General features: G+C 36.7%; 1 protein-coding gene across 1 annotated transcript; it reads right to left on the bottom strand.

The window, feature by feature from the left end:
* Positions 1-201: 201 nt before the first annotated feature.
* LOC128246567 (uncharacterized) lies at positions 202-116,933 on the bottom strand. The gene is made up of 4 exons (XM_052964829.1): positions 116,795-116,933; positions 7,107-7,320; positions 3,159-3,241; positions 202-941 (listed from the first exon to the last, which is right to left on the bottom strand). The coding sequence occupies exons 1-4, from the start codon at positions 116,847-116,849 to the stop codon at positions 496-498; spliced, it is 798 nt and encodes a 265-aa protein (XP_052820789.1). The 5' UTR covers positions 116,850-116,933; the 3' UTR covers positions 202-495.
* Between the last annotated feature and the right edge of the window lie 27,246 nt (positions 116,934-144,179).

The raw sequence follows: 144,179 nt of genomic DNA on the forward strand, positions 1-144,179 counted from the left end.
TCTGATCAGACTTTAAACCCGCAATCCCGGTTCACTCTGATCAGACATTAAACCCGCAAGACAAATTTGTATTAACAACCATAGACTATAAAGCCAGAGATCTCAATGAACAAAGTGATCAGTCCTGAATCCCGCCATCCCGGTTCACTACAATCAGACATATTACCCCCCCCCCCCCCCCACCCCCACCCCCAGTGCCGATTCATTCTGATCAGACATATTACCCCGCAATGCCGGTTCACTCTGATCAGACATTAAACCTACTATTCCGGTTCACTCTGATTAGACATTAAACCCGCAATCCCGGTTCACTCTGATCAGACGTTGAAACCCCTTAATCCCGGTTCACTCTGATCAGACATAAAACTCACAATCCCGGTTCACTCTGATCAGACATAAAACTCACAATCCCGGTTCACTCTGATCAGACATTAAACCCTCAATCCTTTTACACACTAATCAGACATTCAATCCGCAATTCCGGCACACCCGTTGTCATACGAGCGAACTGGCTTGTGTCTTGGGGTTCTCCTCAATGGGTGAGAAGGGCACTTGTGAATTTAAATGTTGTTCTTCCATTTCAATGGTAGGTAACTTGTTTTGAAATGATCGCGTGAGTGTGTGTAATGATGATACACTCTCCATTATTGGGACCGTGTTCATACGTAAAAGTTTCTTTTCACGTTCTACCATTGTCAATGACATTTTCCTGCTATAATTCTTATAAATCACACTGTCCGAAGGCTTCTTAACAATTGTAATTGTGTCCAAGTTCTTCGGGTTATGCTTGAATCTCGGCTCTTTTGGCTGCAAAATTCGGATATTGTCCCATTGTTTAATGAAAAGCACCAATGCGCATGCCCACAGACCAACAACTATAAATAAAACGATGGCTTCCTCAAGTTGTATTCCACGTGTTCTACTCTGAACGAATAAAATTCCTGAAAAAAGCAAAGTTTAAATTAATTTAAACTTTTTAAAAGTGCACGCTATCTTCAATTTGTAACGCCAAATGTCAGTGCTGATATGTGTTCTGTTTATTAAAGAAACTGTTCTATGAATGAATGACGTAAAGCCAGAACCCTGACAACAGTGTTTGGTCAAATTCATGAGAACTACTAGAGTTAGTCTGAAAAATTATTATACATATTAAAGATGCACTCTTACTTCAAAAAAAGATAAATCACAATTAATAATTTTGTTTTAATATTCCAAAAAGGATGAATAAATGTCGAAAACAATGGTTCTTATGGGGGATACCGAGTAAATTTGAAAGAAATGAGCATAAAACACGATATTTCTACGTTATGAGACTATAGTGGACCACAGTAAATATTTTAGCATTCAACAATTTTTTAATATTTTTGCGCTTTCTGCATTTAAATACTCGGTTACAATCTTGTTATCAGTAATTAATATTTTCCATAAATGCATTATTTAGTAAGTAGTTAAAGGTTTATCAGTCGAATTTGATGTTTGTTATACAAGTGTATGTATTGATTTTGAATAAGAGTGTCACTTTAAATGCACTCATAAATATCGTGTAAATGACAAAACACACTGCATACATGTGATGTCACCATTCCGCAGATTCACAGACAAAAGTATTTCAAACACAGTAAAGGGCCCAAAACCACAGTCAATCCCATCAAGCCACTGTGTCCGAAACAAAATAGTTTCCATCATCTGTCCCGTTCGTGGTAAAACATGAACTCATAGTGTGTGCTACATATATCAGTGTTGCCATCATCTGTCCCGTTCGTGGTAAAACATGAACTCATAGTGTGTGCTACTGATATCAGTGTTTCCATCACCTGTCCCGTTCGTGGTAATACATGAACTCATATTGTGTGCTACATATATCAGTGTTTCCATCATCTGTCCCGTTCGTGGTAAAACATTAAATTATTTTGTAAGCTACAGATATCAGTGTTTCCATCACCTGTCCCGTTCGTGGTAAAACATGAACTCATATTGTGTGCTACATATATCAGTGTTTCCATTACCTGTCCCGTTCGTGGTAAAACATGAACTCATAGTGTGTGCTACTTATATCAGTGTTTCCATTACCTGTCCCGTTCGTGGTAAAACATGAACTCATAGTGTGTGCTACTTATATCAGTGTTTCCATTACCTGTCCCGTTCGTGGTAAAACATGAACTTATACTGTAAGCTACTGATATCAGTGTTTCCATCACCTGTCCCGTTCGTGGTAAAACATGAACTCATAGTGTGTGCTACTTATATCAGTGTTTCCATCACCTGTCCCGTTCGTGGTAAAACATGAACTCATAGTGTGTGCTACTGATATCAGTGTTTCCATCACCTGTCCCGTTCGTGGTAAAACATGAACTCATAGTGTGTGCTACTTATATCAGTGTTTCCATTACCTGTCCCGTTCGTGGTAAAACATGAACTCATAGTGTGTGCTACTGATATCAGTGTTTCCATTACCTGTCCCGTTCGTGGTAAAACATGAACTGATATTGTGTGCTACTTATATCAGTGTTTCCATCACCTGTCCTGTTCGTGGTAAAACATGAACTCATATTGTGTGCTACTTATATCAGTGTTTCCATTACCTGTCCTGTTCGTGGTAAAACATGAACTCATATTGTGTGCTACTTATATCAGTGTTTCCATTACCTGTCCCGTTCGTGGTAAAACATGAACTGATATTGTGTGCTACTTATATCAGTGTTTCCATTACCTGTCCCGTTCGTGGTAAAACATGAACTCATATTGTGTGCTACTTATATCAGTGTTTCCATCACCTGTCCCGTTCGTGGTAAAACATGAACTCATAGTGTGTGCTACTTATATCAGTGTTTCCATTACCTGTCCCGTTCGTGGTAAAACATGAACTCATATTGTGTGCTACTTATATCAGTGTTTCCATTACCTGTCCCGTTCGTGGTAAAACATGAACTCATAGTGTGTGCTACTTATATCAGTGTTTCCATTACCTGTCCCGTTCGTGGTAAAACATGAACTCATAGTGTGTGCTACTTATATCAGTGTTTCCATTACCTGTCCCGTTCGTGGTAAAACATGAACTCATAGTGTGTGCTACTTATATCAGTGTTTCCATTACCTGTCCCGTTCGTGGTAAAACATGAACTCATAGTGTGTGCTTCTGATATCAGTGTTTCCATTACCTGTCCCGTTCGTGGTAAATTCCACCACCTCGCTCTGGTTGCTGCTCCCGAAATCCGTGATTGCTACCATGAAGATACTATATCTGCAATAGTTAAATAAGCTTATTTCAATTATTAATATATTCAAGATATGTTGATGCATGTTTGGTGTGTCTGTATTGTTTTGTCTATCGTTTAATCTCTTTAGGCTTTAGGCTTGTGCCTTTAAGCAGCATCACTTCGTGAAAATGGTTTTTAGACGTCTGGTTTAATACGGGTAATTTTATGTTGGAACGCTTTCTTCCAGTCTTTCAACAACGTTTGATGGATAGTTTTCTGAATAAGTGCCGTTCTGATATTGCTGAATGTGTGAATCTTTTATACTTATATTTGCATATTACATTTGGTATAGCTCAATATTTCATATAATAAAACCAATGAGATACTTATGAAATACCTTACCGAATTACGGGCATCAGCGAACAACTACGTAATATCAATATTTATAGATTATAAGATCAAAATAGACTGGAGGGTAAGATGTGCATAGACTTAATGGTAAAATAAGCATAGACTGGAAGGTAAAATCAGCATAGATTGGAAGGTAAAATCAGCATAGACTGGACGGTAAGATCAGCATAGACTGGAAGGTAAAATCAGCATATACTGGAAGGTAAGATCAGCATAGACTGGAAGGTAAAATCAGCATATACTGGAAGGAAAGATCAGCATAGACTGGAAGGTAAAATCAGCATACACTGGATGGTAAGATCAGCATATACTGGAGTTAATATCGGCATAGACTGGATGGTAAGATCGACATATACTGGATGGTAAGATCAGCATAGACTGTATGGTAATATCAGCATATACTGTATGGTAAGATCAGCATATACTGGATGGTAAAATCAACATATACTGGAGGGTAAGTTCAGCATAGACTGGATGGTAAGATCAGCATATACTGGATGGTAAGATCAGCATATACTGGATGGTAAGATCAGCATATACTGTATGGTAAGATCAGCATATACTGGATGGTAAAATCAACATATACTGGAGGGTAAGTTCAGCATAGACTGGATGGTAAGATCAGCATATACTGGATGGTAAGATCAGCATAGACTCGAGGGTAAGATCAGCATAGACTGGATGGTAAGGTCAAAATAGAATGAAGGGTACGATCAGCAAAGAGTGGATGGTAAGATCAAAATAGAATGAAGGGTAAGATCAGCAAAGACTGGATGGTAAGATCAAAATAGAATGAAGGGTAAGATCAGCAAAGACTGGATGGTAAGATCAGCATAGACTGGATGGTAAGATCAGCATAAACTGGATGGTAAGATCAGCATATACTGTATGGTAAGATCAGCATATACTGGATGGTAAGAGCAACATAGACTGGACGGTAAGATCAGCATAGACTCGAGGGTAAGATCAGCAAAGACTGGATGGTAAGATCGAAGTAGACTGAAGGATAAGGTCAAAATATACTGGAGGATAATATCAGCCTAGAATAAAGTGTAAGATCAAGACAAACTGGTGGATAGGATTAGCATAGACTGGATGGTAATATCAAAATAGAATGAAGGGTAAGATCAGCATAGACTGGAGTATTAGATCAAAATAAACTGGAGGGTAAGATAAAAAAGACTGGAAAATAAGATCAACATAGACTAGAGGAAAGATCAGTATAGACAATAGACTGATGGGTAAAATGTAAATAGACTGATGGGTAAGGTATCAAAATAGACTGATGGGTAAGATCATAATAGACTGGAGGGTAAGATCAAAATAGACTGGTGGGTAGGTCAAAATAGACTGGTGGGTACGATCAGAATAGACTGATGGGTAAGATCAAAATAGACTGGTGGGTAAGATCATAATAGACTGGTGGGTAAGATCAAAATAGACTGATGGGTAAAATCATAATAGACTGGAGGGTAAGATCAAAATAGACTGATGGGTAAGATAATAATAGACTGGTGGGTAAGATCAAAATAGACTGATGGGTAAGATCGTAATAGACTGGAGGGAAAGATCAAAATTGACTGGTGGGTAAGATCAGAATAGACTGATGGGTAAGATCAAAATAGACTGGTGGGTAAGATCATAATAGACTGATGGGTAAGATCATAATAGACTGGTGGGTAAGATCATAATAGACTGGAGGGTAAGATAAAAATAGACTGGTGGTTAAGATCATAATAGACTGGAGGGAAAGATCAAAATAGACTGGAGGGTAAGATCATAATAGACTGATGGGTAAGATCATAATAGACTGGTGGGTAAGATCATAATAGACTGGAGGGTAAGATAAAAATAGACTGATGGGTAAGATCGTAATAGACTGGAGGGAAAGATCAAAATTGACTGGTGGGTAAGATCAGAATAGACTGATGGGTAAGATCAAAATAGACTGGTGGGTAAGATCATAATAGACTGATGGGTAAGATCATAATAGACTGGTGGGTAAGATCATAATAGACTGGAGGGTAAGATAAAAATAGACTGGTGGTTAAGATCATAATAGACTGGAGGGAAAGATCAAAATAGACTGGTGGGTAAGATCAGAATAAACTGATGGGTAAGATCAATATAGACTGGTGGGTAAGTTCATAATAAACTGGAGGGTAAGATCAATATAGACTGATGGGTAAGATCATAATAGACTGGAGGGTAAGATCAAAATAGACTGGAGGGTAAGATCTAAATAGACTTGTGGGTAAGATCAAAATAGACTGGTGGGTAAGATCAAAATAGACTGGTGGGTAAGATCAAAATAGGCTGAAAGGTAAAATCCAAATAGGCTGGTGAGTAAGGTCATAAACACGAGGGTCAGATCAAAATGGACTTAACCGGGGGTACCGCTATTTGTCGAATTGGTCAAATTTGATAAAAGAAAGACACCTTCATTTTGGGTAACGTCCGTAAATGTAACTAAGCCATATTTTGAAATGTTTTTCAATTTAAATAATGAGGTTTTATAAAAAAAACTTAAAATAGAGGGGTTTCTTCAAGAGCCATATACACCAAATTCTGATAGTATTACTCAAAGTGAAAAGCTTTACTCTTTAAAAGCACACTGTGTCCTTGTTCAAAATAGTTAGATATAGTATATACAGATTTGTATTTATAGATTATATTTAAACTCGAATAACAAGGACGTTTGCGTGTGTATTTTTGGTATTATTTGGTGATGGGTTCAATTTATTTTTATACGTCGTTTATAGAACAGAACGTTTTTTTAGTTTCACCTTCGGCTGGCGGGCGGGCGTTGTCCAGCACGATGTCAGACCCATAACTTTGGATGTATGTATTTGTCAAATCATCACCAAATTTGGTCGTAATGTGTACGAAAATTATAAACCGAAAAACTTTAAAAACCTTAAATTATACAAATTGCATAAGATCGGTCTTGATTGATCATTAACTTAATATGCTATTGTCCAACCTTCTAAAAATTTGGTCAGCATGTGTATGGGTATAATAGTAAATACCTCGAACTAGTTCCATAAAAAGCCATATCGCTTGAGTCACTCGAAGGTTATTCTCGTTTAATTATAGAAATTACCTAAGATCGGTCTTATCCGATTAACAACTTAAGACGCTTGTGTCCGCAACTAAATTTGCCTAGCGTGAAACCTGATATCATCAAACTTGGTGTCCTAAAATCAGGAAAGGCGTTTTTTGTTGCAATAGACGTCTTGTTAATATTAATTAACTTATTTTTTTAAACATCATATTTGGAAGTAAAAAAGCTTACATTCAAAATGATATCGATCTGTCACCATGGTAACAGCCTGCAAACATGTTATTTTTCGCACTGGAGCTTATGAAAACTTGCATCAAAGTGACTTAGACCATCCCGAAACATCATTCTACTATATTTTAAACAAAAGCAGATGATAATTGAAAATTAGCATGCCACGTTCTCATAAATATGTATTTAATATTTGAAGGGCCTACCTATAACAAGGCTGAAGAGCCGGTATATGGAATGAGCGCCGAAAGCCGCTAATGCTATAGGTAGCCTCCAGCATGGGACCGCCAGCCGCGTCCTGTAGCTGACACTTAAGCTCAAACCGCCTCACTTCCGGTGTGTCTCTAGATAACCACCAAAATATGGTGGCAGAGTTGCCATGGAGAGTAACTTTGAGATCACGTGGTATCGATACCTCACCTGTAAGTAGATGTTACAAAAGTGTTGTGTTATACATGTATGTTTTAAATTTTATTTTTTATTTCATATCACTTGTGGGAGTCCAACACGCATTGCTCGAGTAGCGGCGCAAATGACACCGACACGCCTTGCTCGAGTAGCGGCGCAAATGACACCGACACGCCTTGCTCGAGTAGCGGTTCAATGACACCGACACGCCTTGCTCGAGTAGCGGCGCAAATGACACCGACACGCCTTGCTCGAGTAGCGGTTCAATGACACCGACACGCCTTGCTCGAGTAGCGGTTCAATGACACCGACACGCCTTGCTCGAGTAGCGGTTCAATGACACCGACACGCCTTGCTCGAGTAGCGGTTCAATGACACCGACACGCCTTGCTCGAGTAGCGGTGCAATGACACCGACACGCCTTGCTCGAGTAGCGGTTCAATGACACCGACACGCCTTGCTCGAGTAGCGGTTCAATGACACCGACACGCCTTGCTCGAGTAGCGGATCAATGACACCGACACGCCTTGCTCGAGTAGCGGCGCAAATGACACCGACACGCCTTGATCAAGTAGTAGTTCAATGACACCAACACGCCTTGATCAAGTAGCGGTGCAATGACACCAACACACATTGATCAAGTAGCGGTGCAATGACACCGACACGCCTTGATCAAGTAGCGGTACAATGACACCGACACACCTTGATCGAGTAGCGGGGCAATGACACCGACACGCCTTGCTCGAGAAGCGGTGCAATGACACCAACACGCCTTGCTCGAGAAGCGGTGCAATGAAACCGACACGCCTTGCTCGAGTAGCGGTTCAATGACACCAACACGCCTTGCTCGAGAAGCGGTGCAATGACACCGACACGCCTTGATCAAGTAGCGGTGCAATGACAGCGGTTGCGAGGCTCGCTTACTAACTAGTTTCTCCAACTCATTTAATAAATGTGTGTATTATATGACGACTCGAGACAAATCCTCTATATACCAGGACAGTTTTAATAGAATACAGGTTTAAAACAACAACAACAACAACAACAACAACAACAACAACAACAACAACACCAACAACAAGGTTTATTCAAAATAAGAATAACAACAACGCGTAGACGATCAATATGTATGTTTATCTGCAGGTCTCGTATGTAAGAAAATTAAGATATAAAACTGATAACGTCAAAATACGGCGTTCAAATCGTAAATTGCAGCCAAATATTGTACTTTTTTGACAGCAGGCAAATATTGCACCTTTGAGAAATGACTGTCAAGTAATCACATCAGCTAGCTCTCATTTGTTCTAGGAAACACAAAGGAATTTCACCAAGGCTTTCTCCAAGATGTTAGATAATTTATTATCCCGTACATTTGGTTTAACAACAATACAAATGAGTTCGTCTGTCTGCAAAAAACACACCTTAGTGCTTTCATCATGCTTCGGTAATTCTTTTTGATGCAATTATGAAATGAGGAATCGTATCTAACTTTCACCATCGGATTCACCCCCCCCCCCTCCCCTCCAAAAAAAATCGTCCAAATTTACTTTTGTGTCAATATTTGAGAAAAAAGTAATAGAATACGATATAAATGCAATCTATATTGTTAAAATGTTCATGGGAGTGCGCCTAGACCCTTATGCCAACATTCTAAACCATTTAAATTCCTTATCTGAGGGAAAGGCGAATGTCAAAGGTTTTGCCCCTAATACAGCCCCTAAGTTACGCCCCCTCTAACCTCAATTTCTGGATCCGCCGTAGAATTCTACTGATGGTATAGTACACCAGTACCCATGTTTTAATATCAGTCATACAGTACTCCAGTACCCATGTTTCAATATTATTTCAATATCAGTCATGCGGTACTCCAGTACCCATGTTTCAATATCAGTCATGCGGTACTCCAGTACCCATGTTTCAATATCAGTCATGCGGTACTCCAGTACCCATGTTTCAATATCAGTCATGCGGTACTCCAGTACCCATGTTTCAATATCAGTCATGCAGTACTCCAGTACCCATGTTTCAATATCAGTCATGCAGTACTCCAGTACCCATGTTCCAATATCAGTCATGCTGTACAGCAGTACCCATGTTTCAATATCAGTCATGCAGTACTCCAGTACCCATGTTTCAATGTTAGTCATGCAGTACTCCAGTACCCATGTTTCAATATTAGTCATGCAGTACTCCAGTACCCATGTTTCAATATCAGTCATGCAGTACTCCAGTACCCATGTTTCAATATCAGTCATGCAGTACTCCAGTACCCATGTTTCAATATCAGTCATGCAGTACTCCAGTACCCATGTTTCAATATTAGTCATGGAGTACTCCAGTACCCATGCTTCAATATCAGTCATGCAGTACTCCAGTACCCATGTTTCAATATTAGTCATGCAGTACTCCAGTACCCATGTTTCAATATCAGTCATGCTGTACAGCAGTACCCATGTTTAAATATTGGTCATGCAGTACTCCAGTACCCATGTTTCAATATTAGTCATGCAGTACTCCAGTACCCATGTTTCAATATTAGTCATGCTGTACAGCAGTACCCATGTTTAAATATTGGTCATGCAATACACCAGACCCATGTTCCAATATCGGTATTGGAATACATCAAAGCCAATGTTCCAATGTCGGTAATGCAATTCATCAATGTCAATGTTTCAATATCGGTCATGCAGTACATCAATGCTAATGTTCCAATACCAGTCATGCAATACTCCAGCACCCATGTTTCAATATCAGCATGCAATACATCAATGTCAATGTTCCAATACCAGTCATGCAGTACTCCAGTACCCATGTTTCAATATCAGCATGCAATACATCAATGTCAATGTTCCAATACCAGTCATGCAGTACTCCAGTACCCATGTTTCAATATCAGCATGCAATACATCAATGTCAATGTTCCAATACCAGTCATGCAGTACTCCAGTACCCATGTTTCAATATCAGCATGCAATACATCAATGCCAATGTTCCAATACCAGTCATGCAATACTCCAGCACCCATGTTTCAATATCAGCATGCAATACATCAATGCCAATGTTCCAATATCAGCCATGCAATACTCCAGTACACATGTTTCAATATCAGCATGCAATACATTTTTCATTTCTCTAAAGTGTTCAAGTGTTTTCAATGTAATCAAATATTATTGATTGTGTCGTGAATAAAAAAAATCACGATTATTTTTAGTACAATATAACGTAGGTATAAAAAGCTATGAGTCTGACACTCATGTAGGATTTGTTTTCAAATCAGGTAATCCAGGTCATAAGATATTCAACAACTATATGTTAATCATGCACTAAAACGAACATGTGGTTAACAGCATAACAGCCACGTTTGCAGCTTTGTATTGAACTAACATTGTTATAATACGGCTAAATGCATACCCAGACATTTGCCTTGTAAACTGGGAGGCCATAATTACTGCCATTACTGAACGATACCAGCAAAACATAAAGTGTTACAGACCAGTCAATGCATTTGAAATGGTTACAAGTGCGTGCACTTTTACGTTCTGTACTTTCGAACTAAATGAAACCAGATTTCAATACTTCAACAGGTTAAAACGCCTCTAAGAATCTAAATCTTGAGTTAATAATAAAACTGGTCAAGTAGTTCTAATACGTAAAACGGATGCAAAAGAACACGATAAATTAGTTTAACTAATATTAATATTCATAAAATAGGTTAGACGTGAGTAAAAACAAGCTTATTTTTGCGGCGCTTTAGCTTAAATTGTTCTGGAATATTGACATCAAGTCACACAAACAGTGACGCAACTATGTAGTAAAAGTTTATATTCAGGCTTGACTTCTATACATACATTGGCGTCAGATATGTTTGTATCGGTGTGCGAGTAAAACCATTACTACATTACATGTAGTCTACCGTTTAATGGACATTACATGTAGTCTACCGTTTAATGATGATTACATGTAGTCTACCGTTTAATGATGATTACATGTAGTCTACCGTTTAATGATGATTACATGTAGTCTACCGTTTAATGATGATTACATGTAGTATACCGTTTAATGATGATTACATGTAGTCTACCGTTTAATGGAGATTACATGTAGTATACCGTTTAATGGAGATTACATGTAGTCTACCGTTTAATGATGATTACATGTAGTCTACCGTTTAATGATCATTACATGTAGTCTACCGTTTAATGGAGATTACATGTAGTCTACCGTTTAATGATGATTACATGTAGTCTAGCGTTTAATGGAGATTACATGTAGTCTACCGTTTAATGGAGATTACATATAGTATACCGTTTAATGATGATTACATGTAGTCTACCGTTTAATGGAGATTACATGTAGTATACCGTTTAATGATGATTACATGTAGTCTACCGTTTAATGGAGATTACATGTAGTATACCGTTTAATGATGATAACATGTAGTCTACCGTTTAATGATGATTACATGTAGTCTACCGTTTAATGGAGATTACATGTAGTCTACCGTTTAATGATGATTACATGTAGTCTACCGTTTAATGGAGATTACATGTAGTCTACCGTTTGATGATGATTACATGTAGTCTACCGTTTAATGGAGATTACATGTAGTCTACCGTTTAATGATGATTACATGTAGTCTACCGTTTAATGGAGATTACATGTAGTATACCGTTTAATGGAGATTACATGTAGTCTACCGTTTAATGAAGATTACATGTAGTATACCGTTTAATGGAGATTACATGTAGTCTACCGTTTAATGGAGATTACATGTAGTCTACCGTTTAATGGAGATTACATGTAGTATACCGTTTAATGGAGATTACATGTAGTCTACCGTTTAATGATGATTACATGTAGTCTACCGTTTAATGGAGATTACATGTAGTCTACCGTTTAATGGAGATTACATGTAGTCTACCGTTTAATGATGATTACATGTAGTCTACCGTTTAATGGAGATTACATGTAGTATACCGTTTAATGGAGATTACATGTAGTCTACCGTTTAATGATGATTACATGTAGTCTACCGTTTAATGATCATTACATGTAGTCTACCGTTTGATGGAGATAACATGTAGTCTACCGTTTAATGATGATTACATGTAGTCTCTCGTTTAATGGAGATTACATGTAGTCTCTCGTTTAATGGAGATTACATGTTGTCTCTCGTTTAATGGAGATTACATGTAGTCTCTCGTTTAATGGAGATTACATGTAGTCTCTCGTTTAATGGAGATAACATGTAGTCTCTCGTTTAATGGAGATTACATGTAGTCCCTCGTTTAATGGAGATAACCTGTAGTCTCTCGTTTAATGGAGTTCGCATTAGTTCGAATAACTTATTAAAAATCAATTACAGTTTTTTGGTTTTGGGTACGTTTGCATCGACAATACATTAAATATGTTATAGCTAATACCAATATGAATATGCTGTATTTTTAAAAAAAACAAAAACAAATAGCGAACAGGTCGATATTGAGGACATTTCCTAAAACGCATGATTTGATTTTGAAAACCGTGTACGATGAAATAGGGGGTGACATACTTACTGTACATACATATACATTTGTAACTTGTATTATAATGAATCAGTTATCTCTCTCTCAGCACATGCGTTCATTCGCCCGTATGTATTTGTGTCTGTCTGCGTGTCACACGGACTGATTTTACAATATTGCTTAAATCTTTCTGTATTATTTTGCTTGCACAGACATGAAAGAACGATAAAAAGGCCAGTTTCTTTCTAAGAAAAGCATGTTTTCCAAATCGAGGGGTGAATGCGAAAAGGTTCTAAGTGACATTAAATAAAGAAGAAGATACTCGTTAAAAGATAAAAAATAAACAAGAGTGCAAAGAACAAACGCCAACGTTCACCATTCTGTGTGTTTGTTTGTTTGTTGTTTTTTTCTGTCGGAAAAGGGGCATCACACGGCAATTGTTTGAACTATGAGTGTTTGACATGCGCTTACATGCGGACTTTGGGGCGCTACTGTTATCAATAAAATAATCAATCTAATCAACATTTTATTATCAACACAGAAACTGCCGGCCCAATTTATATATTTTAATTGCTCAATTATTAATAACTGTTTATTGCATAAAATACATTGAAACAACATAAATACATCTATTATTTGATACTGGAAGTCATATCGGCCTTGAGATATTTTTATTTGTATATATTAATGTTATGAGATAACTCTTTAACATATCAGGTGTTAGCTTAGAACAAGAACAAAGCATCGGGGTAATACTTGTTCATCCGTATAAGTAAAAGAGAAAAATGATGGGTGCAGCAATAAAGCAGAGCTGTTGTCCTTCATAACTATTAGAAAATATATCCTAGGATACAATATAGAAAACGTGGTATTTTCAATTACTCGATCCACTTGATGTCGCCGGTTTGTTTACCTTAATATGCAGTATAATATAACTTTTACCCCCGATTTTGGTGTACATTGTTGAAAAAATGGATATGTTTTAACCGGTGTTTCTTTCTAAAATAAATATATATTTAACTTGCTTGATGTTTAATACACAAGTGCACACTTCTTATAAAAGTACTATGGCTTCCTTGTAGAGTTCTATTTTTCCCACCCAAGACGATCTGGACACCCGGTCATTATTAGTCATGGAAATGAAAAGGATCTTTCATGGCCGCTCGTGTAAGATAGGATCATCTAAGCCCGAGCGTAGGGTGTTTGGATCGACTTATCTGGGGTGGGAGAAAAATGAAAAATGTACCCCAAATCTCGTTTCGGAAATGGGGTTTCCTGGTTAAAATACACCTGTCTTCAACTCCCACCACTTTCCACTATGTAAATACACTATCCAGAATACATAAAAACAAATTTATATAGGCTATTTTCCCCTTAAAGGGGCTTGCTCAGGTTTTGTAAAATACACTTTTTGTATGATGAAATTAAGTGTTGCAAAGCATTAGGCGTGTTAAAACTAAGATACTGACGGCCGGATCCGTTCAACCAATGTTGATTTATGCTCCAAAAGTGTTTCTGTAGACAGAATTAGAAACTTTTTTCAACAGCATGCTTAAGGGTTAAAGTATCTGTCTATGCCCGTGTATGTATCCTTGTGGGCGTGTGGTTCTGTTGTCAGTTTTCTATTTTTCCTTGATTGTACCGACATAGGAAGGCTCTAAATTAACACCAGAATATCTATTTATACTTAAAGTATGTTTTTTTTTTCTGCAGTTTCGAAATGAAAGAGTAAAATGGCTGTAATTTATACAATCAGATGCATTCCCGGGAAAAAGATGGTGCAAAAACATGACCGAGCCTCTTTAATAACAGTATAAATATAGGAACATACTCAGTTTTAAATGCATACTTACCAGCTGTTTCCAATGTTTTAAAATATTAAAACAATAATTAATCAATCGTAGTTGTTAAGTGCACAGCTGTGATGGATTTTTAATACCAGTATATGGGAATACTGACGTCAGGGAAGAAAAAAACCTTTGATCCGAATGGATTCTTGCTGAACGCAGACAGTTTGATTTTAGAGCATAACGCGCGATTTTTCTTTGAAATAAAAAACGTTTTGCAAAAATGTTAAAAAGTCTAGACCGGTCTAACGACACATAGCAGCGTTGGTTTAAAGACGTCTATCTCTTACCAACGTATTTAAACAGTAAAGAAAGGGTAGTATAGGGCTTCGTTTTTTGTGCACAAACTATAATTAAAACATACAATTGAATACACTAATCTCTTAAAATTCATTTAAATACAAAAAAGATGGTTTGTGATTCTAAACAGTTGTCATATCTCTCATTTATAAGCATAAGTTTCTCTGTCTAACACCACGTTGAAAAACCCCATGCCACCTACGACTTACTGTTAAGTAACGTAATATTTTTGCACAACACAGGAACATTTCAGTAAGAAAAATAAATATTTAACGTGTTCAGGGTGCTGAAGGTGAATATCATGTAGAGCTGTTTACAAGTTTGTTCCAATAAACACATTCGTATCAGGAGAGAAAGTTATGTGAAGCAAGCATTCTCGCATGTATCCTGTCATTGAGATAGCATTTGTAATGCAGACATATGAAATAATTATTGCATAAAATGTTCACAAGACACCTTTAGACGCTGTGTGCACAAGTGATACAGAAATATGCCATATGATCATAAAACATGTTAAAACGGTGGGTGCACCAGCAACACCACGAGATATAACATATGGCAACAAGACATGTATAGACCGTGTGTGCACCAGTAACCCCAAGATAGATAACATATGACAACAAGACATGTATACACTGTGTGTGCATCAGTAGTAACCCCAATATAGAAAACATATGGCAACAAGACATGTATAGACCGTGTGTGCACCAGTAACGCCAAGATAGAGAACATATGGCAACAATACATGTATAGACCGTGTGTGCACCAGTAACCCCAATATAGAGAACATTTGACAACAAGACATGTATAGACCGTGTGTGCACCAGTAACCCCAAGATAGAGAACATATGGCAACAAGACATGTATAGACCGTGTGTGCACCAGTAACCCCAAGATAGAGAACATATGGAAACAAAACATGTATAGACCGTGTGTGCACCAGTAACCCCAATATAGAGAACATTTGACAACAAGACATGAGTAACCCCAAGATAGATAACATATGGCAACAAGACATGTATAGACCGTGTGTGCACCAGTAACCCCAAGATAGAGAACATATGGCAACAAGACATGAGTAACCCCAAGATAGATAACATATGGCAACAAGACATGTATAGACCGTGTGTGCACCAGTAACGCCAAGATAGAGAATATATGGCAACAAGGCATGTGTAGACAGTGTGTGCACCAGTAACGCCAAGATAGATAACATATGAAAACAAGACATGAATAGACTGTGTGTGCACCAGTAACCCCAATATAGAGAACATATGACAACAAGACATGTATAGACCGTGTGTGCACCAGTAACCCCAAGATAGATAAGATATGAAAACAAGACATGTATACACCGTGTTTGCACCAGTAACGCCAAGATAGATAACATATGAAAACAAGACATGTATAGACCGTGTGTGCACCAGTAACTCCAAGATAGATAACATATGAAAACAAGACATGTATAGACAGTGTGTGCACCAGTAACTCCAAGATAGATAACATATGAAAACAAGACATGTATAGACCGTGTGTGCACCAGTAACGCCAAGATAGATAACATATGAAAACAAGACATGTATAGACAGTGTGTGCACCAGTAACTCCAAGATAGATAACATATGAAAACAAGACATGTATAGACCGTGTGTGCACCAGTGACGCCAAGATAGATAACATATGAAAACAAGACATGTTTAGACCGTGTGTGCACCAGTAACGCAAAGATAGATAACATATGAAAACAAGACATGTATAGACAGTGTGTGCACCAGTAACGCCAAGATAGATAACATATGAAAACAAGACATGTATAGACAGTGTGTGCACCAGTAACGCCAAGAAAGATAACATATGATAACAAGACGTGAGTAACCCCAATATAGAGAACATATGACAACACGACATGTGTAGACCGTGTGTGTACCAGTAACCCCAAGATAGAGAACATATGGCAACAAGACATTTATAGACCGTGTGTGCATCAGTTGCCCCGTGATAGATAACATATGGCAACAAGGCAAGTATAGACAGTATGTGCACCAGTAACGCCAAGACAGAGAACATATGACAACAATACATGTATAGACAGTGTGTGCACCAGTAACTCCAAGATAGAGAACATATGACAACAATACATGTATAGACCGTGTGTGCACCAGTAACTCCAAGATAGAGAACATATGACAACAATACATGTATAGACAGTGTGTGCACCAGTAACTCCAAGATAGAGAACATATGACAACAATACATGTATAGACAGTGTGTGCACCAGTAACGCCAAGATAGATAACATATGACAACAATACATGTATAGACCGTGTGTGCACCAGTAACTCCAAGATAGAGAACATATGACAACAAGACATGTATAGACCGTGTGTGCACCAGTAACGCCAAGATAGAGAACATATGACAACAATACATGTATAGACAGTGTGTGCACCAGTAACTCCAAGATAGAGAACATATGACAACAATACATGTATAGACCGTGTGTGCACCAGTTACTCCAAGATAGAGAACATATGACAACAATACATGTATAGACAGTGTGTGCACCAGTAACTCCAAGATAGAGAACATATGACAACAATACATGTATAGACCGTGTGTGCACCAGTAACTCCAAGATAGAGAACATATGACAACAAGACATATATAGACAGTGTGTGCACCAGTAACTCCAAGATAGATAACATATGACAACAAGACATGTATAGACAGTGTGTGCACCAGTAACCCCAAGATAGAGAACATATGACAACAAGACATACATAGACCGTGTGTGTACCAGTAACCCCAATATAGATAACATATGACAACAAGACATAAGTAACCCCAAGATAGATAACATATGAAAACAAGACATGTATACACCGTGTTTGCACCAGTAACGCCAAGATAGATAACATATGAAAACAAGACATGTATAGACCGTGTGTGCACCAGTAACTCCAAGATAGATAACATATGAAAACAAGACATGTATAGACCGTGTGTGCACCAGTAACTCCAAGATAGATAACATATGAAAACAAGACATGTATAGACCGTGTGTGCACCAGTAACTCCAAAATAGATAACATATGAAAACAAGACATGTATAGACCGTGTGTGCACCAGTAACTCCAAGATAGATAACATATGAAAACAAGACATGTATAGACCGCGTGTGCACCAGTAACGCCAAGATAGATAACATATGAAAACAAGACATGTATAGACCGTGTGTGCACCAGTAACGCCAAGATAGATAACATATGAAAACAAGACATGTATAGACCGTGTGTGCACCAGTAACGCCAAGATAGATAACATATGAAAACAAGACATGTATAGACCTTGTGTGCACCAGTAACTCCAAGATAGATAGCATATGAAAACAAGACATGTATAGACCGTGTGTGCACCAGTAACTCCAAGATAGATAACATATGAAAACAAGACATGTATAGACAGTGTGTGCACCAGTAACTCCAAGATAGATAACATATGAAAACAAGACATGTATAGACCGTGTGTGCACCAGTAACGCCAAGATAGATAACATATGAAAACAAGACATGTATAGACAGTGTGTGCACCAGTAACGCCAAGATAGATAACATATGAAAACAAGACATGTATAGACAGTGTGTGCACCAGTAACGCCAAGATAGATAACATATGAAAACAAGACATGGAATGTTAATTAGTAGAATATTTTTTTAGATTATTTGAATGCAACATTTAATTCATCCTGGAATATTTTACAAATGGAAAACAAACAAGTGCTAAAATTGTATTGTATTTAAATTTAAATATCACTACACGTTAAAGAATATGTCATAAAACAATGGGAACAACATGTTCCTCCTTTAATTCCACGTATATACTGTTTATCTTGTTAAGGTTGTTTTGTGGTATTGGCCCTCACTCCTCTTATTTTAACGCTGTTTTATGTGAAGGCAAAATTGCACTCACCATAGAACAGTCTCAATCAAATCAACAAGGCTTTTTTATACCAGGGAAGGCTTAATTTGTGCCTTTGGAAGCTGTGTCAATTATTGTTCGGCGACCATCATTTAATGGCTTCGCTAATGTTTCGTGGTTCAAAACGCTTAGCTCACACGATATGCTTCAACATACGTACATATATGCTCTTGCTTTGAATATTCTATTGTGTTCACACTGTATTTTAAAGAACATATGCCTTGACTAAACCCCTGAGATTCCACCAAGCATTTTTACCATGCTGGTATGTGTCTTGAAATTGAAATACTGTGAGACAAAATAAGAAATAATTTCAATACAAAACATGGGTGTATTCCACAATTAATAGGAATAGTTTCTCGATGATAAAAATCTGTGAGATTAACAGGGTTTTCATCGTAAAATGAACTGCTGATTTTCAATTGAATTGATAGTATTTAATATTAATTAATTAATTAATTAATCAATAAATTAATGCACTGTAATTAAATTCAGTGTTGCCTCCCACTTTAACTTTAGCTGTTGTTGACTTCGAGTTGTTGTCTCTGGAAGTCGTTGATTTCAAGCTTCTCTGAATGTATTGTTTTTTGAACGTCTTTTATTGTATTGTTTTTAGAATGTCTCTGAATTGTTGTTTTTAGAACTTCTCTTAATATATTGTTTTTAGAACGTCTTTGAATGTATTGTATTATATTTGTATTATACGTCAAGAAGTTCCTTCATTATCACGTCTTTTAAGGGTTATTTTGTTTTGTTTTTTAAAGTATATTATTGTAAAGTTAATGTTAATGGAGCTTATCTATTTAAATCTCATAATTATGATTACATAAAGTGTATTATAAAAGAAATTGAAATTATTACGTCACAGCGCGTGACTCATCTGGCATGGGGGGATGCCAGATGGAGTTTTCCAGCACGGCTGAATTCACCGGAAATGCCTATCCAGTGTGCTAGAAAAATTACTGCGCGTCATGACGTCAGTAAACATCATCGCACGCGCTTTTTGGTGAAATGTACAAAAACGCGCTTTCTTATGTATTTTCTTCACAAAAAATGTAATTTAAGGTATGCTAGAAAAAAATATATATCATGTGTGTCCGTTCCGGATAGAAAAATCCGACCCTCGGGCACGCTGCGTAGCCGGTAACTCGGCAAGCCTCGTTACCTGGCAGCGCAGGTGCTCTCGGGTCGGATTTTTCGATCCGGAACGGGAACACATGACAGATATTATCATTGAAAAACATGTTTCCGGTTACAGTCGGGTCGTTCTATTTACAGAATGGGAAAGAAAGAATAACTGAAAGGTTATCCTAAATGAAATGAAGTATTTTTAACGTTTCTTGAATGAAATATTGGTGTAAATATAAGGAATGAATTGCGGGGTTGATGTCATTATCGGGGATATGAACGCAATTGGGCTGGTCAAAGTACGCGTGGAGTCCTTCGGACTGCACACACTTAGACCAGCCCAATTGCGTTCATACGAGTATTGTGCCGATGATCGATTATAATCGACAATTGATCAGAAAGGCTTACGTCGGCGACAATCGATAGTGAAATTTAAATAATCGATTATAGAAACAAGGAACGTATCCGCTACCGATTACCAGTAAAGATTTTATTATGCAAATATGTTTTGTTTCTGGTTAATGCTATTTAATGTTGAAATATTAAGGTGTTACTATGTTAAGTTATCTAGTCATATTCTTATCAAGCCAATAATTCACTACAGTACCTTATTACACATTTTCTTTGTAATTTAACTGTTAAGGATTGGTTCTCAACTTCTCATGTTTGTGGTTTAAAATTGATTTTTAAAACATTTAACTGTTTACTTCTTACAATGTAAGAATTTAGTTTTCACAGTTTTTTGAAAGAAAATGTTCTTGTAAAACATATAGAATATTCACCTGCGTGTTGTACTTGTTACTGACTAATTATCAAATAGAAATTGATATATTTCTTTGTATTTCTTTTGCACATGTATACACTACTAAATGTAAGGTAAAATTTAGAGCCTGTGGTCTCATGTTCTGTAATAGTAACTTGTAAACACTAGAGGATAGTTGCGTTCTGAAAAAAAAATGTAATTTATACAAAAAAATGTACAAACACTATTGTAAGGGAACATTGGTGCTTAAAACTGGTGCATGTACTGAACCTGTATGCCTTAAATATGATGAACAAAGATAATTAAATAATGATTGAATCGATTAATAATCGACCATTGATCGGTTTCATGAACCGATTATCAATAGTATTTTTTCTGTCCGATTCCCAACACTAGTTCATACCCCGATAATGACATCAACCCCGCAATTCATCCCTTAAATAATATATCAAAATAGTAGATAGTTATGATTTACGGTGCTGAATACGACAATCTAAAACAAGATATACCATGTATCGGAAATAAAAAATAATGATTTTTTGAATGAACTGTTTCCTTAAAAAAACATCAGATCGCAAGAAAATGGACGACCATTATTCCCTTAGTTACGATAATTTACATGAAAAAGTCACTGGTCCCCGTTTTCTTCAACAATAAGTGATTTTTCAGCCTCGCTATTTAATCAGACATCATCCTTTATCGCCTCCATTGGGAGTTCTGTTATCGGAGAGAAGTTACTGAAACAACCCGTTTCCTATTTACAGACACAATATTAAGTTTTTGAATACATTCGAACATTAATATTTGCTAGATGCTAAGAAGTAGAGACCGTCGCCTGCTTGGATAAGCAATGGAATGGAAAGGAGTCAATAATCATTTATTATGAGTAGGAATGACTTAACTAGAGCTACATGTGTCACTACTGAACTCAAAACAAATCGAAACCGTTCGCAGTGTGTGTATACCACGTGATAAATTGCATCACCAATGCTACGTCTGAAGCAACATTTTGCTTTGAATAAAGACTTTAAACAAAGATAACTGTCTACGCCGCTTACGGAGCCACGCATTCAATGTTACCAGAGTTTGATTGAAAGTTTAGTTTCTTAAAACACTTCGACAAACCTTTTCACAAAACAGCCGTCTGACGGAGAACTGTCGAAACATTATTTATTTTGGAAACAGGTTTGTTGAGTGTTTGATAAAACTAATCTCCTTATTAATGTCCGGTAATAAAACGAAGGCGGGGCTCTTTCAGCAGCAAAGACGGCCCTTTGTTTCATTTAAAAATGGTGTTGAAAAGAAAAGTTATCTTTATTTTAAGTCTTCATTTCAAGCACAATGTTGCCTTCCGACGTAGTATCATCATGACGCAATTTATCACGTGATATACACACATTGGTTCGACATGTCAGCCCTTTAAGATTGTAATCAATTTTTGTTATGATTGTATACCAAATGCTCATGCAAGAGATCTGTCAAAATGAATTTTACTAAGTTTTTACGATTCAAGGGCCATAACTGCGGAGGGAATAATGATATCATGGTCCCTAAATGTCTGCCATGCGTCGCAGACTACACCAAATGGAATGATTAACGTAACCATTCAGGCAGCACTGTATGTTTTGTTCAATTTAGGCCATTACTCTTTATGAAATAGTGCGCGTTGATTTGTTATAATATGACACATTGGTATAAACATTCTCTTTATTTAAATATGCGGGTATTGAGGATCCTATGTGTCATTATCGATGAATCTGTCAAAACTATAAAAAAGGAACATATATTTAAAGACGTTGTTCTGTTCAAAATGAGATTACCCGTACTAAACTTTATATGCATTAAGAAGAGATGTTTAGCTAGATTCAATTTCAAGGCGTACATGGATTTTTTATGACTGGACCCCTATGTTCAATACTGCAGGCAAGACAATTGTTTTCCAATTGCACCATAAACCAGCAGTAGTGGCAATACTGTATCACATTTGAGTCGAGCACATATACCTGCTGAAACCGAGGAGTAAAGTGCATTTGATTTTGTTCTAATCTCCTACGAAGTTGTAGGTGCAATATGTACCTTACACACTGTTGTAAAATACCCACATACAATGATACACTAGAAAGAACAGGGGTTTGAATCATTCTGCATAAAAGAGACTTATATCGCAGTTATATTTACAAGAAAATCATATATACCGACAGTGGCATCCTACTACGGTAAGATATTGACAATGGCATCATAGTTCGATAAGATATCGACAGTCGCATCATATTACGGTAAGGTATCCATAGTGGCATCATATTACGGTAACATATCGACAGTGGCATCATATTACGGTAAGGTATCCATAGTGGCATCATATTACGGTAAGGTATCCATAGTGGCATCATATTACGGTAAGGTATCCATAGTGGCATCATATTACGGTAAGGTATCCATAGTGGCATCATATTACGGTAACATATCGACAGTGGCATCATATTACGGTAAGGTATCCATAGTGGCATCATATTACGGTAAGGTATCCATAGTGGCATCATATTACGGTAACATATCGACAGTGGCATCATATTACGGTAAGGTATCCATAGTGGCATCATATTACGGTAAGGTATCCATAGTGGCATCATATTACGGTAACATATCGACAGTGGCATCATATTACGGTAAGGTATCCATAGTGGCATCATATTACGGTAACATATCGACAGTGGCATCATATTACGGTAACATATCCATAGTGGCATCATATTACGGTAACATATCGACAGTGGCATCATATTACGGTAAGATATCGACAGTGGCATCATATTACGGTTAGGTATCGATAGTGGCATCATATTACGGTAACATATCGACAGTGGCATCATATTACGGTAACATATCGACAGTGGCATCATATTACGGTAACATATCGAAAGTGGCATCATATTACGGTGAAATATCGACAGTGGCTTCATATTTCAGTGAAATATCGACAGTGGCATCATATTACGGTAATATATCGACAGTGGCATCATATTACGGTGAGATATCGACAGTGGCATCATATTACGGTAATATATCGACAGTGGCATCCTATTACGGTGAATACCGACAGTGGCTTCATATTTCGGTAAGATATCGACAGTGGCATCATATTACGGTAAGATATCGACAGTGGCATCATATTACGGTAAGATATCGACAGTGGCATCATATTACGGTAAGATATCGACAGTGACATCATATTACTGGAAGATATCGACAGTGACATCATCTCACTGGTAGCTATCGACAGTGGCATCATATTACGGTAAGCTATCGACATTGGCATCATAATATGGTAAGATATCGTAGGTGGCATCATATTACGGTGAAATATCGACAGTGGCATCATATAACGGTAAGATATCGACAGTGGCATCATATATCGGTAAAATATCGACAGTGGCATCATACTACGGTAAGATATCGACAGTGACATCATATTACGGTAAGAAATCGACAGTGGCATCATACTACGGTAAGATATCGACATCTTCAACCTGTAAAAGATGGTCGAAAGTGCCTACTAAAGTTTGATCGGCATTTGTATAGAGACAGACGACAGGGCAGGATTGTGCGAGATTCTAAGGTAAAATTTGCTATAGTAACCCAGTTTTATGTTTTTCCGTATGTTTGCGAAATACTAGTTGGAATACTAGTTGGCATGAATTCATGTTTACATGTTCCCACTGCTAAGACTGTGTTTTGTGGCAAAGACGCCGTTACAATGTTTTCATATGCTCGGTTACTTTTTCCGGCATCTTAATTGTTTTTCATAATCATGATCCAGGAAACAAGGACGACGGCCTATTCCCGATGTTCAAAAGAATATACTAGATAAAATGTATACCAGGCAGCACATTTACATTAGTGTACACACTGGCCAAGCAATTCATCAAGTGGCTAATTAAATGTAAAGACAGTCGATGAACATGTATTCGTATAGTTTTTATTAATAGAGAGAAGTTTCTCCCACCTCAGATAAGTAAATTGCCGTGCTGGAAATTCTTATCTTGCCCACGGGCAAAGATATAGCAAGTACCCGTATGAAACTCCTTTTTATTGAAATAACACAATTACTTCCCTTGTTGAAGACCGTCGTCCGTAGCATCATGGAAACCTTGTCTTGTGGCAATAGTTGAAATCCAAATTAAATATTTCTCTCTTCAAATGGCACCATAAATAAGTGTTTACGCACCGTTCAAGAAATATTGCTGCTCTCTCCTCAGAGCTATTTAAAGAACGATACTTATAATCTTACACTCTCGGACATGGAAGATACTTATAATCTTACACTCTCGGACATGGAAGATACTTATAATCTTACACTCTCGGACATGGAAGATACTTATTATCTTACACTCTCGGACATGGAAGATACTTATAATCTTACACTCCCGGACATGGAAGATACTTATTATCTTACACTCTCGGACATGGAAGATACTTATAATCTTACACTCTCGGACATGGAAGATACTTATAATCTTACACTCTCGGACATGGAAGATACTTATAATCTTACACTCTCGGACATGGAAGATATTTTGGGAAGATACGTATAATCTTACACTCTCGGACATGGAAGATACTTATAATCTTACACTCTCGGACATGGAAGATACTTATAATCTTACACTCTCGGACATGGAAGATACTTATAATCTTACACTCTCGGACATGGAAGATACTTATAATCTTACACTCTCGGACATGGAAGATACTTATAATCTTACACTCTCGGACATGGAAGATACTTATTATCTTACACTCTCGGACATGGAAGATACTTATAATCTTACACTCTCGGACATGGAAGATTTTTTTGGGAAGATACGTATAATCTTTCACTCTCGGACATGGAAGATACTTATAATCTTAAACTCTCGGACATGGAAGATACTTATAATCTTACACTCTCGGACATGGAAGATACTTATAATCTTACACTCTCGGACATGGAAGATACTTATAATCTTACACTCTCGCACATGGAAGATACTTATAATCTTACACTCTCGGACATGGAAGATACTTATTATCTTACACTCTCGGACATGGAAGATACTTATAATCTTACACTCTCGGACATGGAAGATACTTATAATCTTACACTCTCGGACATGGAAGATACTTATAATCTTACACTCTCGGACATGGAAGATACTTATAATCTTACACTCTCGGACATGGAAGATACTTATAATCTTACACTCTCGGACATGGAAGATACTTATTATCTTACACTCTCGGACATGGAAGATACTTATAATCTTACACTCCCGGACATGGAAGATACTTATTATCTTACACTCTCGGACATGGAAGATACTTATAATCTTACACTCTCGGACATGGAAGATACTTATTATCTTACACTCTCGGACATGGAAGATACTTATAATCTTACACTCTCGGACATGGAAGATATTTTGGGAAGATACGTATAATCTTACACTCTCGGACATGGAAGATACTTATAATCTTACATTCTCGGACATGGAAGATACTTATAATCTTACACTCTCGGACATGGAAGATACTTATAATCTTACACTCTCGGACATGGAAGATACTTATAATCTTACACTCTCGGACATGGAAGATACTTATAATCTTACACTCTCGGACATGGAAGATACTTATTATCTTACACTCTCGGACATGGAAGATTTTTTGGGAAGATACGTATAATCTTTCACTCTCGGACATGGAAGATACTTATAATCTTAAACTCTCGGACATGGAAGATACTTATAATCTTACACTCTCGGACATGGAAGATACTTATAATCTTACACTCTCGGACATGGAAGATTTTTTGGGAAGATACGTATAATCTTTCACTCTCGGACATGGAAGATACTTATAATCTTACACTCTCGGACATGGAAGATACTTATAATCTTACACTCTCGGACATGGAAGATACTTATAATCTTACACTCTCGCACATGGAAGATACTTATAATCTTACACTCTCGGACATGGAAGATACTTATTATCTTACACTCTCGGACATGGAAGATACTTATAATCTTACACTCTCGGACATGGAAGATACTTATAATCTTACACTCTCGGACATGGAAGATACTTATAATCTTACACTCTCGGACATGGAAGATACTTATAATCTTACACTCTCGGACATGGAAGATACTTATAATCTTACACTCTCGGACATGGAAGATACTTATAATCTTACACTCCCGGACATGGAAGATACTTATTATCTTACACTCTCGGACATGGAAGATACTTATAATCTTACACTCTCGGACATGGAAGATATTTTGGGAAGATACGTATAATCTTACACTCTCGGACATGGAAGATACTTATAATCTTACACTCTCGGACATGGAAGATACTTATAATCTTACACTCTCGGACATGGAAGATACTTATAATCTTACACTCTCGGACATGGAAGATACTTATAATCTTACACTCTCGGACATGGAAGATACTTATAATCTTACACTCTCGGACATGGAAGATACTTATAATCTTACACTCTCGGACATGGAAGATACTTATAATCTTACACTCTCGGACATGGAAGATACTTATAATCTTACACTCTCGGACATGGAAGATACTTATTATCTTACACTCTCGGACATGGAAGATACTTATAATCTTACACTCTCGGACATGGAAGATACTTATAATCTTACACTCTCGGACATGAAAGATACTTATAATCTTACACTCTCGGACATGGAAGATACTTATTATCTTACACTCTCGGACATGGAAGATACTTATAATCTTACACTCTCGGACATGGAAGATATTTTGGGAAGATACGTATAATCTTACACTCTCGGACATGGAAGATACTTATAATGTGTATGATAGTTGTCAATACAGGACTCGTTAGTAATAGAAAACGTAATTGTATGAACAGTCAAAAATTGAATGTCGTGCTGGCACAACATTGGACATTGGACATTCAACAATGAATGTCATGCTGGCATGACATTGGACATTCAACAATGAATATCATGCTGACACGATAATGTCCATTAGCCATTAAAAAACGAATTTCGTGCTAGCACATCATCATAAAAGTGCTAACTCGACATTGGACAATTATTTTTGAATGTTCAATGTCCAATGTCATGCCTGCATGTCATTGCCAATGTCCAATGTCGTGCCGATCTCACGTTTAATCAAAACCAGTGAATACATTATGTATTGTAGATCGCTGGAACTTATCTTTTACTATTAAACTTGATGAAACGATATTCTTTATTCAATATGTACGTATAATATCCCAAAAAGACTTCAATATATACATCTAATCTCCCACAAATACTCCAATATGTACATATAATCTCCCACAAAAACTTCAATATTTACATACAATATCCCACAAAGACTTCAATATGTACATATAACATCCCACAGAAACTTCAATATTTACATATAATATCCCACAAAGACTTCAATATGTACATAAAATATCCCACAGAAACTTCAATATTTACATATAGTATCACACAAAGACTTCAATATGTACATATAACATCCCACAGAAACTTCAATATTTACATATAATATCACACAAAGACTTCAATATGTACATGCAATATCCCACAGAAACTTCAATATTTACATATAGTATCACACAAAGACTTCAATATGTACATATAACATCCCACAGAAACTTCAATATTTACATATAATATCACACAAAGACTTCAATATGTACATAAAATATCCCACAGAAACTTCAATATTTACATATAGTATCACACAAAGACTTCAATATGTACATATAACAGGGACTTGTTGGGAAACGATACAATAAATTGCAATCGAGTGATTTGAAAACAATTTTTGATAAACATGATATAATCTTATTAACAGAGACTTGGTCAAATGAATATTTCGATTATGAGATAGATGGTTTTAATTATTATTTGTTAAACAGATCGAAACGACCAAATGCAGTTCGAGACAGTGGCGGCCTTATCGCTTATATTTCACAGAAAATTGATAAATATGTAACATTGGTAAAAACTGTAGATGACTGTATGATATGGTTTAAGATTGATGGTCAGTTAGTGTGTTTAAGTGAGGACTTGTATGTTTGTCTTTGTTATAATATTCCTACAAACAGTAGTCGTGAAGGTATTGCTTATAATGATTTGTTCGATAATATTGTGAATGATATGATTATTTTTGAAAATGATGTTCAAAATATAAATTATATGATGGTAGGGGATCTGAACAGTAGGGTAGGGAAACTACATGATTTTGTTGAAAATGAGTTTTTACAGAATTTAGACCTTATGCCTGACGACTATTTTGCAGACGATTTCTTACCGAGAAACACTAAAGATTTAACGGTAAACGAAAACGGAAGGTTACTTATTAATTTTTGTAAGCTAACGGGTCTACGCATAATGAATGGCAGGGTAGGAAACGATAAAAATATTGGAAATTTTACCTGTATTAAAGGTCAGGGTCGTAGCGTTGTGGATTATGTATTGTGTAAACCGAATTTAATACCCCATTTCTCGTCATTTAAAGTTAATGACCCGAATATTTTAAGCGATCATTGTGAAATATCGTTTTCTTTGTCAAAAAAGGTAGAAATAAATAATGATAATAATTTTGCTGAAAGTAATCACGAAAGTCGAACGGTAGATTTTATATACAAATGGAATGATGAAATGTTGGATACTTTTAAAAGCAATCTCATTGAAGACTCGTTTGTTTTAAAATTAGATTCGTTAACAAATAATCTACAAAATGTTAATACTACTGAAAATCTAGAAGCCAACTTGGATATATTTTATGAGGAAATGGGGAGTATCTGTAATCCGCTATTCAAAAGAAATATACTGCATGGTACTACCTCAACTAGCAAAAGTAAAAATAAAAACGAATGGTTTGATAGAGAGTGTACAGAAAAACGAAAGTATTTCTTTTCACAACTAAATAGCTACAGAAATAACGACTCGGATGAAAATAGATCACTTTTAACAAAGTCGCGAACAGAATATAAAACTCTTTTGAGGACAAAACGATACCTACATGATAAAAATGCTACAGAAAAACTGGTTCAAGCAAGATACAAAAATGCTAAACTATATTGGAATATGCTCAAAAATAGGCAAAATAATAACAATAATAAGTCATCGGGCAATATATCAATCTCGCAGTTTGAGCAATATTTTAAATCCATCAATAATCCAGATTCGGTTTTCTATCAGGAAGATGAAGAAACCGAATATTTTAACAACAGATTCTTAAATGGGGAACTACAAGTCATGTTCTCAGAACTAGACATCGATATCTCAACTAAAGAAATAAAGACAGCATGCTCCCAACTAACCAGCGGTCGCTCTGGTGGACCTGATCTTATCTTAAACGAAATTCTTAAACATGGATTTCCTCATTTATCGGGATATTTTAATGCTTTATTTAATAGTGTCCTAAAACTTGGTTATTTCCCTTCGCAATGGACAGAGGGCTATATTGTACCATTATTTAAAAAGGGGGACCCAAATCTGCCTGAAAACTATAGGGGTATAACTCTTCTAAGCACATTAGGCAAATTATTTACCCGTATAATTAATAATAGATTGAATACATGGGCAGAAAATTACTATGTTTACACCGAGTCACAAGCCGGTTTCAGAAAAAATATGGGTACGATTGACAATATATATGTCTTTAGTAATATCATTGAAAGTATTCTTAAACAGAACAAAAAACTGTATGTATGTTTTGTTGACTTTACCAAAGCATTTGATTTATTATTAAGGGGTAATATATTTTACAAACTAATTAAATACGGCATACGTGGCAACATGATGAATACTATACAGTCGTTATATTGCAATGTAAAATCAAGCATAAAATTTCAAAATGAGCTAAGTGAGACATTTAAATGTTCAATAGGGACACGTCAGGGGGACTGCTTGTCTCCATTTATATTTTCTATGTATATTAATGACTTAGAAGAAGAATTCTTACTAAAAGGGTTCCAAGGTCTTAATATTAACACACTCAAACTACTGCTATTATTGTATGCCGATGATATCGTTATATTTTTCAATTCAGAGGAAGACCTACAAAATGGCTTGAATATTTTACAAAATTATTGTCAGAAATGGAAATTAGTTGTTAATATTGAAAAAAACAAAGATTATGGTGTTTCGGAAAGGGGGCAGATTAAGAAATAATTTAAAATTCTTTTATGATAATAAAGAAATAGAAATAGTAAATCAGTTTACATACCTTGGAATAACTTTTTCCACTGGGGGCTCATTTAATAAAACGTTTGAAGCCCTTGGAGGTCAAGCGCTCAAAGCCATATTTAAACTTAAAAAATACTTATCAACATTTACAAATTTGAAAGTAAGCCACGTCTTATCATTATTCGATAAATTAATAACTCCAATACTTAATTATGGTTCAGAAGTATGGGGTTTTTCGAAAGCAGATGGACTTGAATAAATCCACCTCCATTTTTTAAAAACACTATTAGGCGTTAAACTTTCAACGCAAAACAACTTTATATATGGAGAATTAGGTAGAGTCCCATTGTATGTCCATAGATTGACATCAATCATCCGCTTTTGGTTGAAAATAACAATGACGGATGAAAGAAAATTCATCCGACTTACATATAACTCGATGTTAACTGATATACAAAACAACGCAACGGAAATAAATTGGGCAATTAAAGTTAAAAATCTGTTAGAATCTATGGGATTCGCTGAAGTTTGGCTTAACCAAGGGGTTGTAAATACAAAATATTTTATACACACCTTTAAGATGAGGGCTAGAGACTGTTTCATGCAAAAATGGAATGAAGAATTACGAGAGTCATCAAGAGCGTCAACATACATACTATTTGCAAATTTTAATTATCACTCATATTTAGACACCATACAAAACAATAAATTCAGAACAGCTTTAACACGACTAAGAGTAGCATCACACAGATTAGAAAAAGAAATGGGCAGATGGCACAAGCCCCAGATAATTCCAAGAAATGAACGAAAATGCCAACTTTGTAATACCCTTGAAGATGAATTCCATTTTCTCTTAGAATGTCCTTTATATCATGAATTAAGAATCTTATACATTAAGCGATATTATTGGCGCAATCCAAATATTCCTAAATTTATCGAACTGATTTCGAGCGAAAATGTAACTACTATTAGAAAACTATGTTGTTTTGTCTATAAGGGCTTTGAAATGCGTCAGTTTAGACATTAGACACTTTTCTCCACTAACTATTTTTCAGTATTTAAAGCAAATGTGATATAACTTTACTTTGTTTATACATTATGATTGATTTTGAAAGTTGTTCTATCGGAAATGTTTATATACTGTACATGTTTATATTATATGTAACTGATGGGCTGTAAGCTTATAGTTAATAAAATCTTCTTCTTCTATAATATCACACAAAGACTTCAATATCTACATATAATATCCCACAGAAACTTCAATATGTACATATAACATCACACAAAGACTTCAATATGTACATATAATATCACACAGATACTCCAATATGTACATATAATATCACACAAAAGCTTCAATATGTACATATAATATCACACAAAGACTTCAATATTTACATATAATATCCCACAGAAACTTCAATATGTACATATAACATCACACAAAGACTTCAATATGTACATATAATATCCCACAGATACTTCAATATGTACATATAATATCACACAAAAGCTTCAATATGTACATATAATATCACACAAAGACTTCAATATTTCCATATAATATCCCACAGATACTTTTTAATTTATAGATCTACATATAATATCACACACTTTTTCAACATGTAAATTTAATATCCCGCAAGGACGTCACTTTATTCAATATGTACGTTTAATTTCCCACTAAGTCTTAAATTTATAGATCTACATATAATTCCTCACAAATACTTCAATATGTTCGTATAATACCCCACAAAGACTTTAATATGTCCGTATAATAACACACACAAAGACTTCAATATGTTCGTATAATACCCCACAAAGACTTCAATATGTTCGTATAATACCCCACAAAGAGTTCAATATGTTCGTATAATACCACACAAAGACTTCAATATGTTCGTATAATACCACACAAAGACTTCAATATGTTCGTATAATATCACTCAAAGACTTCAATATGTTCGTAAAATACCCCACAAAGACTTCAATATGTTCGTATAATACCACTCAAAGACTTCAATATGTTCGTATAATACCCCACAAAGACTTCAATATGTTCGTATAATACCACACAAAGACTTCAATATGTTCGTATAATACCACACAAAGACTTCAATATGTTCGTATAATACCCCACAAAGACTTCAATATGTTCGTATAATACCACACAAAGACTTCAATATGTTCGTATAATACCCCACAAAGACTTCAATATGTTCGTATAATACCCCACAAAGACTTCAATATGTTCGTATAATACCCCACAAAGACTTCAGTATGTTCGTATAATACCACACAAAGACTACAATTTATAGATCTACATATTATAATACCCCACAAAGACTTCAATATGTTCGTATAATACCCCACAAAGACTTCAATATGTTCGTATAATACCCCACAAAGACTTCAATATGTTCGTATAATATCCCACAAAGACTTCAATATGTTCGTATAATACCCCACAAAGACTTCAATATGTTCGTATAATACCCCACAAAGACTTCAAAATGTTCGTAGTATACCCCACAAAGACTTCAATATGTTCGTATAATACCCCACAAAGACTTCAATATGTTCGTATAATACCCCACAAAGACTTCAATATGTTCGTATAACACCCCACAAAGACTTCAATATGTTCGTATAATATCCCACAAAGACTTCAATATGTTCGTATAATACCACACAAAGACTTCAATATGTTCGTATAATACCCCACAAAGACTTCAATATGTTCGTATAATACCCCACAAAGACTTCAATATGTTCGTAGTATACCCCACAAAGACTTCAATATGTTCGTATAATACCCCACAAAGACTTCAATATGTTCGTATAATATCCCACAAAGACTTCAATATGTTCGTATAATACCACACAAAGACTTCAATATGTTCGTAGTATACCCCACAAAGACTTCAATATGTTCGTAGTATACCCCACAAAGACTTCAATATGTTCGTATAATACCCCACAAAGACTTCAATATGTTCGTATAATATCCCACAAAGACTTCAATATGTTCGTATAATACCACACAAAGACTTCAATGTGTTCGTATAATACCCCACAAAGACTTCAATATGTTCGTAGTATACCCCACAAAGACTTCAATATGTTCGTATAATACCCCACAAAGACTTCAATATGTTCGTATAATACCACTCAAAGACTTCAATATGTTCGTATAATACCCCACAAAGACTTCAATATGTTCGTATAATACCCCACAAAGACTTCAATATGTTCGTATAATACCCCACAAAGACTTCAATATGTTCGTATAATACCACACAAAGACTTCAATATGTTCGTATAATATCCCACAAAGACTTCAATATGTTCGTATAATACCCCACAAAGACTTCAATATGTTCGTATAATACCCCACAAAGACTTCAATATGTTCGTATAATACCCCACAAAGACTTCAATATGTTCGTATAATACCACTCAAAGACTTCAATATGTTCGTATAATACCACACAAAGACTTCAATATGTTCGTATAATACCACACAAAGACTTCAATATGCTCGTATAATACCACACAAAGACTTCAATATGTTCGTATAATACCACACAAAGACTTCAATATGCTCGTATAATACCACACAAAGACTTCAAGATGTTCGTATTATACCACACAAAGACTTCAATATGTTCGTATAATACCACACAAAGATTTCCATATGTTCGTGTAATACCCCGCAAAGATTTCAATATGTTCGTATAATACCACTCAAAGACTTCAATATGTTCGTATAATACCCCACAAAGACTTCAATATGTTCGTATAATACCTCACAAAGACTTCAATATGTTCGTATAATACCCCACAAAGACTTCAATATGTTCGTATAATACCACACAAAGACTTCAATTTATAGATCTACATATAATAATATCTCACAAAGACTTCAAAATGTTCGTATAATACTCCACCAAGACTTCAATATGTTCGTATAATACTCCACCAAGACTTCAATATGTTCGTATAATACCACACAAAGACTTCAATATGTTCGTATAATACCCCACAAAGACTTCAATATGCTCGTATAATACCACACAAAGACTTCAATATGTTCGTATAATACCACACAAAGACTTCAATTTATAGATCTACATATAATAATATCTCACAAAGACTTCAAAATGTTCGTATAATACTCCACCAAGACTTCAATATGTTCGTATAATACTCCACCAAGACTTCAATATGTTCGTATAATACCACACAAAGACTTCAATATGTTCGTATAATACCCCACAAAGACTTCAATATGTTCGTATAATACCACTCAAAGACTTCAATATGTTCGTATAATACCCCACAAAGACTTCAATATGTTCGTATAATACCCCACAAAGATTTCAATATGTTCGTATAATACCCCACAAAGACTTCAATATGTTCATATAATACCCCACAAAGACTTAAATCTATAGATCTACATCTAATAATATCTCACAAAGACTTCAAAATGTTCATATAATACCCCACAAAGACTTCAATATGTTCGTATAATACCCCACAAAGACTTCAATATGTTCGTATAATATCCCACAAAGACTTCAATATGTTCGTATAATACCACACAAAGACTTCAATGTGTTCGTATAATACCCCACAAAGACTTCAATATGTTCGTAGTATACCCCACAAAGACTTCAATATGTTCGTATAATACCCCACAAAGACTTCAATATGTTCGTATAATACCACTCAAAGACTTCAATATGTTCGTATAATACCCCACAAAGACTTCAATATGTTCGTATAATACCCCACAAAGACTTCAATATGTTCGTATAATACCCCACAAAGACTTCAATATGTTCGTATAATACCACACAAAGACTTCAATATGTTCGTATAATATCCCACAAAGACTTCAATATGTTCGTATAATACCCCACAAAGACTTCAATATGTTCGTATAATACCCCACAAAGACTTCAATATGTTCGTATAATACCCCACAAAGACTTCAATATGTTCGTATAATACCACTCAAAGACTTCAATATGTTCGTATAATACCACTCAAAGACTTCAATATGTTCGTATAATACCACACAAAGACTTCAATATGCTCGTATAATACCACACAAAGACTTCAATATGTTCGTATAATACCACACAAAGACTTCAATATGCTCGTATAATACCACACAAAGACTTCAAGATGTTCGTATTATACCACACAAAGACTTCAATATGTTCGTATAATACCACACAAAGATTTCCATATGTTCGTGTAATACCCCGCAAAGATTTCAATATGTTCGTATAATACCACTCAAAGACTTCAATATGTTCGTATAATACCCCACAAAGACTTCAATATGTTCGTATAATACCCCACAAAGACTTCAATATGTTCGTATAATACCCCACAAAGACTTCAATATGTTCGTATAATACCACACAAAGACTTCAATTTATAGATCTACATATAATAATATCTCACAAAGACTTCAAAATGTTCGTATAATACTCCACCAAGACTTCAATATGTTCGTATAATACTCCACCAAGACTTCAATATGTTCGTATAATACCACACAAAGACTTCAATATGTTCGTATAATACCCCACAAAGACTTCAATATGCTCGTATAATACCACACAAAGACTTCAATATGTTCGTATAATACCACACAAAGACTTCAATTTATAGATCTACATTTAATAATATCTCACAAAGACTTCAAAATGTTCGTATAATACTCCACCAAGACTTCAATATGTTCGTATAATACTCCACCAAGACTTCAATATGTTCGTATAATACCACACAAAGACTTCAATATGTTCGTATAATACCCCACAAAGACTTCAATATGTTCGTATAATACCACTCAAAGACTTCAATATGTTCGTATAATACCCCACAAAGACTTCAATATGTTCGTATAATACCCCACAAAGATTTCAATATGTTCGTATAATACCCCACAAAGACTTCAATATGTTCATATAATACCCCACAAAGACTTAAATCTATAGATCTACATCTAATAATATCTCACAAAGACTTCAAAATGTTCATATAATACCCCACAAAGACTTAAATTAAAAGATCAACATAGTATAGCCCACAAAGCCGATGCTATATTCAATATGTACAAATCATATCCCACAAAGACGTCACCTTGAACAATATGTTCATATAATACCCTACAAAGACGTCACCTTTTAAAACATCTTGAACCATTACTCCACAGTGCATGAAGCGATGTTTTAGGCTATCAAGACTTGCTCAATTATCGTCAATTATTGAAACCCAAGTTTGGTGAAATGTCAGGAAAAATGCTTTTATGGAAGTGTCACGCAGCAGACGACGACAAGAATGGGGATGACGACGCCGGTTCTCAGACGACACATTAAACTAATTCTTGGAACATTAGTTATTTATGTTAGCTATATGATACTGGTGAGACAAGAGTAAAACTCAAAATAAACAGAATCTACGCGTTGGCGTCATCAATTCCTTTTAGTAGATATAGCTATAGTTACTTTAGCGACCAAATGCCACTAGAATAAGTGATTTAAATCACCAAGCATGCAGACAAGACACGAGTGTGGGACATGACATGTCAAGCTGTGACCTACCCTTGGCGTCTTCTGTAGCTTTTCTGTTTTACGACTGTTTGCTCATTTGAATTACACTAAGGCCCTGTGGGGCCGCATAACAGCATCACCGCATAAACGAATTCGACCACGTTTATGCGGTGATTTTCAACGCATAATCAGAACTTTCTTATGTGGCAAAAAGGCACACTTTCGCCGCATAAAAAAACACAATTTAATCACATACTAGTACAAGAGTGGTTGATAAAGTTTCATCAAGATCGGACTTAGTTTTTTGTGTCCACGTAACCAAGCTTTGAACTAGACTTTTTGAGACGTAAATTCTGACAAAGATTTAGTAAGATGGGTTTAAATGTGAACCAAACCAATTGATCGTTCTGCGAAAACGAATGACGTAACATATATTCTCGCCTTTTTGTCATGTACCCTTGACAATGCGCACTTTCAACGTCATTTCAAACGTTTCTAGAAAAGTCAATTGTTAACGACGGACAAACAACAGAAATTCAACAAGCCTCACAGCTCAACATGTGCTCTTTGTGCTCAGATGCAGAATTATTTCAATGTCAAGAACCACTGGTAATTGTGCGATTGTGAAATTTGTTCACATCTAGGTCATCAGCGTATAGCGTAAATTTCAACACAAAATTAGTTTTGGGCACTTGAACAAGAAGACTCAGATGACTGATATAGGGTCATCATGGACGTCTTTCTTTCATTGATTGTGATTTTATGCACTAGTCATTTGTAACCAAGAAAATGTATATAGGAACACACTCCAAGGGAAGTAATAATTTTTTTTCAACTTTCAATTTTGGCTCAACTTTAAAATTTGACCAATTTGCCTGCCTACTTTTCCCTTATTTTCCTCAAAATGACAATAAAATGCTACGCCTTAATCTTAATCATCATCATAATCAACAACATCATCAATACCAACATACCAACATCATCATCACCAAAATCACTACCACCACCACCATCATCATACCCCACAACCATCATCATCATAATTTTCATCATCATCTTCATCATCATCATCATCATCATCATCATCATCATCATCATCATCATCATCATCATCATCAACATCGTCATCATCATCATCATTCCCGTATTTTCTTCAAAATGACAGTAATATGCTACGCCCTAATCTTAATCATCATCAGCAGCAGCAACATCATCACCATCATCATCATTTACGTCATCACCATCGTTTTTGTTGAAATATTAGAACTTTTTTAAGCTTTATAATAAATGGTTTAGTTAATCCTCTTTATGTAGCAAAAATGCACAGTTGCGCCCCATATAAGCAATTCCTGCTTTATGCGTCTAGCGTCGCCGCATGGGAAATTTCTGATTTTCACCATGGTGCTTGGTACGGAAGAAAGTTATCAATTGTGTGTATTCATCAGGCCGTCGCCATTGTGAGGCAGAGCAGGGCACAATTTTTGAGTTTATATATGCGATTCAATAAAATGCCTAAAAAATAAGTAATCCTTATTCGTGTGTAGTCCTGTGAGTCCTTGGTCGTTCCGGCGTGGGTTCGCATCCCACTAAAACCAGAATATGATTTATACTTAAAGTGTCGTTTCTTCTGCAATTTCGATATCAAAGAGTAAACTAGTTATAAGTGTATAGATGTGCATTACCGGGAAAGGGTGTCACTACATGAGCGAGCCCATTTAAACTGATACCGAACCCACTCCTGTTTTAGCTCAACATACTGAATAACGATATATTATGGACGCCTAGAGTTCTTGCATACGCTTTATTAAGGCGTCATTTCACTTACGAGAGTTACAAAGGAATACTATCATACAACGTAAAGGCAAACCCCGTTTAAAAGTTTAAGGCATTCTTAAAACTACTAAGGATAGTACTCATACTAGCATGCAATTCCATATAACATATAGTACTGTATTTTGTCCCACGGGCGTTATACAAAACGGATATTTCTAAATATTTGTCATTCTGTAAAAAGATTTCCGATAGTGACGAACTTTTACACATCTGACGCGTATAAAGCGACGAGTGCCAATCCAACATCGAGCAGTGACACGTGAATATATGAATATTCGCATCAGTCTAACATCGAGCAGTTACACGTGACAATCTGAATGTGCGCACCAGTCTAACATTGAGCAGTGACACGTGACAATCTTAATGTGCGCACCAGTCTAACATTGAGCAGTGACACGTGACAATCTTAATGTGCGCACCAGTCTAACATCGAGCAGTTACACGTGACAAACTGAATGTGCGCACCGGTCTAACATTGAGCAGTGACACGTGACAATCTGAATGTGCGCACCAGTCTAACATTGAGCAGTGACACGTGACAATCTTAATGTGCGCACCAGTCTAACATTGAGCAGTGACACGTGACAATCTTAATGTGCGCACCGGTCTAACATCGAGCAGTTACACGTGACAAACTGAATGTGCGCACCGGTCTAACATCGAGCAGTGACACGTGACAATCTTAATGTGCGCACCAGTCTAACATCGAGCAGTTACACGTGACAAACTGAATGTGCGCACCGGTCTAACATCGAGCAGTGACACGTGACAATCTGAATGTGCACACCGGTCTAACATCGAGCAGTGACACGTGACAATCTGAATGTGCGCACCAGTCTAACATCGAGCAGTGACATGTAACAATCTGAATGTGCGCACCAGTCTACTATCGAGCAATGACACGTAGCATTATAAATATGCGCACCAGTCTGATATCGAACTGTTACACGTGACTACATGAATGTGAGTACCGGTCTAGCATCGAGCAGTTGCACGTGAAAATCTGAATGTGTGCACCAGTCTAACATCGAGCAGTTACACGTGACTACATGAATGTGCCCACCAGTCTAACATGGATCAGTGACACGTGACAATCTCAATGTGCCCACTACTTACATCGAGCAGTTACACGTAGCAATATGAATGTGCTCACCAATGTAACATCGAGCACACCTGACAATATGAGTGTGTGCACATGTATACTATCGAGCAATGACACGTAGCATTATGAATATGCGCACAAGTCTTAACATCGAGCCGTCAAACGTGACAATATGAATGTGAGTACCAGTCCAACATTGGGCATTGGCACATCTGACATTGACGATGTGAATGTGCGCACTTCTATAACACCGAGCAGCGTGAACATATGTGAATGTGTGATTATTGAATGTATTATGAAACATGTTAGATTAATTGCATAAAAAGCTTGTTAATTACTGATGTCATATTGTAGGCGAGAGTGCGCTGTATAAATATATAGTATATAAATGAACATAGGTTATTGTTTCTACATAAATTCGAGCGCTTTAGCGAATTTAGATCGTTGAAGGTTTGTGTGAGCGAGGTATATCACGTTATCTGTCGCGGCTCCTCAGAAATACCTGTAATCGATACGGTATCATTGAGATGGTGGAGTATTATCTGAAACCATTACTGGTAAAATCACAAACAGCCATAAATTACCATTACGCTATAATGACACAGGTGGACAAATACGGCCATCTGTAGCCGCACTGGATCGGGTCCACTATTCAACTATACGGCCATCTGTAGCCGCACTGGATCGGGTCCACTATTCAACTATACGGCCATCTGTAGCCGCACTGGATCGGGTCCACTATTCAACTATACGGCCATCTGTAGCCGCACTGGATCGGGTCCACTATTCAACTATACGGCCATCTGTAGCCGCACTGGATCGGGTCCACTATTCAACTATACGGCCATCTGTAGCCGCACTGGATCGGGTCCACTATTCAACTATACGGCCATCTGTAGCCGCACTGGATCGGGTCCACTATTCAACTAACGACATGGCTAATCAGAAACGCACAGCAGACTAGAAGTTATTTTTTAAGATTGTTCGTGATGTATAAATCCAAGAGCCCGATGTATAACAATGCTCTCTTTTTGGGTCCTATTCTACCTTTTATAGTAGCTTGAACGCTCATTTGTTCCGCTCTTTCATTACTGGTAATAAACTTTACGACCTCATCACCTCCTCACTTGTTACACTTGAAGCGTTCGACCATTTTCCTGCTTATTCAAATTAACTAGACCTGTCTCTTTGCTTCAATAAAGGACAGCGTCAATAGCAACAAAAAACCTACCCTAAAAGTCAATCATTTAAGATATTGTTTGCGAAGTACATTGTCATAAATTCTTAAAAATGTAAAAAACGGTACACCTTTCTCACACCATATGTTATCGGTTATATATATCAAGAAATGAATCAACACCTTGTGGAGAGATGTGCTATTCTAATTGATAATTCAAGCTGTATGGCGTATAAAAGAGACCCACGCGGTAAAGTGTGGAGTCGTCGTCGTGTTCTTTTGCGTCACGTAAAACCATTCGCGACAGCTTTACACACGCGCACATACATCAGTTTACATATAGGTGGTCTCACCTATCGTGTTAATTAAGATATTTGTAGACTTACTATCCTTGATTCATTTAAAAGCAAAACAACAGACGACCATTGACGTGTGGTGCCATGTGACGTACAATGTATTATACCGCGAATGATACAAAAAACATTTTGTTTAATTAATCTGCATTTAAGAAAACTCGTATATTATACATAAATATTGATATAAACTAATACATGGAAATCGTTTCAAATATTGACAAAATGTGTGATTCTAATTTCTGACAGGAAATTATACAGCTCTTCATGAAGCATTGTCGTACATCTTAACTTGTTGGAGTACCGTTAGTTCATAATTCGCAAACAAACGAACACACAATAACGAGTGACGAAAACATCTCACTAACCTTTCTTAAATGAGTTTAGAAGTTATTAACATATCCAACATTCCTCTCTAAAACACACAATTTACATGGAATCCTGCTAACAGGCTAGTAGCAAGGCAGGTTCTATTGTTTAAGCTGTCATGCTTAATATGTTTATATAGCGCTCTCTGCCGATATTGGTTTGTACTGATGTGAGCGAGGAACCAGCTGACGCTCTAGTACCAACAGCTCCTGTATCTGGGTAACCAATACTCGCAAACTGAATGACATAAAATGAGATCATTAAAATATTACTTTAAATAGGTACAATTATCCAACGGAATATAACAATAGTCATTTTCAAATACACAAATTTCACTACACATTAAACAGAACATAATTAAATTAAGTTCTGTACTAACAAATTATAAAAAGAGCGTATAAATAACTACAACGCTAGTACATTTAACAGTAGTAACCTGTATGACTCGAGTATTTGGGAATTACATTCAGCAATAGTTTATGCTTATTTCTAATATCTCAATTAGAAGAAAAGCTGATATATAATAGAGTCACGCTTCACTCATTTTCCTGGATAAAAACAAGGTTTGTTGTACACTTTGAAAAACCTTGGTGAGGATTGAACACCCATCCTCTTTGGAGAGAGGCTAGTACCTCAACCACTAGAACGTTGGTGAGGATTGAATACCCATTCTCTTTGGAGAGGGGCCAGTACCTTAACCACTACACCCTCTCATGAGCACAATCAGCATTGCGAACTGCCGGCGGAAGGATCTGTTATTGGCGACCACCAATACTATAAGAAATTAGTTTTAACTTTTGAAAAAACAACAAAAACATTACTTTTAATTATTATTTGCATGGCTTTAAACAGGTATACTTGTCACACGTATCAGAAAATATTTGAATGATGTACAATATCTAGGTGTCGATAAAAAGAACATTCATCGTTAGTGAAACATATGGTGAAGAGGAACACCAATCTAGAAGCGCGGATCAATCAACCGAGTACCCGAGTACCAAATGACTACTCGAGTACTCGAAACAAATATTTTTTTTTTTTTATAAAATTCACCAAATACACGATTTAAAGACGTTAGTATCAGAACTGCCGCGTTTCCAAGATGACAATTTACGGTCCCTCTCATCCCCGCTGTGTACACAATCGACCCTAATAAATTAATTGACAGTTGTTGTGAGAGTTGCAAACTTTCAACAAAGGGCCCTAATTTGCAAATAGCACTGACGTCAATTAGCGAAGTTTTGATAGCGGTACTTCGCCTACACAATTGTATTGTTTACCAATTAGAGAGTTTTCACAAAACAATGGACGTTGACGAGCGAATTAGTAACGACCGTTACGAGCAATGTTTCATGAATGGGCGTATTTTTGTGCAATAATTATCACAATTAAGGTGGATTACTTAATTCAGGAATTATGCAAACAAATGAGGTAAACAACAATATTTCAGTATGAAAAACTGTAATTTTAAATATTATTTCGTAGAGTAAACAACAAAGCAAAATTATAAATAAGTTTCGTTCCTTGCAATTTTGAATGTTGTTCACTATTGAGTGTAGTCTGGATCATTTAGACGCTTGGATATGATCTAAGTTTTACTTTCCATTTATATTGTAGTACATGTGTATGTATTAAATGAAATGAAAAGGACAAATTAAAAGCATGACACCACATTTGTTTTCTTTTAATTGATTTTTTTCTGGTAAGGTACATAATGATAGTCCTATTTAATGATGAAAATGGCCAATATTACGACCAACGCACAATATACATAAACGATACATGTATACACGAACTGGCCTTTCCCGAAAACCAATTCAAGTTATCCGAGTAATCGAGTACCCGAGTACTCGATCGGAAGATTGTCCGAGTACTTGAGTACCAATTTTACTACTCGTTGCCATCCCTAATATATAATAATATAAGTAATCGATAATTGGGCACTTGACATTCAAAAACGGATGTCTTGCTGGCACGACTTTGATCTTTGTTAACAAAATGAAAGTCCTGCTGGCACGACATTGGAAATTAGTCCTGATGGCACGACATTGGACATTCAAAAATGAAAGTAGTTCTGGCACGACATTAAAAATTGGACATTTATAAATGAAGCTTTTGTATTTTAAGTTAAGTATATGTTAAAAAGAAACATAAGCTCAATGAGCTATTTTTCGACATAAATAACAAACATACATAACAAAACCTAACAAAGAGCTGGTGATCTGGAAATAAAAGCATATAGTAATAAATAGGTACAATATTGGAACAAGTATTTATAAAAGCCGTTTCTTAATATATTCATGCAGGAAATTACAAAATGTATGAATTATCAGAGCAAATTATAGAGCGATAACATCAACTAGTTTTCCCGGCTGTACGGTCAATCCAAACGCGCACGGTTCCGCTAGTTGAAATACCAGTGTAAAAAGGTTATTTTTTCGAGAGTAAAATTAAGGATACTCGTATACGTTGAAATATAGCATTAAATACATGGGAATTACAGCATGTTACATTAATGTGTAGCTGGTAAAAGTGTTTTATTAATTCAGCCTGCTAGAACAAATCTTTTGAAAGTATTGATTAGAAGAGGTTCTTAATTTATTATGTAATTTAAATACTACTAGATTTTGCTGAAATTATCAGAAACAGTAGCGTACAAAGGCATGGTTGCTCCTATGACTGGGTCAATCCCTACCTACAGGTTACCATCCAATCCTCTGCCCGGCCACTGTCCTGACAATATCAGCACCTAGTATTGTGTTAGAATGTTAAATGAAAATGCCAAATCGTAACACCTAAACAAAAACTTACCGAGTAAAACACACACAAGAAGTTGTTTTTGTTCGACAGATGAAACAATCATAAATAGATACACACTTGAAAAAATCATATATAGATTTTAGCCCTTGTTATTTAATTTGATCATTTTAATTCATATTTAAAATGCCCACTGATTTTTTTCCTGGTATTTGAATGATACATAATATCCAGTAGGTGCAGGTCATACAACTGAAAACAAAACTCCTTTCCGTGGAGACAAAGGAAGGGACCTGTCCTGGTGTGGATCAGCCTTCTTCATTCCGGTTAGAATTGATGCACCTTAACTCATTTGGGAGGCTGTTCCATACATGATTGACATCCAAGCAAAACTGTTTTATGTCCAAGGTCAAATGCCGCATTTAACAAGACATTCGTTTTTTAATAGACAATGTCATGTCAGCACGAATTTAAGTTTTGATTGTCAAATGCCAAATGTAGTGCTAGCAAGACTTTCGTTTTTGAATGACCTTTGCCATGATTATGTCTCACCAGCACGACTTTCATTTTTGATTGTCCAATCTCCACGACTTTCATTTTTGAATGTTTTCTGTCGAATGTCATGCCAACACGACTTTCATATTTGAATATCCAATGTCATGCCAACACGACATTCATTTTCTATTGTCAAATGTCCAATGTCGTGCAAGCACTACTTTTATTTTTGAATGTTCAATTTCGTGCCAGCACGACTTTCATATTATAATGTCCAATGTCGTGCAAGTACGTCTTTCATTTCTGAATGCCCAATGTCCAATGTCGTGCAAGCACTACTTTCATTTTTGAATGCCAAATGTCCAATATCGTGCAAGCACTACTTTCATTTTTGAATGCCCAATGTCCAATATCGTGCAAGCACTACTTTAATTTCTGAATGCCCAATGTCCAATATTGTGCAAGCACTACTTTCATTTTTGAATGCCCAAATGCCATGTCAAATGTAATGCAAGCACTTTTTTCATTTCTGAATGCCCAATGTCCAATGTCGTGCAAGCACTACTTTCATTTTTGAATGCCCAATATCCAATGTCGTGCAAGCACTACTTTCATTTTTGAATGCCCAATATCCAATGTCGTGCAAGCACTACTTTCATTTTTGAATGCCCAATGTCCAATGTCGTGCAAGCACTACTTTCATTTTTGAATGCCAAATATCCAATGTCGTGCAAGCACTACTTTCATTTTTGAATGCTCAATGTCCAATGTCGTGCAAGCACTACTTTCATTTTTGAATGTTCAATGTCCAATGTCGTGCAGTCACTACTTTCATTTTCTGTATGGCCAATGTCCAATGTCGTGCAAGCACTACTTTCATTTCTGAATGCCCAATATCCAATGTCGTGCAAGCACTACTTTCATTTTTGAATGCCCAATGTCCAATGTCGTGCAAGCACTACTTTCATTTCTGAATGCCTATTGTCCGATTTTAGGCAATCACAACATTCATTTTTGAATGCCCAATGTCCAATATTGTGCAAGCACTACTTTCATTTCTGAATGCCCAATGTCCAATATTGTGCAAGCACTTCTTTCATTTTTGAATGCCCAAATGCCATGTCAAATGTAATGCAAGCACTTTTTTCATTTCCGAATGCCCAATGTCGTGCAAGCACTACTTTCATTTTTGAATGCCCAATGTCGTGCAAGCACTTTTTTCATTTCCGAATGCCCAATGTCTTGCAAGCACTACTTTCATTTCCGAATGCCCAATGTCGTGCAAGCACTACTTTCATTTTTGAATGCCCAATGTCGTGCAAGCACTACTTTCATTTTTGAATGCCCAATGTCCAATGTCGTGCAAGCACTACTTTCATTTCCGAATGCCCAATGTCGTGCAAGCACTACTTTCATTTCCGAATGCCCAATGTCGTGCAAGCACTACTTTCATTTCCCAATGTCCAATGTCGTGCAAGCACTACTTTCATTTCCGAATGCCCAATGTCGTGCAAGCACTACTTTCATTTCCGAATGCCCAATGTCGTGCAAGCACTACTTTCATTTCTGAATGCCCAATGTCGTGCAAACACTACTTTCATTTTTGAATGCCCAATGTCCAATGTCGTGCAAGCACTACTTTCATTTTTGAATGCCCAATGTCCAATGTCGTGCAAACACTACTTTTATTTCTGAATGCCTTTTGTCCGATTTTAGGCAACCACAACTTTCATTTTTGAATGCCCAATGTCGTGCAAGCACTACTTTTATTTCTGAATGTTCAATGTATCATGTCGTGCAGTCACTACTTTCATTTTTTGAATGGCCAATGTCCAATGCCGTGCAAGCACGTCTTACATTTCTGAATGTCCAATGTCCAATATTGTGCAAGCACGTCTTACATTTCTGAATGTCCAATGTCCAATATTGTGCAAGCACGGCATTCAATTACCAACCCGGTGGCTTTTATCTTTATTAAAAATTTGTTCTTTGTGCGCTCGTATTATACCAATGCCCAATGACTAGACAGCAAAATATTTCACCGATGGATCATCATACAACACCGTTTCATACCATGGTCAATCTGTTATTTTTAATAATATTCCCAAACCATGGAAAAACAACAATCTCCCATCCAAAATAACGTCAAAATACAGTATCATGATCTTGCCAAGGCCAAAAAAAAACACCTGTGTTTCCGGTTACCCGACCGACCCTATTTTTTCCTCGCCGACCCTATTTATTTTAGCCATAAAAGTAAAAAAAAATATCTATTTTTTTAAATTCTATCGTAAAATATATGTTTTAAATATATCGTCATTATTTTAGTTGTTTGTCGTTCAATGTCCCCGGGGAATAAACTTTAATTCCTAATTATGTATTACCGAGACGGGAAAACAAAATGGCGGAGGGCGGCGAACCCTGTCCGATATCTTCTAATTGGCAAACGCATGTTTACGGTCCAAACACGTGGTGATCACAGGAGACATATGTTGCTGTCTTTATATGAAAATATTTTGAATTATAGTTCGCGGTGTTATTTATCCATATCCATGTCCAAAATAAAACTTACTTTTTTACGATCAGGCTTTGCGTATATCATGCAGGCTTCTTAAGATAGCCTTTGCGAACTCATGCAGGCTAACTGCCAGGTTCCAATACACATTTCATTAATCGTTACATTAATTTATCCGCAATTATCAATGGTTATTTATTTCGCCTTATTTAAGTCCCATCAACTGAAATCCAAACAAAAACCTGCGAAAGTTATCAACACATTTATTGGAATGTGTCGGCCGCAGACCAAACGGTACAATTTGTGACGTCAGAGAACGAGCGGTGATAAAATCAAAGGCGCGTGGCTATGGTTTGTATTTAATTCGGTCAGTCGGATACCGTATGATCCCATTTGATTGCCAGGATTTCGCCTAGGCTTGTAAGAAAATACCATACGATCGAAAAATTAATAATCAATAATCGTCGTCGGGAATCTTAAAACAATGACCGAAATGTTTGAATTCACTATAAATATGAATGAAACTTTGATTGTACGAAAATAAGATACGTGAAATAAATCCATATCCGCGTTTACTTGTTCTATTATTGACTTACCTCCACTTGAAGGCCTAGTTTAAGGAGTTCACAGTTGACAAGAAAATCGGCGATTTTCCTCTAGCAAATTAACAAATTTAGTTGATAATTGACTGTTTGGCTAGAACATTATCACAGAGTTGTAGAAATTGAAGTGCTGGATTTTTCCTAAAAACCGATCGCGACTTATAAACGAGTATTGTATACAACAAACACCCGATTTCATGGGCAAAATTGGCGGGAAAATTCAGAAGTCGAAGGTAAGGAAATGATTTCAGAGATTAAACAATGCTATTTTTACCAGACTTTTTGTAAATTAGGAAACGCTTTGATATAACATAATTGATCTGATGCAACAGAAAATTGCATGATATGGAAACTGTATTTAAAAAAAAATACCGACCGACCTATCCCATTTTTTTCGCCATGTTACCGGAAACACAGGTATTTTTTGGGGGGCCCAATCATCACTGCCTCTGTATAAGTTCGGGGTAACCGTACACCGTGTCTATCACTTGGTAATTAAACATTTTTAACTGTTTGAAGTACTGTTTTTTCAATGATTAACCTATATGTGTAAATTCATTTTGGAAAGAATGTTAAAATTTCTTTCCAATTAGCCATACTATATATTTTTAAAAAGAGCGTTTGAAAGCCGAATATAGCCTGGCGTTCGCTTGTCCGCTATTAGTAATAGCCCTTCAAAATTAACTTTTTTTAAAGGAAAAAATAGCTTTCTAGTTTTGTTGTTTTTCGCATGTCGTAAAACGATTTTCAACCACATGTGAACATACACCGTCGAGCCAGTGTGTTAGTATAAGTATAAATGTATCTGAGGATTTAATATAAAAAACAACAACAACAACATATAGTTACATATAAAGAGAGAGGCCTTCTTCAGCTATTCTTCCCTGATTTAAAAACAGTTCTATTACAAAACTGCAAGTATATAGAGCCTGGTGTGTAATCGACAATTATGGATGTGCTAAATTGAGTGATAACCATTGCTAAATTTACGTCAACTGTGAGTTGGAACAGACTGACACTACATGCAGATGCCATGTTAGAATGCAATTAGACATTTTGCAGAAAAAACAATGCTCCAATTAATCGCATTAAATTCCAATAAAGTGAAATCACTCGAACAATTAGATGCAAGACATGGTATTTATTAAGCAATTGAATTTTAGTATTTCTGACATGAAAGGAGTAAGTATAAGTGAACATTGTTATTTTCGGCATAACACCTAACTCAAAGTAGAAAATATATGCAAGGAATCCTTCATTGTTCCGAAATTATGTATGCCATAAAGTTGATATCGCTAGCTTTATTTCTACGTCAAAAACAATTACTGTAAACACCGCACTAGCAGTTCGCACTTGTAGACATTTGCGACAATTCCGATATACAATCAAGCCAGTGATTGGTTTTATAGTCTCTCGGCGTTCATGTTAAACTTTGATGCCTGGTCGCCTCATTTACATTCAGTATTATCTTGAAAATCACAAACGTGTAAAATAATTGTCCGAAATGACATTGAAGGTAAAATATTTGTAGTGTTTTGTTTTCTTTATTTCAACTCAAAGCTGGCGTGGAGTGATATATTTTACAACCGTTTAAAGCCAAAACTAGTGTGTTTGCATTATGTTCTCGGTTTATTGTCGAGGGGTCCTTTCTCTTCACATCGACCCTTTCAACTGATACCAACACCATATGCGCTCAACACGGATCCAACATTATAGCAATGAAAAATAAAATGCGCATTTACATTGCACCCGTTGCCATGCCAATTTCAGATTCTGTTATTGTTTTTATCTCTACAATTTCTGTTTCAACGGAACACTCTCTCTGCAGACGCAAGAGAATCCGTGACGGAAATTGTTTGCAATTAAATTCTTGCTTTATTTAATGCAAATATATTGATCTGAGACAAGGGAAAACCTTGAGGGGAATTATGCATATAGTTTTGTAACATTTAAGTAACTTGCAATTCAGAGTTTTTGTTCCGAAAGAGATGTTGTTATTTTGAGGATCATGAAAACAGTAATAGATAAGATTTTTTGGAGGGATTATAATAAAATACCAGGTTAATTTGTAAGATGTTCGTGTTTTGGGTCATAATCACAAATACGTGAAATATCTCTTCTACTTCTAGAAGATATAAATATGAATGAAAATATTTATAGCAAAATATTTCTTACATACAATACGTTTTAAACTACGCATGGAAGGCATATATATAATAATTTGTCAGAACATTCTGACACAAACATTTTTTTCCTTCGCGAATTTCATTCTGTCCTTCACCGTGTATTTTTTAGCTGATTAGCTGTTTTCCAAAATATTGCTTCGATTGCTAGGCCACTATGTGATGTCTGTTGACAGCTTGATCATTCGAAGATGTTTTGGTTGGATAGACTGGTCACCCCTGACAATTTGCAATTCACAAGAAAAGTTTATGGATGGACATTAACTACTTACACTTGGTCTGAATATCTGCAGCCAAACGGTAGAAACCTTTCTCACACACACTTGGTCTGAATATCTGCAGCCAAACGGTAGAAACCTTTCTCACACACACTTGGTCTGAATATCTGCAGCCAAACGGTAGAAACCTTTCTCACTCACACTTGGTCTGAATATCTGCAGCCAAACGGTAGAAACCTATCTCACACACACTTGGTCTAAATATCTGCAGCCAAACGGTAGAGGACCTTTCTCATACACACTTGGTCTGAATATCTGCAGCCAAACGGTAGAGGACCTTTCTCACACACACTTGGTCTGAATATCTGCAGCCAAACGGTAGAAACCTATCTCACACACACTTGGTCTGAATATCTGCCGCCAGACGGTAGAAACCTATCTCACACACACATGGTCTGAATATCTGCAGCCAAACGGTAGAAACCTTTCTCACACACACTTGGTCTGAATATCTGCAGCCAAACGGTAGAAACCTATCTCACACACACTTGGTCTGAATATCTGCAGCCAAACGGTAGAAACTTTTCTCACACACACTTGGTCTGAATATCTGCAGCCAAACGGTAGAAACCTTTCTCACACACACTTGGCCTGAATATATGCAGCCAAACGGTAAAAACCTTTCTCACACACACTTGGTCTGAATATCTGCAGCCAAACGGTAGAAACCTTTCTCACACACACTTGGCCTGAATATCTCCTGATCAGCCAAACGGTAGAAACCTTTCTCACACACACTTGGTCTGAATATCTGCAGCCAAATGGTAGAAACCTTTCTCACACACACTTGGTCTGAATATCTCCTGATCAGCCAAGCGGTAGAGGACCTTTTCTCCCACCTCAGATAAGTAGATCCAATAATTTAACCATGCTAGATATTCTTATCTTGCCCACGGGCAAAGATAAAATGCCCGTATGGAAATCCTTTTTAACGGTCACCACATTATAATAACCTCCATTGTTGAAGACTGTCGTCAGTAGCATCAAGGAAATCTTGTCTTATGGTAATATTTAGAACGCTAATTAATTATTTCTCGCTTCAAATGTCACCATAAAACAGTTTTCACGCACCATTCAAGAAATAATGCTTCATTTTTCTTAGAACTATTTAAAAAGACCGATTTGACTATTAACATTAACTGGATCACTGCGCGCGTATCCATGACAACCACGTGCCACCGCATATCCATACGCAATTATTTTCACTAAGCACAAAAGAGTTCCAGCAACAAATACATTTTGAATTAATTTTGTTAAACTGAGGTGGGAGAAAAAGCATCTACCATAGCCGCTCGTGTAAGATAGTTTCATCCCGACCCTCGCGCAGGGTGTTTTGAGGAAACTCGGTAAACCTCGTTTCCGCAAAACACCCTACGTTCGGGTCGGAATGAACCTATCTTACACTCTCGGCCATGGAAGATACTTATATTCTCTCACTTGGTTTGAACGTCTGCAGCCAAACCGTAGAGACGTAACGTTCACTGGTGATACATCTGACAAAATTAGACAACCGTATTGTAATGTAATACTTGTAGACTTGTTGTTATTTTTGGGACCCTGGCATGTTGTATACCATTGGACACAGCAAAAAAATGCGCGTTAATGTGTCAATGCATTGTCAGAAATATATTTTGATTTCAATTATGCAAAACAAATTTAGTGTTTGGTATGACGCTAATTTGGTAGGACTCGCAGATGTTCTTAGGGACGTGCCTGTTTCTCAAGCATAGAAACTCGCAGTTGTTCCGAGAGCGTGCCTGATTCTCATTCATATAAACTCCCAGTTGTTCCAAGGGCGTGCCTGTTTCTCATTCAAAGAAACTCGCAGTTGTTCCAAGGGCGTGTCTCTGTTTCTCAAGCATAGACACTCGCAGATGTTCCGAGGGCGTGCCTAATTCTCATTCATATAAACTCGCAGTTGTTCTTAGGGCATGCCTGTTTCTCAAGCATAGAAACTCGCAGTTGTTCCGAAGGCGTGCCTGTTTCTCATTCATATAAACTCGCAGTTGTTCCGAGGGCGTGCCAGTTTCTCATTCATATAAACGCGCAGTTGTTCTTAGGGCGTGCCTGTTTCTCAAGCATAGAAACTCGCAGTTGTTCCGAGGGCGTGCCTGTTTCTCATTCATATAAACTCGCAGTTGTTCCTAGGGCGTGCCTGTTTCTCAAGCATATAAACTCGCAGTTGTTCCGAGGGCGTGCCTGTTTCTTATTCATATAAACTCGCAGTTGTACCGAGGGCGTGCCTGTTTCCCATTCATATAAACTCGCAGTTGCTACTAGGGCGTGCCTGTTTCTCAAGCATATAAACTCGCAGATGTTCTTAGGGCATGCCTGTTTCCAAAATGTCTGTCTGCCTCTTTGTTTTTTGAATACTGCATATAAAATCATTAATTGCTACATGAATTTGACAAGGTGAACGATTCGGAGTTTCACAAACATGTTGATTTAGACTGTTGCAAATTTAAATTAGTTTTTTTTTTACTTGGATGCGTATACGATACAACATTCACGGAAAAACAAGACATCAAAATGAAACTATTTTTTGCAAAAGAAAGATACATGAGTTACAGGAAATTATCCAACCATTCCGTACTTGGTTGTGTAGATCGTTTTGTCTTTTTGTACTTACTGTAAGAAGTGAATTAAACTGCGCGCAGAAACGGCAGATTCAAGGAAACCTTGATTTAATTACTCAAATGTAATTACATCAATAAAACAACAGAGCTAATGGATTGAATTGCATGAAAGTATTGTTAGTCATGAAACATTTGTTAGCTTTTGTAAACTCCCGGGTTCGATTCCCGGTCTGAGCTCATGTGAGTTTGGTTTGTGGTCACCAAGCCGGACAAATGGATTTTCTCCGGTTTCCCCCACACTACAAAACCACACTTTCGCGCAGCATCATGTCAACGAGAGTGACTTAGTATAAGTTAGCATAACTTGCTTCACAATCGTTGTAAAATATATAATGTTTAAATTAACATATTATGTTTTTATTTGAGGCTTTATGTTCCAAAATAATGTTATTCATTTTAATTTAATTGATAAAATCCTCACACTTCTTCAAGTGAAGTGAAAAACTGCGTTGAAATGAATCAATATTCATCAAAACCCAAAATACAACTGAATGAATACCAAACTAAATACAAAAAGAGATGTACAGTGATTTGGGATATATTTATAAACTACGCATTGCTTCTTTCAAACAGGAACAGTCCCATAGAAAAACGAAATCAATGAATGCATAAGGGAAATAAGATTTACATATTAGGTAGGGTTTAATGCATTAAAAGGTATCGCATTTAAAGGCACACACAATATATGTAAGATCAATTTCAGAGTACAATTTCATCAATTTGAAGATCAAGAAATAAATAGATAGAATTTATCTTTTGCGAAGTTGACAATACATCATTACAGTGTATTCGTCTCTGTACAGCAATAACCGTTATCAGAATTAACCATATTAACGGACTTTCAAACGATATGCATGTTCTACACCTGTGTATCAAGACAAACCAGCCTTTTATCGAATCAATGCAAAATGAAACTAGAAATGTGTCCATAGGACACGGATGCCCCCACTTCGATTTTTTGTCACAGACAATAAGCCATAATGATTATTCAGGATAATCTGCACAAGGGCAAATCCTTTTCAAAAATTAGATCGGATAAGATATTTTTTAAGTATTGTTGGGAAATAAAGGGCCCTAACTCCTAAATGATTAAAGCGATTTCCATGGCTATCGAACTTGATCAAGGTATTATGGTCACAAACATGTGTTAAAAGTTTGGTGAGGATTGGACAAACAGTTTTCAAGAATTAGATCGGAAACAATCTTCGGGACGTATTTTTCAAGTCTTTTTTTGCAAATAAAGGGCCGTAACTCCTAAATGACAAAAGCGATTTCCATGGCTATCGAACTTGATCAAGATATTATGGTCACAATCATGTATGTAAAGTTTGGTGAGGATTGGACACATACTTTTCAAGAATTAGATTGGAAACATATATTTTTGAAGTATTTTTGGCAAAAAAGGGCCGTAACTCCTAAATGACTAAAGCGATTTCCATGACTATCGAACTTGATCAAGATATTATGGTCACAAACATGTGTTTAAAGTTTGGTGAGGATTGGACAAACGGTTTTCAAGAATTAGATCGGAAACAATCTTCGGGACGTACGTACGTACAGACAGACAGACAGACAGACGTACGTACGGACAAGGGCAACCCTATATGCCGCCACTTTGTGGGGGCATAAAGAGCTACATTAAGCAGTAAATTCACTATTACTTTCAAACCGATAGCGTTTTTCGACCTCTGTGCATAGACTGCGATCTAACTTGTTATTCTAAAATCACAGTGGGTGAGAAAGACCAAAATATAAACACGTTTCAATAATGTTCGCTTAGTTGGTTTTGCGGTACACTCTTTCAGCGCCAAGGCTAGGCATGGCCGAAGAATGCCTACATTATCAGCATTGTTTTGAAGTCAACCAATGAAATTATTCGTATCACAAACGCGACCTTCACATTATGCAAATTATTGAAAAATAGTTCTAAAGGATAGTACAAAAATATTAAAACTATTCAATAGTTATAATGAACTTATACAGGAATAGTTTAGTTTTTTGATAAAAAATGCTAAACATTATTTTTTGCGGGTTTGAATGAATACAGAAAGAAATTTTTAATGAATATTTTTTCGTCTTAAATGAATATTTTTGTTCATGTACAAATGTTTGTTTAATAAAAAAAGATATATGTTTTTGGGATTGAATGAATTAATGAAATTATTGAATGCATATTTGATTGCATGCAATAAATATTTTTGTTTTATGTATATTTTAAAATATTTCACTGCTCAAATGAGTGTTTATTTTGTATTGAATTTATTAAACGATTAAAACCAGCTTCTGCCGAGTATTCATACAAAATCAACACTCATTTGAGATTCAATTTATAAAATTAGTCAATTGCGGTCGAAATCAACGTCAACATTTCTTCAATCTTTCTGTTCTAGGGCGAAGAATTCCACTGTGTGCTATCAGGATGCTTCATCCGCCGGATAGAAAATAGTCCAACATAAAAACATTTCATTTGCAATAAAAATCATCAATCATGTCTCAATTATCAACCGATATTCAAAGGTATCATCGCTTAAAACAACAAAAACATATAGTTCATTCCATTGAAATCAAGCAAATGAATGAGCAAGAGCAATGGCATAACTGCGTGACGTCATAAGTAATCACGCGAGTGCGTACATGTCATTTGGCGGTTGAAGTTTAAACACACCGTTAGTCAGCGTCACAGTCGCTTTTAAGCACGATTTCACTTTGTAGCTTGTGATTACAACATGGACTTTTGCCATTTTGATGGAGCACAAAAAATGCTGAAATTTCACCAGAAAAAGTGAGATTTGATGTGGAATCATTGATTGTTTAAACTTGACTCTTGACCATTGCTGGCGTGAACATGAACTGGCATCGTGCTGGCATGAACTGAGCATTTTGCACTGAAGTAGAAGTGTGTTTAACTGGAGTACAGGATTGTATTTCCTTGTATTGATTTGAATTTATGTGGCTACAGTTGTTTATAAATGCAATGCTCTTGTGTACCTATTTTTGCATTATCTGGTTCGCATATTTTCTTGCGCTGTGATCAGGGAGTCTTTTGTTCGGATAAAGCTCATCCTTCCTCACCATTTGTTTTATGGTGGAGCTGAGTATGTTGTCACCGATTGGATTTCGTCTCGCTAAAACATCACCCTTTCCTAGCTTCTTACTCATGTCAAAGGATACAAAGCCTTTAAGGCGATCATTGTTACTCTTTTGTATCAGCCTATTTAACATAGAGCTTTACAAACTTTCAACTATCGTTATAACACTATATTATTAATAAAAAACTTACGAAAACTTCTCGCGGGGTCTATAATGCTGGATTTTCAGTCAGCTGGATTTCCAGTTATATATTTCCCTGAGTGCAATTATATTTGGTTCCGTTAGATTTGTGTTCACTAGAATCGGTGTATTGTTCTCTTCCGCATTGTATATCATTACATTGGCCAGACAGTGATTAATTAAGCCGAATTAAATTTTAATAAATTTAAAAAGCTATTGACGTTACAAACAGTGAACGCAAGGGAATACATAGAAATAGGAATAAGAATACATTATATGAAAATGGCAACAAACAGTGAACGCAAGGGAAAACAGAGAAATATGAATAAGAATACATTATATGAAAATGGCAACAAACAGTGAACGCAAGGGAATACAGAGAAATATGAATAAGAATACATTATATGAAAATGGCAACAAACAGTGAAAGCAAGGGAATACAGAGAAATAGGAATAAGAATACATTATATGAAAATGGCAACAAACAGTGAACGCAAAGGAATACAGAGAAATATGAATAAGAATACATTATATGACAATGGCAACATTTAACAACATAAGGGAATCTCGTTTTCTCTCTTGCATTTACGTGATGTCGAATTTTGGAGCTCCGTCACCAGCCAACATGACTAGTATGTGTATCCCTTGTTCATTGAAACTGGTGCCTTTAAACACGACCATGGTTACATTGAGGCTGCCGGGGCCTGTCCCGGTCTGTAGTTGCCAATGCATTATGCATAGAAAGAGACGAGTACAACCTACAATGTCAATCGTTAGGAATGACTGTGACAAATATTTATGCAAAAAGCTACAGAAACAAGCTCAGTAGAAAAAAGTTTAAACATTAACCCGGTTTAATGGCACTGACATATAACATAAAATCACAAACAAGAAACATGGAAGAACAGCACAAAACTCCACAAGCAGCACAGTGCATACATACTATATATAAATTAAAGCACTGTTAGCGCTGCATGAACAGGGTTTTATACGGGTTTTCACCATTATGATTCACGATCATGTGTGTATTAATGAGGTGCTGATATGACCACGGGGCCGCCCCAGGTTTATTGAAGCATGATGGTAAATGACAGATTGATATGTTATTGACAATAAAGTTAATGTCGCTGTGTAAGCAGACAAACCAGGATGGAGGATGTAACCAATCCCAGCATAACTCCATCCTATGGTGTTACAATATGAGTTAGACTTGACAAGGATTAATTAACCAAAGAAATAAAATAGAAATTGGTTGATCATCCAGGGTGAATTTAAAATATACACTAAAACCGTTTCCGGTTGGTAATTAGATGTTGGCATTAACACAGACTATACTAATTATGAAATTGAAAACGATCCTTTTCAGGGCCACTGTTAAAATTTTAAATAGTATTTTTAATTGATATATACATTATTTACATAAAAAATGGATTCTCAGAGGAACGATAAAAAGATAATATGCAACGGCTGGTGAATTATTGAAACAGTATAGAAACACGAAGCCTTCCTCCCCGTAAATGTGTGGGGTTTAATAATAGAAAATGAAAATATAAAAAAGGGTGAATGCTTGTGCTATTCCCAGCCAAGAAAATAAAATATATACTATTCAAACTTTACTCATTAGCAAGAGTTTGCCTATGTTTGCCTTGTTATTCACCAAACAACTTCGAAAATACAACAGATTAAAGAGAAATAGTTTCTTTATTAAAATGATCAAAATTAAAATAATTGATTTCAAACAATTGTAGATGAAACACCTAAAAAGTTATTAAATCCGTGATATTTTCTCATATTTACACCAAACCAGCAACAAATATAACTCAATTCATTTCAATGAAATGCCATTTTCAAAAATAAATACACAAACATCCGTCTATACGTACACTATAAAAAGTATATAAAATAAAGTTAACATTAAGTCTTAAAAAAACTTTAATTTCAAAACTTGTTTCCTTCATTGTCTATATGGTCAGCAACTCTCTTCTATTTCTATATCGTCAGCTAACTCATCAGCACTTTAATACGTGCCTGTCGAAATGGCGTGCGTTTGTTATTCCCAAGTGGGCCATCACGTGATGTTTTAAGCGGGGAAACTGTGCGATCATTGATATCAATGAAATCATTGTGTCACGTGATGGAATGATGCTCTTTGAGTGGATAATACTTCTTTGTTTACGTTTTGATGTTCATTCATCTTTGGGCGCAGGGATACTACTTTAATATTATCTTTATTTAAGTTCAACAAATTAAATGATTAAAATAGATATTGCGTTATGATTGCTTCTTGCTTTGTCAAATCTTGCTCGGTTATTGGAAACATAGCTTGCTATTTATATAGTCCGCACTTTCTCATACTATATATTTGTTGGTAAAGAGGCAGACGACACTTGTTACTATTAATAGGAATTTTATGTTTTGAGTGTCGAGTTTGTGGCTACACTGAACAGGGTTGAAAACAACATTGTACAAAAAACTAGGTATGTTTATCAAGGATTGTTAGGTACCGCCTTGGAACGGTCTGTAAAATGTAAATTTACTGGGGGTTTAAACCAGTTTAAGTGCACAAACCTCACTCTTGTCCAAACAATCCTAAATAAAGATAAAACGCAAAAGGTAAATCTTATCAAAGTATGCATTAACTTGAGAAAACTTAACAATAAAACAAATAATAATAAACTTATAGGTAAACCCCAAGTACTTTTGTGATAAGAGATCCCAACTCTATCTGCAGACGGAGGAATACAATTCAGAGCACCTAATGCAAAAACTTTTCAAAGATACGATGCAGTCAAGAACTAGGTCTATCATTTCAACTGATCTGCTATTCTTTGATTTATAAGATAAACATTCACACATTGTATTGAAACTGTAACATTAACAACTCAAATGTTATTTCAGCGTTGGCGGACCTAACGATATGGACACCATTTACCAACACAACAATGCAGCGTTTATACAATCATTATTGTGCTAGAATTGTTGTTCTGAGTCACGGTTAGGATCAAAGTTTCTGTTTTCTTATCACTATGAATCCCAGCTGCCAGATCAAAATATACAAGCTTATGTTTTTTTCTTAATTCAAACCAGACTCATAAGCTTATATTTTAGCTTCTCTTTAGAATACAGCCTATGTTTTCACCTCATTAAACTACAGATAGGCAATCATTAAGTGCTAGGGTATGTCATTAAGAATTTTAACTTCGCGGGAGGTTAAATCGGTCAACCTACTGCCACTCATCCGATACACACACCAATTATTTCTTAATATTGCCCAAACCGACAAATTTTAACCGTGATTTTAAACTTAGTCCAAGCAAGGCACAAACATCTAAAGACAAAATACAATGATGAATGTAAAACAGTTACCTTAACGTTTGACCTATGGGCCCTCCACCTATAATGTTGGGGTCAACAACTGTTAATTGGCCACTTATCATCGGAATTGCATGATCTTTGGTCAACAAGTCTTGGGATAATGTGCGGTCGTTCAACCAGTCTTGGGATAATGTGCGGACGGTCAACCAGTCTTGGGATAATGTGCGGACGGTCAACCAGTCTTGGGATAATGTGCGGACGGTCAACCAGTCTTGGGATAATGTGCGGACGGTCAACCAGTCTTGGGATAACGTGCGGACGGCCAACCAGTCTTTGGATATTGTTCGGACGGTCAACTAGTCTTGGGATAATGTGCGGACGGTCAACCAGTCTTGGGATAATGTGCGGACGGTCAACCAGTCTTGGGATAATGTGCGGACGGTCAACCAGTCTTGGGATAATGTGCGGACGGTCAACCAGTCTTGGGATATTGTGCGAACGAAAGATTCCAAATAACATTAAACTTGACCGTGACCTTATGAAAGTACGCTAAAGTATCGTTATACGTTTAACCTTTGTCACGTAATTGTGCTGGCAGCTTTTTCAAATAACATTGGCCTTGACCATACCTTTGACCTTCCAAACCCATAACAATAGGGATCATCTACCTACCAGCGCAGTTCAATGAACCATGCCCCAGGAAAATATGTTATTGAGATATATTACTGGCGCACTATGTTGTTATGCGGGCATATATATTTTTCCAGATGACATCGCCAATGACCTTGTGTTTTGACCTTTTCAATACAAGTAAAGGAGTCATCTACTTATCAAGTTCAACCTATTGCTAAAATGTCACAATTTTATCTCGTTTTGTTCATGTCCAATACGCATTGTATTGCCGCACACAGTTTGTCATGAACAATTGTTCGTACCATAGCTCAAAAAGTGATAAGTAAACATACCAATATACTGTTGTTTTTCTTCAAGATATTGGTGTGTTTACGCTTACCTACCGTATCCACAAATGAAACACGTGTTTGAACTAATAGCTGAATGCTAAGTTTGGCCTAAGGTGTACTTTATAATGCTTACAATTTATCAGACCATGAAAAGAGTTACTTCAAATCTGTGATGATCACCTCAAAACTCACATAATTTCGACAAGTATTGTTATTTTTAGGAAATATATCGGATAAATAAAACAATCTGAATCAAAGGATTTTACAAGCATGAGCTAAACTATTATTATTGTAAGATCTGGCAATGTAACTTTTAAACTGTTAAAGATATGCCCTTATATCCACGATACTGTACCGGGGATAGCCCTATTGTGTACTGAGGATAGTTTCAAAGTTGAGAAAATGTGAACTGGGGATAGCATGTAAAAATAGGAAAAAAATGATCGCAACACAAACACTATTCATATACAATATACATGTATGTTTATTTCGAACTATTTTGGTTACTCCAGTTTTTTTAAAATATTTATAAATATTTATCATACTTACGTTTAATACTAATTTAGTATCCAAGACGTATCACATTTTACCAAAGATTGATAGGTCCAGGGCAACTACCTTTAATATCATCTTTATTACCATATATTCGACTCTTGTTCAATTACATGTACCTTCACTATTATTTTACTTTCAGAATAACAATGCAGTACATATGTTGTTACTGCAAACAGTGCTTTCAGGAGTACAAAGATGTAATCCGGTACCTGATAGAAAGGCACCACACTAAAGAGATAAAATTCAGACGAACAGACGGAAAAGATGTTAAAACACTCGCATATAAAATAACGCAAGATCTGTGTAGAGAACAGGGTAGGACAATCAAAGAGAGACGTGATACCCAAAGACAGCCCATTTAAAAAATGTTTTGAGGCATGATGAAGCGATTGACGATAATAAGGACATTAAAATAATTAATCAGATAAATATAGAACTGGATGTTAATGATGCTGATGATGGTGCTGATGATGGTGTCGAGGTTAAGGAACTCACATCACTATGACCCAAGGTTATAGAGGCGTTAAAAACGAGCGGAAAACTAGAGGAATACATGGTGAATTGTTGGGTATAAAATTTAGGTCAACTTCTTTTTGACCTTTTGTAACAGTATGTTCTACATTCAACACTTATGCTATAAATGAAAACTTGTGCAAATATGCGGCGCTCAGTGTTGAATGTAGAACATACAGTTACGAAAAGAAGTTGACCTCAGCTTTCAGGAAAATTATGTGTGTCTTGGGGAAAAGGCTACCGATAATCAAGACTATGAACTGATAAAGCAGCGTACAGATAAGTGGCAAGATATACGACGATCAAGTTTGGTAACAGGTAGCACAATAAACAAGGCGATTGGTTTGGAGGGTTTAAATCAGCAAAATAATCATATGGAAATTAAAGCTGGGAGGAAAGAAACAACTCCTGTGTCAGAGGAGTTACAAAAGAAATTTGACTATTGTGCCAAAAATGAATTGAATGCAGTTGCAACATCAGTTTCAACATTTTTACCAGCTTTTGAACCAGACTTTTCGCTGTACGAGGAAGGATGCTACGCTATGAGAGAAAACGGTAAGCCATATCTGGTTGTTAGTCCTGATGGAACAGTAAGAAAATATAATGATGAGAGCAATGAACTAGCTGCAGTAGAAATCAAATTTCTCCCACCTCAGATAAGTAGATCCAATAATCTTACCATGCTTGATATTCTTATCTTGCCCACGGGCGAAGATAAAATGCCAGTATGGAACTGCTTTTTTAATGGTAACCACATTGTAATTACCTCCCTTGTTGAAGACTGTCGTCAGTAGCATCAAGGAAATCTTGCCTTGTGGTAATATTTAGAACGCTAATTAATTATTTCTCGCTTCAAATGTCACCATAAAACAGTTTTCACACACCATTCCAGAAATAATGCTTCATTCTCCTTAGAACTATTTAAGAAGACCGATTGGACTATTAACATAATCTGAATCACTGCGCGCATATCCATGAAAACCACGAACTATCGCATATCCAAACGCAATTATTTTCATTAAGCACAAAAGAGTTCCAGCAAAAATACATTTTTACTTAATTTTGTTTAACTGAGGTAGGAGAAAAAGCATCTACCATAGCCGCTCGTGTAAGATAGGTTCATCCCGACCCTCGCGCAGGGTGTTTTGCAGACTCGGTAAACCTCGTTTCCGCAAAACACCCTACGCTCGGGTCGGAATGAACCTATCTTAAACTCTCGGCCATGGAAGATACTTATAGTCCAGTACCTGGAAAGCCATATACAACCCCAATACAATACACATTGCCACATTACTATATTCCACAAGTGCTGAGTGAAATTAGCTGCCTTGAGGTCAACACTTTATATTTTGCATCCTATGGTTGATAATCAATGGGTGTTCACTTAGTTGAATTTAATGAACAACTTTGGTCAGACGTGTACAGAAATTAAGGTTCTGAATTACAGTCAATGTCCAAAAAAGTAAAAAAATAGAATTTTTCAAGGAGAATCGGGTCCGTTTAGTTGCCGAAGTGAGGTCAAAAACAGCAGTTGCATGTAAGCATTCACCAGAACTGATGATTTTGTAATAAACGAGTTTTTCCTTTATACTGTCGTAATACAACGATAACTCGGGATCAATTGCTTGCCTTCATTAAATAGAAAAGAAGGAAACCCACACACGCAGAGCTTTTTACTTTGTTTTGGTTGAAGAGTTCACGAAACACATTCCAATCTTTGGATAACATGAATTAATGCATTCCTGGAAATATATTTGTAAATCTGGTTAATCATCAATAACCTTAAGTGCATGAAATTTACCTGGTAACTATATACCTGCTGTAAACAGTTTACTAGCCGAATATTTCCAAGACGAAAGAACAACTGTTTTCTTGTGGCAAGGCTATGTTGGGCGTTTAAGAATGTAACCCAGTACACCAGTAGTGAGTAAAAGTGCAGAACCTACAAAATATGAAATGGGAAGTGTTCTGTAATAGTTACTATACCGAACACCCGAGTTATCGAAATATCATATATCACGTTATTTTAAGCTAAATGAAAAACAATATCAAACATGGCATCCATGTCCGCATTGTGAGGATATACAATATATTTATATCGGCTGTATACTGGCAGCCGTACTTCGATGTATACAATGTGAGGATAGGAGTAATCGGCTGTATAAGGGCAGCCGTGCTCCCATGTACACATTGTGAGCATAGGCAATTGAGTTGTCGGATGTATAAGGGCAGCCTTGCTCCCATGTACACATTGTGAGGATAGGCAATTGAGTTGTCGGATGTATAAGGGCAGCCTTGCTCCCATGTACACATTGTGATGCTAGGCAATTGGGTTATTGGCTGTATCGGCTGTATACGGACAGCCGTGCTCCCATGTACACATTGCGAGGGAAGGCAATGGAGTTATCGGCTGTATACGGGCAGCCGTGCTCCCATGTGCACATTGTGAGGGAAGGCAATTGAGTTATCGGCTGTATCGGCTGTGTACGGGCAGCCGTGCTCCCATGTACACATTGTGAGGCTGGGCAATTGAGTTATCAGCTGTATAAGGGAAGCCTGGCTCCCATGTACACATTATGATGCTGGGCAATTGAGTTATCGGCTGTATACGGGCAGCCGTGCTCCCATGTACACATTATGATGCTGGGCAATTGAGTTATCGGCTGTATCAGGGCAGCCGTTCTCCCATGTACACATTGTGATGCTGGGCAATTGAGTTATCGGCTGTATACGGGCAGGCGTGCTCCCATGTGCACATTGTGAGGCTGGGTAATTGAGTTATCGGCTGTATAATGGCAGCCGTGCTCCCATGTACACATTGTGAGGCTGGGTAATTGAGTTATCGGATGTATACGGGCAGGCGTGCTCCCATGTGCACATTGTGAGGCTAGGTAATTGAGTTATCGGCTGTATAAGGGCAGCCGTTCTCCCATGTACACATTGTGAGGCTGGGCAATTGAGTTATCGGCTGTATACGGGCAGGCGTGCTCCCATGTGCACATTGTAAGGCTGGGTAATTGAGTTATCGGCTGTATAATGGCAGTCGTGCTCCCATGTACACATTGTGAGTATAAGCAATTGAGTTATTGGCTGTATAAGGGCAGCCTTGCTCCCATGTACACATTTTGAGTATAAGCAATTGAGTGGTCGGATGTATACGGGCAGCCGTGCTCCCATGTACACATTGTGAGGTGGGCAATTGAGTTATTGGCTGTATACGGCCAGCCGTTCTCCCATGTACACATTGTGAGAATAGGCAATTGAGTTGTCGGCTGTATACGGGCAGCCGTGCTCCCACGTACACATTATGAGGAATGGCAATTGAGTTATTGGTTGTATAAGGACAGCCGTGCTCCCATGTACACATTGTGAGGAAAGGCAAAATGGGTTATCGGCTATATACGGGCTCCTATGTACACAATGTGAGGCTAGGCAATTGAGTTGTCGGCTTTATCGGCTGTATAAGGGCAGTTTGGCGTCCATGTGTACATTATGTGGATAGGCAATTGAGTACTATCGGTCGTATAAGGGAAGCTGGACTTTAATGTACACATTGTGAAGATAGAGACTGGAGTTATATCGGCTGACGCGTCTGGTCAAACATACTTACAAGGCATTTTGCAGGTTGTGCTTGCCACAGATACTGTGAAATCATTAATGTTCGTGGGGCATTAATGTTCGTGGTTTTCGTGGGTAGGGTGATCCACGAATTAAAGATCCCACGAAATATAGACCCTTTATTCACTTTTTCAACTGCCATGTTATGTACATACTAGTTTATTCGTGACAGAAGTCGCAGTATACAGCGTTTATACCTGTCTCACGGGCCAGCACGTGGAGATTATGCAGACGATCTAGGACGATCGCATATTCGATTTTTTTTTCAAAAATGAAAAACCACGAATTCAAGTACCCACGAAATTGTATTTTTTGGCAAACCACGAATTTTCATGCCAACGAATATAAATGATTTCACAGTAGTCTTATAAAATGCATCAGACAAAACCAACCTTTCGTTCGATAACTATCCAAATTCAATAGAGTATTCGCTCGCTCTTGAACAATGTTGATCAGATGTACGATAATACGATTTCATGAGAAATGTAAACATAATTTCCGGGGAATTATGGGCTATTTTGCATGCAATTAACCATGATTTATTGTTCCTTGTATTTTTTGTAGAATATAATTTTGGAAAAAGCTGATATTCCATTTTTTTGTGATAAAATATCGAACAGTATTAAACAGGCGATTTTCATCAAGTAAAAAGGGGTCAAATTGAAATCAAATGTTCCATACCAATGCCAGTTTTTCATTTGTGTATACGCTATAAAGTGTTGCAAAGGCGTCAGTGTGTCATGTACAGCAACTTCATTTCTAAAAAACACCAACATGTGTTTGCTTAGGTCTCTAAAAATGGATGATAAGATTGTAAACTAGCACAGTCTGGAAAACAACAACAACAACACTGTATTTTTATTTCATGTCATTGTATTGGTAATATAAAACAGTTATGTAGGTATAAATCATGGGCAATGTTTTAAAAAAAATGTTCGGCAAATATCTTTATGATTGGTCATTGAAATTCATGTTGCCAAAATCACAACCCAATGCCTGACTGCACCATTTACTTAGTTATGACTGTGCACTTCTCATGTTTCACTATATGGGGGTCGAACATTCCATATATTTCAGAGGAAATACCATTAGGATAACATTTATGAAAATTATCAGTGTATATTTACATTCACACTTCATTCCTTAACGATGGTTGTTGTTTTATCAATTGCACTTTATTTCTGTATAAAGTGCAATGGCATTTTCCATCGATATCGCGTGCGTTTGTTATATACTTCTGTCCTGTCATTGGGCGCAATTATACCAAGGGGCGGGGCATATTTACTACGGAACTATTTTTTTTAATGAAATCGTAGTACAATTATTGGCAACATGCAAAACTGTAATCTGCAGTAAAGCAGTTAAAACAAAACAAGCAACGATAATTTGATTGATTTTAATGTAGATAATTTCATGATGGATGGAACAGTTGAAGAAAATGCTGTTAAATGTCACGAAAATGCAAAAACAGTTAGTTCAAAATAACCTCTATAACGGGTGCTTGTATGACGTTATGATTGATATCATTGAAAAAGTTTTACGTTAAGCTCGATTCGGGCCGCAACATAACTCGGCAGCTGCATTTTGTTTCGACGCCACTTTTGGCAGTGTTCATTCGTTTTGAAAGTGTTGTTTTTTCGAAAATTGACTGGATTACTGGGATTATTTACACACAATACCTATTGGGTAATCAATTAATTACCTATTCAGTCCTACTTTAACCATTATTTGTTTTGATAACTAATTTTAGCCTGAAAATTTTGTAAACATGTTCTTGATAAAATGTACTGTACAGCATCTTCAGCATCAGAGAAAAAATATTTGAAATTTCTTTGTTCATTGCATACGACATAATGGAATCATGTCCATATAAGTCGTATGTTCTGAATAAAATCGACAGAAATAACTAAAAGTTCGGAGGAGTTAGTCGTTTTAGACATAATTTAGTGCTTTTAATAGTCAAAACAACTGCAGAAAAAACTATTTGGTAAATACATCAGCTTGCCAGGAAAAGACAAATCAGCAGAAAATATGTAAGTTATATGACGTTTGTGGTTTATTTCCTGTTTTGGTATTTGTATGCAGCTACATTATATATTCTAAAATATGTCTTTGTGCAAAAGTTTGCATCGTTGACCAACTTTCGGTCAGAAACCAGCCCAGCAAACAAGACCATATCGGACCGATGTCGGCTGAATATCGGCATATCGGCCAGTGTTTGCCGATATCGGCCCGACATCGGCCCGATATGGGCATATTGACTGAAACATTGTATTGGTAATAATACTGTATGATTTTAATTCGAATGTTTAAACATTATAACATAAACAATAGCTTTTGTTTTTTTATGGATAAAAAACATTTTATAAATATCGGTCCGATATTGGACCGATGTATACTCTGTATTGCTTCAAGGGAGAGCAATGCATATGCTGCAACTTTCACTAGCAGTTCATTCCCCTGGCGATTAATAAATATTTAAATTCATTATCATTAAATAATAAAACCAATTTAAGTTTATATGGTTATTTTTAATTAATTCTGTAATTAATAGATTCAGTTCATGTTTATTTGATTTTTATCTACGAAATTATTTTGTTTTATATTCACTGCGGTATTTGTGCCATTTCAAAAAGATGATGCAAGTCAAATCAAACTTTTGGTATTAATCAATGGTAAGTAATCTTTGAATCGTTGTTGAACGTATGGATATAAGGAATTATTATAGTACTATTCTGTTAATCTATTGTTTTATTCTCAAAAGTGATATACTTTTATTTCGAGTAAATATGTTGAAAAGGAATTCGTGTAACATATTTTCGTGACTAGTTCTCTTTGTAAGTTTGTTGTTTTATGAGTTTGATTAAAATCTACATTTAGGTAGCAGGTGCACACAAAAGCAAAGTATTACATTGATGATTTGGTTGGGTTTGAACGATTAATTTATCTGCTTCCATTGTAGACAAATTTAAAAAGAACATTTTGTTATCAATTATGAATCATAATTGAGACATTGTAATTTACAATAATTTTGTATAATAATTATAATATAATAATAATAATATAATATTGAATAATATAATAATATATTTTTTATAATAATTTTTGTAATTTCGTATATTGTGGAAAGATCGATCAAAGTTGCAGAGAGCGGATAACTGCAAATCGAGACACTGAAATAGAGGAATAAAGGCAATCATAGGGGTGGTATGTCTTTACGTCCCAATTGTAATGCACCAGTCAATTGTAACCACGCCCCCCCCACCCCCCAGGTCTAGGGAATAGCCGGGACTTTGACTTTCGGTCCAGCCAACCCCGGGTAAAATCCCCGCCCTGCTGTGACAAACTGATGGTTAAACCCCGGTCAAATGCCCCCACACCCCAGAGACTATATATAAAGCCCAATCCCCGCTAAATTTGGCGCTATGTCAAAACCACCGCAGTCACCCGGCCCTTTTCCCCGGCTATCCCCGGTATACCCCCGGATCTGGGGGGCATTCGAAGGTGACAGTGGCGATGGCAGGACTGTTCTGCAGGCATCACAACAGTTACTATAAGATCCCCAAACAGTTGCACCATTTCTACAGGTATATACCGCTTTTAACCTTTGTTTCAAGCACAGTTCAATATATAATCCCTCCAGAAATATGCGAAGGGATGTAGGCAAATTTTATACAAACAACACACACAAAAAAAAACATTTCACATTTAACAAAAACCCAATTAAAATTAAGAATACCAACTTCCTTGAAAATTCATTATGTAAATACCCATATCCTGGAAAAGACCTATCTCGCCTATTTATTAACAGTACATGCAATTATTCCAGAGGGTGTCGCGAAATTCCGTCGTTTCTCACAACAGAGGTGCGAGCGAAAAATGCCGCCTGGTTGAAGACAGCATCGGACAGAGATGGTGGGAGGGAAATGAGGCAGACGCAAATATCTGAGTGCATCCTTGGAACACCGGGATGAAAAAACAAAACAATATTATGTTAAAAACCCTTAATGTTTAATGCAGTAGTGTTACCTTAAGTATTGTTCAATGAAATAACTTTTATTTCAAGTCTTATTTTGTTTGTTTGTTTATTTATACAGTAACAGCCTGTGTGTATTATGGCATGTTTTTGTATTTTAACTTGATTTTGATAAACTATTCAGGGGTATTATCCACATTCTGTGATAATTCAATTGTTTAAATATTTATAGCAATGATAATAATGATAAAAATTTATAAGATGAAATAGCTTATTTTATTATGTAGTAATTTGTGAGTATATAATATGCATGTAGGTTTACGGTTGATTTTCTCTGCATTATTATTTTTTCTCTCAGAAGATAAACCAGGACAAAATCTTGCGTTTTAACTATCTTGTTCTGTTGTCATTGAGCATGACAATCCATCTGTATAAGAATAGGGACGAAATAGGAAGGATATCGGCATCATGCTGGCTAAATGTCGGCTATTAAAAATAAGCCGACATCGGGCCGATGTCGAGCCGTGTTGCACATCCGACATCGGCCCGATGTAAATGCCGATGTCGGGCCGATGAAGTGTTCCATATCGGCCCGACGTCGGGCCGATATAAAATGTTTGCTGGGAGGTCGCTTAGCCTTCATTGTTATGATGCGGGCCCTGAAAAAGCATATGTAAAACAAAAAAACGCGCATTAACGGCACGTGAATTTACTGAATAATGCACGATAACGATAACGCCCGGGTTTTTGCGTTTTAATACACCACGATAACGGACCGAAAACACACATTGTATGCAATAATACGTATTCATAATATTCTTGACCTTGAAAGATAGAAAATAAACATATAAATAAGGAACTATTTTATCTGTGCATCCATTGTCGTATAAAATTAGGTTACGAAAGCTGTTCTAATTTACCCACCGTTGAGAACAACGAGAGAAAGAAAAGAGAAAAATGCTCTTAAATAATCAATTTATTTTAGCAGAAATTTAGATTTAAATGCATGTAAATATAAGTATTAAAAATCGACATGTTGCATTTTATTGGGGTATGGTATGCAATGGCGCAGGTCAAAATGTTGGTGGAGTCCTTCGGACTCCACCCATTTTGAACATTCCCATTGCATACCATACCCCAATAAAATGCAGCATGTCGAATTTTAATCCTTAAATGGGTATTTCAGATACTGTCAACGATGGATGGCTTCCTGAACTAACAACAAAAAAAACGACATTTGAAAGAGAATGAATGCATACATTACAATCTAGTTTTAATATGACATACAATTACAAAACAAGAACAAACCTATACGGTAAACAATTTACTCAAATTTGTTTTTTACTCAATCAAAGCAATGAGTGCATGTCTCTTTCTTGTACATGGCTTGCGCCTGCAAGTCTAATTCTATATATACATACAGAGAATGATCACGTGACAAAATTCCATATTCGCACACATTTTCATAAAGACATTCTTAAAAGTTGACAGGAAATTAGATATTGCTAATATTGACGCATTTAATACCATGCATACTATTGTTAGTTTAAATATGCATCCTGAATTCTGCATGAATACAATTTCTTGAACAGCTTTCAAAAGAAATCCTAAAGAAAGCAATTGGTGCGGACGACAGACAACAGCCATCATACATAAGGCGGTTCGTGTGCAGGTGAGATAATCAATCTGATACAAAGTTTTATGTTTTTGTTTGAAAGCAGGGTAGGTATCCTGTTGGACCACATGTTTCTTTTAATGTTAGACTACAAGGTCAATATTGTATATGTATATATTGTATTTATGCAATAGGTATCCGTTCTCAGACATTAACTTTTCACCTATAATCAACACTGACGATGATTGCATAGAACAATTAATCCCGATTTAATATTATGAACAAATGACGTTATAATGACACTACAATGACTACCTTAGTTTTGATCATGACATATTTAGAGCACATTACACGATTTACAGAAATGATTCAGTTTGATGTTATAATTTTGCTGAAATTGGGTAACATACATCTGTAAATTTAAAATACCCCACCCACTTAAAGTAATTATACAGAGCGAAGTTACATCAAGAAACGGTAGAATTCGCGGCTACTGGATTGCTGAAAAAGAAACTGTTCACGGCGGCCTATCATAAAATATTACAATATACTTAGGGCGATAAAGAGTTGTAGACGGGGAAAATGACCCCTGTACCAGCGGTGATGCTTGTTGGCAGTAGAAAAAAGATTGATGTTGTATTGTGCACGACCATAGTTAACTTTTGAGAGAAAGTTCTGAAAACCAATGGAAAATTAAAATGGGAAGACAGACATTATGTCGTTCTTTTTACGCCTAAAATAGTCGATATAGAAGTAGGTAAAGTGCGATGTTCAATTTCAAGAGCAAATAGGAAAATGGGGACGAGTGCAGATTTCGTACAATACACGACCACCGTTACTAGAAGTGTGTTTGGAGGTCAGTCAGGCAAACCGCATCCCGTTCTAGGAGAAAACCCTGCCCCATGAGGTACAGAAATAGGTCCCAGAATAGAAGGTTACTAAAGGCGTGCCTTAATTCGGTTCTCTATATAAAAAGTGTTGATATCATTGTTCCTGTACACAGGCTGAGAGGTTAACATTATGATCGTTAAAAACGGAGATTAAAAACATAATAGATACGTCATGTTACACGTTTCTCTACCGGTTCCAACATTTCCAGTCCCTTATTATATAAATAAATATATTGTACCCTTGTTGATATTTCTAAAACAATAATTCACTTGCGGCTTGAAGCAAAAAAGGTGAAAATATTATACTAGTTAAACCATGTGTCACATGCGTGGAATAAACCCAGCACTCACCCACTGTGTTAGTCGAACCTTTAAAACAACGTTCATCTAAAGCTCAGAAACAAAATCCTTCAAGATTGTTTTTAACCTTATTAACAAAATGCATAAATGTTAATCATGTATTGTTGAGGAATACAACAATTAATTAATGAATATGAAGGCCTATAAATATAATCCAATATTGATTGTGAGGGACCGTATGAGCTAGGCTCCTAGAAAGACGTAATTGGCAATGATTGTCACGTAAAGACAACGTATAGGAGTGCTCAGTGAATCTCAGTAATGAAAAAAGAAAATATTTGCTTTAAGTGTTCAGCCTTCGTATAGTTTAATAATAAACTGTGGCATTGTACATTTTGTTCATAAGTTTCTACTACTTGCATTTATAATGCTACTGCTACCGTACTTCTGCTATTATTACTGCTACCAGTGTTTCTACTACGACTAATATTTCTACTTCTACTTCCACTGCTACTTTTACTACGACTGACATTTCTACTTCTACTGCTTCTTTTACAGCTACAGTGAAAACTCACTAAACCGGACAAGGTGCGGACTGGGCAAAATTTCCGGTTTAGTGAGGATTCCGGTTTAGTGAGGATTTGATGTACGGAGTAAGTTTACTCAAAATATTAAAGATTCACTCTTACTCCCAAAAAGGTTTACCACAATTAATAATATTGTTTAACTATTCCCAAAATGAGGAATAAATGTGGAAAATAATAGTTCTTATGAAGAATACCGAGTTTAATTTGTAAGAAATGAGCATAGAACTCAGTATTTCTACCTAATGAGACTATAGTAAATATTTTAGCATTCACCAATCATTTAATATTTTTTGCACTTTCTGCTATTAAATACACGGTTACAATCTTGTTATCAGTAATTCGTATTTTCCATAAATGCATTATTTAGTAAGTAGTTCAAGGTTTATCAGTCAAATTTGGTGTTTGTTAAACATGTGTTTGCATTGATTTGGAATAAGAGTGTCACTTTAACTGAGTTAACCTTTAAAGGGAAGTTGGAAATTGGAATAAAATAAAAACACATAAAGATAACATTTATTTTACATCAACGATGGTTCAAGTAACTTGAAATAATGCATAGAGTATACATGTATATTCATTTATATATCAATGTACATTACAGATACAGTTTTAGACGGAGGTTGAGACATGATTAAAGCATATGCAAACAATACATCAAAGGTGCAATATTTAACGACGCACCGGCTGTCAAAACAAAGTGACAAAGTGACACGCGATTCGCGAATTCCTAATACACAAAATCATTTTGACATGTTTGAACAAATATATGTCCGGTTTTGCGAGGTAAAATTACGTTGACAACTAACAAATTTTCTCAATTTTTTGTCCGGTATCCGGAATTCCGAGGTACCGGTATTGTGGGGATTATTTTACATTGAAAATAGAAGGGGAAAATCGGGACTCTGAAAAAAGTCCCGGTATCCCGAGGATTCCGGTTTTGTGGAGATCCGGTTTAGCGAGGTTCCACTGTACTTAGACTGCTACTTCCACTTCTACTGCTACTTCTCTTTCAATCGTTACTTCTATTTCTACTGCTTCTTCTTTTACACCTGCTACTTCTATTACACATTATACTGCTTCTTATACTCCAACATCAACTACTACTCGTATTGCGTCGTCTTCTGCTTCTGCTACTTCTACTGCTACTTCTACTACTACTTCTACTACTACTTCTACAGCTACTTCTACTACTATTTCTTCTAATGCTACTTCTAATGCTACTACTTACGCTACTTCTACTACTACTACTGCTGCTACTTCTTCTGCTACTTCTACTACTACTGCTAATTCTACTCCTCCTACTACTACTACTTCTACTACTACTACTACTACTACTACTACTACTACTACTACTACTACTGCTACTGCTACTGCTACTGCTGCTCCTGCTGCTGCTGCTACTGCTACTCCTGCTGCTGCTGCTGCTACTGCTACTGCTACTGCTACTGCTACTGCTACTGCTACTGCTACTGCTACTGCTACTACTACTACTACTACTACTACTACTACTAATCCTACTTCTACTGCTACTTCTACTCCTACTGCTTCTCATACCACTACTACTTCTTCTTGTGCTTCTCTACTGCTACCTCTTTTTCTAATGCTACTTCTGAATCAGCTGATGTTGCTGCAGCTGCTGATACAGGCACTGGGTTTGTTTCTGCAGCTGCTGCTGCTACTACTCTACTACTACAACTACTACTGCTATTGCTACTGAATACGCGTCCTCGAAAGAAATGTATTGACTTTTGAATTGAACCAAACCATCAGTTATGTCTCAATTTCGTGCAACCATTCTGGGTTGTTACGCTTCTCATTTACAACTTGTAAAATAATAAAAACTAAAAGCTGATGGAGTTATTTGAATTATTCACATACATTAAACAAGATGTTGGTGCTGTGTTTCTTCGCAATATTCCTCCACAATGGATGGATGATAATACTGGTGTTGCAAAGATGTCATGAATACTTTTAAACATTTTCAAATTCCGATTTAACTAAAATGAACATAGTGTGCGTTGAAAATGCATTTTAATCAGCTGTTCTGCACTAGGATGTCTAGAATCCAGACCATTGCATAGACGCCAATTGAATTTCAAATTCAGAAAATACTGGGCTTCTTACAAGATCACAACTAAACATCATATATATATATATATATATATATATATATATATATGTTTCACAATTCATAGTGTTTAGAAAATTATAATGTACCCCAGTTAAAGGTAAGGAATTGGTATTTCCGTACACAATAAGGTTTGTATTACTTCCCTATACATTAGTGCAAAATAGTATGTCATATATAACTAGCATTGATTGTTTGCCCGAAAATCTGAGATTTTTTTCAAAGATGTAAGGATTTGGCACAATTTTACTTATCGTATGTTCATCTTTCAAAAAATTAAAAAGCATCGAAAACATTTTAACTGTAATTGAACCCCGTTCTCCACAAGTAGTCAACCTGTTATCGAATCATGAACGCAAAGGGTAGCTTTAATGCAATAGAAACATAAATTCAAGAAGTAGTCCAACTTTAAATGAACCACGAACTCAATAAGCAATAAACCTGTTTTTGAAGCACGAACTCAATAAGTAGTAAACTTGTACTTGAACCACAAACTCAATAAGTAGCCCAACTCTAATTAAACCCCGACCGAAGTAAGTAGTCCACCCGTAATTGAACCACTGATTCAACAAGAATCCAACCTGTTATTGGACAACAACATCAACAAGTAGCCAAAGTGTAATTGAACAACAAACTCAAAAAGTAGTCCACCTACTAGTTGAACCATGATTCCAAGAAGTAACCCACCTGTAATTAAACCACGCATTCAACAAGAAGCCTAACTGAAATTTAACCATGAATTCAAAAAGTAGCCCATCTGCAATTGAACCATGTACCTAAAAAATCAATCCCCTTTAATTGAACCACAAATTAAACAAGCAGTCCGCCTGTTATTCAACCACGAGTTCAATAAATAGACCACCTGTTATTCAACCACGAATTCAACAAGTAGTCCAAAAAAGTTACTCAACCACAGATTCAACAAGTAGACCACCAGTTATTCAACCACAAATTCAACAAGTAGTACACCTGTCATTCAACCACGAATTCAACAAGTAGTCCACCTGTTATTTAAGCACAAATTCAAGTGGTCCAGCTGTAATTAAATCACTAATAATGAATTATACTCGGCAGTTATCAACCTGTAAAAGAACCATGAATTCAAAAATAATGCATTTTATTCGGTAGCAGTCCACCGGTTATTGAACCAAAAACTCTAGAATGCAAATTCCTCCACCTGTAATAGAATTGAACTCGGCAGTAGTCCACCTGTAATCGAACCACGAACTAAAGAATAATGCATTGAGATCGGCAGTAGTCCATCTGTAATCGAACCATGAACTCAAAAATAATGCATTGAACTCGGCAGTATTCCACCTGTAATCGAACCACGAACTCAAGAATAATGCATTGAACTCGGCAGTAGTCCACTTGTAATCGAACCACGGACTCAAGAATAATGCATTGAACTCGGCAGTAGTCCACCTGAAATCGAACCACGAACTCAAGAATAATGCATTGAACTCGGCAGTAGTCCACTTGTAATCGAACCACGAACTCAAGAATAATGCATTGAACTCGGCAGTAGTCCACCTGAAATCGAACCACGAACTCAAGAATAATGCATTGAACTCGGCAGTAGTCCACCTGAAATCGAACCACGAACTCAAGAATAATGCATTGAACTCGGCAGTAGTCCACCTGTAATTGAATCACGAACTCAAGAATAATGCATTGAACTCGGCAGTAGTCCACCTGTAATTAAACCACGAACTCAAGATTAATGCATTGAACTCGGCAGTAGTCCACCTGTAATTAAACCACGAACTCAAGATTAATGCATTGAACTCGGCAGTAGTCCACCTGTAATTAAACCACGAACTCAAGATTAATGCATTGAACTCGGCAGTAGTCCACCTGTAATTGAACCACGAACTCAAGAATATTGAATTCATTCTCGGCGGTTTGTCTATTAAAATCATTCAACCTTTGTTTTAACCACAGTAAAATCATTCACATGTTCAGCTTCTTTACTTAACCAAACGCACCCAAAACAGACTAGGTGCAATACCAGCGTGTGTATACCACGTGATAAATTATGTCATAAATGCTACGTCGCAATGAAATATTTTGTTTCAAAAAAGTGAAGACTTTAAACAAAGATAACATTACTATCTATTCGCCATTTTAAAAGAAACAAAGCGCAGTCTACACCGCTCAGAGAGCCCCCCCCCCCCTGTCTTCTGTCACTAGAGTTTAATTGAGAGTTTAGTTTCTTAAAAGAATTCGACAAACCATTTCACAAAACTGCCGCTTGATGGAGCACTGTCAAAAAGGTATTTTCGAAGCATGATTGTTGGAAGTGTTTGAGGAAACTAATTCTCTAATCAAACTCCGGTAATGAAACGAAAGCGGTGCTCTTTGTGCGGCATAGACTACTCTTTGTTTCATTGAAAATGACGAAGAAAAAGAAAAGTTATCTTTGTGTTAAGTCATCACTCGAGGCAAAAAGTTGCCTTCCGAAGTACCATTTATGACGTAACTTATCACGTGGTACACATACACTGAATACATTCTCTACAGAGATCACCAGGCCCCAATTTCTCGACACTCCTTAACCTTAATAGGCTTAAGTCGCTTATTTCAATTAGCCAAAATACATGCTAATAATGGATTTTGATAAATGAAAAATGGTTTCTTCTATTTAGCATACAGATTTTTATTATATAATTTATAAAAACTCTTAAAGAGGTAAATATAACGCATATTATAGAACAACATAAATAGTGAATTAGCTTAATCCTGTTATATGGGACTTAAGAAGTTTCGAGAAATTTGGGCCAGATTATTTCTACCAATGTCATCCGGTCTTCTCAATATTTAATAACATTTTCTGGGATACTGTTCGTTAGAAGTTTGCACCAGTAATGCTACATGATGATGAATATTTAACGGAAGTTTGCACCAGGAATGTTACATGATGATGAATACATAAAGGAAATTTGCACCAGTAATGTTACATTATGATGAATACATAAAGGAAGTTTGCACCAGTAATGTTGCATGATGATGCATATTTAAAGGAAGTGTGCACCAGTAATGTTACATGATGATGAATACATAAAGAAAGTGTGCACCAGTAATGTTACATGATGATGAATACACAAAGGAAGGTTGCACCAGTAATGTTACATGATGATGAATACAAAGAAGAAGTTTGCACCAGTAATTTTACATGATGCTGAATACTTAAAGGAAGTTTGCACCAGTAATGTAACATGATGAAACATACATTAAGGAAGATTGCACCAGTATTGTTACATGATGATTTCTCGACTTTCCAATAGACCATAATCCTTTGCGGCCGGGTGACTTCCGGTTTATTTCCGGGTTGTAACGAAGTATAATAACAGCGATAAATACGGACTAATTATCATTCCAGGTTTCTAATAATTTATTTATTTTGATTAGATTTGTCATTTTAATGAGTTTATATTACATTATTGTGATATTATTTGAATGTCATGAGTTATAAATCGCTTGACTGTTTACCTGGACAGTTAGTTCTGGTGGGTGGGGTAGATGGTTCAGAAAAGACTGCAGTTACTATTCTTATTGGAGTATTATTAACAACAAATAAGTATCATCTATTCTTAAACATTTGTTTTGAAAATTAACACAAATAATATATAAGTCTGTTTTACTATCTGACTGCCATAATCTATAATGAGAAATCTATACATTACCAGATATAACTACTGTATGTAATAGTCTTATGAATGAACATATATAAATCATCATCAATACAGATTATGATATTTATACTGCTCGATGTATTTTATTACTATGTAATAAACATTTTACTTAGAAAGAGTAATTATGTCATGCTGTCACCTATGTAGTCTTCTGAATGATTTGTTACTAGTTAGTTACATGTATGTTTAAATATTATGATGGCCACCCAAATAGTCGCATACACCCAGGCCTGGAATTAAATCGGGGTTCAGATTGTCTTAAAACCCATCCATAAATAAGTCTGAGAGTAACTTATCTTTTTTTATAAAAAATATACTTTTTATGTTCCATTCCTTTCTTTACAGATATTAATCAAATATGCTGATGTTATCTTCTGAGATCATTACTACCGGTATCAATTAAGAACCTCACTACAATTGGTTGGGCTGCTAGATTGGTAGCAACGTGATGGACAGCTAGTGCCTGTTGAAACACTATTGTTGGTTGGGCATCTATTGCTTACTGGACCGCTATATTGGATGGACCATACGTGTTGGTTGAACAATTATAAATGGTTGGACCGGAAGTGTTGGTTGGACCATCCGTGTTGTTTGGACTGCTTGTTGGACAGAATGTGTGATGGACAACTAGTGTTATTTGAATCACTGTTGGATATACAGCTATTGTTTATCGGATAGCTATACTCAGTTGATTTACATGTTTTGGTTGAACAACTTTTAATGGATGGACAAGAAGTGTTGGTTTGACCACAAGTATTGATTGGACTGTATTTAATGGATGAATATCTAGTTGAGCCTGATTTGAACGCAATGAAGTGATGATTGAACCGCTACTGTAGGTTGTCAGGTCATATTGGTTGGATTCCCATTGCTAGTACTTGTTGGATCTCTTTTGTTGGTTGAACTGTTGTTTGACTGTTATTATTGATATTCATACATGTATAATATGTTAAGTGCTTAGTATTTAACACTTATAACTATTATTATTATCATAAGAGATATTATTATTCAATAATCATATAAATTAAATATTATTTTATGTCCTTGTACTTACATTTAAAATGTGCATCATAATGTTTTATTATATGATCAACTCTTTTTATAGATATTTAAATAAATATTAATTCTGTACAACCATTTTTTGTTTGTTTTGCTATAATTTGTATGATAGTATCAGACATTTTCTACAGATATGATAAATTTGTCATAAAAAATCAAAAAAAATCAGAGCTCATGGTGTTCATAATATGATGATTCTAATCAAAATGAATAAGTTGAATTGCATCATTGAATGTATGATTCTTCATTAAATATGATGAGATCTCCTGCCAACTGATCTTAAGGGACCTGCACCTTTAAAACTGCAATCTCACAGATTAACTGATTTTGGTATCATTGCTTTCAATTCAGTCAATCATATAAAATCATTCACAATAGAACAGATCTCAGTTGCACTAAAGTAACATGATAGGAAAAAGCTCGAACCAAGGGCTGTCGGTATACTAGTACGGCGCTCCTACAAACTAAGATAACCTGGTGGCTAGTTATTGCCCACAAATCGATTTTATGTCTTTTTAATATTAACCATGGGAGTTAAACAGTCATTGGAATAATAAGATCATAGACAATCATATTAATAAAAACGTTTTTTTTATACAATTTAATAATAACATTAAACATTATATAATTCAAAAACAATAAATTGTCCTTGGTATGCAATAATTCCTTTAAAGGTTCATTTGCCAATGGTTAAAAAACCCATCTTTCTTATTTTTGAAAAATCTCTTGTTCGACTGTTATCGGCTATGAAGTGTTGTTTCACATCCGGTGTCATAATTTTAAGTTTTAAACGTCTACTTTCTGTATCAAACATTTAAATCTATTTCACTTGTGTGCATTTCTTTAGTCCTTGCAGTGAAGGAAAGTTTTCATTCGTATTGACACACTTCATTTACTTCATCTCTGTTCTTGAACCGAATCCAGTCTCTTGTGTTTTGAACAAAAATATCTTGTAAAACCACTGATATAGCAGGTGCTATCAGATTAATGGTATTAACTGCCTACTCCTGTTGAGCATCAACTTGGCTGACTGAAACATCTGGAATGGACATCTCTGAAATTAAATAAAATAGTTTTATCATCATCCAAGTTAGCCAGAAAAATAAAAATACAAAACACTCTAAAGAGGCTGTTAAAGCTGCACTCTTACAGATGTACCGTTTTGACAACTTTTTTTTGTTTGTTGTCTTGGAATGAGGCAATTTCTGCGTAAATATCTGCAAACCAGTGATATAAGCCTGCTGACAAAAAAATCAGATCACCGATTTTTATATCTCCATTTGAAAATTATAATTTTATGGCTAATTTTAAAAACGTTACTAACGGTTTAAGAAAAATGCATTAAAATATTTTTTTAAATATGAAAATCTGTGATCCGATGTTTTGTCAGCAGTCTTATATTACTGGTTTTCTTGCAGGTTTACATAAATTGGCTCGTTCGAAGACAATAAATAAAACAGTTGTCAAAATGTTTAATCTGTGAGAATGCAGCTTTAATATCAGTCAGATATTTAAATAGTTACAATTTACTAGTACATTATTTATAAGCTGCTATTCTATGACCTGAATATTTGTTTATATACAGCACAGCAGTCAGTATTTAAATGCCCTTCTTAATCACATTAATTATGCTTGAAGCTTCATTTACTTGACTGCTTTAAAGTTGCATATTTTAACAATTTCACACTATTTGCAAAATAGTTTTAATTTAAATCAATAACAAACTCAACAAACCACAATTTATTGCATATTTCATAACAATCAATATGTATTTGAAGTCTTTGGGAACTACTATGAGTCTTTTGTTATTTTACCCCACCCACTTAAATGTGTACTGAAGTTGGGTATAAACGTCGAAAACTTCATTGACATTTACAAAAAACGGTAGAAATTTATAGAAAAATGTATAAACTGATGTTCCTAACAGGTTTTACTCACCTATCGATCTATTTTGCCAATTATGCTCTCCCTTTCACTCGTATCGATAACTAGGAAATTGAATGCGGAAATAAACCGGAAGTCACATTTGTCGTAAAGCATTCTGGTCTTCTGGAATAAGGCGACATACATACATTAAGAAAGTTTGCACCGGTATTGTTACATGATGATGAATCGTTAAGGGAGTTTCCGCATTCTCTTAATGCAAGATAGTCATCAACTCCAAGAAAACTTTATTTAAATCTTACAATATTGAATTTGAACTTAGCCTAAGACATAACTTCGAGAACACCAGACATTTCAGATCCAGTTATTCAGTTATATAACTAAGTATAGGCCGAACCATAGAATACCAGACATTTGAAATCCAGTTATTCAGCTATATAACTAAATATAGGCTGAACCATAGAATACCAGACATTTGAAATCCAGTTATTCAGCTATATAACTAAGTATAGGCTGAACCAGACATTTGAAATCAAGTTATTCAGCTATATAACTAAATATAGGCTGAACCATAGAATACCAGACATTTGAAATCCAGTTATTCAGCTATATAACTAAGTATAGGCTGAACCAGACATTTGAAATCCAGTTATTCAGCTATATGACTAAATATAGGCTGAACCATAGAATACCAGACATTTGAAATCCAGTTATTCAGCTATATAACTAAGTATAGGCTGAACCAGACATTTGAAATCCAGTTATTCAGCTATATAACTAAATATAGGCTGAACCATAGAATACCAGACATTTGAAATCCAGTTATTCAGCTATATAACTAAATATAGGCTGAACCAGACATTTGAAATCCAGTTATTCAGCTATATAACTAAATATAGGCTGAACCAGACATTTGAAATCCAGTTATTCAGTTATATAACTAAATATAGGCTGAACCATAAAATACCAGACATTTGAAATCCAGTTATTCAGCTATATAATTAAGTATAGGCTGAACCAGACATTTGAAATCCAGTTATTCAGCTATATAACTAAGTATAGGCTGAACCAGACATTTGAAATCCAGTTATTCAGCTATATAACTAAGTATAGGCTGAACCATAGAATACCAGACATTTGAAATCCAGTTATTCAGCTATATAACTAAGAATAGGCTGAACCAGACATTTGAAATCCAGTTATTCAGCTATATAACTAAGTATAGGCTGAACCATAGAATACCAGACATTTGAAATCCAGTTATTCAGCTATATAACTAAGAATAGGCTGAACCAGACATTTGAAATCCAGTTATTCAGCTATATAACTAAGTATAGGCTGAACCATAGAATACCAGACATTTGAAATCCAGTTATTCAGCTATATAACTAAGTATAGGCTGAACCAGACATTTGAAATCCAGTTATTCAGCTATATAACTAAGTATAGGCTGAACCAGACATTTGAAATCCAGTTATTCAGCTATATAACTAAGTATAGGCTGAACCATAGAATCAAATAGTTTGAGACACTCAATATGGGAAACGTTTCCAAAGACCTCTGGTAGGACTTAATAGCATGCATTTATTTCCAGGCCCGGCCATTACTTTTTATCTTCGCCTTTGTCTAGGATAATTTAGTAGTGAATGTGAGCCCCATGTTTAATACACTGATACAATACTTGCAATTACAGAGCCTATGCGATCGAAGGGGTTAACCGTTATTGAGTACGATTATATCTGTCTTGTGCTAATTATGTGATATGTCTCAACGTACAAACTACTAACTGACGTTTATGAACGTTGACGTCATACGTCGACAACATGAATGGAATGTATGGTACCCTGTCTCTTGACATTGTGCTATTGTTTTTGTTATATTATTAATATCATTCATTGTCCGTATTTAAGTTCTTAGTTTGTTTGATTTGTACTGTAAATCGAATTTTATTAAACAAATTCAATGCAGAGAGGGCTAATTTGTAATTTTTGACCTCAAATTGCACTTTAGACGAATAAAACATAATATTGTTTGCAATTAATTATTTACTTTTCCGTAGAAAAGCATGGCTAAGAATCTTCTTTCATATGAAACAACACAAGTCAAAATCGGACTTGAAACATAAACATGTACTGTTTCAGTTATATACGTTTACCGAGACATGTTTCACCGAGTATGCATGGAGTCCGTTGTTTGGCGAACTGGAAAATGTGTTGTTCGCAATTTAGCAAATCGATTTTTGTTTGTTTTAAGTGAATCTAAGGTGGTGCTCGTTGTTGGGTGTAAACCTTTATGAATATAATGGCTGACACAGGACACAAGGAACGAGTAGTGTTGAATTGGTGGATGCAATCGTTGGATATTCATACGGACATCGACGACAAGTCCTGCAGAGCTCGCAAGGAGCTCGGACGTACCTCGTACGCTGCACTTGTGTTCGTACAGCGCTCGTACGGGGCCCATACGGTGTCACCACATCAAGAATAAACCAGTTATCTGAAAGTTGCTCATTTTTTACGTAATCAGCTGAAGTGAATACACCTCGTAATAATAAACTGAGAAAAATATTAATTAAGATGGCTCCAAAAGAACAGAGCGGTAGTAATAGAAAAGGCCTCCAAGAAAATGCCCGGGCCTGATTCCAAAGTAGGCCTAGAATTGGTCGACACCTAGTGAGTTCCACCAGGGACCTAGCAAGTTCCACCGGGGACCTTGCGAGTTCCACAGGGGACCTTGCGAGCTGCTCCCGACTTCGAAGTTGTGTACAAGATTGGCGAGAACTCAGAAGCATTTCGCCGAGTCTCCGAGTCCTCTACGAGTTAAAACAATGGTTACCAGAGTTAACGATTAACGTGCGATTTTGCAATATTTCGACTAAAAACCTGCTCGTCACCCGGTCTAAACAAACCTTGGCGGCCTAAAATTGTCACTCGAATATCCATATAATGTTAGCATAATTCTGTTGTTTCACTTATATGTCAGCAGACTATGAAATAATACAAAGCTACGATACTTGTTATTGTGTAATCGTGACTTTCATGCATTTTTTTTTAAAAGAAAAAAGAAAAGATCTAGTTCTAGTTCTTAATTTAATTTAAAACTTACAAAGACATATGTGAAGTGTATTTCGTTCGGTTCCTTTTAACGTTGGGTACCAAAAAAATAGTCCAGATGGCTCCGAATCAAAAAGAACAAAAAAGTCCAGATGGTACTGTACCGAAAAGCACACAAAAATATCCAAATGGCACTGTAAATAGATACCTAATAAATATGACAACTTACCCTTTTTTATCCGTCATGCGTACTCTTTGTCAAGGAACATTTCTCAGATTGACTTAAAAAACAATATCCAAGCAACTGAAAAGTACACGATCTTCACACAAACATAATGTACTAGCAAAGCCAATCTGTCTGGTGTTCGTCAACTCCACAAGAACATTTGCATTCACGACAGGGCTTCTTATTATGGGAACAAAAAGTCGATAGTTCCCGGAGATCTGTGCAATCTTGTTTATTAAATGATAAGAATGCATGACATTTCCAGCACTAAGTTCGATTATTTTTGAAAGTCAAACACTGTGAGTTTAGAACAAATTTCCCTACAGAAAAAAACCCCTCCCATGTCAGGTTTTGAATAGATGGACCCACTATGTATTTGTACTATAAATTCAAATTGTTTGTGCGTAAAAAATCATATACATTAACGACATAAATTACCATACAACTTAGACTGTGTTTGCTTTTATAAAATTTGTTTGGGGAAATTCGTCTTAGGGGATATCGTCCGTAAAAATATTTATCACTCTTCTGACGTTCGCTGTGGCAAAATCGTACAAACATGACACATATCCTTCTAAAATGGAAGTGCTTTTTATAAAATGCATGATGCATTGCTTGCGTAGTAAACGTATACCGTATGTATACGTTATATGGCAAACTATAAATCAACTGATTGTAGACATAATGTATTGTCTTCTTGACAGAACCTCATGAAGCCCTCCAGCAATGCATTATCAGAGAGATGGACACTATTGGAAAATACGACACAAACGTTTATGTATGCTTTCTGGTGTAATAACTGTTCTTGTGTGTACAACTTTGGTGATTATACGATGCTTTAACTAACATCGATGGTTGGTCTACTTGCCTCGATCATGGTTGTACTAGTACCGATTGTGGGTTGACTAGTCTGGATGGTTGGTTTACTAGTCTCGATGGTAGGTGTATCAGTCTCAATGTTGGGTGTACTAGTATCGATGATGGGTGTACTAGTACCGATTGTGGGTTTACTAGTCTGGATGGTAGGTTTACTTGTCTCGATGGTAGGTGTATCAGTCTCAATGTTGGGTGTACTAGTATCGATGATGGGTGTACTAGTACCGATTGTGGGTTGACTAGTCTGGATGGTAGGTTTACTAGTCTCGATGGTAGGTGTATCAGTCTCAATGTTGGGTGTACTAGTATCGATGATGGGTGTACTAGTACCGATTGTGGGTTTACTAGTCTGGATGGTTGGTTTACTAGTCTCAATGGTAGGTGTATCAGTCTCAATGTTGGGTGTACTAGTATCGATGATGGGTGTACTAGTACCGATTGTGGGTTGACTAGTCTGGATGGTTGGTTTACTAGTCTCGATGGTAGGTGTATCAGTCTCAATGTTGGGTGTACTAGTATCGATGATGGGTGTACTAGTACCGATTGTGGGTTGACTAGTTTCGATGGAAGGTTTACTAGTCTCGATGGTAGGTGTATCAGTCTCAATGTTGGTGTACTAGTATCGATGATGGGTGTACTAGTACCGATTGTGGGCTGACTAGTCTGGATGGTAGGTTTACTAGTCTCGATGGTAGGTGTATCAGTCTCAATGTTGGGTGTACTAGTATCGATTATGGGTGTACTAGTACCGATTGTGGGTTGACTAGTCTGGATGGTAGGTGTATCAGTCTCAATGTTGGGTGTACTAGTATCGATTATGGGTGTACTAGTACCGATTGTGGGTTGACTAGTCTGGATGGTAGGTTTACTAGTCTCGATGGTAGGTGTATCAGTCTCAATGTTGGGTGTACTAGTATCGATGATGGGTGTACTAGTACCGATTGTGGGTTGACTAGTCTGGATGGTAGGTTTACTAGTCTCGATGGTAGGTGTATCAGTCTCAATGTTGGGTGTACTAGTATCGATAATGGGTGTACTAGTACCGATTGTGGGTTGACTAGTCTGGATGGTAGGTTTACTAGTCTCGATGGTAGGTGTATCAGTCTCAATGTTGGTGTACTAGTATCGATGATGGGTGTACTAGTACCGATTGTGGGTTGACTAGTCTGGATGGTAGGTTTACTAGTCTCGATGGTAGGTGTATCAGTCTCAATGTTGGGTGTACTAGTATCGATTGTGGGTTTACTAGTCTGGATGGTAGGTTAACTAGTCTCGATGGTAGGTGTATCAGTCTCAATGTTGGGTGTACTAGTATCGATGATGGGTGTACTAGTACCGATTGTGGGTTTACTAGTCTGGATGGTAGGTTTACTAGTCTCGATGGTAGGTGTATCAGTCTCAATGTTGGGTGTACTAGTATCGATAATGGGTGTACTAGTACCGATTGTGGGTTGACTAGTCTGGATGGTAGGTTTACTAGTCTCGATGGTAGGTGTATCAGTCTCAATGTTGGTGTACTAGTATCGATGATGGGTGTACTAGTACCGATTGTGGGTTGACAAGTCTGGATGGTAGGTTTACTAGTCTCGATGGTAGGTGTATCAGTCTCAATGTTGGGTGTACTAGTATCGATTGTGGGTTGACTAGTCTGGATGGTAGGTTTACTAGTCTCGATGGTAGGTGTATCAGTCTCAATGTTGGGTGTACTAGTATCGATGATGGGTGTACTAGTACCGATTGTGGGTTTACTAGTCTGGATGGTAGGTTTACTAGTCTCGATGGTAGGTGTATCAGTCTCAATGTTGGGTGTACTAGTATCGATGATGGGTGTACTAGTATCGATTGTGGGTTTACTAGTCTGGATGGTAGGTTTACTAGTCTCGATGGTAGGTGTATCAGTCTCAATGTTGGGTGTACTAGTATCGATGATGGGTGTACTAGTACCGATTGTGGGTTTACTAGTCTGGATGGTAGGTTTACTAGTCTCGATGGTAGGTGTATCAGTCTCAATGTTGGGTGTACTAGTATCGATGATGGGTGTACTAGTACCGATTGTGGGTTTACTAGTCTGGATGGTAGGTTTACTAGTCTCGATGGTAGGTGTATCAGTCTCAATGTTGGGTGTACTAGTATCGATGATGGGTGTACTAGTACCGATTGTGGGTTGACTAGTCTGGATGGTAGGTTTACTTGTCTCGATGGTAGGTGTATCAGTCTCAATGTTGGCTGTACTAGTATCGATGATGGGTGTACTAGTACCGATTGTGGGTTTACTAGTCTGGATGGTAGGTTTACTTGTCTCGATGGTAGGTGTATCAGTCTCAATGTTGGGTGTACTAGTATCGATGATGGGTGTACTAGTACCGATTGTGGGTTTACTAGTCTGGATGGTAGGTTTACTAGTCTCGATGGTAGGTGTATCAGTCTCAATGTTGGATGTACTAGTATCGATGATGGGTGTACTAGTACCGATTGTGGGTTGACTAGTTTCGATGGAAGGTTTACTAGTCTCGATGGTAGGTGTATCAGTCTCAATGTTGGGTGTACTAGTATCGATGATGGGTGTACTAGTACCGATTGTGGGTTGACTAGTCTGGATGGTAGGTTTACTAGTCTCGATGGTAGGTGTATCAGTCTCAATGTTGGGTGTACTAGTATCGATGATGGGTGTACTAGTACCGATTGTGGGTTGACTAGTCTGGATGGTAGGTTTACTAGTCTCGATAGTAGGTGTATCAGTCTACATGTTGGGTGTACTAGTATCGATTATGGGTGTACTAGTACCGATTGTGGGTTGACTAGTATCGATGATGGGTGTATCAGTCTCGATGGTGGGTTTACTAGTCTCGATGGTGGGTTTACTAGTCTCGATGGTAGGTGTATCATCCTCAATGTTGGGTGTACTATTATCGATGATGGGTTTACTAGTATCGATGATGGGTGTACTAGTATCGATGGTGGTTGTACTAGTCTCAATGTTGGGTTTACTTGTCTCGATGGTGGGTTTACTAGTCTCGATGGTTGGTTTACTAGTCTCAATGGTGGGTTTACTTGTCTCGATGGTGGGTTTACTTATCTCGATGGTGGGTTTACTAGTCTCGATGGTGGGTTTACTAGTTTCAATGGTGGGTTTACTTGTCTCGATGGTGGGTTTATTAGTCTCAATGGTAGGTTTACTTGTCTCGATGGTGGGTTTACTTATCTCGATGGTGGGTTTACTAGTCTCGATGGTGGGTTTACTAGTCTCAATGGTGGGTTTACTTGTCTCGATGGTGGGTTTATTAGTCTCAATGGTAGGTTTACTAATCTCGATTGTAGGTGTATCAGTCTCAATGTTGGGTGTACTAGTATCGATGATGGGTGTAATAGTACCGATTGTGGGTTTACTAAACTCGATGATAGGTGTATCAGTCTCAATGTTGGGTTTACTAGTATCGATGGTGGGTTTACTAGTCTCGATGGTGGGTTTACTAAACTCGATGGTAGGTGTATCAGTCTCAATATTGGCTTTACTAGTATAGTTGATGGCTGTACTAGTATCGATGATGGCTATACTAGTATCGATGGTGGTTGTACTAGTATCGATGGTGGTTGTACTAGTCTCAATGGTGTGTTTACTAGTATCGATGGTGGTTGTACTAGTCTCAATGGTGTGTTTACTAGTATCGATGGTGGTTGTACTAGTATCGATGGTGGTTGTACTAGTCTCAATGGTGTGTTTACTAGTATCGCTGGTGGTTGTACTAGTCTCAATGGTGTGTTTACTGGTATCGATGGTGGTTGTACTAGTATCGATGATGGCTATACTAGTATCGATGGTGGTTGTACTAGTATCGATGGTGGTTGTACAAGTCTCAATGGTGTGTTTACTAGTATCGATGGTGGTTGAACTAGTCACAATGGTGGGTTTACTAGTCTCGATGGTGGGTTTACTAGTCTCGATGGTGGTTGTTCTAGTCTCAATGGTTGGTTTACTAGTCTCAATGGTGGGGTTACTTGTCTCAATGGTGGGTTAACTAGTCTCAATGGTGGGTTTAATAGTCTCAATGGTGGGTTAACTTGTCTCGATGGTGGGTTTACTAGTATCGATGGTGGGTTCACTAGTCTCGATGGTACGTGTACTAGTCTCAATGTTGGGTTTACTAGTCTCGATGGCGGTTTTACTAGTCGCAATGGGTGGTTTACTAGTCTCGATGGTGGTTTTACTAGTCTCGATGGAAGGTGGACTAGTCTCAGTGTTGGGTTTACTAGTGTCAATGTTGGGTTTACTTGTCTCGATGGTAGGTGTAGTAGTCTCGATGGTGGTTTTCTAGTCTCAATGTTTGGTGTTGTCTCGATGGTATTTTTACTACTCTCGATGGTAGGTGTACTAGTCTCGATGGTGTGTTTACTAGTCTCAATGTTGTGTTTACTAGTCTCGATGGTGGGTTTACTAGTCTCAATGTTGGGTTTACTAGTCTCGATAGTTGGTTTACTAGTCTCGATGATGGGTTTACTAGTCTCGGTTTACTTGTCTCGATAGTGGGTTTACTAGTCTCGATGGTGGGTTTACTAGTTTCTATGTTGAGTTTACTATACTCGATGGTTGGTGTACTTGTCTCGATGGTAGGTGTATTTGTTACGATGGTAGGTGTACTTGTTTCGATATTAGGTTAACTAGTCTCAATGTTGGGTTTACTAGTCTCGATGGTGGGTTTACTTGTCTCGATGTTGGGTTTACTAGTCTCGATGGTGGGTTTACTAGTCTCAATGTTGGGTTTACTAGTCTCGATGGTGGGTTTACTAGTCTCAATGTTGGGTTTACTAGTCTCGATAGTGGGTTTACTTGTCTCGATGGTGGGTTTACTAGTCTCGATAGTGGGTTTATTAGTCTCGATGGTGGGTGTATCAGTCTCAATGTTGGGTGTACTAGTATCGATGATGGGTGTACTAGTACCGATTGTGGGTTTACTAGTCTGGATGGTTGGTTTACTAGTCTCAATGGTAGGTGTATCAGTCTCAATGTTGAGTTTACTAGTCTCAATGTTGGGTTTACTAGTCTCGATGGTGGGTTTACTAATCTCGATAGTGGGTTTACTAGTCTCGATGGTGGGTTTACTAGTCTCAATGGTAGGTTTACTAGTCTCGATGTTGGGTTTACTTGTCTCGATGGTGGGTTTTCTAGTCTCGATGGTGGGTTTACTAGTCTCAATGGTAGGTTTACTACTCTCGATGGTGGGTTTACTAGTCTCGATGGTGGGTTTACTAGTCTCGATGGTGGGTTTACTTGTCTCAATGGTAGGTTTACTAGTCTCAATGGTGGGTTTACTAGTCTCGATAGTGGGTTTACTAGTCTCGATGGTGGATTTACTAGTCTCAATGTTGGGTTTACTAGTCTCGATGGTGGGTTTACTAGTCTCGATAGTGGGTTTACTAGTCTCGATGGTGGGTTTACTAGTCTCGATAGTGGGCTTACTAGTCTCGATGGTGGGTTTACTAGTCTCGATGGTGGGTTTACTAGTATCGATGGTGGGTTTACTAGTCTCAATGGTGGGTTTACTAGTCTCGATGGTGGGTTTACTAGTATCGATGGTGGGTTTACTAGTCTCGATGGTGGGTTATCTAGTCTCGATGGTATGTGTACTCGTCTCAATGGTAGGAAATAAATTGGAAAAGATGTACATTTGGTAAATTATTTTGAACGTACACTTATTAAGATTTGTGGCGCAAACATTATTGGAACGATTCCAAAACTTACATGTCTTGAACATGTCCGAGTGATTTGCATTTTTTCTTTAACCCTTTAAAATGTTAGGAGGCATATTTAAAAAATGTATCAAGAAGTTGAAGAGCAGACTTATTTACTTACGTTGATTCCTAAGAGGCCCTTTTATTTCAATTAGAAAAGGAAAAAAAATGGCAAGCCGAAATAAAAACCACAATTAATCAATGAGGGGTCATTTTTGTTTTAGATGAGTCTGTTCATCATTTTCTTAAGTAACAATAAAAATCTCAATTCGAGGGAAACAGACCAGAAATTTAATGGAAAAAATGTTCCCAGTGTTTTGTGTAACGAGGTGTGTATGCTTCATCGAGTCTTCACGTTTTGAATACATTGTAGTTGGTATTGGTGGTCGTGTTGCTGTTGGTGCTTCTGCTATATTGTATTTGGTTTATATTGATGGTGTAGCTGGTTGTGGTGGTGTTTCTGATACATTGTAGGTGGTGTTAGCGGTGGTGGAATTGATAGTTGTGGTTCTGATACATTGTATTCGGTGTTGATGTTGGAGGTGATGGTTGTGGTTCTTATACATTGTATTTGGTGTTGATGGTTGAGTTGATGGTTGTGATTCTGATACATTGTATTTGGTGTTCATGGTGGAGTTGATGGTTGTGGTTCTTATACATTGTATTTGGTGTTGATGGTGGAGTTGATGGTTGTGGTTCTGATACATTGTATTTGGTGTTGATGGTGGAGTTGATGATTGTGGTTCTTATACATTGTATTTGGTGTCGATGGTGGAGTTGATGGTTGTGGTTCTTATACATTGCATTTGGGGTTCTTATACATTGTATTTGGTGTTGATGGTTGAGTTGATGGTTGTCATTCTGATACATTGTATTTGGTGTTGATGGTGGAGTTGATGGTTGTGATTCTGATACATTGTATTTGGTGTTGATGGTGGAGTTGAAGATTGTGGTTCTTATACATTGTATTTGGTGTTGATGGTTGGGTTGATGGTTGTGCTTCTGATACATTGTATTTGGTGTTGATGGTGGAGTTGATGGTTGTGATTCTGATACATTGTATTTGGTGTTGATGGTGGAGTTGATGGTTGTGGTTCTTATACATTGTATTTGGTGTTGATGGTGGAGTTGATGGTTGTGGTTCTGATACATTGTATTTGGTGTTGATGGTGGAGTTGATGGTTGTGGTTCTTATACATTGTATTTGGTGTTGATGGTGGAGTTGATGGTTGTGGTTCTTATACATTGTATTTGGTGTTGATGTTGGAGGTGATGGTTGTGCTTCTGATACATTGTATTTGGTGTTGATGTTGGAGTTGATGGTTGTGGTTCTTATACATTGTATTTGGTGTTGATGGTTGAGTTGATGGTTATGATTCTGATACATTGTATTTGGTGTTGATGGTGGAGTTGATGGTTGTGATTCTGATACATTGTATTTGGTGTTGATGGTGGAGTTGATGATTGTGGTTCTTATACATTGTATTTGGTGTTGATGGTTGGGTTGATAGTTGTGCTTCTGATACATTGTATTTGGTGTTGATGGTGGAGTTGATGGTTGTGATTCTGATACATTGTATTTGGTGTTGATGGTTGAGTTGATGGTTGTGATTCTGATACATTGTATTTGGTGTTGATGGTTGAGTTGATGGTTGTGATTCTGATACATTGTATTTGGTGTTGATGGTTGAGTTGATGGTTGTGATTCTGATACATTGTATTTAGTGTTGATGGTGGAGTTGATGGTTGTGATTCTGATACATTGCATTTGGTGTTGATGGTTGGAGTTGATGGTTGTGATTCTGATACATTGTATTTGGTGTTGATGGTTGGGTTGATGGTTGTGCTTCTGATACATTGTATTTGGTGTTGATGTTGGAGTTGATGGTTGTAATTCTGATACATTGTTTTTGGTGTTGATGGTGGTGTTGATGGTTGTGATTCTGATACATTGTATTTAGTGTTGAAGTTGGAGTTGATGGTTGTGATTCTGATACATTGAATTTGGTGTTGATGGTGGTGTTGATGGTTGTGATTCTGACACATTGTATTTGGTGTTGATGGTGGAGTTGATGGTTGTGATTCTGATACATTGTATTTGGTGTTGATGTTGGAGTTGATGGTTGTGCTTCTGATACATTGTATTTGGTGTTGATGGTGGAGTTGATGGTTGTGATTCTGATACATTGTATTTGGTGTTGATGTTGGAGTTGATGGTTGTGATTCTGATACATTGTATTTGGTGTTGATGTTGGAGTTGATGGTTGTGATTCTGATACATTGTATTTGGTGTTGATGTTGGAGTTGATGGTTGTGATTCTGATACATTGTATTTGGTGTTGATGTTGGAGTTGATGGTTGTGATTCTGATACATTGTATTTGGTGTTGATGGTTGGGTTGATGGTTGTGCTTCTGATACATTGTATTTGGTGTTGATGTTGGAGTTGATGGTTGTGGATCTGATACATTGTATTTGGTGTTGATGGTGGTGTTGATGGTTGTGGATCTGATACATTGTATTTGGTGTTGATGTTGGAGTTGATGGTTGTGATTCTGATACATTGTATTTAGTGTTGATGTTGGAGTTGATGGTTGTGGATCTGATACATTGTATTTAGTGTTGATGTTGGAGTTGATGGTTGTGATTCTGATACATTGTATTTGGTGTTGATGGTTGAGTTGATGGTTGTGATTCTGCTACATTGTATTTGGTGTTGATGGTTGAGTTGATGGTTGTGATTCTGATACATTGTATTTGGTGTTGATGGTTGAGTTGATGGTTGTGATTCAGATACATTGTATTTGGTGTTGGTGGTGGAGTTGATGGTTGTGGATCTGATACATTGTATTTAGTGTTGATGGTGGAGTTGATGGTTGTGATTCTGATACATTGTATTTGGTGTTGATGGTTGAGTTGATGGTTGTGATTCTGATACATTGTATTTGGTGTTGATGATTGAGGTGATGGTTGTGGTTCTTATACATTGTATTTGGTGTTGATGGTGGAGTTGATGGTTATGATTCTGATACATTGTATTTGGTGTTGATGGTTGAGTTGATGGTTGTGATTCTGATACATTGTATTTGGTGTTGGTGGTGGAGTTGATTGTTGTGTTTCTTATACATTGTATTTGGTGTTGATGGTGGAGTTGATGGTTGTGGCTGATACATTATACATGGTGTTGGTGGTGGAGTTGATGGTTGTGTTTTTTAAACATTGTATTTGGTGTTGGTGGTGGAGTTGATGGTTGTTGTTGTCGTACATTGTATTTGGTGATGATGGTGGAGTCGATGGTTGTGATTCTGATACATTGTATTTGGTGTTGGTGTTGAGTTGAAGGTTGTGGATCTGATACATTGTATTTGGTGTTGATGGTTGAGTTGATGGTTGTGATTCGGATACATTGTATTTGGTGTTGGTGGTTGAGTTGATGGTTGTGATTCTTATACATTGTATTTGGTGTTGGTGGTGGATTTGATGGTTGTGATTCTGATACATTGTATTTGGTGTTGATGGTGGAGTTGATGGTTGTGATTCTGATACATTGTATTTGGTGTTGGTGGTGGATTTGATGGTTGTGATTCTGATACATTGTATTTGGTGTTGATGGTGAAGTTAATGGTTGTGTTTCGGAGTTGATGGTTGTGGATCTGATACATTGTATTTGGTGTTGGTGGTGGTGTTGATGGTTGTGATTCTGATACATTGTATTTGGTGTTGATGGTGGAGTTGATGGTTGTGATTCTGATACATTGTATTTGGTGTTGATGGTTGAGTTGATGGTTGTGATTCTGGTACATTGTATTTGGTGTTGATGTTGGAGTTGATGGTTGTGATTCTGATACATTGTATTTGGTGTTGATGGTTAAGTTGATGGTTGTGATTCTGATACATTGTATTTGGTGTTGGTTGTGGAGTTGATGGTTGTGGATCTGATACATTGTGTTTGGTGTTGGTGGTTGAGTTGATGGTTGTGATTCTGATACATTGTATTTAGTGTTGGTAGTGGAGTTGATGACTGTGTTTCTCATACATTGTATTTGGTGTTGGTGGTTGAGTTGATGGTTGTGTTTCTCATACATTGTATTTGGTGTTGGTGGTGGAGTTGATGGTTGTGATTCTGTTACATTGTTTTTGGTGTTGGTGGTGGAGTTGATGGTTGTGATTCTGATACATTGTATTTGGTATTGGTGGTGGAGTTGATGGTTGTTGATCTGATACATTGTATTTGGTGTTGATGGTTTAGTTGATGGTTGTGATTCTGATACATTGTATTTAGTGTTGGTAGTGGAGTTGATGGTTGTGTCTCTCATACATTGTATTTTGTTGGTGGTTGATTTGATGGTTGTGTTTCTCATACATTGTATTTGGTGTTGATGGTTGAGTTGATGGTTGTGATTCTGATACATTGTATTTGGTGTTTGTGGTGAAGTTGATTGTTGTGATTCTGATACATTGTATTTGGTGTTGGTAGTGGAGTTAATGGTTGTGGATCTGATACATTGTATTCGGTGTTGGTGGTGGAGTTGATGGTTGTGTTTCTCATACATTGTATTTGGTGTTGGTGGTGGAGTTGATGGTTGTGTTTCTGATACAATTTACTTGGTGTTGGTGGTGAAGTTGATGGTTGTGGTTCTGAAACATTAAACATGGTGTTGGTGGTGAAGTTGATGGTTGTGGTTCTGGTACATTATACATTGTGTTGGTGGTGGAGTTGATGGTTGTGGTTCTGATACAATATACATGGTGTTGGTGGTGGAGTTGATGGTTGTGGTTCTGATACATTAAACATGGTGTTGGTGGTGGAGTTGATGGTTGTGGTGGTGTTTCTTATAGATTGTATTTGATGTTGGTGGTGGTGTTGCTGATTGTGGTAGTGTTTCTGATACAATGTATTTGGTGGTGGTAGTAGTGTTGATGGTTTTGGTAGCATTTCTGATACATTGTATTTGGTGTTGCTGGTGGAGTTAATGGTTGTGATTCTGATACAGTGTATTTGATGTCGGTGGTGGTGTTGCTGCTGGGCGGTCTGATACATTGTATTTGGTGTTGGTGATGGTGTTGCTGTTGGGGGTCTGATACATTGTATTTTGTGTCGGTGGTGGTGCTGCTGCTGGCGGTTCTAAAACTTTTTATTTGGTGTCGGTGGTGGTGTTGCTGTTGGCAGTTCTGATACAATGTTTTTGGTGTTAGTGGTGGTGTTGCTGGTGGTGTTGGTGGTTCTGAATCATAGTCATATTGTGTTTAACCAATAACATCTAATCAAGCAAATCTTTAAAAATGAAGGATTAGCTATGAAGTTTTTGGGTCCTGTATATAATACATGTATTTATTATCGGAATTGATAATGTTAAAATATGGTTATGGGGTAGTTTGGAGTGGGGTCTGATTTTCATTTCACTCATGGAAAGAACACTGATTTGGAAAATCATTCGATTAGCAAGTGGGGTGCAGTAAACATCGAACTCATGTATAACATTTTATTATTACAAGATAGAATATAAATGGAAGTGTTATATGTTATCATCAATTGTCTAATATATGATATAATGAACCAGAGGACAAGTTTCACTTTATTTTTAAATGTACACCGTATGTTCTGTTAAGACAGATTTATTTTAAACGTTATTATAGAGTTAGACCTATCATTTTAAACTTGAGCAGCTGTATAATACACATTAAACTAAATCTGAATCATTTATTTAAGGTAAATATATATCGTAAGCATTTAAGATTCGCTTAATGCCAGTGATGAACAGATGCATAGTAATATGTAGAAGTTTACGTTACCATTTAGAATATCAAAGTCATTTTAACCCTCGTGTTAAGATACCTGATACAAAATGTGTCATGTTAGTAAGTCATATCATTGAGGGCTTTCAGTGGCATTGATCCTGGACATTACTTCGAATGTAAGAACATTGAGCCAACTATGGCTACCAATTCAGAGGAATCAGTACATGTGTAAATGTTTTTAATTGTTATTATGTATAAAATTAAAATAACAGACCTGTATTGTTTTGTTTGCTTATTTCACTTAAGGGTAAGATAATAAATATTTTATTTGGGCATAAATGGAATGCAATAGAAAACATAACATTGGATGCAGATCAGGAACTGTGACCGCAGCGGGAAACGTTTCCTTGTAACGACATTAGTATCTCCCTTGCCTTGCATTATTTGCTAGGTTTACTGGTCTGAATACAAATACTGTATATATAATAATTCGAGTTGTAGGTAACCGTTTGGTCTCTTTTAAGGATTGGTTTGGCCATACATTAACTTCAAACTTGGCCAAAGGTTTTGTCACTGTAGTTTCAAATGTTGTATTATATTATGTAAGAAAACATCACACTGACTGTAAAGAACATGAAATGACAAAAACAACCACTGCATAAGACACAAGACCTTATGGTATCACAGAGACGAATACAACCACAACATAAGACACAAGACCTTATGGTATCACAGAGACGAATACAACCACAACATAAGACACAAGACCTTATGGTATCACAGAGACGAATACAACCACAACATCAGACACAAGTCCTTATGGTATCACAGAGACGAATACAACCACAACATAAGACACAAGACCTTATGGTATCACAGAGACGAATACAACCACAACATAAGACACAAGACCTTATGGTATCACAGAGACGAATACAACCACAACATAAGACACAAGACCTTACGGCCTGTCACAGACACAAATACAACCACAACATAAGACACAAGACCTTATGGTATCACAGAGACGAATACAACCACAACATAAGACACAAAAAGTCCTTATGGTATCACAGAGACGAATACAACCACAACATAAGACACAAGACCTTATGGTATCACAGAGACGAATACAACCACAACATCAGACACAAGACCTTATGGTATCACAGAGACGAATACAACCACAACATAAGACACAAGACCTTATGGTATCACAGAGACGAATACAACCACAACATAAGACACAAGTCCTTATGGTATCACAGAGACGAATACAACCACAACATAAGACACAAGACCTTACGGCCTGTCACAGACACAAATACAACCACAACATAAGACACAAGACCTTATGGTATCACAGAGACGAATACAACCACAACATAAGACACAAGTCCTTATGGTATCACAGAGACGAATACAACCACAACATAAGACACAATACCTTATGGTATCACAGAGACGAATACAACCACAACATCAGACACAAGACCTTATGGTATCACAGAGACGAATACAACCACAACATAAGACACAAGACCTTATGGTATCACAGAGACGAATACAACCACAACAAAAGACACAAGTCCTTATGGTATCACAGAGACGAATACAACAACAACATAAGACACAAGACCTTATGGTATCACAGAGACGAATACAACCACAACATAAGACACAAGACCTTACGGCCTGTCACAGACACAAATACAACCACAACATAAGACACAAGACCTTACGGCCAGTCACAGAGACGAATACAACCACAACATAAGACACAAGACCTTACGGCCTGTTACAGACACGAATACAACCGCAACATCAGACACAAGACAGTATGGCCTGTGACAGACACGAATACAACCGCAACATAAGACACAAGACAGTATGGTCTGTGACAGACACGAATACAACCACAACATAAGACACAAGACTGTACGGCCTGTGACAGACACAAATACAATCGCAACATAAGACACAAGACAGTATGGCCTGTCACAGAGACAAATACAATCACAACATAAGACACAAGACTGTACGGCCTGTGACAGACACAAATACAACCGCAACATAAGACACAAGACCTTACGGCCTGTTACAGACACGAATACAACCGCAACATCAGACACAAGACAGTATGGCCTGTTACAGACACGAATACAACCGCAACATAAGACACAAAACAGTATGGTCTGTGACAGACACGAATACAACCACAACATAAGACACAAGACTGTACGGCCTGTGACAGACACAAATACAATCGCAACATAAGACACAAGACAGTATGGCCTGTCACAGAGACAAATACAATCACAACATAAAACACAAGACTGTACGGCCTGTGACAGACACAAATACAACCGCAACATAAGACACAAGACCTTATGGTATCACAGAGACGAATACAACCGCAACATAAGACACAAGACCTTACGGCCTGTCACAGAGACAAATACAACCACAACATAAGACACAAAACAGTATGGCCTGTGACAGACACAAATACAACCGCAACATAAAACACAATACCCTATGGTATCACAGAGACAAATACAATCACAACATAAGACATAAGACCTTACGGCCTGTCACAGAGACGAATACAACCACAACATCAGACACAAGACCTTATGGTATCACAGAGACGAATACAACCACAACATAAGACACAAGACTTTACGGCCTGTCACAGAGACAAATACAACCACGACATAAGACACAATACCTTACGGCCTGTTACAGACACGAATACAACCACAACATAAGACACAAGACCTTACGGCCTGTGACAGACACGAATACAACCACAACATAAGACCTTACGGCCAGTCACAGAGACAAATACAACCACAACATAAGACCTTACGGCCTGTGACAGACACGAATACAACCACAACATAAGACCTTACGGCCTGTCACAGACACGAATACAACCGCAACATAAGACACAAGACCTTACGGCCTGACACAGCCACAAATACAACCGCAACATAAGACACAAGACCTTACGGCATGTGACAGAGATGAATACAACCGCAACATAAGACACAAGACCTTACGGCCTGTGACAGACACGAATACAACCACAACATAAAGACACAAGACCTTACGGCCTGTTACTGACACGAATACAACCACAACATAAGACACAATACCTACGGCTCTCACAGACACGAATACAACAACAACATAAGACCTTACGGCATGTGACAGACACGAATACAACCGCAACATAAGACACAAGACCTTACGCCATGTGACAGAGATGAGTACAACCGCAACATAAGACACAAGACCTTACGGCCTGTCACAAACACGAATACAACCACAGCATAAGACACAAGACTGTACGGCCTGTCACAGACACGAATACAACCACAACATAAGACACAAGACCTTACGGCCTGTCACAGACACGAATACAACAACAACATAAGACCTTACGGCATGTGACAGACACGAATACAACCGCAACATAAGACACAAGACCTTACGCCATGTGACAGAGATGAGTACAACTGCAACATAAGACACAAGACCTTACGGCCTGTCACAAACACGAATACAACCACAGCATAAGACACAAGACTGTACGGCCTGTCACAGACACGAATACAACCACAACATAAGACACAAGACCTTACGGCCTGTCACAGACACGAATACAACGACAAAATAAGTCACAAGACCTTACGGCCTCTCACAGAGACGTATTCAACCACAATTTAAGACACAAGACCTTACGGCCTGTCACAGACACGAATACAACCACAACATAAGACACACATAAGACCTTACGGCCTGTTACAGACACGAATACAACCACATCATAAGACACAAGACCTTACGGCCTGTGACAGACACGAATACAACCACGACATAAGACACAATACCTTACGGCCTGTTATAGACACGAATACAACCACAACATAAGACACAAGACCTTACGGCCTGTCACAGACACGAATACAACCACAACATAAGACCATACGGAAATACTCGGCCATTTTCCATCGAAAACAACCTCGGATGTGTACTGGTACATTAGTAAAAGTAGTTCGTAAAATTTTAAATAAAAATATTAATTTATTGAAGTGTCAAAACGTGAATTTTGTATTACTCAGTTTAAATCGATTGCCCGTCAACTGTATAATTGCATAAATAATTAAGATTCACAAGAGTAAAGTAACCAAGTTTAAGTGCTAAATTAAAATAACTACGCGATCAACTGGCAACGTTGTTTAATGTTAAGATTTCTGACATTTTACACCGTCCATATACACACGACGTTGTTTTCGAAGGAAAATGGCCGAGGTGTTCCGAATTGTGACAAAGCAAACTATAAATAAGCTTTTTTTGTTAATACACAACAGTAGTTGTTACTGAAAATACACAACAATGTTGTAAATGTCTCTTTGGTGTTTTTACTTAAGAACTTACGGAAAGATTTGTGCTTGAAGCATTAATTTTGCCATTATTGGCGAAATGACAATAATACTTTTAATACACTGGTAAACCCTATAAGTCGATACTATTCCTCAGGGAAATAACCACTTGATGAATACGTATGTTGTAACAGATAGAGTGAATCAAATCACTGAAAGTGCTGAATGTGGCAATACCATGATTATATCGATGGTTTGTTGACTTTAAGCGAAAATAATATTGTCTTGAAACATAAAACCTTGTAAAACCTTTGGCTAAAATGGCAACGTCAATATTTAAAAATTGCGATCATATGAAATTTTTGACTGAGTACGACATTTAGCCAACCGTGTTATTCTGGTCTTGGTACAATATCCAGTGTCGGTGTTATTCTGGTCTTGGTACAATATCCAGTGTCGGTGTTATTCTGGTCTTGGTTCAGTGTCCTGTGTAGGTGTTATTCTGAGCTGTGTACAGTGTCGTGTGTCGGTGTTATTCCGGTCTGTGTACAGTGTCCTGTGTTGGTGTTATTCCGGTCTGTGTACAGTGTCCTGTGTCGGTGTTATTCGTGTCTGTGTACAGTGTCGTGTGTGGGTGTTATTCCGGTCTGTGTACAGTGTCATGTGTCGGTGTAATTCCGGTCTGGGTACAGTGTCGTGTGTTGGTGTTTATCTGGTCAGGGAACAGTGTCGTGTGTCGGTGTTATTCTGGTCTGTGTACAGTGTCGTGTGTCGTTGTTATTCTGGTCTGTGTACAGTGTCGTATGTCGGTGTTATTCTTGTCATTGTACTGTGTCGTGTGTCGGTGTTATTCCGGTCTGGGTACAGTGTCGTGTGTCGGTGTTATTCCGGTCTGTGTACAGTGTCGTGTGTCGGTGTTATTCCGGTCTGTGTACAGTGTCGTGTGTCGGTGTTATTCCGGTCTGTGTACACTGTCGTGTGTCGGTGTTATTCCGGTCTAGGTACAGTGTCGTGTGTCGGTGTTATTCTGGTCTGTGTACAGTGTCGTGTCTCGGTGTTATTCTGGTCATCGTACAGTGACCTGTGTCGGTGTTAATCTTTTCTGGGTACACCGTCGTGTGTCGTTGTTAGATTGATCTTGGTACAGTGTCCTGTGTCGATGTTGTTCTGGTCTGGGTATAGTTTCCTGTGTCGGTGTTATTTCGGTCTGGGTAAGGTGTCGTGTGTCGGTGTTATTCCGGTCTATGTACAGTGTTCTGTGTCGGTGTTGTTCTGGTCTATGTACAGTGTCCTGTGTCGGTGTTATTCTGGTCTATGTACATTGTCCTGTGTCGGTGTTATTCCGGTCTATGTACAGTGTCCTGTGTCGGTGTTATTCCGGTCTATGTACAGTGTCCTGTGTCGGTGTTGTTCTGGTCTATGTACAGTGTCCTGTGTCGGTGTTATTCCGGTCTATGTACAGTGTCCTGTGTCGGTGTTATTCCGGTCTATGTACAGTGTCCTGTGTCGGTGTTATTCTGGTCTATGTAAAGTGTCCTGTGTCGGTGTTGTTCTGGTCTGGGTAAAGTTTCCTGTGTCGGTGTTATTTCGGTCTGGGTAAGGTGTCGTGTGTCGGTGTTATTCCGGTCTATGTACAGTGTCGTGTTTCGGTGTTTTTCCGGTTTGTGTACAGTTTCGTGTGTCGGTGTTAGTCTTATCCGGGTACAGTGTCCTGTGTCGGTGTTATACCGGGTTCGGTACAGTGTCCTGTATCCGTGTTATTACGGTCTGTGTACAGTGTCGTGCGTCGGTGTTATTCCGGTCTGATAACAAAGTCGTTTCAGGTGTTTGATTTCGGTCATGGTACAGTGTCGTGTGTTATTCTGTTCTGTGTACACTGTTCTGTGTCGGTGTAATTCTGGTCTGGTGACAGTGTCCTGTGTCGGTGTTATTCTGGTCTGTGTACAGTTTACTGTATCGGTGTTATTCCGGTCTGGGTACAGTGTCGTGTGTCGGTGTGATTCTTATCTGGGTAGATTGTCGTGTGTCGGTGTTATTCTTGTCTGGGTACAGTGTCGTGTGGCGGTGTTATTCTTGTCTGTGTACAGTGTCGTGAGGCGGTGTTATTCTTGTCTGTGTACAGTGTCGTGTGTCGGTGTTATTCCGGTCTGGGTATAGTGTCGTGTGTCGGTGTTATTCCGGTCCGGGTAGAGTGTCGTGTGTCGGTGTTATTCTTGTCTGGGCACAGTGTCGTGTGTCGGTGTTTTTCGGTTCTCTGTATAGTGTCTTGTGTCGGTGTTATTCTGGTCTGGGTACAGTGTCGTGTGTCGGTGTTATTCTGGTCTGGATACAGTGTCCTGTGTCGGTGTTATTTTGGTCTGGGTACAGTGCCCTGTGTCGGTGTTATTCTGGTCTGTGTACAGTGTCGTGTGTCGGTGTTATTCCGGTCTGTGTACAGTGTCGTGTGTCGGTGTTATTCCGGTCTGTGTACACTGTCGTGTGTCGGTGTTATTCCGGTCTAGGTACAGTGTCGTGTGTCGGTGGTATTCTGGTCTGTGTACAGTGTCGTGTCTCGGTGTTATTCTGGTCATCGTACAGTGACCTGTGTCGGTGTTAATCTTTTCTGGGTACACTGTCGTGTGTCGTTGTTAGATTGATCTTGGTACAGTGTCCTGTGTCGGTGTTGTTCTGGTCTGGGTATAGTTTCCTGTGTCGGTGTTATTTTGGTCTGGGTAAGGTGTCGTGTGTCGGTGTCATTCCGGTCTATGTACAGTGTCCTGTGTCGGTGTTGTTCTGGTCTATGTACAGTGTCCTGTGTCGGTGTTATTCTGGTCTATGTACAGTGTCCTGTGTCGGTGTTATTCCGGTCTATGTACAGTGTCCTGTGTCGGTGTTATTCTGGTCTATGTACAGTGTCCTGTGTCGGTGTTGTTCTGGTCTATGTACAGTGTCCTGTGTCGGTGTTATTCCGGTCTATGTACAGTGTCCTGTGTCGGTGTTATTCCGGTCTATGTACAGTGTCCTGTGTCGGTGTTATTCTGGTCTATGTACAGTGTCCTGTGTCGGTGTTGTTCTGGTCTGGGTATAGTTTCCTGTGTCGGTGTTATTTCGGTCTGGGTAAGGTGTCGTGTGTCGGTGTTATTCCGGTCTATGTACAGTGTCGTGTTTCGGTGTTTTTCCGGTTTGTGTACAGTTTCGTGTGTCGGTGTTAGTCTTATCCGGGTACAGTGTCCTGTGTCGGTGTTATACCGGGTTCGGTACAGTGTCCTGTATCCATGTTATTACGGTCTGTGTACAGTGTCGTGCGTCGGTGTTATTCCGGTCTGATAACAAAGTCGTTTCAGGTGTTTGATTTCGGTCATGGTACAGTGTCGTGTGTTATTCTGTTCTGTGTACACTGTTCTGTGTCGGTGTAATTCTGGTCTGGTGACAGTGTCCTGTGTCGGTGTTATTCTGGTCTGTGTACAGTTTACTGTATCGGTGTTATTCCGGTCTGGGTACAGTGTCGTGTGTCGGTGTGATTCTTATCTGGGTAGATTGTCGTGTGTCGGTGTTATTCTTGTCTGGGTACAGTGTCGTGTGGCGGTGTTATTCTTGTCTGTGTACAGTGTCGTGAGTCGGTGTTATTCTTGTCTGTGTACAGTGTCGTGTGTCGGTGTTATTCCGGTCTGGGTATAGTGTCGTGTGTCGGTGTTATTCCGGTCCGGGTAGAGTGTCGTGTGTCGGTGTTATTCTTGTCTGGGCACAGTGTCGTGTGTCGGTGTTTTTCGGTTCTCTGTATAGTGTCTTGTGTCGGTGTTATTCTGGTCTGGGTACAGTGTCGTGTGTCGGTGTTATTCTGGTCTGGATACAGTGTCCTGTGTCGGTGTTATTTTGGTCTGGGTACAGTGTCGTGTGTCGGTGTTATTCTGGTCTGTGTACAGTGTCGTGTGTCGGTGTTATTCCGGTCTGTGTACAGTGTCGTGTGTCGGTGTTATTCCGGTCTGTGTACACTGTCGTGTGTCGGTGTTATTCCGGTCTAGGTACAGTGTCGTGTGTCGGTGGTATTCTGGTCTGTGTACAGTGTCGTGTCTCGGTTTTATTCTGGTCATCGTACAGTGACCTGTGTCGGTGTTAATCTTTTCTGGGTACACTGTCGTGTGTCGTTGTTAGATTGATCTTGGTACAGTGTCCTGTGTCGGTGTTGTTCTGGTCTGGGTATAGTTTCCTGTGTCGGTGTTATTTTGGTCTGGGTAAGGTGTCGTGTGTCGGTGTCATTCCGGTCTATGTACAGTGTCCTGTGTCGGTGTTATTCTGGTCTATGTACAGTGTCCTGTGTCGGTGTTATTCCGGTCTATGTACAGTGTCCTGTGTCGGTGTTATTCCGGTCTATGTACAGTGTCCTGTGTCGGTGTTATTCTGGTCTATGTACAGTGTCCTGTGTCGGTGTTGTTCTGGTCTATGTACAGTGTCCTGTGTCGGTGTTGTTCTGGTCTATGTACAGTGTCCTGTGTCGGTGTTATTCCGGTCTATGTACAGTGTCCTGTGTCGGTGTTATTCCGGTCTATGTACAGTGTCCTGTGTCGGTGTTATTCCGGTCTATGTACAGTGTCCTGTGTCGGTGTTATTCTGGTCTATGTACAGTGTCCTGTGTCGGTGTTGTTCTGGTCTATGTACAGTGTCCTGTGTCGGTGTTATTCCGGTCTATGTACAGTGTCCTGTGTCGGTGTTATTCCGGTCTATGTACAGTGTCCTGTGTCGGTGTTATTCCGGTCTATGTACAGTGTCCTGTGTCGGTGTTGTTCTGGTCTGGGTATAGTTTCCTGTGTCGGTGTTATTTCGGTCTGGGTAAGGTGTCGTGTGTCGGTGTTATTCCGGTCTATGTACAGTGTCGTGTTTCGGTGTTTTTCCGGTTTGTGTACAGTTTCGTGTGTCGGTGTTAGTCTTATCCGGGTACAGTGTCCTGTGTCGGTGTTATACCGGGTTCGGTACAGTGTCCTGTATCCATGTTATTACGGTCTGTGTACAGTGTCGTGCGTCGGTGTTATTCCGGTCTGATAACAAAGTCGTTTCAGGTGTTTGATTTCGGTCATGGTACAGTGTCGTGTGTTATTCTGTTCTGTGTACACTGTTCTGTGTCGGTGTAATTCTGGTCTGGTGACAGTGTCCTGTGTCGGTGTTATTCTGGTCTGTGTACAGTTTACTGTATCGGTGTTATTCCGGTCTGGGTACAGTGTCGTGTGTCGGTGTGATTCTTATCTGGGTAGATTGTCGTGTGACGGTGTTATTCTTGTCTGGGTACAGTGTCGTGTGGCGGTGTTATTCTTGTCTGTGTACAGTGTCGTGTGTCGGTGTTATTCCGGTCTGGGTATAGTGTCGTGTGTCGGTTTTATTCTGGTCTGGGTACAGTGTCGTGTGTCGGTGTTATTCTGGTCTGTGTACAGTTTCCTGTGTCGGTGTTATTCTGGTCTGTGTACAGTTTCCTGTGTTGGAGTTATTCTTGTCTTTGTTCAATAACCTGTGTCGGTGTTATTCTGGTGTAGGTACAGTGTCGTGTGTACAGTGTTCTGCTTGGTTGTTATTCTTGTCTTTGTTCAATGCACTATGTAGGTGTTATTCCGGTATGGGTACAGTGTTCTGGGTGTGCCTTATTCTGGTCCGTGTACATTGTCCTGCGTTTTTACGTACCTGATTCTGTAGAGTGTCCTGTGTTTTATTTGGCCTTGGTACAGAGTGCTATGTTGGTGCTATTCTCATTATGGATCTTCGCCATGTGTTAGTTTTATTCTTGACTTTATCATCCTGGGCGTATTTTTGTTTGTATCGAGGCTGTATATTAATACTTATTCCGATAACCTATGTAGTTGTAGTGTCATTAAATGGCATTAATCACTAAACTGGAAGTACACAGCCATGATGGCGTATTGCAAACACTTTCAAACCTTGAAAATTTTAAATACAATCCTGAAGTAATATTTCTAGAACACTCGTAAAGTATCGAGGCAAATTGATATCGATGCACTGTTAGTTGCATCTGATAAGCACTAATAGGCAACAAATTCATTTCCTAAAAGGTCAATCACTTGATAAATGTAACAGCAATAAAACAGCGCGACTGATTGCATTTATTTGGCGGCATCAATGATTGAATGTGCGATATTGTTCCATTTATTAGAGGGCAAACTGTTCCCTGGACGTCCCTGCGACGTTTACAATACTAAACACCTCATTACGATATTGTCTCGACGTTTTTAGAAATATTATGTGGCCATATTAGTCGAAAATAGGAGAATGAATTGTATAAAATTACGATATGAAATACTGTTGTCTCTCGAAACACAAAACCAAACCACACTAGAGCTAAAGGTACGGCAAACTACTTGTTTAAAATGAACTAACTTAACAGTTCTCAAAGACTTACATTCTAAAAGTTAAATGTTTACGACTTTGAACGTAACGATTTTATGGAAATGATAAAATGAAATTGAGCTCGTAACACGTGGACATTTAATGAACAGTTTGCCTCCGCAGATTTTGAGCCGTTTGATCCTTTGAAATTGTATACCTCCATGGAATTGTGTTTGCTGAAGACATTACCAAGATCATTTATTAATTTGAGTCTTATGACGGAGCGTTTGATGCAGTGTAACGTTCCTTCCCTAGCTAGCTCGGACACGCTACCTTAATTAAACTATTCTTGGACTGCATTGTCACAAAAATTTAGTATGAAATTAGTAATATATACAAGTGATTAACAATGATCGCTTACAAAACCAAATGATTGGAAATAATTAATATGGTTCAAAGAATCAATGTTCAATTATCCCAAAACCAAGAACGCACAAACAGAAACACTACAACACCTATGCTATAACATCAATCTCACAATATAACAGTGAAACCCGCAGTCCTAATTGTGTAGATTGTACGGGGAATTAAACCATTGTCCCTGTTCCGTCTGTATCGCAATCCAGGCTTACTAAGAGGCCAAAAAGAAACCCCACGGTTTGTCCGAACCTGGAAACTAGAAGCTGTAGCGCAATGCTTCACTTTAATTCTCATAGCCTCCAATAGTTCAGAACCCGCCCTAAACAGTACAAAAAGATACTTCAACGCTTCCCTATACATTAACTTGATGTTTTCACATCGGCGTCGAGACACGAACTAACTAATATTATGCATTTCGCTGCTTATATACCCTAACATCACGTGACCAAAATGGAATGATCCATTTTAACAAACCCTATGGGTGAAACCATAATATATAACTTACATTACAAACTAGTGGTGTCAAGTTCATCAATCTTCAGAAAAAGTAAAAGCTCATTAAAAATATAACTTCTTTCATACTATTTTATGATTTACTAACTAAGTTTAGACATGTAATACTAAAACCATAACATTAGTATCTAATACACGAAATCATCATAAAGAAGTAATAAGAAAACAGCGGAACTTGTAAAAAACAAATACTTTATAAATGTCACTAAAACAGAAATGTTTATTTTCCGGGCTCCGGACTACATGATTCAAGGAACATTACAGCAGTAGCAGTCTTCCGAGAATTGATAGGAACATATTAGGAATGTCCCAAATAGACTGATGGAGGTTTGATCAGTGTTACTATTGTTACGACCTAGCCCCGTGGTCCATCGACGTTATCAACTGTCCCTTTTAGGGTGACCAAGTATTTGAAGTGCTCCCCTCGTGACTGCCCCTCAGGTACTGGTAGCGAAACCTCTTACATTCGGAACTCCTCGGCCATTTTATCGAAAACAACCTCGGATGTATGCCGGTACATCAGTTGAAGTAGTCCGTAAATTTTTGAATAATATCATTAATTAAATGTAGTGTTTAAGAGTTGTATTCATTGCTCTAAGTTTAAATTGATTGCCAGTGAAGTGTATTATTGCAAACATGATTAAGATTCCCAAGAGTTAAGTCATAAAGTTTAACAACTAATTCAGATTACTACGCGATCTATTTGCAGCGGACTTAAACGTACCACTTTTTGAGTATGTAAACCGTCCAAATACATCCGAGGTTGTTTTTGAAAATAATGGCCGAGGAGCTCCGAATGAACCTCTTAATGGCAGTTAAATTTCATGTAGTCTAACCATTGCGAGTCAAAAACTAGTTCACCGGGAAGACAACTCAAATCGATGTTTACAAGTTTAATAAACGTTAAAAAATTGTACACCAGCGGAATAAATCATCATTTAAACATCAGAAGAAGAAAAGGTACAGTATGTAATCGCTGAGTAGACACATGATAACGCTATATCATCGTGTTGAATTTTATAAGTCCTTAAAACATTTATTTCCCGCTTATTTCCTATTTAATTCTTTTGGGATTTTCAGGGGTGTAGAAAATAATTCAAGTAGCAGGGAATATCCTAAAAGTAGGCGGGGGTCTGGGTGTCCTCCACCTGTTAGGGTCAAGGGGGCAACGCCCCTTGTGGGATGAATTTAAGCCTTTTTAACCAATAATCTAGTCTTCTGGTGCATGTTTATTTTGTAACAGGGAACCTTAACATAAATGTACTATAATATGATACTGAAACTGAGTACTATCCCCCCACCCACCGGTGAGGGCTAACTAATGAACCAAACTACTGTCAAATTCAGATTCAGGATAATATTATAACATTCCAGACCACATGCCTTGACATTTGCTAGCTATTTCCTCCTAATAATATATGTTATTTCTTCTCTACAAATTATATACTTTCACTGAATCACTATTAACCTCTGAAAATTAAACATCTAACTTCATTTTCCGTGGTTCTTTGTGACATTTAAAGCGTACTAAATTTCACCCAACGTACATGTAAAATTCATCAAAATAATGGATTATTTTTAGCAGTGACATCAGCGCAAGCTTGTTCATTTTGTTTGTTCATTTTGTTTACACCTGGTTAACACGTGTATATAAAATTTACTGTTGCGTAAATGGTAATAGGACTAACAGAAGGCCAGACACGCTCATGTTGCATACTTACTACGCTTTTTTGTGTCTGGAAAAAAATATTTATTCCACCCTCCATTGCTTCGCAAATCATTAATTTCAAAACATCCGCCGAGGGGGATGCGACTAATAAGGTCATGTATCGAGCTAATGTTATTGTATTCGGAACACTGGGAAACCCAAACCTAATACTTGAAAACATCCCAGAGGGGGATGCGACTAATGACGTCACGTTTCGAGCTAATGCTGTATTGTAGTCGGAACGCGCGGAAAGCAAAATAAACAATACCAACAATCAAGGTTTTAAACGGATGTAAACAGAACAGACATGACAAAAAATAACAGATTTTATTTTTGTTGATGCGGGGAAATTAGCCGGGTGGAGATGCTAAAGTAACCGGGTTATTTTACCGGCTCCCGGCCCATTTCTACACCCCTGGATTTTATCAAGGAAACAAATCATTCAAATCGTTTCATTTGTTATCGTTTTCCAGATAAATACCAAAATCAAATGCCAAAATGGACGAAACGCCCGAGAGTGAAATTCAGCTGAAATTGGTGAAAATGTTCTACTTTGAACAGTGAATTATTTGAATCTAGAAAAAAATATTAAATCTAGAATGCTTAGACCAAGTTGAGATTGAGATCTTAGATGTCAACGCAGTGCATAGACCTATACACTATATGGATATGCACGATACACCGTGACAGTACATACACTGGCGTTATATTCTATAATTGCTAGGTGGGTCTCGGGGCATGCCCCCTCAGAATATTTTGAAAAACATGGTGCATTCTGGGCGCTCTGAGGTGCTTTATTTTGTACTGGAAAATATAAATGACATTTAAAGGATCATGTAGTCAAGTATGCATACTGCAACTTTGGCTGATTTTTTTTATGTTTTTATCAGAATCATGTGGATTCATCCGCATACTAGTGTTATATGCAGCTTCACGCCTGGTATCTCAGACAGACATTTTTAGGCTTATGTAGATGTTTGCAAGGCAAGGCTTGGCAAACCAAAGCGCCTGTCGCATTATATTGGTTTCAAAGTGCTTTTGCATGTTGTTTGCAATTGTGCATTTTGCGCGACTGGTAAATATCTGCAATATAAAAACTTAAAATTCATTGATGCCTAGGTGACCAAATTTCAAAAAAATTCATTTCATTTGTCAAACATTGTGCCCCAAAAGCACATTTCACATAAGTATGTAGTTTCTTTACTTAAGGTCTATTATACTGTAATATAAAATATATTTAAAAACAGTAATTCTGGTAATTTTATTGCAAAATTTGACAAAGTAATTGGCAAAATGCAGAAATTTTCATTTTTTTTTCTAACAAATTTACCTAAAAATCATATTTTACAAAATACATAGTTTGTATATTTCAAGTATCTTATAATGTTATATAATATCTGTTTTAAAAAGTTATTTTGGTAATTTTATTGCAAAATTTGGCAGAGTTGATGCTAAGTCCAGAAATTCTCATTTTCATTTAACTTTTAAAACATTTTGCCCAAAAATTATATTTTGTACAATGTGAGTGTATTATACTTATAGTATATTAAATGTGGTGTCTGATATAACACAAAACCAACAAAAAAAAAGCATTTTTCTCCCATTTTTCATTTTCACTGGACAAAGAATAAATAGAGGTGATGAGGTGTTGAAACTCTGCTTCAACACCTCTCTATTCAAATAGAGAATAGTGCACGTCACCACCATGTATATAGACTATAACAGGGGTTCATATCTACAGATAGAGAATAGTCCACGCTACCACAATGTATATAGACTATAACAGAGGAGTTGAAGTAAAGTTTCAAAATCTACATTGCATAGAGAACAGAGGTGTTGAAGCACTGCTTCAACACCTCTGAGAATGAATAGAGTATAGCGCACGCTACCACAATGTATATAGACTATAACAGAGGAGTTGAAGTAAATCTTCATGATCTCTGGCTGTATACATTGTATAGAGAACAGGGGTGTTGAAGCACCGCTTCAACACCTCTTGACAATGAATAGAGTATAGTGCACGCTTCCACAATGTATATAGACTATAACAGAGGAGTTGAAGTAAATCTTCAAAACTCTGGCTGTATACATTGTATAGAGAACAGGGGTGTTGAAGCAGTGCTTCAACACCTCTTGACAATGAATAGAGTATAGTGCACGCTTCCACAATGTATATAGACTATAACAGAGGAGTTGAAGTAAATCTTCAAAATCTCTGGCTGTATACATTGTATAGAGAACAGGGGTGTTGAAGCACTGCTTCAACACCTCTTGACAATGAATAGAGTAGAGTGCACGCTTCCACAATGTATATAGACTATAACAGAGGAGTTGAAGTAAATCTTCAAAATCTCTGGCTGTATACATTGTATAGAGAACAGGGGTGTTGAAGCACTCAACACCTCTGAAAATGAATAGAATATAGTGCACAGTATATACTGGTATAGAATATAACGCCAATGTACGTACTGTCACGGTATATCGTCCATATCCATATAGTGTATAGGTCTATGCACTGCGTTGACATCTAAGATCTCAATCTGAACTTGGTCTAAGCATTCTAGATTTAATATTTGTTTCTAGATTCAAATAATTCACTGTTTTTCGTTTGTAAAATTTGATGTGTTTGATGGGAGAATCGGTTTTATAACTCCATAAACAATATATGTTTATAAAAAAAAAAACGAAATACGTGTGAAGATCAAACATATTTATATGGCACTGCATTCCCCAATTTCTCAAATAAGCCCTCATAATTGTGATATTAGATAAAATAACGAGTCATACTTATGTTTTATGAGAATATCCGTTCTTTTGCTCTACATCGGAAGTGTCATTGGCTCTTTTTATACACAGCTCCATAAAGAACTGGAGCCACTGTTTCGCAGTCGTGTAAAAGAAAGGTCACTTTTAGTTCATACAAGAACGTTGACAACACTTTTCATTAACACCTATCTACCGTTTCATATCGCCCATATTATTGAGGACATGGATGATATATATTAGGTTTACGTACAGCTTTTGAAACATGACATTGACGAGAATGCACCAGTAAAACAGAAACTCCCCAAATGAATCCCCGACCTCACATGAACTCTAGGTTCCGCGAACTGATTTACAAGACTCGTCAAGCAACACCTATAATCAGAACCTGGTGTAATATTTATATATCACACATACACACATAAGGAAAAAGTATTTTCTTCATATATATATATATATATATATATATATATATATATATATATATATATATATATATATATATATATATATATTACACCATATATATATATATATATATATATAATTTATAACATTGTTTTAAACAACTTCACTACTATACCATGCTTTAATTCGCATGTACATAACGCTACTAACACTTTTTGCTGTTTAAAACGTAAACTGTTATTATCCTAAATTTGTACTCTTTTTAATAACTAACCATTTTACAGTGATATGTTAACAAGCGGAACCGTGCGCGTGTGATTTGGCCGTACAGCCGATGTTATGTTGATGTTATCATTGTATACTGTGCACTAACCCATCTTACTTTTCAAAATTGTCTGCATGAATATAATTAGAAGCGCGTTCTTATGTCTAATTTCTAATTTTTGATATCATTTTACCCGCAAAAAATCTATTTAAAACTTTGTTTTTTTATAAGGAAATATTGACATTTCTTAATCGTCGAACAAGTAATCCAATTCTTGGCTTTATACCTGACATATGCGCTTCGGTAAACAAATAACGCTTACAAGATAGCCTTAACGATTTCATATTGCACAATGAACCACGTTCGAAGTCGAGCTGGAAAAGCACTATCCATAAAACCGTTCAACAGACAGAATTTACTTAAAAACGCTACATACTTTTAAGTGACAGAGTGACAGGGATTTTCGACTGATTAAAAATCTCCATAAACAAATTGAGCCATGTGCTGTGTGGCAGTCCGCAAATAATCGCTCATATTTGATGAACATGTCGGATCCGACTTAGCTTAAACAGATTCGACCCTTTTCAGAGATTTTGTTTAAGGAAACAATTACATACAAAATGAAGACTGTAAATCAATTGCCGTTACGCAAGTTCAGTTTTCGTTATGTACAAGATGCATTTAATGTATACAATACATTCGCTAGTGTTTAAATAATACTAAAACATTGGCATTTGTGGATGTATTGCGATAGATGATTATGTTAATAATATTATCATGGCCATACCCTCGTCTTTACTGTGTCACTACTATTGCGTTCGACTTGAACCCATTGTATACGGGTATGTTTTTTTCTCATGCCAATTCATGCAAAAAATAAGTATTTCTTCTTACATATTTAATCATGCTCATATATATTATATTGTGTTCAAATCTTCCTTGAGGAGAACATATTGAAAGAAATGAATGAATGAAAGGTCACCACTACATTGTTGTGTTTTGTTATTATAGCTCATTGAGCTAATGTTTCTTGTTTAGTTGTTATCACATACCGACTTTAAATAAAGATTGTTGTATTTTGTAAACAGGAACAAAGGAGTGTGATAAAGAGGTGTTCCGTATATAGGCCCAACCACTCAATATAGCAAATTAATCTATTTAATGAGAGGGTATCAAGCACAAAAGTCATACAAAACGCACAGTATATATATATATATATATATATATATATATATATATATAACATTGTTTAGATGAAGCGGCTCGTGTCTTGTTTTCATTAACACACAAAAAATGTCCTGTAAGACACCCTACATTTCTAGAATTGGTTTTCAACTATCTCTGATTGATGAAAGCCATAATTCGTAAGTACAGTCGATGTTCGCGTTTGCTTGTATATCGAGAGGATGTAAAACGTAAAATGTGGCAACGGGTGAGATTTTCACCAATCATGGTACAACCGTTCTTAGTTTGGTGTAGTTCTCCAGATGTTGAGTAATATTCCAACTGGATATGCGTATGGGTTAAACACCAACAAACACATCTCCTATATATTCTAAAGTCAATAGACTTATGTGGACGCGAAGTAACCCTGAGTTCTAGTGTTTCACACGCCCCAACCCCCAGACCGAGTGTACTAAAATTAAACAACGTTAGATAAAAAGTAACGTTTCTTATCATACAATTAAAACGGATGAACTTAACCACAATATTTTTGATAAAGTGACCACATCCTGTGCAGGAGTACAAGAGATGCGGTAAAAATGTAAACATTAAGAGATCCAGAATGTTTAGCACCTTTTTAAAATTATAAAAACTCGGCTTCAAAACTTATACAGATGGAAAGAAGCCAGTGGTCTGAGAGAGTAGAGAGAACATATGAAACAATGAGCTCTATTCCTAAAATGAAGATCTTAGAATTCTTTAAAAACAGCCAACACCACAGTCGAAATTATATATTTTTGCGAAAAAAGGAAAGATATGTATTACATATTTTCACTCAAATTTTTTTTCCTTGTCCGTCTTAGTAGTCACTTCCGAGAAGGTGTAATTTGCTATATGGAACAGTTCTAATTCTTACCTAAAAATGAAGCGAGAGTGGTGGTAAGAAAGGCCAGATACCAGATGTTGTCCATGAAGCTGCTGAAATGGGTAAATCCTAATTCGTTAGGTTTAAAACATCCTCCCTCGCTGAGAATAAACTATGTGGTCCATTGTCAGTGAAAAAAGATTGTAAATGCGTATACTTGTTGTAGAATCGATGTAAAAAGCGACGAAACACTTTCTACTCAAGCCGAAACAAATGTCTGCAGCCAACACAGTTAGTGTTTAATTATTGTAGGGAATAATCACTTGGATGAGAATGGATTCCCATATATTCACTGGTTTTTTCCGGACAATTTCGCTGGCAGACTACTGTTAATCACGGTTGTTTATCAGCTATAATGCATTTTATCTTATTAAATATGCCTCTGTTTCCTCCAAAATGTAATATCCTTATTTCCACGAATCTCGCAGCTCATTCCTGCCATCAATATTATGGCGACACAAATGTGGGATGCACGGTGATGTTAGCACTTGAGCGTACATTTCCGAGAATATTGGAGTGAACAGATTAGATGTCATTGTATTTCATAAACAATACATGATCTCTGGATCAATGTGGACATTCACCATTTCAGAAGCTTGTGCATGTTGAAGTAAATTGTAGAAAGTGTCATATGTACGATAGGTCATTTTAGAACCGTCATTTATATGTTTTCAGTGTTTCGACTAATTGTATTATATTCAGTTATTTTCATTGTTTCGTGCAAAGTACAATGGTTAAGGTAAACACTCTCACAAATATAGTGTAAACTACAGGATAAAGCCAAATACCACATTAAAAACGAAAGTCACCCATTTAAGGTACAATGCAGAGAAACAACAGACAAAACAATGCAAGTCACAAAATATACAAAACAACACAAACGCACAGTATACAAAACAACATAGAAACACAGTATACAAAACAACTTAGACACACAATATTTACAACATTATAGACACACAGTATAGCGTACATAAAACTCAGTGCGTACTCCACGAACGCAACATCAACGAAGCAGAAACGTGTGAGGACGTAACATATACGTGACATTTTCACATTTTTTTACCTTTCTCAAAAACCACGTCATTGTCGCGGTATACAGCACTACATGGACAAACAATATTCAAAACAACATAGACACACAGTATACAAAACAACATAGACACACCGTATACAAAACACCACAGACACACAATATATAAAAAAAGACACTCAGTATACTAAACACCACTGGCACACAGTATACAAAACAACATAGAGACACAATATACAAACAACATAGACACACACATTATACAAAACAACATAGACACACATTATACAAAACAACAGACGCACAATATACAAAACAACACAGACACACATTATACAAAACAACATAGACACACATTATACAAAACAACAGACGCACAATATTCAAAACAACACAGACACACATTATACAAAACAACATAGACACACAGTATGCAAAACAACACAGACACACATTATTCAAAACAACACAGACACACATTATAAAAAACAACACTGACACACATTATACAAAACAACATAGACACACATTATACAAAACAACAGACGCACAGTATACAAAACAACATAGATACACAGTATCCAAAACAACAGACGCACAGTATACAAAACAACATAGACACACAGTATACAAAACAACACAGACACACATTATACAAAACAACAGACGCACAGTATACAAAACAACATAGACACACAGTATACAAAACAACATAGACACACATTATACAAAACAACATAGACACACATTATACAAAACAAGAGACACACAGTGTACAAAACAACACAGACACACAGTATACAAAACAAACAGACACACAGTATACAAAACAACAGACGCACAGTATACAAAACAACACAGACACACAGTATACAAAACAAACAGACACACAGTATACAAAACAACAGACGCACAGTATACAAAACAACAGACGCACAGTATACAAAACAACAGACGCACAGTATACAAAACAACATAGACACACAGTATACAAAACAAACAGACACACAGTATACAAAACAACATAGACACACAGTAAACAAAACAACAGACACACAGTATACAAAACAACAGACACACAGTATACAAAACAACATAGACACACATTATACAAAACAACAGACGCACAGTATACAAAACAAACAGACACACAGTATACAAAACAACATAGACACACAGTATACAAAACAACAGACACACAGTATACAAAACAACAGATACACAGTATACAAAACAACAAAGACACACATGATACAAAACAAGAGACACACATTATACAAAACAACACAGACACACAGTATACAAAACAAACAGACACACAGTATTCAAAACAACACAGATATACAGTATACAAAACAGACACACAGTATACAAAACAACATAGACACACAGTATACGCAACAACAGACACACAGTATACAAAACAAACAGACACACAGTAAACAAAACACCATTAACACACAGTATACAAAACAACATAGACACACAGTATACACAACAAAACAGACACACAGTATACAAAACAACAGAGGCACAGTATACAAAACAACATAGACACACAGTATACAAAACAACACAGGCACACAATATACAAAACAACAGACAAGCAGTATACAAAACAACAGACACAAAGTATACAAAACAACATAGACACACATTATACAAAACAACATAGACACCCATTATACAAAACAACATAGACACACAGTATACAAAACAACACAGACACATAGTATAGACAACAACAGACACACAGTGTACAAAACAAACAGACACACAGTATACAAAACAAACATACACACACTATTCAAAACAACACAGACACACAGTATACAAAACAACCATACACACAATATTCAAAACAACACAGACACACAGTATACAAAACAACATAGACACACAGTATACAAAACAACACAGACACACATTATACAAAACAACACAGACACACAATATTCAAAACAACACAGACACACAGTATACAAAACAACACAGACACACAGTATACAAAACAACACAGACACACAGTATACAAAACAACACAGACACACAGTATACAAAACAACACAGACACACATTATACAAAACAAACAGACACACAATATTCAAAACAACACAGAAACACAGTATACAAAACAACACAGACACACAGTATACAAAACAACACAGACACACAGTATACAAAACAACACAGACACACAGTGTACAAAACATAACAGACACACAGTATACAAAACAACACAGACACACAATATACAAAACAACACAGACACACAGTGTACAAAACAACACAGACACACAGTATACAAAACAACACAGACACACAGTGTACAAAACAACACAGACACACAGTATACAAAACAACACAGACACACAGTGTACAAAACAACACAGACACACAGTATACAAAACAACACAGACACACAGTATTCAAAACAACACAGACACACAATATACAAAACAACACAGACACACAGTGTACAAAACAAACAGACACAGTATACAAAACAAACAGACACACAATATTCAAAACAAACAGACACACAATATACAAAACAACATAGACACACAGTATACAAAACAAACAGACACACAATATACAAAACAAACAGACACACAATATTCAAAACAACACAGACACACAGTATACAAAACAAACAGACACAGTATACAAAACAAACAGACACACAATATTCAAAACAACACAGACACACAATATACAAAACAACACAGACACACAGTGTACAAAACAAACAGACACAGTATACAAAACAAACAGACACACAATATTCAAAACAAACAGACACACAATATACAAAACAACACAGACACACAGTATACAAAACAAACAGACACACAATATACAAAACAAACAGACACACAATATTCAAAACAACACAGACACACAGTATACAAAACAAACAGACACAGTATACAAAACAAACAGACACACAATATTCAAAACAACACAGACATACAGTATACAAAACAACACAGACACACAGTTTACAAAACAAACAGACACAGAATATTCAAAACAAACAGACACACAATATTCAAAACAAACAGACACACAATATTCAAAACAAACAGACACACAATATTCAAAACAACACAGACACACAGTATACAAAACAAACAGACAAACAATATTCAAAACAACACAGACACACAGTATACAAAACAACACAGACACACATTATACAAAACAACACAGACACACAGTATACAAAACAACACAGACTCACAGTATACAAAACAACACAGACACACAGTATACAAAACAACACAGACACACCTTATAGAAAACAACACAAACACGCAGTATACAAAACAACAGACACACAGTATACAAAACAACATAGACACACATTATACAAAACAACATAGACACCCATTTTACAAAACAACATAGACACACAGTATACAAAACAACACAGACACATAGTATAGACAACAACAGACACACAGTTTACAAAACAAACAGACACACAGTGTACAAAACAAACATTCACACACTATTCAAAACGACACAGACACATAGTATACAAAACAACCATACACACAATATTCAAAACAACACAGACACACAGTATACAAAACAACACAGACACACAGTAAACAAAACAACACAGACACACAGTATACAAAACAACACAGACACACAGTATACAAAACAACACAGACACACATTATACAAAACAACACAGACACACAATATTCAAAACAACACAGACACACAGTATACAAAACAACACAGACACACAGTATACAAAACAACACAGACACACAGTATACAAAACAACACAAAACAACACAGACACACAGTATACAAAACAACACACACACAGTATACAAAACAACACAGACACACAATATACAAAACAACACAGACACACAGTGTACAAAACAACACAGACACACAGTATACAAAACAACACAGACACACAGTGTACAAAACAACACAGACACACAGTATACAAAACAACACAGACACACAGTATTCAAAACAACACAGACACACAATATACAAAACAACACAGACACACAGTGTACAAAACAAACAGACACAGTATACAAAACAAACAGACACACAATATTCAAAACAAACAGACACACAATATACAAAACAACATAGACACACAGTATACAAAACAAACAGACACACAATATACAAAACAAACAGACACACAATATTCAAAACAACACAGAAACACAGTATACAAAACAAACAGACACAGTATACAAAACAAACAGACACACAATATTCAAAACAAACAGACACACAATATTCAAAACAATCAGACAGACACTATTCAAAACAAACAGACACACAATATTCAAAACAACACAGACACACAGTATACAAAACAACACAGACACACAGTATACAAAACAACACAGACACATATTATACAAAACAACACAGACACACAGTGTACAAAACAACACAGACACACAGTATACAAAACAACACAGGCACACAATATTCAAAACAACACAGACACACAGTATACAAAATAACACAGACACACATTATACAAAACAACACAAACACACAGTATACAAAACAACATCGACACACAGTATACAAAACAACAGACGCACAGTATACAAAAAAACATAGACACACAGTATACAAAACAACACAGACACACATTATACAAAACAACAGACGCACAGTATACAAAACAACACAGACACACAGTATACAAAAAACTACACAGACACACAATATACAAAACAGCACAGACACACAGTATACAAAACAACACAGACACACATTATACAAAACAAACAGACACACAATATTCAAAACAACACAGACACACAGTATACAAAACAACACAGAAACACAGTATACAAAACAACACAGACACACAGTATACAAAACAACACAGACACACAGTGTACAAAACAACACAGACACACAGTATACAAAACAACACAGACACACAATATACAAAACAACACAGACACACAGTGTACAAAACAACACAGACACACAGTATACAAAACAACACAGACACACAGTGTACAAAACAACACAGACACTCAGTATACAAAACAACATAGACACACAGTATTCAAAACAACACAGACACACAATATAAAAAACAACACAGACACACATTATACAAAACAAACAGACACAGTATACAAAACAAACATACACACAATATTCAAAACAAACAGACACATAATATACAAAACAACACAGACAAACAGTATACAAAACAAACTGACACAGTATACAAAACAAACAGACACACAATATTCAAAACAACACAAACACACAGTTTACAAAACAAACAGACACAGTATACAAAACAAACAGACACACAATATTCAAAACAACACAGACACACAGTATACAAAACAACAGAGACACACAGTATACAAAACAACACAGACACACATTATACAAAACAACACAGACACACAGTATACAAAACAACACAGACACACAGTATACAAAACAACACAGACACACAGTATACAAAACAACACAGACACACAGTATACAAAACAACACAGACACACAATATTCAAAACAACACAGACACACAGTATACAAAATAACACAGACACACATTATACAAAACAACACAGACACACAGTATACAAAACAACATAGACACACAGTATACAAAACAACAGACGCACAGTATACAAAACAACATAGACACACAGTATACAAAACAACACAGACACATATTATACAAAACAACAGACGCACAGTATACAAAACAACAAAGACACACATGATACAAAACAAGAGACACACATTATACAAAACAACACAGACACACAGTATACAAACAAACAGACACAGTATACAAAACAAACAGACACACAATATTCAAAACAAACAGACACACAATATTCAAAACAAACAGACACACAATATTCAAAACAACACAGACAGATAGTATACAAAACAAACAGACACACAATATTCAAAACAACACAGACCCACATTATACAAAACAACACAGGCACACAATATACAAAACAGACACACAGTATACCAAACAAACAGACACACAATATTCAAAACAACACAGACCCACATTATACAAAACAAACAGACACACAATATTCAAAACAACACAGACACACATTATACAAAACAACACAGGCACACAATATACAAAACAGACACACAGTATACCAAACAAACAGACACACAATATACAAAACAAAAAGACACACAGTATACAAAACAAACAGACACACAATATACAAAACAAACAAACACACAGTATACAAAACAAACAGACACAGAGTATACAAAACAACACAGACACACAGTATACAAAACAACACAGACACACAATATACAAAACAGACACACAGTATACAAAACAAACATACACACACTATTCAAAACAACACAGACACACAGTATACAAAACAACCATACACACAATATTCAAAACAACACAGACACACAGTATACAAAACAACACAGACACACAGTATACAAAACAACACAGACACACAGTATACAAAACAACACAGACACACAGTATACAAAACAACACAGACACACATTATACAAAACAACACAGACACACAATATTCAAAACAAACAGACACACAGTATACAAAACAACACAGACACACATTATACAAAACAACACAGGCACACAATATACAAAACAGACACACAGTATACAAAACAAACAGACACACAATATACAAAACAAAAAGACACACAGTATACAAAACAAACAGACACACAATATACAAAACAAACAAACACACAGTATACAAAACAAACAGACACAGAGTATACAAAACAACACAGACACACAGTATACAAAACAACACAGACACACAATATACAAAACAGACACACAGTATATAAAACAAACAGACACACAATATACAAAACAACACAGACACACAATATTCAAAACAAACAGACACACAATATACAAAATAACACAGACACACAATATTCAAAACAAACAGACACACAATATACAAAACAAACAGACACACAATATTCAAAACAAACAGACACACAATATACAAAACAAACAGACACACAATATTCAAAACAAACAGACACACAATATACAAAACAAACAGACACACAATATACAAAACAACACAGACACACAATATTCAAAACAAACAGACACACAATATACAAAACAAACAGACACACAATATTCAAAACAAACAGACACACAATATACAAAACAACACAGACACACAGTATACAAAACAACACAGGCACACAATATACAAAACAGACACACTGTATACAAAACAAACAGACACACAGTATACAAAACAACACAGACACACAGTATATAAAACAAACAGACACACAATATACAAAACAAACATTATACAAAACAACACAGACACACAGTATACAAAACAACACAGGCACACAATATACAAAACAGTCACACAGTATACAAACAAACAGACACACAATATTCAAAACAACAGAGACACACAATATTCAAAACAAACAGACACACAATATACAAAACAAACAGACACACAATATTCAAAACAAACAGACACACAATATACAAAACAAACAGACAATATACAAAACAACACAGACACACAATATACAAAACAACACAGACATACAGTATTCAACACAAACAGACACACAATATTCAAAACAACATAGACATACAGTATACAATACAAACAGACACACAATATACAAAACAACATTGACATACAGTATACAACACAAACAGACACACAATATACAAAACAAACAGACATACAGTATACAACACAAACAGACACACAATATACAAAACAAACAGACACACAATATACAAAACAAACAGACACACAATATTCAAAACAAACAGACACACAGTATACAAAACAACACAGACATACAGTATACAAAACAGACACACAGTATACAAAAGAACATAGACACACAGTATACGCAACAACAGACACAGTATACAAAACAACACAGACACACTGTATACAAAACAACAGACACACAGTATACAAACAACAGACACACAGTATACAAAACAACATAGACACACATTATACAAAACAACATAGACACACATTATACAAAACAAACAGACACACCGTATACAAAACAAACAGACACACAGTATACAAAACAACATAGACACATAGTATACACAACAACAGACTCACAGTATACAAAACAAACAGACACACAGTATACAAAACAAACAGACACACAATATTCAAAACAACACAGACACACAGTATACAAAACAAACAGACACACAATATTCGAAACAAACAGACACACAATATTCAAAACAAACAGACAAACAATATACAAAACAACACAGACAAACAGTATACAAAACAAACAGACACAGTATACAAAACAAACAGACACACAATATTCAAAACAACACAAACACTCAGTTTACAAAACTTACAGACACAGTATACAAAACAAACAGACACACAATATTCAAAACATAACAGACACACAGTATACAAAACAACACAGACACACAGTATACAAAACAACACAGACACACTTTATACAAAACAACACAGACACACAGTAAACAAAACAACACAGACACACAGTATACAAAACAACACAGACACACAGTATACAAAACAACACAGACACACAGTATACAAAACAACACAGACACACAATATTCAAAACAACACAGACACACTGTATACAAAATAACACAGACACACATTATACAAAACAACACAGACACACAGTATACAAAACAACATAGACACACAGTATACAAAACAACAGACGCACAGTATACAAAACAACATAGACACACAATATTCAAAACAAACAGACACACAATATTCAAAACAAACAGACACACAATATTCAAAACAAACAGACACACAATATTCAAAACAACACAGACACATAGTATACAAAACAAACAGACACACAATATTCAAAACAACACAGACACACAGTATACAAAACAAACAGACACACAATATTCGAAACAAACAGACACACAATATTCAAAACAAACAGACACACAATATACAAAACAACACAGACAAACAGTATACATAACAAACAGACACAGTATACAAAACAAACAGACACACAATATTCAAAACAACACAAACACACAGTTTACAAAACTAACAGACACAGTATACAAAACAAACAGACACACAATATTCAAAACAACACAGACACACAGTATACAAAACAACACAGAAACACAGTATACAAAACAACACAGACACACTTTATACAAAACAACACAGACACACAGTATACAAAACAACACAGACACACAGTATACAAAACAACACAGACACACAGTATACAAAACAACACAGACACACAGTATACAAAACAACACAGACACACAATATTCAAAACAACACAGACACACTGTATACAAAATAACACAGACACACATTATACAAAACAACACAGACACACAGTATACAAAACAACATAGACACACAGTATACAAAACAACAGACGCACAGTATACAAAACAACATAGACACACAGTATACAAAACAACACAGACACACATTATACAAAACAACAGACGCACAGTATACAAAACAACAAAGACACACATGATACAAAACAAGAGACACACATTATTCAGAACAACACAGACACACAGTATACAAAACAAACAGACACACAATATTCAAAACAAACAGACACACAATATTCAATACAAACAGACACACAATATTCAAAACAAACAGACACACAATATTCAAAACAACACAGACACATAGTATACAAAACAAACAGACACACAATATTCAAAACAACACAGACACACAGTATACAAAACAACACAGACACACAGTATACAAAACAACACAGACACACAGTATACAAAACAACACAGACACACAGTATACAAAACAACACAGACACACAGTATACAAAACAACACAGACACACAGTATACAAAACAACACAGACACACATTATACAAAACAACACAGACACACAGTATAGAAAACAACACAGACACACAATATTTAAAACAACACAGACACACAGTATACAAAACAACACAGACACACATTATACAAAACAACACAGACACACAGTATACAAAACAACAGACACACAGTATACAAAACAACAGGCACACAGTATACAAAACAACATAGACACACATTATACAAAACAAACAGACACACAGTATACAAAACAACATAGACACACAGTATACAAAACAACAGACACACAGTATACAAAACAACAGACACACAGTATACAAAACAACAAAGACACACATAATACAAAACAAGAGACACACATTTTACAAAACAACACAGACGCACAGTATACAAAACAAACAGACACACAGTATACAAAACAACACAGACATACAGTATACAAAACAAACAGAAACACAGTATACAAAACAAACAGACACAGTATACAAAACAAACAGACACACAATATACGAAACAACACAGACACACAGTATACAAAACAAACAGACACACATTATACAAAACAACACAGACACACAATATTCAAAACAAACAGAGACACAATATACAAAACAAACAGACACACAATATACAAAACAAACAGACACACAATATTCAAAACAAACAGACACACAGTATACAAAACAAACAGACACACAATATACACAACAAACAGACACACAGTATACAAAACAAACAGACACAGAGTATAAAAAACAACACAGACACACAGTATACAAAACAACACAGACACACAATATACAAAACAGACACACAGTATATAAAACAAACAGACACACAATATACAAAACAACACAGACACACAATATTCAAAACAAACAGACACACAATATACAAAACAAACAGACACACAATATTCAAAACAAACAGACACACAATATACAAAACAAACAGACACACAATATACAAAACAAACAGACACACAATATCCAAAACAACACAGACACACAATATACAAAACAAACAGACACACAGTATACAAAACAACACAGACACACAGTATACAAAACAACACAGGCACACAATATACAAAACAGACACACTGTATACAAAACAAACAGACACACAGTATACAAACAACACAGACACACAGTATACAAAACAAACAGACACACAATATACAAAACAAACAGACACACAGTATACAAAACAAGCAGACACACATTATACAAAACAAACAGACACACAATATACAAAACAACACAGGCACACAATATACAAAACAGACACACAGTATACAAACAAACAGACACACAATATACAAAACAACACAGACACACAATATTCAAAACAAACAGACACACAATATACAAAACAAACAGACACACAATATTCAAAACAACACAGGCATACAGTATGCATAACAAACAGACACACAATATTCAAAACAACATAGACACACAGTATAATGCACATAAAACTCAGTGCGTACTCCACGAATGCAACATGAACTTAGCAGTAACGTGTGAGGACGTAGCATTGACGTGACATTTTCACATTTTCTTTACTTTTCTTGAAAACCACGTCTTTGTCGCGGAGTCCTAGCAATATTTTAGAACTGCAAGGACGCAGTTGGAACGTCGTTAAGCTGGTGTAATGAGGTCCTTTAGGGCATAAAAAATCCAAGGTGTTGTAATATTAACAATTATGAACTTAAGGTTTTATGTTTTTAATTTCGTGACACCAGCTTTGGGTGAATAACAGAAATTCTATACTCTTCCAGTTTATAAGGGATACCGTAATAAACAATGGGTGAATAACGGAAATTCTATACTCTTCCAGTTTATAAGGGATACCATAATAAAAACTGGGTGAATAACGGAAATTCTATACACGGAAATTCTATACTCTTCCAGTTTATAAGGGATACCGTAATAAACACTGGGTGAATAACGGAAATTCTATACTCTTCCAGTTTATAAGGGATACCGTAATAAACACTGGGTGAATAACGGAAATTCTATACTCTTCCAGTGTATAAGGGATACCGTAATAAACACTGGGTGAATAACGGAAATTCTATACTCTTCCAGTGTATAAGGGATACCGTAATAAACACTGGGCTGGTATCCATAAAACATCTTAAATCATTTCTTAACTTGAGTCGATTTCCTAAAATGTTCATGCTCAAATTAAGATATATACATATTTCCTTTTCAAGAAGTGCTGATTGTTATGTTTTGTTCCGGCGTGAGTACTATACATAATAGTTATATTTTCATGCACCAGAATTTTCTAACTGTGTGTGTAAGCAACGAAGTCTACTTGAAATGCTAGCAGATATCAAATTATGCACTAGTCCGATTCGGGAGAAAGCTCCTGGCACAACAATTCGCACAAAATTGAAACGAAATCGTAGCCAATTTGCAGTAAAAGTGTTCTTTCACGGTACCACATTCTGTATACGATTTTCGAAATATGCCTGTTTAATAAAGTTATCATATAAATCATTTACTCACGTGTGTTGAAGTAAACACAAGGCGCAGCTGCATCATGGAAGTGGCGAAAGCTCATAACTTATTATTATTATTAGTATTAGTATTATTTTTATTATTATTATTATTATTATTATTATTATTATTATTATTATTATTATTATTATTATATACCAGATTTTAATTTTAATTGAAATATAAACGATATATTAAGAAATACGTTGAAAATAATTTGATCATTTTTTTTTTAAAAACATCCTTAAATCCATTAAAAGGAACAACAATGATAAGTTATTATTATAGACACTAATTTACAGATACTCAATTAAAAAAAGAAGATAATAGTTATATTTGCATGCAATCCAGATGCATAGAGATGCAAACGGTTTGGACGTGTCACTTTTTCATCAAGATTTATGGAGACTAACTTATAACTGGAAAACAATTAAGCTGTTGCAAGATTGATATGATATTTTAAGACTGAATGAATTATTTAGATTTTAGATAATGAAAACTTAATTTTTGTATGTATATATTTAGTATCTATATGTTAGTTATAAAATAATTCTTTATCATTGTTGCGTTCCGATGGTTTTATATGATGTAAGGAATGGAAGTTGAGGTGTTAATATGAATCGATGTTCTCGTTATGATGCGAGCTGCAGTGTTCTAAATATACAATGTACTTTGAAGTATGTTTTTAACGTGGTCATTGGAATACAATGTAAGAGCCCATTGCAACAGTCCAGTCGTGACTTGATGACGTATTTTACTAACGATGATGTAGCATCTGTTTTTACTCAACTTTCAGATATTTTTGGTGTGGCCGATTTGACGTAATTCTCCGTTGAAATGTTTTTTCCATGTTCAATTTAGAGTAAAAAAAGGTAACAAGTTTCCTCACACATAAATATTGATTAATGTCCGCTTCTCCAATTTTCACTGAATTAAATTCAATATATGATATTCATTTCTTTGAGAAGTGTATACACCGACTGCAGGTTTATTGACATTGAGTTTAAACATATTGTTGTCAATCTAGGATACGATTTCGAAGAGACAGATTTTAACACAGCTTAAAGCGTCCTCCCGAGAGACCGAATTTGTTGTTTTAAAGTTGTCTATCATCAGCGTGAAAATGGTGATTTAGTCCATGTTTCTTGCATACTGCACCGACTGGTTAAGTGTACATTGTGAAACACTATATTCCATTTGCACTGGTTGATAATTCATCAACTATGGTCACAGTTTGGTACCGGTCATTCAGATATGAAGTTACCCATTCGAGTGATTTGTCTGCGATACCCAAGTGTTGGAGGCGGTACAATAGTGTCTTGTGGTCAATGGTAGCGAATGCAGCTGATAGGTCACATTACTTACATTGACACATCAATTTAATCGAGGAAGTTGGAAATGTCATTTTTGGACGACGGCACTTGTCCCATAGTTCGTAGTGATGGACGCGATATCTGAAACATCGAGCCGCATCTAGGGCATCACTGACGTAATGTATCCCTACGCTGTAATTCGATTTCGATTGGATGTGCGTTAGCGATTTGGAATAATCTAAGAAGTACCAGGACTGCTAACAATGTACTATAAGGTGAGAAATAGTTCTCATAACCAGGCATTCTGAAGCAGCTTTTGTTGTTGTTGCATTATGCCAAAATAACAACATAGAAATGACAACAAGCCTAGCAAAATGCATGACATATATTCAAGTATTATCTATATAAAATAAATAAATCGATTCAATGATATATAACGGTCAATCAAGTCTTGCAAAAATCGAAATGTCAACACTGTAACTTTCGAATGCGGATAACGTGAATTTTATACAGTTATTTATCAATTATGCTGCCCATGGAATGATTACCATCATCATTCGGATTTATTTACATCTTACCGTGGGTAGCATGTTTATTTTGAAACAAAAGTTTACATGGAATGATGCCATTACGAATTTGCATTGCCAATACAAATTTGTTGGATCCTGATAAAAGGGGGTCAAATCAAAGGCTTTTCTTTTTTTGCAATTGGAATATGATTAGAAATTATGAATATGTGATAACACCTAGATTATGAAAATGATGGCAGTTAACTGGCGGAAACATTTTCAGTGTAAATACATATTTACTACATACATTGTACACAGACATTGTGATAAACCATTGCCATTGGTTAAACGGTTTTGACTGTTAAATTTGAATTCTATCTAACAAAAATTGTAAGGCGTTCTGTCCGTCTGAGTGTGTTCATGTTACACGTAGTCAATTAATGAAGATTTAACCTGGCGATGTCAAACCAGAACTTCTCGTGGCTTGTGATTGTGATTGGATCATTGGCTTGTGTATTCAGATTGAGGGTTCGAGTGAACTGTTTAAATTAACTTCAACCGAACAGTGATTACCCCTACTTTTGTCAGGTGATCCCTTAGTAAGGGCAATCCGGCAATTGCTTAAAGGGACTATACACAAGATTGGCACCAAAAAAAGTTTTTCTGTAGCGAACTATCAGGACAATAATTTAATGAAATGTTTTACTCTTTGATAGTTCGAACCGGTGTCGCCAGCGTTGTTATCCACTGTGCTAAGAAGGCTAACCCTTAGCCTATGGAATATTTAAGCTATATACCTTACTTGGTAATATCACGTGATAACATCGACTAGCCAAGCACGCATAAGAATGAATTCTACTAGGTATACATACCTAGTTATCTTTTTTAATGGAAAAATACAAAAAAAAAACTGCGAAAAATAAATTAATTGTAAACTATGTAGTTAGCTTCAATGCATTGTACACATCGATACCAAGTTTATGTCAGTTTTCGACAATTTTCTTTTATTCCCGCTATTTCATCATACGGTGTATAGCCCCTTTAAAGGCGGAAGTTAAGACTATATAGGTTTTTCTTGGCAACCACATAAAACAAAGAATTGAAAAAGGTAATCTGTATCAATTAATGCAAGTATAACATTAGATTAGCTCATTATTATCATAATGTAAATTAAATGATTTCCTCGGTTCAGGTATACAAAAGTTTCAACATTAACAGAATTTGACATCAAAACTTTGTAACAACTTGGAAAGAAAATCTCTATTTTGAAACTTAAAGTCAGCTGGAAGTCGGATGTTATTGGTTCCTGCGAATATCTCAAATATATGAATTTTTAATGCGATTCGGACAATTTTCATGCGCGAAATCACGAAAATCACTCACTTGAATTATCAAAGTCAAAACTCATTATCAATTTTCAATGTACACTTCATAATTTGATTAAAATCATTTTACATAGATGAAAAATCTGCTTTATATTAGCATAATATATCCTTTATGTGATCTTACATTATGATAAATTAGATCATTACCCTAAATATCAAACATCTGTTATTCAATTAAATGTAAACTGACTATCCCCTAAAAGTATGTGAACAAGTAAATATTCTTGGGATTTAACACTTTACGTCAAGCACATTAAAGCTGCACTCTCACAGATATACCTTTTTTACAACTTTTTAATTTTTTGTCTTGGAAAGACCAAATTTTTGCGTAAACATCTGCAAACCAATGATATAAGACTGCTGAAAAAAAATAAGATCGTAGATTTTCATATTTCCGTTCGAAAATTAATGTTTTATGGCTTAAACCGTTACTAACGGTTTAGGAAAAATGCATGAAACATCATTTTTTGAACTCAAATATAAAAATCTGCGATCTATTTTTTTTGTCAGCAGTCTTATATAACTGTGTTCCATGGATTTTTGCAAAAATTGACTCGTTCCAAGACAAAAAATAAAAAAAAAGTTGTCAAAACCTTCAATCTGTGAGAGTGCAGCTTTAAAGGGATACACATTTCGAAGTATAAATGAATCGCAAAACGTCATCAAAATTATACACTCAAATGTTCTTCAATATACAGTTAATGATATTTCCTATTTTTAGTCAATTAAACATTTTACATCTACTATATACGGTTAGGCCAGAGTTTTTATTTTATTTTTCGTTTTACGGGAGCGCCGTACCTAAATATTGCAAAACCCAAATAAGAAACAGATTCAAATTCCTAACTTTATTTTTTTTTTCGCCGCCCATTTTTTCGATCTCTGATAGAAAATAAAATTTAGTGTTATTTAACCTAATGCGCGATAATTTTTGTTGTTGTGAAATTATCACAACAACAAAAATTATCGCGCATAATTTTCAAGATGGCGGAAGCCGGCGATTCGTGCTTATGATGTCAACTGAATGATGTTACATTGTTTTGCACTAGCGGATCCAGGGGGGGCGCACCCGGCGCACGCCCCCCCCCCCCCTATAATTCCCGGAGCTTACATGTTCTTTGGTATGGAAACAATAAAATATACTATATTTTCCTATTTTTTCTTCGCTCGCTTCACTCGCGTATCTTTATACAACATTGCCTTTTGAGATGTACTCGTACACAACACAGAGTGCACGCAATTTAAACGTTCCCGCCTTCCCTTACTATAATAATTCGGCACTATATAACATGATCATGTTGATGCGCCGTAAAACCCATACAAACAAACACATCAGTCAATTAATTTCCTTTGGGTACATTTATACGACAACAAATATAACATCAGCAGGAGTGGAACGGTCCAACTCGTCATTGAAATTCATCAAGAACCCGCACAGGAGTACCATGGGCCAGAGCCGGTTCAACGCTCTCATGCTACTCTTCATTCATAGGGACATAAAATTGGATATTGAGGAAATTGTGAACATCTACGCCAGGAAATATCCTAGGCGCATGCTACTGATAGATCCATTGTGCGAATAGATACACATAGATAGCTATGCACTTAGAATATGTTGAATAGTAAAAGTATCTGAACATGGGTTCACAATTATACATGTATCTTCCCTCGTTTTTCCCGCTTAACGAAAATATACAAATTATATAAGCCACTTAGTCGTCCTAATAGAAACCTCGTTATGTTATTAGAACTATAGGTATGCCCCTGGATCTGCTAGTGCAACCTTTAGAGTGATTAAAAGTTACGCCCCCCCCCCCAACCCAAAATCCTGGATCCGCCCCTGTTTTGTGATATCACATGCATATTATATGCCATGATGAAAATGAAACTTGCTTATTATCATCATCTAAGCGCTTGTAAGGAAAATGCCTTTTACGAAAGTGAATTTAGTTTGAAGACTTATACACTGTTGTTCATAGAATCAGTGCGTTTGTCATTTTGTGATATTTCGGAACGGAATTGTATTTTCTTTATACCAAAGCATAACTTTTCTTAAATATTTCTCTGTGTAGACAGATTTACACGGGGATACACTGATAATTGGAATTTGTTGTACAATTTCTGACAGTGACAACAGAAAAAGGCGAGAATGTGACATTGGATTTGGCTTGTTTGTCTAAAGACAATAAAGTTATACCAACATATCGCATACCATTTTAATGGGCATTGGCTCCTCTTTTCATGTCACCCATTTTAAAATGGATTGTTTGTATGTTGATTAAGAAACTATAAAAAAAAATGGACTCTACTGTGAAATCTGGTAAGTTTGAGTTACATACCTTGTTTCTTTTCTTGTATCTCAAAGACATTAAATTTCTTCATATGTGTTGTATTCAACTATGCCCAATTACCTTTTCGGCCTGGTCCAAATCGGCCTAGTCCTTTTCGGCCTACTTTTGAAAGGAAAGCGTGTCTATGGTATTAAGTTGTTCACACCTAAGTTGGCGCAATTATTTAGAGCCGTGCAAGTGTGAGAGTGTTTAAATGAACGCCGACAACACCTTTGATAATTAATATTGAAAAGATATTGAATCAAAAAGGGAAATGAGTAAAAAGGGGGAGCAATATATAAGGTGTTTCAAAAAGGCTATGATATTTATACATATTACAGGTAAGAAGTTTTGAATTTGCATGAACATAATTATATTTAGAACTATATGTATTCAGATTATATATGGTTATAATAAACTTACTGATATGATCTGTTCATGAACAATACCGTTGCTAAGTTACTTTTAGTAAATTGTGTTACTTTAATTGGAGTGTCACTTACGGTAATGTATTCAGAAATGATATTTTTCAGGGATCTCCCAAGACGAGTACAGGCAGGCGCCCAAGATTTGTAAGGATGTGATTATGTCATTTGCGGATTTGTAGAGTTCAACAATAATTGTTATGTTTTATTATTTAATGTGTGTTGGTTGCAGTAGAGTATATTAGATTCGGAAATAAATATTTTAATACATAATATGTCTCATTCTTTCTGATTCCATTTTGTCTCTTGAGGAAATAGAATGTCTGAAAAAATATATACAACATTACTGTCGTCTAATATACATATTCACAAATAAATATGAGTATAATAATAACAATACAAAAAGTAGGTCGAAATGGACCAGGCCGAAATGGTAACTGGGCCGATTTGGACCAGGCCGAAAAGGTAATTGGGCCGAGTTGACCCGGATTCACCCAAAATGATATTAATCAACATTTTTGACACAAACAATATGCCAGATGCCTTATGTTTTGCTAGTGCGAGTTTCAGTGACTATTAAAAGCACTACAAAAGTATAGATGCTCATATTAAAATCATTCATACATAATAATTTATGTGTAATTTTTATTAAACCGTGCAATGTTAAATACTGTGGAGTTACAGTTAAAGAATATATTTTCATTGGTGTGAATCAGTTGACTTGTGGCGTTTAGGGAGTAAAATGAATATCCAAATGTTAAAAAAGTTCCTTAAACGTGCATTATGCACCAGTCAATTGTAACCATGGCCCCCGAGGTCCTTGGGTATATAGGGGATAATGAGAGAAATGGGCCGTGTTTTTACCTTCCAGGTGGCCCCGCAGTGCCTAGTGAATGCAGTGGTTTTGTTTTTGCGCCGAAAATAGTGGTGAATGTGCCTTACCTCGGGGTGCGGGGGAATTTGGGCGGGGATTTGACCAGTACTTTCTCTCCGCAGGGTGGGGATTTTACCAAGGATTGGCTGGACTGAAAGTCAAAGTCCCCGCTATTCTCTGGACCTGGGAGGAGGGGGCGCGGTTACAATTGACTGGTGCACTATTGTGGCTACTTGTGAAAATGACATCTTGTTTTGACTTTATTATACAGATCTATTATATAACAGGCAGTATGGAGTACAAAACAAGTGTGCACAACTTCAAAACATACATTTTATAAAATTTTCCGAAAAAAATAAAAAATACGGAAAATCCATCTTATTTTTATTTATTTTTTTCGACGCTCATTTTTGGACATTTTTTTCTTTATTTTATTCCCTCCTCCTGGCGCTTATTTTTGATAAATTTCCCGTAAAACTCTGGCCTTACATGAAATGATGAATACATTTGGAGGCTAAGATATTCTACTAAAGGTAACTCGGCTTTTCTTATTTGTCTTATTAACTTACTCTCAGTGATAAGAAATTCATTTTATATAATGCAGTTGTATTCTAAGTTTATGAATAAATGTATAAGGAAAACAAGGCGTTACACTTCTGTTGATAAGTGCAGATTGTGGGAGGTCATGGCGAATTGCAATGAGCAACTTATAAGCCCTGCCCAGTTTAAACACTGATTGGTCAGTCGGGTATCAATCGGCTGGCTCGACTGGCAGGCAGTGTCTTGTCAATTAACAATGTAGTTATGCTTATGGTAGGCATGATGAGCATATTGATTCTTCATTTCAACTATCATTTCTGGAATGTTACCAAAATCATTGTGTAATGAAATAAAACAACGCGCGAAATGTAAGTTTGAACATGAAAGCCACCTTTACATAAATACGTACAATTCTTAACAAGAGAGCATTTTCCGGCTTGTGTAAATAATTAGAAATTTGTTTAGATTGCTTGTTTAAATAGTATTAATTGTGATTGTATGTCAGGAAATATTGAAATCTAGGACTATAGTGATTATACTTGATTGCCATGGTCTCGCAATATGTTTTTATTCATTATTAACTTTATGTGTAACATAATTATGTTGACGAAAATTTGAGGATGGGAATTAATGGTATAGTTAATGTGATGATGACTTTGCATGTTTTAACCCCTTTGAGTATGGTATCATGTGGTTTATGCTTCGGTCTTGTTCAGTTTAGGTCAGGTATTGAAGGTTTTCAAAGCAACTGGACGACTTGTCCAGCTGACTAGAAAGTCAATGTCGAACCCTGAGCAGATCAAATTTTACTTGATTCCAAATTATCAACTTGGCAATGGTTTATATCATAACATAGCATAGAAATGATATTAATGATACTAGTTTTAAAGAACATGTTAGTGTTTAGATTTGTGTTGTATGTGGAATCAAATATATCATATGAAAATTCATGCACTTAATTAAACATAATTTATAGTTCTTATTGATATAGAACATACTCCCAAGTACATGCAGATCTAGGACTAGCGGCTTGGATAGGAAGGGTGGGGATATTGCATACTCCCAAGTACATGTAGATTTAGGACTAGCGGCTTGGATAGGAATGGCGGGGATATTGCATACTCCCAAGTACATGTAGATTTAGGACTAGCGGCTTGGATAGGAAGGGCAGGGATATTGCATACTCCCAAGTACATGTAGATTTAGGACTAGCGGCTTGGATAGGAAGGGGGGGATATTGCATACTCCCAAGTACATGTAGATTTAGGACTAGCGGCTTGGATAGGATGGGCGGGGATATTGCATACTCCCAAGTACATGTAGATTTAGGACTAGCGGCTTGGATAGGATGGGCGGGGATATTGCATACTCCCAAGTACATGTAGATTTAGGACTAGCGGCTTGGATAGGAAGGGCGGGGATATTGCATACTCCCAAGTACATGTAGATTTAGGACTAGCTGCTTGGATAGGATGGGCGGGGATATTGCATGTTGATACACATACTACATGTAGATTTAGGACTAGCGGCTTGGATAGGATGGGCGGGGATATTGCATACTCCCAAGTACATGTAGATTTAGGACTAGCGGCTTGGATAGGATGGGCGGGGATATTGCATACTCCCAAGTACATGTAGATTTAGGACTAGCTGCTTGGATAGGATGGGCGGGGATATTGCATGTTGATACACATACTACATGTAGATTTAGGACTAGCGGCTTGGATAGGATGGGCGGGGATATTGCATGTTGATACGCATACTACATGTAGATTTAGGACTAACGGCTTAAATAGGATGGGCGGGGATATTGCATGTTGATACACATACTACATGTATATTTAGGACTAGCGGCTTGGATAGGATGGGCGGGGATATTGCATGTTGATACACATACTACATGTAGATTTAGGACTAGCGGCTTGGATAGGATGGGCGGGGATATTGCATGTTGATACACATACTACATGTAGATTTAGGACTAGCGGCTTGGATAGGATGGGCAGGGATATTGCATGTTGATACACATACTTTCCAATGCAAGAACCGTTTGTTTGTTAAAAAAATATGAAGCAATCCCCACACCCAGGAACTGCAGTATGGCTTTACCAGATGAGATGCCATCATGACTTGAGTTCAAAGTTGCTGCAATTCCAGTCACATCTAGATATAAGCAGTATTAAAACGCTGTTCTAGCATAATACAAGGAATTACTGTTGCGAAACCATAGTTTTTTTTAAATAGACATAGGCGGGTGTAAAGTAGCTGCCCAATTTCCTGGAATATGAACAACTACTGAGCACTCCAAACGTCACGGTACCATTTAATTTGAAGTGTTAGATAATAAAGCTACTGGATTCTACTTTCAACGTCTTCTTTCCGTACGACATGTTGGACCAGGAGGATCATGACCCTGCAACCAATGAAGTACTGAGTTATCGGGGCAGTTACAGAAGACAATACAAGAATGGCCAACCCTGTGTATTTATTGATCCATCTGATTCATAAAGATTAAGACCGAGAAAATAATTCTTCCATTTTCCAAACTATTTTCTCAGCATTTTGCATTATGCAGTCTGATATACATGTAGTGGTCCTTTACAAATATTGTTTAAAGCATGGCCCTGTGGTCTAAAGCTGCCCTGCCCTGAAGTTTATTCTATATACTTAAATACTTAAAGCTTTAAAAAAATCTCCCATTCCGCAAGGTGAAGACTTTTTATTATTTGTAACATCATATATTTAGTGGCTATTTACCAAAAGTGCTCAAATCCTGTTCCTGTGGATTCTTGTTTTTTTATACTGATGTAGTAAAGCCTTTGAAAATCTTCTCGACTGAATCCACAAGGCGTCTACCCTTGACGTTTGGTATGTAGCCTCATGTGTAGCTTTTTGGTATGTCACCTCCTGTAGTAGTTTTAACTACCTAGAAACCAGTGACTTCCTTAGCAATGCATAACTTATTTAGCAACAACTTTCTTCTTTATGAACCAGCAGCCTCCATAACAACAAATGGCTTCCATAGCAATCAATATCTTTATCATCAACCACTTGCTCACTATGCAACCAATGATTTCTTTAGGAACTAATGACTTTCTTCGCAGACATGTTCTTCCTTAGCAACCAATGACATTTATGTCTTCCTTAGGAACCACTTATCTTTTAGCAAATAAAAACTGGTTTTGCAACCATTGACTTACTTAGTCACTTATTATTTATTTAGCAAGCAATGAATGCCTAAGCAACCTCCTTTTCAGCTACTACTTACATCCATAGCAACCAATGACTTACTTCTTAGCAACCAATGACCTCCAACTATTGACTTTCGTTGGGACCACTTTCATCGTGAGCAACTTATACCTTCCTTAGTTATTAACGACTTCCTGAGCAACTACTTACTTCCTTAGCGGCATCTTACATCCATTCCAAACACGACATTCCCAGTAACCTATGACTACCATAGTTACAAATGACAACCTTTGCAACTACGTTCATTCATACTAAAATACCAATCACTTCCTTATTAAAACTTAACTCTCTTAGCATTCCAAAGATGTCCTTGGCAACCATGACTACCTTACAAACTCCATACATAGCAATCAATGATTTAGTTTAGAAACCTCATTGTTCATTAAGGCATGGCCGCATTCAGAACTCTTAGTGCTTTGATGTATGAATATATTTTGAGATATGTAAAACTAAACTATATATGCAATAACATACATGAATTATAATGCTTATTGTTTGGAAATATTCTACTATGTATAATTTGGTTATCAGACGTGTTAATTAAATGGTATTAGTCTGATTTTACGGCAATGAGAAATTCAAAAGAAATATGAATATTTTTTTTTCCATTTTCTATGCAGCTCGCAAACATTTTCAGTCTAATGATCAAACTAACCAATTCAACAGTGCTCCCTGTGGTGTGAGCCATTTATGTGTTTTACCAATGCTTAGAACACAGTTGTCAGCTTGTCCCTTTATTAAGCCCTAGTCCATCAGTGCTTTCAGCACTTAGATTTACTTTCAGTAATCCAGTCCCAGTAGAGTGAACTATTTCATATGCAGAATAGTGTTCATCTTGGAGATGGTTCAAAGACAAGTGGCTGTCCAAAAGATAATCAACTACCTTGAAGAAACGAAGAGTAAACTTAAGACAGGTCTTTAGTTCTTTAGAAAATTTGCATCTAGATTTTGATAAGCGGTTACAAACAGTTTAGCTATTTGTATGCTCGGATTTTTCTCGGTGGTAATCACACCGGTTTGTGTTTCTGTTTCTGAACTAATTTTGTTTCTTATTCCATCGATTTTATCGATAAATAAGTCGCTTTAATTATGTGCGAGTTCTTTCGAATAGGCTGCTGTTGGCAAAACGGCCTCCTTGTCCCTACAAATTATTTTTTTCCACTTTGAATAACGTCTTCTGATGTCGTCCAGAGGAGTCTATCTTTTCAGGGTAGAAGTTAAGGGGCTTACACAGTGCGAACGTTAGTTTGAAGGACCAAAACATAAATGTTTAAAGATGCACTCTTACTCCCAAATTAGATTTACCACAATTACGTAATAATATTGTTTTGATATTCCAAAAAGGATGAGAAAATGTAAAAAACAATGGTTCTTATGAAGGTCAAAATAGTCAGGACTACCTGATCAACAGTGTATTGCGGCTTTGTGGTGAATGCTGGTATTTTGAGAAACATGTTTTATTTTTGTAACAAGAAATGAATTCAATACACTACTTTGCATTATTTCTTAAACATCTTTCTTATTTGAAAATATATCATCAAGAACCCGCAAGACAATGATATTTGGGTAGCCTGGAACATTTTGACATAAAACGATATTAATAGTGTCGATATATTTTTCCGAAAGAAATGCGAATACTTTGTGAACCAAAATCTGATAAAATGTTCCGTCGAAAAATTTGCTTAAATCCTTATATCCTAAAACATATTGAAAATAATAATACGTTCTCAATATTTCCCTTATAAAGGTCTTCGAATGTCTCTGCGTTAATTGATTTTTTTTCCATATGCACGCTCATTTGATCCATTAGAGATACAGAGTTAACAATGTAGTGCCGCGCAGGGCTGTCATACTCAGGAGAATTCAAGTGATGGCTAACACTTTGAACATTATTGGATAATTGAAAATCATACTCATGAAACATACCTGTAATAAAGTTTTATTTACCAAAAATGTAATTTACAAGTAAGAATGTGAAAAAGTTTGCCTGTATTAACAGTAACATGAAAGGAAAATCTTCTATAAACGGAAACACTCCTGGTAGTTCTGGTTGAGACCTCATTGGAAATATATTGCGTTAAAATTCTTAAGATACTACAGGGGAGGGAATTCTGATGTACAATACATTATTTATCATGCAGTTTTCTCCCTTCTGCTTTGCTGTAGTGTTATGCTTTCATTCATATGAATTATGTTAATATCTTCGCTAAAGCCGTTAAGCACTATCAGTGCTTTGATTAATAAAACCCCCATCAAGATGAAGTCCAAACTATTTGTTTGTTTTAGGAAAAATTGATGTTTGAGTGCAAGGTTTGGATAACACTATCCCATTTCCCTATAACACTCCGCGAGTTCCATTTGCATGTCATCACGCATTTAATCACAACAGACATATACCCGAACCCAGATACGTATATGCGCTGGCAGTTCCTCAGACAATTAACCGAACCAGGCGTGGACATGGACTCCGGACGTATGCGCTTTCTGGCCCTCACGTATTTTACCGTACCAGCCGTGGACCGGGAACACCGTCGTATGCGCTGACGGGTTCTTATTTTTTATCGTTCTAGATAAGGACCGGGGCCCGAGAGGTATGTACTGGCTGGTCACAAGCGCATTTTACCGTACCAGGCGTTGACTGGGAACTCCGAGCTATGCACTGGCTAGTCCTCACGCATCATATGTATCGGAATGGACCGGGATCACAGAGGTATGCGCTCACGCATTAGCCATAACAGACTGGGGCCCACAAGGCATGTACTGACAGGTTATCATGCATTTTACGGTACCCGGTGTTCACTGGGACCTCAGAGGTATGGTTTGTCGGATCCCCAGACATCGACCGGGACTCCCGATGTATGCAATGGCGTATCATTATGAACGTTACTTTACCCGGCGATGACCAGGGCCCCCGAAGTATTCTCTGGGAGTTCATCATACCAGGTGTGGATCGGACCCCCAAGGTAAGCGTTGGCAGGGCCTCACGCATTTAACCGTACCTGGCGTGGACCTGGACCCCCGAGGTATGCACTATCATCAAGATTTTTTTATCTTGCCAGGCCTGATCTGGGACTCCCTTGGTATACACTGTCAGGTCATCATACATTTTACTGATTAAGTTGTGTCAAAATTCCAACTTCTACAATTTGTTGTCATGGGTCAAGGTTCCCAGCTCTTTTGAAACAATTGATGATTTTTTATAATGATCAGTGTGTATTGTCTTACGATGTTAAACATTGTGGCGTTATGATATTAAGAATGGAAAAAAGAAT

The sequence above is a fragment of the Mya arenaria genome, chromosome 9 (genome assembly GCF_026914265.1).
Source record: "Mya arenaria isolate MELC-2E11 chromosome 9, ASM2691426v1".
Lineage (NCBI taxonomy): Eukaryota > Metazoa > Mollusca > Bivalvia > Myida > Myidae > Mya > Mya arenaria.

Excerpts from the sequence above, each read along its gene's own strand:
- LOC128246567 (XM_052964829.1), bottom strand. The coding sequence starts at position 116,849 with ATGGACAACATCTGGTATCTGGCCTTTCTTACCACCACTCTCGCTTCA. Across the intron at positions 7,321-116,794 it reads CACTCTCGCTTCATTTTTAG|GTGAGGTATCGATACCACGT; the intron begins GTAAGAATTAGA and ends ATCTACTTACAG. Across the intron at positions 942-3,158 it reads ATTTACCACGAACGGGACAG|GAATTTTATTCGTTCAGAGT; the intron begins GTAATGGAAACA and ends TGCTTTTTTCAG.